This window comes from Odontesthes bonariensis, chromosome 3 (genome assembly GCF_027942865.1).
Source record: "Odontesthes bonariensis isolate fOdoBon6 chromosome 3, fOdoBon6.hap1, whole genome shotgun sequence".
NCBI classification, from domain to species: Eukaryota; Metazoa; Chordata; class Actinopteri; order Atheriniformes; family Atherinopsidae; genus Odontesthes; species Odontesthes bonariensis.
In genome coordinates, this window is record NC_134508.1 from 22601753 (window position 1) to 22716358 (window position 114606).

At 41.9% G+C, this 114606-nt stretch overlaps 12 protein-coding genes across 17 annotated transcripts in view; 6 read left to right on the top strand and 6 right to left on the bottom strand.

The window, feature by feature from the left end:
* Positions 1-6310, bottom strand: part of crocc (ciliary rootlet coiled-coil, rootletin) — a 24613-nt gene extending 18303 nt beyond the window's left edge. Inside the window, exons 1-8 of one of the 3 annotated variants that reach the window (XM_075461028.1) lie at positions 6006-6310; positions 3151-3428; positions 2718-2844; positions 2491-2633; positions 1198-1389; positions 1040-1117; positions 850-941; positions 1-87 (exon numbers count right to left, since the gene is read on the bottom strand). The exon at positions 1-87 is cut by the window's left edge and continues 79 nt beyond it. In XM_075461028.1, coding sequence (XP_075317143.1) covers positions 1-87; positions 850-941; positions 1040-1117; positions 1198-1389; positions 2491-2633; positions 2718-2844; positions 3151-3207 — 776 coding nt within the window. In that variant the 5' untranslated portion in view covers positions 3208-3428; positions 6006-6310. Of the gene's footprint in view, positions 88-849; positions 942-1039; positions 1118-1197; positions 1390-2490; positions 2634-2717; positions 2895-3150; positions 3429-6005 lie in introns of those variants that run through there. The other 2 variants (XM_075461030.1, XM_075461029.1) reach the window with 2 other exon arrangements.
* An 854-nt stretch (positions 6311-7164) lies between these two features.
* necap2 (NECAP endocytosis associated 2) lies at positions 7165-13328 on the bottom strand. Its single transcript, XM_075461035.1, has 8 exons — positions 13167-13328; positions 11868-11968; positions 9961-10065; positions 9574-9655; positions 8665-8773; positions 8400-8544; positions 8238-8322; positions 7165-8138 (listed from the first exon to the last, which is right to left on the bottom strand). Exons 1-8 carry the CDS (start codon positions 13259-13261, stop codon positions 8093-8095), a joined length of 768 nt encoding a protein of 255 aa, XP_075317150.1. The 5' UTR covers positions 13262-13328; the 3' UTR covers positions 7165-8092.
* A 3207-nt stretch (positions 13329-16535) lies between these two features.
* Positions 16536-20527, bottom strand: LOC142377185 (SUZ RNA-binding domain-containing-like). The gene is made up of 4 exons (XM_075461037.1): positions 20088-20527; positions 19422-19471; positions 19068-19337; positions 16536-18955 (listed from the first exon to the last, which is right to left on the bottom strand). The coding sequence occupies exons 1-4, from the start codon at positions 20136-20138 to the stop codon at positions 18844-18846; spliced, it is 483 nt and encodes a 160-aa protein (XP_075317152.1). The 5' UTR covers positions 20139-20527; the 3' UTR covers positions 16536-18843.
* A 1959-nt stretch (positions 20528-22486) lies between these two features.
* fbxo42 (F-box protein 42) lies at positions 22487-31278 on the top strand. Its single transcript, XM_075461038.1, has 10 exons — positions 22487-22783; positions 23772-24051; positions 24270-24386; positions 26352-26486; positions 26979-27132; positions 27220-27330; positions 28828-28924; positions 29138-29194; positions 29323-29439; positions 29558-31278. The coding sequence occupies exons 2-10, from the start codon at positions 23778-23780 to the stop codon at positions 30614-30616; spliced, it is 2121 nt and encodes a 706-aa protein (XP_075317153.1). The 5' UTR covers positions 22487-22783; positions 23772-23777; the 3' UTR covers positions 30617-31278.
* Positions 31279-32773: 1495 nt separating this feature from the next.
* Positions 32774-40564, top strand: slc25a34 (solute carrier family 25 member 34). The gene is made up of 6 exons (XM_075461039.1): positions 32774-32876; positions 33284-34030; positions 37634-37699; positions 38588-38740; positions 38840-38974; positions 39104-40564. Exons 2-6 carry the CDS (start codon positions 33536-33538, stop codon positions 39272-39274), a joined length of 1020 nt encoding a protein of 339 aa, XP_075317154.1. The 5' UTR covers positions 32774-32876; positions 33284-33535; the 3' UTR covers positions 39275-40564.
* A 638-nt stretch (positions 40565-41202) lies between these two features.
* Positions 41203-43642, top strand: LOC142376585 (transmembrane protein 82-like). The gene is made up of 4 exons (XM_075459989.1): positions 41203-41234; positions 41316-41508; positions 41607-42024; positions 43184-43642. The coding sequence occupies exons 1-4, from the start codon at positions 41203-41205 to the stop codon at positions 43528-43530; spliced, it is 990 nt and encodes a 329-aa protein (XP_075316104.1). The 3' UTR covers positions 43531-43642.
* Positions 43643-46326: 2684 nt separating this feature from the next.
* Positions 46327-51848, top strand: fblim1 (filamin binding LIM protein 1). Its single transcript, XM_075461042.1, has 8 exons — positions 46327-46451; positions 46763-47144; positions 48136-48299; positions 49545-49638; positions 49727-49896; positions 50359-50537; positions 50772-50892; positions 51055-51848. The coding sequence occupies exons 2-8, from the start codon at positions 46787-46789 to the stop codon at positions 51154-51156; spliced, it is 1188 nt and encodes a 395-aa protein (XP_075317157.1). The 5' UTR covers positions 46327-46451; positions 46763-46786; the 3' UTR covers positions 51157-51848.
* Positions 51849-54134: 2286 nt separating this feature from the next.
* LOC142377188 (msx2-interacting protein) lies at positions 54135-74247 on the top strand. Of its 2 annotated transcripts, none has more exons than XM_075461040.1 (15): positions 54135-54381; positions 55556-55870; positions 58570-59046; positions 59195-59349; positions 60354-60554; positions 60733-60884; positions 60991-61116; positions 61240-61353; positions 61455-61568; positions 61668-61768; positions 61983-69273; positions 69516-69584; positions 69699-69893; positions 69983-70141; positions 73205-74247. In XM_075461040.1, exons 1-15 carry the CDS (start codon positions 54299-54301, stop codon positions 73334-73336), a joined length of 9684 nt encoding a protein of 3227 aa, XP_075317155.1. In that variant the 5' UTR covers positions 54135-54298; the 3' UTR covers positions 73337-74247. The 2 variants fall into 2 exon arrangements, with proteins under 2 accessions (XP_075317155.1, XP_075317156.1); XM_075461041.1 differs by having other exon boundaries at positions 58573-59046.
* Positions 74248-74265: 18 nt separating this feature from the next.
* On the bottom strand, positions 74266-85911 carry LOC142377190 (mitochondrial carnitine/acylcarnitine carrier protein-like). 2 transcript variants are annotated; one of them, XM_075461045.1, is made up of 18 exons: positions 85805-85911; positions 85586-85707; positions 84724-84816; positions 84493-84620; positions 84312-84402; positions 84026-84143; positions 83305-83377; positions 79188-79190; positions 78717-78958; positions 78560-78595; positions 78334-78473; positions 77402-77508; positions 77142-77295; positions 76935-77036; positions 76769-76843; positions 76627-76692; positions 76399-76537; positions 74266-75042 (listed from the first exon to the last, which is right to left on the bottom strand). In XM_075461045.1, the coding sequence occupies exons 2-18, from the start codon at positions 85688-85690 to the stop codon at positions 74918-74920; spliced, it is 1797 nt and encodes a 598-aa protein (XP_075317160.1). In that variant the 5' UTR covers positions 85691-85707; positions 85805-85911; the 3' UTR covers positions 74266-74917. The 2 variants fall into 2 exon arrangements, with proteins under 2 accessions (XP_075317160.1, XP_075317158.1); XM_075461043.1 differs by lacking the exons at positions 74266-75042; positions 76399-76537; positions 76627-76692; ... (6 more) ...; positions 78717-78958; positions 79188-79190 and adding exons at positions 81146-81782; positions 82704-82828; positions 83110-83219.
* A 924-nt stretch (positions 85912-86835) lies between these two features.
* Positions 86836-97585, bottom strand: nckipsd (NCK interacting protein with SH3 domain). Of its 2 annotated transcripts, none has more exons than XM_075461047.1 (13): positions 97246-97585; positions 96256-96368; positions 95956-96166; positions 94704-94779; positions 93976-94526; positions 91777-91944; positions 91012-91098; positions 90580-90718; positions 89502-89582; positions 89209-89337; positions 88921-89010; positions 88636-88808; positions 86836-88473 (listed from the first exon to the last, which is right to left on the bottom strand). In XM_075461047.1, exons 1-13 carry the CDS (start codon positions 97414-97416, stop codon positions 88249-88251), a joined length of 2214 nt encoding a protein of 737 aa, XP_075317162.1. In that variant the 5' UTR covers positions 97417-97585; the 3' UTR covers positions 86836-88248. The 2 variants fall into 2 exon arrangements, with proteins under 2 accessions (XP_075317162.1, XP_075317161.1); XM_075461046.1 differs by having other exon boundaries at positions 94704-94782.
* Positions 97586-98123: 538 nt separating this feature from the next.
* On the top strand, positions 98124-104294 carry ndufaf3 (NADH:ubiquinone oxidoreductase complex assembly factor). The gene is made up of 5 exons (XM_075462148.1): positions 98124-98235; positions 101985-102180; positions 102305-102371; positions 103311-103411; positions 103530-104294. Exons 1-5 carry the CDS (start codon positions 98150-98152, stop codon positions 103635-103637), a joined length of 558 nt encoding a protein of 185 aa, XP_075318263.1. The 5' UTR covers positions 98124-98149; the 3' UTR covers positions 103638-104294.
* Positions 104295-105062: 768 nt separating this feature from the next.
* On the bottom strand, positions 105063-108714 carry LOC142376586 (rab GDP dissociation inhibitor beta). The gene is made up of 11 exons (XM_075459991.1): positions 108673-108714; positions 107976-108083; positions 107782-107878; positions 107551-107685; positions 107263-107461; positions 107045-107176; positions 105941-106040; positions 105687-105858; positions 105455-105599; positions 105309-105363; positions 105063-105206 (listed from the first exon to the last, which is right to left on the bottom strand). The coding sequence occupies exons 1-11, from the start codon at positions 108712-108714 to the stop codon at positions 105063-105065; spliced, it is 1329 nt and encodes a 442-aa protein (XP_075316106.1).
* Positions 108715-114606: the final 5892 nt, after the last annotated feature.

Consider the following 114606-nt stretch of genomic DNA (forward strand, 5'->3'; position numbering starts at 1 on the left):
ATGTCCTGGCTGAGAGCCTCGTTGGCCAAACCCGCCTGCTCCAACTGCTCTCTCAGCATTGCGTTCACTGCAGACAAACTGCTGCTCCTGAAAACACAACAGAGCGGAAATGTTAACATGTTTAAAGTAGAGTTCTGCTGGAAGACGATAACAGAACATTTTGTGTAAATTGAAATTGCCTCACATTTATTTCAAAGACATGATCAAATCCTGCTACAGCCCCAAATATCTGAACAACAGGTGGTTTCAAGTCGCACTGCAATGTGGGCACCAGCAACAGAATTTAGCCAATTGAAAAAGATGATCACCCTGGTTTAGCTACTGGACACATTTGTCCATCATGACTTAACGAATGTTACAGGAGACTTCTGCTAAAATCAGTACACTACTGCCTGAAAGTCCTCAGCCATCCGTTTTTTGTTTATATTTTGCTTAAAAAAATATCTAACAGTGGTCTTTTCTTTTCTAGTTTTTCTTTGGACATTGACTGTTTTTTTTCATAAATTTTCAGTTCAGTCCTTGTACCTGAGATTCTATCAGAGAAATTCATGTTTTTATTAAGCATTTTATCAAGCCACTTAACAATGTCCGAGAAATCCTTCCAGTAGGCTTCCAGCTCAAGGGATAAGGCCTTTTTGAATCTACACACAACAGGCAATGTAGAAAAGGATGATCTCTAAACACAACTAAAGCCCAGTAAATGTGGCTGATCGGAGCAACTTGGGCCGCAACCAGACAACAAAATGAAAACCAGAGCTATATCAGTCCCAAAGTTTTTGTCTCTTGCATTGATTCTACACATCAATCCATGTAGATGTCTGTAGAGTTTGAAGTATAAATATGTGTCACCTCTGCTGTTCTTCTTCCAAACGGATTAAAGCATCCTCCAGGTTGCTGTTCGCTTCATCTTGATGCCGACCGTTTGACGTTTCGTTGTTGCTCTAAAAGAAAAGATTTCATATCAAAGTAATGTTTGGAGATGAAATTGATGCAAAATGATGTAAAAGATGAAATTTAATTAAAGGGATGATACACCCACACTGCGTTTCTCCAACTCCGAGGACTTCTCCTGCAGCATCTGCTCCAGATCCCCACATCTCTTTTTGTACTGAAGCACCTGAAGCAGTCGCAGGAAAACTGTTACGCACCCACACGCCTCACTGACAACATGTTAAAGACACAATAAATCACTCATGCCTTGGCCTGCAACTTCTGCACAAGTTGCGCCTGCCTCTGCTGCCCCTCCTGGTACGCGGTGAGTTTACGCTTGTAAGCAGCTTGTTCCTCATCCAGCCGCCGGCGCAAGTCCACATTCTGCTGAGCCTGGCTGCGGGAATCTGGTGAATCACGGTCGCCCTCGCCTGTCTCGAAACGTAGCGTCTGCTCCAGCTGAGGTGTGATCAAAAGACGAGAAGCAGGGGGTAAGATTTAATCTTACATAGAGACAATTTGCAGAGGGTTACTGCTGTGGAAAAGATCTATTGATTGACGACCCTCAAAACAACAGCTAGGTCAGATCTTTGAAGATCAAAGGAGGTTGAGCCTACGAACTGCAATGTGTGACTGTTACAAGTCATTCCCCAATTTGTTCCCACCAATTCCAGTTAAATCTCTGATAAATGCAGAAAATGCAGAAAATGCCAGAAGGTAATACTTACTAAATAACTCTGAGCCATAGTCCCCATGGACAAGGAGATTTCAAACAACAGTTTTCAGTCTCATCTTTCATGCTGCACTCATACTGTGTACGAGTCCCCATCACTGTAAACTTGTTTATATTTTCTAAGCTGAAATTATACGCGCATTTGGTTTCAGTCACTCTCAAGCAGAGCTGCTGTGTCCCAGTGTGGAGATCAGCTGTCTCCTTCAACATTATTTAATGAATTAAGTTCTTCAGAAAAGACTTTAGGCCAGTGTCACTCTGATTATAATCCTTTCTAAAGGCTGTTGAATGTGGGACATCACAAGCATAAGGAGCAGCCATTGATCAGCCTCGGGTGTTTTTTAATAGAAATTTAACTGATGGAAAAGATCATTTCAGCAGAGTTGTCTTTTGCTTTTGGATCCCAGCCTACATGGCTGCTTTGGTAATGTTCTACCCGAAATGAGTTGTGGCGGCCACCCACCACCACCCCATCCCTCCTCTCCACTGAAGCCCCTGTTTACAGTCACCAGGGGCAACAGACGCCATGGCAACATTCCACTTCAATTCATTCCAGCCCCCATCACCTGGGAGACTTGCAAATCTCAGACAAAGAGAGACCAAGAAAACCCCAAAATGAAAAAAAGAGAGGGTGCCACAGCATTCCCCTCGATGTCTGTACAGCCAGATCACCTGGAGAGACTTTTAGATAAAGTACATTTAAATAGATCATGATGACTTCATTCCTAATCTCTCTCTCTCTCTGTGTGGTTTCTCCAGCCTGAAGCCAACTCTCACTATACTATTTATGTTTCACCATTAAGAGTCAAATGAGTTATTTTCCTTACCCTCTCACTGATTGCACCGTACTTGATGGCCAGCTCATCTCGGTCGGCCCTGCTGTGTGCCAGCAGGTCCTCCAGCCTCGCCAGCTCCTCCTGCAGCACTCGGTTCTCCTCCTGGAGGGACATGACCGAGGACATGGCGCCTGCTGCTCACAGAAAACAAAAACAGCGGTTAGGCAAAGGAGAGGGACAAAATGTTAAATCAGCATAGTTTAGGACAGGCCGCTCACTGCTTTCGTTGAGGTTCTTTGTGACAATCTCTCTGACTCGCGCTGGCAGGCATGTAGGGGGGGCATCAGGTGAAGGGCCCCTGACCGTCAGCCTCTTCTCCTCAGACAGAACACTCTCCTCCAGCCTCTGACACATAAAACATGAAGACTGAGAACTATGAACGACATTGACAACAGCTACCAACAACAACAAAAAAAAAGTGAAACATAGCTCAATATGCAGAAAATCCCAGCAGCTAATAATGAACTGAAGTATGATGATGATGAAATGTTTACCACAGGTGGACGTTGTGCCACAACTGCTGCTTAATGGAAACACTAAACTGCCCTCAAGCACAAGCACGCATGCTGTAAATGAACACCTACATTTGTCACACCACGCTGCCAGTCAGCACATCACGAAATAAACGAGGTGAGACGAGGTGAGCCTAACCTGTATCACAGACTCCAGCTTGTTGGAGTCGGTGTCTGAGTTTTCCGCAGCGCTCATCGCGGCGCGAGTGGCGGCTATTTAAAATCCTCTGAGGAAATAAGATTAACTCCGAGCGAGAGAAGCGTCTTCGCAGGTTGAGCTGTTGGCCCCTTTTGCTCTCCGGCGGGCGTGAAAAGGTAGAAGAAGAAAAAAATGTACGACCTTGAGCTGGGTTTTTCTTGCTTTATGTGCCGACGAAGTTTTGGTCGAAGGGGAGCTGAGCGCGTCCGTCCTGCAGCCTCCTCCGACACAGACAGAGATTGAGGACAGCAGGATTAGCAGGTTTTAAAGCGCACCCCTCCACCTCCAACTCCACCTCCAACACTGTTACTATGCTCTCACTGCTCACATCAAAAGCCTCCACAAACCCCTGTCATTCAGCTACACAACAAAGCGAAGCAGAGGCCATAAAGGAGAGGAAAAATACATTTCAGAGCACAATCAGAAACAAGGGACGCCTGGGTTTGTTAATAAGTAAGAGCTAATATAATAATATAAATTAAGTCAGATGAGTCATGCAGTTTATATAAGCATAACAGTGTGAAGAATACTTAATTACGAGTCTAAACCCTTTATTCTAAATCCTACTTTCAAGTCTTCAGGTCACCACAACCAGACTGAACCTGTCGTAACTCTAAACCACCACCAGCTACAGATACATGTGGCATTGTTGTATTTGATTTCTATGGCAGCATATAAGGTGGCAGGTCCAGAAGAATAAGAGTTCAAATGAAGTTTTTCAAGCCTCACTTTGGCCTGGTGACAGGGAAAAAGAATGTCTCTGAATTTCTATATTCCTCCAACAGGACAGGGTCTTAAATGAACCACAGAAAGTTACAAATGAAGATGTGAAGATGTTACTGACTGAATTTCTTTGTTTTCAAGAAAAAGGCTATAGGGCTTTACTTTAGGACAAGCACTTCTAATGCAATTAACCAAACCTACATGAGATCAAATTCAACCGTAAGCCATGAAAAACTAAGCTCATACAATTTAACAGTGACCAGTATCCTGGTGTTCACATGGATGTTACTTTGATACTTCCTTAAAGAACCCCTTCACAGAAGCGGCCTCCCCCAGCCATGCAAAAACTGCTTAGGAGGGGCTCACAGAACACAACAAAGAGGCTGAGGTGTCCGGCCGTACTCAGAACTACCAAGATACCCCTCTGAAGGGATCTGAGGGAAGCAACCACAGTCCACAAAGACCCCACCCCAGAGCCAACGGGGCCCAAAGGATCTGTTGCAAACGCTCCAGCACACGACCCTCCAGGACTCCCTCAGACGTCTCTGTCCACACTCTGACCGGTCAGAGCTCCTCTGGGGACATGATGAGAACCTACTGAATATGAAGCAGGTGGTCATAATGTTATGGCCAATCACTGGATGTGGACAGCAGCTATACAGACACTCCATTGTTTCTTTCTGGAGGACAGATGTCACATCTGACCCTATTTATTTTCACCCACATGGACAGCTTTACCGACTGGCTTTGATAATGTTTTGATTTTTTTCAATACCAGATGCGAATGTTTCAAATCTAAATATACTTAAAGTTAAAGCGTATGTTTTTATATTATATTAGTATTTTGCATGGAGACATGAACCGGGCATGAAGATAAGGGCTGTTCACTACACTTTGTGTTTGAGCTGCCATAGTTACACACAAGAGGATCTTTGTGTCATATACCAGACCCCCCACCCTGCCTTAACCCACCAACCCTTCCCATATACACACATGTACAGTTCTATGCTTGTGAGGACCTTGACATTGCGCCAGCCCTTAACTAAATAACCTTAAAACCAGAAACAGAAGACATCAGCACAGCATAAACTATCAATATATATATATATATATTTTAAATCAAAGCACAACTACTACTAATAATAATCTCATGAGTTTATGAATGCTGTTAAAAAGTTAATTACAAAGTTGAATAAAAAAATCGTTTCACCTTACGTCACCGTGACCTTATGTCACTAAACAAAGTGAACGTTATTGCGTCTACAGGAAATTAATTCAGAGGTGAAGACGTCAAAAAAAAAAAAAGGGTCAATATGCGTCCAGGGCCACAGTAGTGAATAAAAGGCATTCAATAAACTGTGCCATATAAATCCAATGGATTGTCACCTGCTGAACTTCATTTCAAAGTGTTTTGTGAGTTTGAACTGACATGGCAGTGATTCCTAAGCATCAGCCAGCAGTCAGGGGTCTGACTTCTTTCATATCTGTGGCGCCCCATGGTGGTCTGTCAGTAGATGACACTGATTCAATAAAAAAAAAAACAAAGCCTCGGTGATACGATACAGCTTAAATTTGTCCACTTTTATAATCTGAACAGCCCAAACTGTGCTTGTGTGTCTCCAGCGTGAAAACTTTTACAAGCCGCGGAGTCAAAGAATCTCCAGTCAGAGATCAACGAGGAAGAAGCAGCTCTCTGCTTCCTCTCCGGGTCACAAACCTCTCTGGTTTACTCGCGTAAAGGGGAACAGAGGCAGCTGGGTGATGCGTCGCGAATATCTCCTTTATCAGAAACCACAAGGCAATAGAAACACGTCCAAAAAGGCACGCCCAAGTTTTCAAAGTGTGCGGAGTTTGAGGCGGGAGGCGGAGGAGGAATACACGAATCTGTGCAGCATCCACCAAAATGTAACTGATTGTGAACTGAGACTTTGGCTTCATAGTGATACACACAGTTGGGGAAACATAAGTAAATATAAGGAAACGCTTTGAGCAGCTTCATCCACATTATGTCGTGTATGCAGCAACTCTCGCTGTTAAAACATCCGCTTTCCCTCTCTGATAAACAGTCTCACCTCGAGTGATCGGCCTGTTGAGCGTCATTCTGCCGTCCCTCCATTCCTCCGAGCGGCTTTTTTTTTTTTTTTTTTTTTCAGTGCAGGAAGGCAGACGTAAGCCCAATCTACAGCAGTTAGAAACCGATCATCTGCTGCTTGCAGGCACCGAAGCCTTGTTCCGAAATCTCCTCCATGCTTTTTCCGGGGAGGGACTTCCAGTTCACACCGCAGCTGCTGTCATCACGGGAGCACACGCACATCTCATCTCCACACACAGCATGCTCAATAAAGAAGCGTTTTTCACGCAAATTAATGAGAATCATCACACATATCTATGTGTAACTAAGAGGGGATTAAACTATTTGACAGAAAAATAAATGTATTTCTTATTTTTTCAGTTCCATTTGTAGTTACACAAGTTAAGAGAAACATTTTTGTCTTAATCTGAGATATTCAATAAAACCCCTTCCAAGTTCTATTTAGACGCTTTGTAGACACGAAATAGTTTTATTGTTATCGAGGAACCACAACACAAAAATCAAACAGCTCCACGCTGTAAAATCAATTCATCAAAAAGGTTTTTGAATTATTACATGTTAGGTTTAAGATTTTGTTTCTAACCTACTTTCTGACTAAACTGTGGGTTGTTTATGTGCTAAATCAACAATACTCAGTGTAAAAGTCACAGAAAGTTCTCAAAGTTTGTTCAATTAATGTCCATTAAACTAATTTCTATGTATGTTGAGTGGAAAAATCTGAACAGACCCAGGCAGGTAAACTAGAATTTAATTATTTCACAAGAGCTGGGGCAGAATAGGACTTTTTGTGTTGGGGCCAGCCTCCTTATCTTCTGCTTTTAATGGCAATAAACAGCTATTACGGTCAACAGACCTTCTGCCTTTGAGCATGTATAGGCCAATATTTCCTCTTTCAATGCATTTTCAAGCTCAAAGTGTAATTAACCATAATTTCACATGATATGATGACACTTTGTCCTGAGAGCCCAGAGGTTTCTACCTCAGTGCAGGCAGCCATCTCCGGCTTCAAATGCTGCATAACTATCAGCCCACAGCTACTCTGAACACACCCTGCGGTCGTGAAGGCCAAACACACGGAGAGCTTTTATGGCAAGATGACAAATAATAGTAACTATGAAAAGGAAAAAAAGACAGACCAATGAAATATATATAGTTTATTTACACAAGAACATAGGTTAATATTTCATACATTTTAGGTCTTTTTCAGGAAGGCACTTAATCAGAGTTGGTTGGGAAGTCTAAGGGCATTTTAAGTTGGGGGGGGGCACATCCTATCACACACAAGACAAACATCGACATACCAACGAAACAATGTTGATACTTCAATGGCGGACAACACATGGAACATGGCTTTTTGCCATGACGCTATGATTTAAAAAAAAAAAAAAAAAAAAACATCTTGGGATGGGCTTTATTGTAAAACTGATCATCAAATATCAACAACGTTTTAAAGGTCTACTTAAAACAAGAAACAGAAATAGAAAAATGAGCTACAAAACAGAAAACAAAAACGCAGTTGCTGCTGAACTGCTAACTAAGACAGGGACACTTCAACTATTTCCCCCCCTCCAAAGAATGGCAAACAAAGCCTTGAGATGAGTGATGCTGGTGGAATGACATCATTCGCGGACAGGAGCGGGAACATTATGCACGATGTCGTGAAGACACAAAGACCCCGAAATCTGCGTCCGGACAGATTTAAAGGACTAGAGACTATGAAAAAAAATATGGAACATTTGATTTAAGGCAGTAGAGGAATATCTTTTTAACAAGTTAGTGTAACGAGCCAGCTTTCCCCTTCAATCGCAGACACCTGTTTTAAAGAGCAGGATGATGACTCAACTCAGTCCTAATGCACAGCAGAGAGAGAAAAACAATATGTACATAAATGTTTGTTCCTCCGGGGTGTGTTGGTCGGCGGGCTATTCTTTATACTGTACGAACAGAGTAAGTGCAGCGAATGAGCCAGAGAAATGTGCTAACAGTTCCTCTCTGCGTTTCTTTTTGTCACAATCGTCCTGTCCGAGGAATGTATGGAACCTGAGTGTGAGCGCGAGTTCCTACGACTCAACTAAACTGCACCCATCCTGATGTGGCAGCATCTTTGTTGGAGCTGCGGGGGAGGGACGATGGAGCAGGGAAACACAGAAATGAGATGAGATGAGATGTGATGATACGCAGGCGTAATGGTGACGTGTTATGACAAACTTACTTTGAACCCGCAGACGTGAAGTCTCCCCACATGTCGGAGGTGGGCTGGGCTGCAGGGGCGGAGGAGCCCAACTCTAACAGAGGAGCTGAATGAGGAGAAAATTGTGTCAGTGTCTTAAGCGAGAATGTCACTATCATCCTATAGAATAAAAATGCAAATCACCAGTGCTGGTCTGTACGGCAGGGACAGCCTGCTGTCCTCCGGGAGGCGGCAGGAAGCCTCCGGCCTTTGCTCCTGGGGGAGGAGGGAGCAGCCCGCCACCCATAGGTCGCGGTTTGGCACCACCTGCATCCCTCTTCTTAATGTTCTGTGGAAAGCGGTTACAACATCTTTACATTGTTCAGCCTACTTATTTCTTTACTCTTAAAGTCTGCCTCAGATCCGTTTGTGTGATCTCATCTCTGCACTGTCCAGGTTACGCGCTCACCCCAATGCTGATCTTGATGGTTTGACCCTCTTTGAAGCTCAGGTCCAGTTTAGGGGCGGTGCTCTGAGACGCTTCCATTTTTGCGAGCTCGCCCTCTTGCTTGACCCACCTTTGGAGTTGGACAGCACAATAATTGTCACAAACGTCGACTGATGAGGAAAGACATCAACCGCTCTTTTAAACCACCATGTGCTTTAAAATTCTGAACACACTGAAATGAGCCACTCAAATGCACGTTGGACACATTATTTTTGATACTACAACTAAGATCAACAAGTTTCATACATATTACTGGATTCAAGTTTCAAAACATGTGACTGTTAGTAATCTAATATTTTGTAGAGATGGATATCTTAAACATACTCCTTAAATATTGTTCTTAAAGATCAATTATTACAGCTATTTACTGGTTGCATTTCATCATTTATTACTTCACATTAATAGTCGTTTTATTTCAATGGGTGCTAGTGACGGAAGTTCATTTAGGGCTTCCTGCATGCTTTGACCAGCATTATTATAAGTATTACCACTCGAAACCCTAAAAACAGTATTGAGAGTGGCCCAAAACAGATATACGTTGAAAGTGGAGTAACATGCAATGATGACCGTCTTTAAAAAATACTTTTAAGAGTATCAGGTTTACACACAGTCTTAACAGATTTGTTCTAGTATGTTCATCAGTATTGAAACGGGGGAGTGTGTGAACCTGCTGTGCACGATGAGTAATGTGCATCACAGCCAACGCACGGAACCAACCTGCTACTGTAAAGGCTATTCACTGTCGAACATGTAACAGACGAGGAACGCGTCCACATACTGGTCAAAGTCTGTATGTAGGATATTATCAATATAATTGTAAAAGGGCAGGTGAAGTGATAAAGGAAGCTTACACAATCACCGGTGACTTACTTGAAATGGTCTTGTAACGCAACATTGAAGTCAAACGAGTCTCCGCGATCAGCAAAGCCCATACCGATAAAAGCGTGGCGTCCTTTAAAAACAGAAGGTACGAGGAAAGAGAGATACGGTTAGGGGGCTTCAGGTCTTCTGCCTCGCAACTCTGGACAACACAGACATGTGCGTGCACCGTTCACATGAGATGCAAAGAAGAAAGTCTCAAACAAACAAACAAAACAAACAAAGGAAGGAAATAAAGTGAACGCAGTTTCACGTCGGGTCTTAGGTTGATTTTTTTCTGAAAATGAGAAAACTGGACCCGTATGAATAAACAATTCATGGATTTACGGCTAAACGCACAGTTACGGGGAGACAGAGGGCACAGTTTAATAGTCTTACCACTGCCGTCTTCTATCCGGATGACAAAGTACCTGCTGGAGTCTGTCACCGCTTCAACTGCACAACCCGGATAACATTCAACTGGAGCTTGTGCAAACAGTTCTCCTAGAACAAACAAATTCACACCACACACAGGCTCGGGGTTACTTCCCGTCACAATAAGTAAGAAGACGGAACGCACGAACACAGCAAAGTGTCAGCAAGAACTTCAAGCAGTGTTGTTCGTATGTTGTAAGTGTCATAGTGTAAGAGGCTGGTATAGTAAGCGTACCTGGAATTACATAATATTTAATTGTACAGCTGCCTTTACGGACATATTTGAATCGCAGGAGGCAGACAACAGTCGAGCACTTGAAAACTGTTGCAAACAGTTTCCTCCTATGAGTTCTCTTACATTTCAAACACATTAGAATGTTTTCTTCGGTGAGCTCGTCTTCAAAAACATGTCACATGAAGCAGTCTGGTTTACGCCAATGATGTCAGAGGAACTAATTCATAGCTACAGTCTGAATAAACATGCAGCTCGACTGCATGGATCTACGAAATTATATATCATGTCAGCAAGATGCTTGATTATGGTTTAAAACCAACCACCTCGGGCCACCTCAGTCTGAACACACTTAATCCATGTAATACAACCCCAGCTTCAAATATGCTTTGATGCCGTGTAGAATATAAATAAAAACAGATCGCAATGGCTTGCAATTATGAAACAATTATTTTATTCAGAACATGTCAAGTGTTGAAAGTGAGGTATCTAATTATTTCATGAAAAATATTAGCTAATTTTTTTTTTTAGGGCAGCAACACATCTAACAAAAAGCTGGGGCAGGGGCCATGTTTATGACTTTTAACAACAGTCCATAAACATCTGGTAACTGAGCAGACCAGCTGCTGCACCTCTGGACGAGAAATGTTGTCCCATTCTTGTCCGATATAAGATTCTGTTTTCTACTGGAGAAAGGTTTAGGACCGCAGGCAGGTCAGTTCAGCACCCGGACTCTTCTACTACGAAGCCATAGTGTTACAATAGATACAGCGTGTGGGTTAACATTGTCTTGCTGAAATATGCAAGTCCTTCCCTGAAAGAGACGTCATCTGGATGGGAGCACATGTTGCCCTAAAACCTGTGTGTGTGTGTGTGTGTATATATATATATATATATATATCTTTCAGGATTTATGGTGTCTTTTCAGATGTGCAACTTGTCAGCTCCACAGACAATTAATGCATCAAAGATGCTTTTGAACGGAGATCCGGTGACCAGATGGATAGTTCCCCTTCTCTTCAGTCTGGAGTAAGTGGCATTCACGATTTTCAAAAAGAATTAAAATGTTCAATTTGTGTGACCACAGAACAGTTTTCCCACTTTGCTTCGGTTCACTTTAATTGAGCTTTGGTCCAGAGAATATGGCAGCGCTTCTGGGTCACGTTAGAACGTGGCTTCCCCTTTGCTTTAACCTGGAGGGTACAGTGAACTGTGTTCACGGACAAAGATTTCTGGAAGCGTTTTCGATGCCATGCAGTGATTTCCCCGACAGAATCGTGACCGTTTTTAATCCAGTGAAGGCCGAGGGCCCCGAAGGGGACAAGCATCCAAAGGAAGTGGCCAAAATCTAAAATTAAAGATGAGCTCATATTTGTCACGTAAAGGGCCAAATGTTTCACTTTCGACATTTAATATGTTTCCTTTGTTCTAATGTGAATTAAATACTGTTTTAAAACATCTGCGAGTCACTGCCTCCTGTCTAGATTTACATTTCAAACAGTGTCACAAACTTTCTGGAGCTGGGATAGTAGAAACAAAGATAGCAAACACAGAAGTTTGCCGTTTTAATTCTTCAGGCAGTGTTTTCCTGGCACTGCATTCTTGTGCTCGTGTGTCTTTTAGTTCGGTCGCCGCTTACCTGTGTTTCTGTCCTCCAACTTGATGAAGGCCAGCTTGCCTTTAGCTATGATTTTCATCCTTCCGCTCCATGACGGTTCATCCAGCTTCCAGTCAGCCGCACTGCAGGAAAAAAAAAGAAAAGAAAGAAAAAGAAATAAGAGAAACGCTCACTGAAGTACAAAAGTGATTTGTGTAATCCTGGAGCACCGGAGCAGCTGAGACTGTGTCTGCCTCTGACTGTCAGCTGCTGTAGTTTTCACACAAGGAGGAAGTGAAATTAAAAGCTGTCAGTGGGACAAAAGTAAGAGGGACACAGAAACAGCGAGCTCTCCATTTCTGCTGCCTCTTGAGGAGAAACGATCTCACATCTTCAACAGCTTATATAACGAGTGCTTATACGATCAATCGGCCCATTTCAGTGTCGTTTGCTGTGTTTTCCACTCCGACAGGAAGGACTAGAGTAAAATACGATAACAACATGACACCTGAAGCAGTTTCACTCACAGAGATATTTACATGCATTGTGAAAAATTAACTGATAAAAACTGACAATATTGCTTACTCTCCCAGTACTTTCAGATGCTTCTCAAGTTTTTTTTTCACCGATGGGAGACTAAAGCCACAGCGGAAAACTCCTGTGGACGATATCCTAGTTTCCCCTACAAGCTTTAGAGGGACACCTTTATTCTACCTAACCAAGAAAAGTCAACTGTAATAAACGAAAGTGAACACAGAAAGTTAACTAACGTCAACTAAGTAGACAACAAACTCTTGCGAACTAACTTCTGCTGTTAGCTTACGTTAACACACAAAAAGCCCTGCATCCATTACCGGACAAAGGCTTAAAAGTGCTGACGCATAACGATATCAGAAATGTAATTTCTCACGTTTTTCCAGATAAAAAAAAAAAAAAAAAACTGAAAACAGTTATTCGGCAACATGCGTAAACTGTAAGTGTGAGAAAAGTGAGGGGGGAGAAGTCGGTATTTTGGTGTCCCGTTTCCGTAAGAAGATACGGTGGCGTTTCTAACTTCAACAGAGCTTTTTTATTCTTGTTCATGTCCCAATGTCAAAACCCTTGAAAATCGCAAGCTAGTGAGGAAAGTTAGTCACAGACAATAAAAAAAAAAGTTACATTTAAAAAATAAAAACGTGGATTACATTTAGCAGATCAAGAGTTTAGATTTAGATTTATTTTGTTTTTAAATGATCATCGTAGGCTGGAGTTGACAGGTTTGTCCGATAATGGGTGCACGTCCCGTAAATCACCCTGCTAACGCTTGCCTCGCCTCGTCTGTCAGACACGTCGCTTTCTTACCGGTATCCACGGTTAGAGGCGCGCGGCGGGATCTTGTAGACGTGAACCTCTGGCTTTACACAGAGCATCGACTCATAACTGCTGTCCTCAGCCATTTTGTCAAGTTTCACGAACCTAAAAACGACTTCCGACTTTCAATGGGAACCTGTGGCACCGCTCGGCTGCGCCTGAAGCCGCGGTGCTGGATTCAAACAGCGCCGCGTGCGGTCAGGATGCCTCAGAGTCCCAAACGCACAACACGGTGCTTACACCACATGCACGTGATCATTTCAGAGAGTGCATATGCTAAATGCATTTTATTTGTATCCGAAAACTTTGGACGTGTAAAATCTGTTTCTATGTTGTGAGAAAAATTAACATTTGTGGCTGCGTGTATTTTTTAATACAAGGTGAGACAACTTCAAGATTTTATATTAGTAATACAAAAATAGTAGGACCGGATTAAAGGATAAGACCGGTTTTTTGACATTGGGCCCTTGATTTCACATTATAACATGATGTTCTACTCACCCCTGCTTGTTGTTGAACATTTGGAGCTGTTCCGAAGATATTCGCGAGGCGTCTGGCTGCTCTCTTGAGATATTCGGCCATGAAACGGTTTCCTATGGGCAAGCTTATACAGGCACAAACTATGCTGTTTATAATTTATTAATTACTGTACACTAGCACTGATAACGTGGAGGTGCGTCGCTTACTTAAAAAAATCCGGGTTATTGTAATTTAGATTTTTTTGTCGTAAAGTGGGTGTTACTGATGTCCTCCTCGTGCTACTGCCACAGACAGCCCACAGACCTGCTGCCTATTTATTCATTCGGCTAAAATTCAAAATTATTAACCCGGATTTTTTTAAGTAAGCGACGCACCTCCACGTTATCAGTGCTAGTGTAGAGTAATTAATAAATTATAAACAGCATAGTTTGTGCCTGTATAAGCTTGCCCATAGGAAACCGTTTCATGGCCGAATATCTCAAGAGAGCAGCCAGACGCCTCGCGAATATCTTCGGAACAGCTCCAAATGTCCAACAACAAGCAGGGGTGAGTAGAACATCATGTTATAATGTGAAATCAAGGGCCCAATGTCAAAAAACCGGTCTTATCCTTTAAGTTAGAAAAAAAACACACACACACAAACAAAGTGGCATATAAAGCTATTCATTAAACCTAAAATTAGATTAAGCAACCCAGGTAATTTCAGAGCTTAACGTTTAAATGATAGATGGTTTTTAGATAGTTTTTTCACAGAGAGGTGCCCATATATTGACCACAGTAGCTCCCTGCTTTTTCATACTGGCCGTCTAAACATACATTTCAAAAGCTATTCCAACACAAGGTCTCAGCGGCCTTAGTCAGTAAACAAAGGAAGCTGTCAATATCTCTCAAAGATGGATGACATTTCTCTTTGTTTACCTAGTCTTTCTATACTGACTTGCATTAGAGGTAACTCAGGGGGGAGAAAACAAAGGCTAAAGGGCAGGCAAGGCTTTTGTTCATTTTCACTTTTACTGGACACATCAGAGACAGGTGAATGTGTCGTGTTGTTACACCACTTAACGTCGCAAGAGGAGTCAGATTACCATGGACTGAGCCTGTGCCAGGACTTACAGCCATAGTGGGACAGGCCACGGTGACTAAAATATCAAGAATGAGGGTTCAGTTCCTTTATGAGCCCCAGTGGCTATCTAAAATATTCACCCCACTGATTAAAAAGTGAAAAGGTAATGTGTACAAGATTAAATCAAAATGTGCACCATTAATTGTGTGTTAAACAGGATCATTCTGGATACCTGGTGGAGCATCATTTTACCTTGAGAACCAATTTCAGTCTTTTCAGTGCTCACAAGCTTCAGACACTAATCTTTGCCCCATCTTTTCATGCAAGAGCTTCCAGCTCAACTGCTGTTGTCAAATAAAGAAAATCAAATGAAAATGGAGACTTGAGAAGGCCACTGATGAAACTCTGCTCGACTCGGACATCTGCCTGCGATCACCGCCCTGCTGAAGAATCTAATTATCACCAAGACGTGAGCTCACGCCAGAGGACACAACATTCCTCTTTATGATTGCTTGGCACCTCTTTGAATCCATGGTAAGTGACACGGTCCAGATTGTCCGCACATCTTCACCGACCCGCTGGCACACTTGACCCTGGGGAGAGCTCTCCTCGGGTTATGAGCGTCACCTTTCTTCCCTGTGGCCAAAAAAACTTCCAGTTTTGTTTTGTAACTGCATAGAAAAGGCCGTACGCTGTTTCAGTAAGAGGTTCTGTGAGCTCATGGTTGTCACCCCTCATTGTGCAACGCTTTTGCAGTAACACACAGGCTTTCTTTGTTGTTGTGAGGTCATGGCTAAGATCTCCTGGTGAAATGTGGGACGTTCTGCCGCAGTCAAGCAGGTCTGCTGCTGTGCCGCAAGTTTTCATCTTGCAGGCAATGTTCCTTTTGGTGATCACTTCTTATCCCTATGCATTGTTTTAACTTAGCTTGTCCACTTTCTGGGTGCGGTTTCCATAAACAAAACAAAACTCTAGGTCAGACATACTTGAAATCAGTTTTAAAATCAGCAGCAATACATGTGGCCTAAATAAATGTAACACAGCAGTATTGCCAGAATATCTTTTCACCCTAATATTAATGCCACGTGTTAAATTTCTGTATTAATACTCAAGGCAAAATCTGTGTTCAAATGTTCTTTAAAGCTTTAATATATATATATATATATATATATATATATATATATATATAAATAAAGCAAATAATCTACCTTAAATAGGATACCTGTAATTTCTCCCCTTTCTGTCAGTATGTCCATAAACAACCATCCACACTCCCTCCTAGGGACAATTTAGAATCACCAATTGAACCTAACATGCATATTTTTTCGCGGGTGGGAGGAGGTCGGTACACGTAGAGAACCCACACAGGGAGAACATGGAAACTCCACACTGAAAGGCCCAAGCTGGGACTCGAACCAGGAGTGCTAACCACCACACCACCATGCGCGATATCAGTTAAAGTTTATTTGCCATTTAACTGCTGGCAAATAACTTGAGAAGCACTGACTAGCAATATATACGTCATTTAGGTGACCGATTTATTCCACATCTACAGAACTTGGATGAGTTGTCATTAATTGGTTACAGCACAAAATATTAAGTAAATATTTCTGAGAATTTATCTTTCAAAATCTGCTAAAAATCGTGAAACTCAAACCAAAACGAGGTTCAAATTAATTTCTTGGCCACATATTCTAATGTAAATGATCATGTAAACATTAAGGCGAGTGGGTGGCAGGTTTATTTACTTTGGAGCCGGTCTGATTATCGTCATTTCAGGCTATTTCACAAAGAACAAGAAACGAGTGGCAAGCCAATCGTTAAGACTGTTTATTAAAGGGTTTTCAAATTTCATTTGTATTGTTCCAAGTTTCACAACAATGACACTGAATGAGCCTCAATCTAGGCAGGTTACTGTTTCTGACCACAATAAAGCATCATGAGCAAATCACACGATGGGCATTTGCTTACCGATTTAAGAGGATTAAAAATCCCTTTTGTTTCAATACCTGAACCAAATCTCCTGGAGGAGATTTGTAGAAGGGTGTATTATTGATGTTGTGAGTCCAGACACAGATAAAAACGTCCTACGTCACTTGTAAAAGTGAAGATCATCATAATCACACAAAAAATACTGAGGAGAGCTTGAATTTCTTCTGTAATCGGTGGCTGAGATGTGAAATAATGCTGCAGTCTCAGAAAGTTGTGCTGCTGTGAAGGAGAAAGTTTACAGCAACGAACTGTTTATCGTGGTTTCGGGTTTGATCAAACTCTAAATCACTTGAAACAATTCTAGTCAAAAGTATAGCCGCTTCAATATAAAAAAAGAAACAATTATTATTTTTTTTAAACTAAAAAAAAAACAAAAAAAAGAAACCCACAAAGACAGACTTACTGAGTGTGGATGCGAATTCACCAAAACTCTTGCTGTGCGTAGCCACAAATGGTACCTTGGTTATATAGCGTTTAATCAATGATATCAGTAACCTATCATTAGCACACACAAAAAAAAAAACTCAAGCTAGAGGACCTACTGGCGAGCGTATGTTGGCAAGTAGGAATCACTTATCACTTAAGGCATAAAAGTGTCAAAACGTTCAAACTTCCTGTTAATTTAGCATTTTACCAACCGTCAGTGCTGGTAGCTTCTCAGCATTTAATTCTATTCTCGATTTTCTGGTTTGTAAACTTGTTTCAAGGTCTGTGGCAAACGGTACTGTAAAATTCCTGTCGTGTGGAAAACATCACAGGTGGACGTTCACCAAAAACCAGACACTCAAATGTGGCTTCGTCTCAAACGGCACCGATTTAAAAAAAAAGGTGGGTTTTCTGATACTTCTTTGAAATTCTTCCGCAGCTCTTTTGTCAGGTACTTCCCTGACCCAGCAGAGCGTTTGCCAACATTTAGCAGGAGACCACAGACGTTCTCCGCGCTGGGCATGATAGTCGTTGCCGAGTTATTCGTGAATCAACATTTAACGGCACACTTCAAAAACAAGTCGTTAGCAGATTCAGCGGCAACTGGTTGTGAGACAAACTATGACGTAATCATTCTGATTTTAAACAGCAAGGCGACACACCCACTGCCGTGTATTCACTTTCCCATTTCCAAATCGTGACCTTTGCCAATTTGATTAAATGCAGTAACACCACAGATAAAGCTCCCCATTGCTGCTAAATCAAACTAAATCAAACTTTCAAACCCACTACTGACCCACTGACTTAAATAAACCGCTACAAAAACAAGAAGAAACAATGTTAAGAGTCCAGGAAGTAATTTCGTAGTTATTGCTTGAATAAGCCTCAATTTAGTGACACTGTTCATGGGCTGTTTGTCAACTGGGCGTTTCTTTTAAAGCTACCAGTGCCAAACACAGGCCAGTGGACAGTCAAACGTTCTGCTCTCAGCCACTGCCATGCTCGGCATCTACAGTATTAAAACACATTACTATTGAGCACAGTGCACTTTTTTTTCTTTACTGAGAAAGGTCCAGTCAGCAAAACTTTCTATCACCTTGTACTGAAGCTGCTAAACATACATTCATGTCTTGGCACTATCAAGCACTTCATCGCGGCTGACCCCCCCAAACAAACTGACGGCCTCCTCCCGGTGGACACCCCCGCCTCGAACCCGTGCTCCATCGGTGGAAAAGACAAGCTCGGCTGCTTGAGCGCTCCTGGGGACTTCCCACAGAGTTCTCTTTATTCTCCCTGAAGAAACAGACACCTGATGCACAGGCACACGCCCGCCCAAGCAGACTTAAAATTGTAGGGCACCTAATGGTACGTCACAGTATCGCAGTGTGTGGGGCTGTGCGGCCAACGCCTGTTCACGGTGTGGAACAGAAGGGGTTTCAGAGTTTCCATCTCTGCCAGCCCCCCTCGCAAGGTTCCACAGAGGGAAAAGACAAGGCAAAAGGCAAAGACCATGTCAGTGAGCAGAGTCGAGAGAGGGTGGAGAAGTCAATTTAGGTCCATGCTATGTCTTCATGTATCTTTTATCTGTCAATTTTCATATCATCCCACCACTCTGCTCTTCAAATCACACACACACAACCCCTTTATTTCCCACTTGCCATGCCCTCTCAGGGCGGCATCTCTTTCCTCGCTGCAGGCAGCTTCCATTTATCTGCAGAGTCGGAAGCCTGGGGTGCCATCTGGACCGGTGGGCTGGCGGATAACCTGATTGTTTGGATGAACAGGCTCGAGTGGTTGCTGCACACTCATACGAGCAGGCCTAATGACACGAAGAGATATATAAAATCAATACTTTATCGTTCCATGTGCACTTCACTTATCTTATTCTTAATGGTCATGGCAATGGCAGTTATGATTATCATTAACATTACCTGTCCTGGCATGGATTGTCCTGAGGCGTTTCTTCTGAAGAAGCACTACCCAAAATCCTTCTTCGCGCCTCTGCGTATTCCGCCTCCCTTTGAGCCAAAGACTTTGTCTGCTGAGAGCGACGGGAGGAGGATGCAGGGTTTCCCGTGGTGCCGTTATTGGAAGGACGCTTTAAAATTCGAATCTGGGGTGGGGGTGCAGCAGGCAGGGAGTCATCCTGGATTACAATAGCAGTTCGTACGGGTGAACCAGCTGATTTCAAACTGGACTTCCTGCAGAGATAAGAATATAGGAGTAGAATACATTATTTATTTTTTTTAATCTTTTAAAAAAGGTGGTTGTGGCTGGTCACTTACTTGGCTTCCTGGTTTATCTTCAGCTTTGCCTCAAGTCTTCTTTCGATTTCCTAAGAAGAAATAGATACATATAATTAACCTACAATACTGTCTGAAACTTGGAAAATACCCAAAAGCCTTGTGTAATATCATTAATTCACCTGGCTCGCAAGTTGTTTGAGTGTAGTAGCCATCTGAACCCCACCCTTGCTTAATATTCAACACAGAAAGTAGACAAGAAAACAGAGACAATACTTTTCCCCAGTTGAATGGTTGTCTCAGTATCACATATCATCAAAACATCCCTACCCTTTCTGACCCTGGTTGTTCATAATCATGACGGAAAATATTACTTTAAAAACGAAAACACTTCAGTCACAACAGTGACATGATCAAGTGTTCACAGAAACCTAGAAACCGGCGAGACCGTGGGTATATAGTAATCAGATTACAGGGGGACAATGACATTACATGGTTTGCATGTGGAATTTACACCGGCTCTCCACAAACTTCCACTCAAACTGGGGAAATAAAATGGCATGAAGACAGACTTGCTCCCGTGTTGAAACGGAAACCCCGGGGGCTGCAAGACTAAGTCTAAGCCTGTTAAGGGAAATCAGCCCCAAAACATGTTTACGTATTGACGCATCTGTCAAACAGAAATCGGCCTCGTTGTGTCCCACTCACCCCGCTGTCCGCCGCTTCCTCCCAGCTCTCTGCTACCTCCTCTTCCTCCATGTTTAACAAGACTTCGGCTGGCTGCCTCTTCGCTCCACCCGCAAACTAAATCCCATCCACGCCGAGAGCATGTGACGCAGACCCGCGGGGAGCTCCGTTTACCTGCGTTTTCTATTTGATGGTGGTTAGAAAAACTAATTCGCTAACCGTTTGGTCGGCCGCACGTTAGCCTGTTAGCTTAATGTCTCTCTGTGGGCAATCTCCCTCGACTGCCTATTATTTTAAATTTGGTAAAAACGACCACCTGAGAAAGTCTACTCCGACCACTCTTGCTTAGACGTAAGAACAACAGCTGTTACACTAAATAGCTGTCAGATAAATCTGATAAGATTTCAAACTTAGCTTAGCTACACCTCTTAAGTTATACCATTTAAGACTGAGGAGGGGAAATGACGTTATAACGTCAGTTTACACTGGTGGTTTCAGAGTAAAACCTGAACCAAGAAAAAAAGAAAAAACCTTCCATTGCAAAGTTTGTTATCGCAAGCGAATGACTGTCTTACTGTATTACACAACTATTTACGAGTTTTAATTTACTCCTGTCTTTGGCAGAACAAAAAATATTTTTATTTTTCACGTCATTTTTAAGACATCATTTTCATAAAATGGATGTAGGGAGGGTAGGGATGTATATTGTTGTTTTTTAAACCATGTCTCAGTGTAACAAAAACTAATGCCAACCCACTATTCTTCCTGCGTCCTTGTCAGGACTCTAGTCTATCTGATCTCCTCTTCAACTCATGGGTTCTTATTCTAGCTTTCATGACTCAAAAGCTCAATCAGCTGCTCTCACATGCACACATACATTGCCATAGTAACACATCATAACAGATCTAAAAACAGCCTTCAAAAACTAGCTTTGAAAAATTAAGTGTTTTCACAGAAAAGAGCTAATTAGAAAATGTTATAAAGATACAAAATGTTCAGAGCTATTTGCAGCAGACTGCCACAAATGCAGTACCATTCCAGAAAAAAACATCAGAAAGGGAAAAACTGATGATTATATTTACTCACCTCCACACATAAAAAGCAAAGTACAGAATAAGGCCAGTCTGGAGATTTTGGAGCAGTTGATGCGGGACTAGTGCCTTGCCACAAACTTCAATGCAATATGAACATCAAAATATATATTTTCCTATAAAACTAGAACTTAAATGCTTGCAAATACAAAGTTGTCAAACATAAATCTTGTGCATTTATTGGCATCATTTTCAAATTCAGTTGAAGAGCCTTGGTCAACAATGATAGCCTCCATAGGCTTCTTGTAGCCATCCAGAGGCTTCTTGCTCAATTAAATTAAATTCAATTCAGTTTCACTTATATAGCGCCAAATTACAACAAATGTCATCTCAAACACATTAAATAATATAGTCCAATTCAAGCTCCTGTCTGCATGTACTTTAGTGACATTATAGAGACTATAGATTCTTGTGCGATGGGATTTAAGGTGGACACTCGGCAAACGGTCAATCGCTTCCATTTTGACCATTATTTTCTGCTGTAAATGTGAACTCCAAATCACTAGACCCACAACTCCTCCCCTCACACCAAGTATTCTGACAATTAAAAACCCATTTTGTTCGACAGATCTTTGTCTGATTTAATCCTTTCTCTGATACATTAGTACCCAAAGTTGCAGTGCCAGCAAAGCAGCCCCACAGCATAATAGAACCTCTTCCATGTTACGCCACCATGCTGCTTTTCAGAAAAAAAGAGATGAACTGAATACCAAGAAAAAAAAAATCTGCTTATTATATCTGTGCATCATGTAGAACATTAATGACTGTGGCTTACGCAAAAGATTTTTCAAACACTGGTTCTACTTTTCTGCGCTATCCATTCAACAGTTGTGTCCTTCTTTGCCTTCACATAGTGTGCTATGTTTGTTATGAGCTGAAACCACCACTCAAGACTGGTCCAAGTCAGCCTGGAACTGAATTAAGTATCAAATGGTGTTTTTCTATCCACAATTTGCACAAACGTTTCATGTTTGAATAAGTATCTTTGCAATTTGATACTGGAACAGGAATTTATTTATTTTTGTGTGTCAGTTTATCAGAGGCTTCTCTGATTTCTTGTCTTCGCAACAGTGACAAGAAACAACAAAGACTGGAAACACTTTCAAAATTTCACTCATTGAAATCACCCATTTTCAATTTAATGAAAACTAATTATTAAGGACTGAGAAGAATTTTTTTTCTCTTAACAGCGTCCTTTAAAACCCCCTTTATTTCCTTTTTTTTTATATTTGGTTCACGTCACGGTTATTTATTTCTGAACATGATTAAGAGTCTGAACCAAAAAGTCAGGATTGGTCATCAGAGTAGCCGAATTAACACCTATTCTGCACAACAAATCAATTGATTATTATTATTATTTTCTTGCCTGGAGTAATCCTAACATCCATTGCACTAACATTCATCAGAGGACTACCATCAGCAGCTGTGGGAGCGGTGTCTGGGGCTGAGGACCCACCCTGGTAGCAGAGCCGGAGCAGCGCTCTGCGGCGGACGGAGAAAGCTGCTCTCAGAGCGGAAGATGGCGACTGTACGGAGGCTGCAGAGGAATCACCGGAGCTGATACCGGGGAGGAGGAGTGGAAAGACACACGCTTAGACCGTAGAAAAGAACACGTCTAAAACAACGGTATTAACCAAGCATCCAAAGTTACACAGTGAAATTGACAGTATTTCAGGAGTGGATCCAGGCAGAGTATCTGACATCAGGGGAGCACACAAACTGCTTCTGTCGAAGCTAACATTAGCAAAGATTATCAACAGAGGAGAAGACTGGATATATCAGCTAGCTTCTTAGCTTAAAGGGTGTAACGTTAACTGTTAACTTGAAAGGATGTCATGTCGACAAGACAATGGCGGAGTGGTGGATTTACATAACTGGTCAAACAAATTTAATCTACAAAAGAAGCTAAATGTATTGCTTTTAACCGTTAGCCAAAAACGAAAAAAAAAATGGTGTTAGCTTCCGTTAGCTTAGATGCTTAGGTAAGCTAGTGTTAGCTAACGCTAGCATACATACACAGAGGAAATTCTTCAACGTGTGCCGGTCGGTTTGGTTGGGAAATCGTTATTTGTCACAAAAATAATTCCTCATTTAGTCATTTTAGATAAGGTGTGCGAAAAAGGTTCTTGATTTTCTTGATACTAATAGTTAGCTTTAGGTGATAATTAGCATTAGCAGTCCAGTATTTATTTATTATGTGGTGGCTAATGATCGCTTGTTAGACGGGGCTAATAATATAACTGGGGGTGCTGTGTAGAAGGGGCCAACAGCAGTCTAAAGAAAGGTAACCATCCATTTCAAACAATACATCTAGCAATTTAACTTTCTCTGCGTGAAATGTCAGTAAATTGTTCAACTTGTTTCAGCTTCGCAGTGTCATTGGGTTTTGGGTTAGACCATATCACACTCAATTTTATGTAAGGTTTCGTCCTCGGGATGATTCAGTTGAAAGAGTCACGTAGATCAGGTATATGGTGGGTGAATCCTTGTAATTAAGTAGCTCGAACCAAAAAAAATCAATTGTCAATGTAATATGTTTTAATGTATCCGATGGTGATTATGCTCGAGATCATGAACGCGTGCATCACTAGCATGTCTCCTTGTGTCTCAACAGACAACAATGTCCCGTTCACCTGACAGTGAAGATGGATACTTTGTTGCCATGGATACAGAGGATGATTGTACAGAGACTGCTGGGATAACAGAGGAATCGGAGACAAAGATGGGGTCCTGTAGACAAGAACGGACCATGGACAATTGTGCCAAAGGACAGGAGAGAACCATGATGGAGTTGCCGGAGGAAGTTCTCGAATATATTTTATCCTTTCTCTCACCTTACCAGGAGCACAAGACTGCTGCGCTTGTATGTAAGCAGTGGTATCGTCTCATTAAAGGTATGTCCCTCATGTTTACATCATTTTGTGCAAAATTGAATCAGATGGCTGACTTGTTAGCATCACCGTGGATGTGTTTGGGCATCACAATGTAAAATATATTATATAGAGAGTTTACATAGAAATGATTAATTAAGATAGGTGCATATTTTACTGCTCTGGTAATGGCATCACTGTTTCTGTGTCCCTGTTGTTCACTTACATTTTTTTGGGAATAGGTGTTGCCTATCAGTGTTACCATGGTTTTTTGAGAGCTGTCCAGGAGGGAAATATCCAGTGGGAAAGTCGCACATATCCATATCCAGGAACCCCCATCACTCAGCGCTTTTCACACAGTCAGTATATGCTACATGGTGTTATCTGTAAAACCATCTTTTTTTCTATTCATTTTTCTATTATTGCATATATTTCTATAAGTCTAATTGCTACTGATATTTGTTCCCCGCACCAAAAGGATGAGCCATTAATTGACATTGAACATGGTAGCAACTGATTTAAAAATGACATTTCTGTTAGTAGTTCAGGGTTTACAAACAAAAATTGCACATAGCAGAAATGACATAAATCACTGAAAGATATAAAGAAATTCAATTCATTTTTATTTATATAGTGCCAAATACAACAAATGTCATCTCAAGGCACTTAGATAGTAAGTCCAATTCAAGCCAATTGGAATTCAATTCATTGTAATCATAATTATTCATAAAATAATCCAATTCGTTCATATAGAGCCAATTCAAAAACAATTTCCTAGCTAAGGAAACCAACAGATTGCACTGAAAACTTTTTCTTTTTCGGTCCAATCTCCCGTCCTGAGCGTGCCTGAGGCGACTGTGGAGAGAAACGACTCCCTTTAAACAGGAAGAAACCTCTGGCAGAAGCAGACTCAGGAAGGGTGGCCATCCGCCTCCACCAGCTTGGGTTTGAGAAGACAGAAAGGGGGGACAACAAACCCTGTAACACCATTCAAAGGATACCTGTTGGAACAGGGAAACACGAGTTAATGACCACAATAATGTCACATATACATAAAGAGAGTAAAGTGAGGAAAGGTGTGACAGATGAGGCTCCCCAGCAGGCTGGGCCTATAGCAGCTTAACTATGGGATGTTTCAGGTTCACCTGAGCCATCCCTAACTATAAGCTTTATCAAAAAGGAAAGTTTTAAGCCTGATTTTAAAAGTGGAAAGGGTGTCTGCTTCCCGGACATTTACTGGCATCTTATTCCACAAGAGAGGGGCCTGATAACTGAAGGCTCTGCCTCCCATTCTACTTTTAGAAACTCTGGGAACCTCAAGTAAACCTGCAGTTTGGGGACAAAGTGCTCTGATAGGAAAACATCTTACAATGAGATCTTTAAGATATGATGGAGCTCGGTCATTAAGAGCTTTATATGTAAGGAGAAGAATCTTAAATAGGAATTGGAAATGTGTTCCAATGGTACATAACAATAATAAGAATAAACAAAACACTATGACCCTATCCTTGTCATCCATAACTATAACCTGTCATGTCATATAAATGGCCACTGAAATGAGTCGGTCAAGATTTGTAAGTGCCGCAAAATAGCCAGTTAATGGGCACACCAAACTGTTATTTCAAAGAAAGCCAGTCAAATGTTAAACAGTGGAGGGCGAGCTGCAGTCGTGATATAATAATATTTGTGTTATTTTCATCCTGCTTTCATCCCGCATGGATTGAAACCGTTGAACAGTTAAAATTAGTGAGTCCAATAATAGTTATCAGGCAATGTTGTCAACAGTAGCAGCCGAAAGCACATCATTTCAAAGCTGTACCATCTTTTAATGTTTTGACATCATTTAACCAGTGGCGTGTAGATGAAATGCCCTCTGCTCTGTGGGAAAAGCTTAAGTTCTTGTTTATTGGAGGCAGAATATGTACGGTTTTTCATTTTGGATTGATCAGCTTTAGATTTTGAAAATAAATGTTCTGTGATCATTTGTGCTTTGAACTTTAAGATCACAGATTTTTTTTTTTTTGCCGCTTCGCTGACATAAAAAGCCCCCCCGTAAGTCTTCATATATTGCTGAAATAGAGATCACCACTTTAATGATGGGATCGTTTGAATGCTTGGTCTGACGAGCCATCCGATAGAAAACATCAGGCTTTTTTTCTTTTTCTTTTTAAATTAAGGCTCTTGACACTATTGCAGCTGAACTGGAAGCAACCGCACACACAGGATTTCAGTTTTCTTTGCCGTGTCGTTCTAAACATTGGCATGTAAATCAGTGTTTGCTGATCATCTGTGGTTGATTCATCTTTTCTTTTTGGATGTTGCAGGTGCGTGTTATTATGACTCAAATCAGTCTATGTATGTGTTTGGGGGTTGCACTCAGAGTAGCTGCAACGCTGCCTTCAATGATCTGTGGAGACTCGACCTTAACAGTAAGGAGTGGATCCGTCCCTTAGCATCAGGTGAGAGCACTGTAAATGCAGTAGTGAGGTGTGTAATCGCTGCAGCTGAGTACACAGTATTTAGGATGTGGTAATAAAATCCGGCACAGTAAACCTCGATTGAAGTTGTTTCACTGCTTCATTTACATTTTATCGCTATCAGCTTTGCAGCCTATAGTTCATTTTTCTCAAAGTGGATGCTGAGGATTAAGAATTCTGTACATGTCATCTCTGCAGACAGCATCAAGCATGAGAAATTGTGGAAACAACATCATAAAATTCGCGCTTGCATGATGTTTAGAATGTAGTTTTACTTGCATAAGAGGTGATGTTTAAGCTTTCTTGTGCTGCTGCAGCCACGTTTTCTCTTTTTCAGATGAAGCCGCTAATTGATAGGCCAAATATGTTTTTTGTACTAAATCATTTTGACACGTAATGGACTACAGATTAAGAAAATAACCCAGTGTTGTTATGCTGAAAATGTTAGTTTGCTTTATTCTTCTTGTTGTGCAGGCTCTTATCCATCACCTAAAGCCGGTGCGACTCTAGTGATGCACAAAGATCTGCTAGTGCTGTTCGGGGGATGGACGCGCCCCAGCCCTTATCCACTGCACCAACCGGAGAGGTTTTTTGATGAAATCCACACTTACTCTCCATCAAAGAACTGGTGAGGTGGACTTCAGTGGATCCGAGTGTAGTTTTGACAAAATAGTGACAAAATTGAGACTTTTTGTTTTGTCTTCTACTGTCTCAGGTGGAACTGCATAGTAACAACACACGGACCCCCGCCAATGGCCGGCCACTCGTCATCTGTAATTGGAAACACCATGGTGGTGTTCGGTGGATCGTTAGGAGCACGGCAAATGTATGACATTTTCTTTCTAATGAACAACATGTTTAACAGGGAAGAGCGTGCGTTTGTACTCAAATTCAGTCGCTGTGTGTGGCTCTAAGACACTGACTGAATGTGTGGCCTTTAGATTTATTGACAACGTTTATTTCGTATTCCAGCCTCGGTGAGTTCTTCCAGTCACGTAGAAATCACGTAGAATTGTTGATCTAAGTTGCCCGTAACCAAAGTACGTGCGCAGATGCATCTCCCATCAGGCAGTGACTCACGTGGAGTTGTGACAACCTGTTTCATTGCATTAGGAGACCAAAATATTGTTTTCTAAGGTGTCGGAGTGAGTAAATTGTTATAAAAGGGAATACTTCAGCTCAGTCTTATACTCTATTGTATGTGATAACCTGTTTTTCATACACGATATCCTGGAAATGTAAGGAATCGGGTATGGACATTTCCAAAGTTGCCTTTTGCACAGCCTCGTGGTTACACATAACCACCTGCGTTGCTCTCACCCCATGCAAACAGAAGGATTATCGGTATTCAGCCAACAGGTTTGCATCCAGTCCTTTGAACAGTCCTCCAATAAGTGAAGAGGTCATCACTTTCGGGTATGACCCTACTTGGAGGTCAAATGCCGACTGGGTTTTAAAGTTAGCTTGAACCGGGAAGCCTGCAGTTAAAACGGAGTGAAAGACAACAGAAAGCACAGACGGGTAGAGGGTGGCAGCTACACTGGAGAATTTAGATCATTGTTAACGATTTGTTTCGCTTCACCACAATGCGGCTCTTTGTTCATTCCGACTCCAGCCTGTTCTGCAACAGAGTAAACGTAAAAGACCAACCGCAAAACACCGACACCAGCATAAGCAGCCACAGATTGTTTGACATATTTTTGTGACTGTCCCAAGTTGCAGCAAAAAGCTGCAACGGGTAGATGTGTGTTTTCAAAACCGTCTCTCACACTAACGCAGAGCAGATGCTAATCCGTCCACGAACACTGTTCTGTTCGCACTACTTTTAATAGTGTGCTGATTAGAGGAACAGACAGGAGAACATGCATAAAGCATGCTGCAGAAAAAGACCTGTCTTTAGTGCAGGCTGTTTTTACAATAATATTAATAATGCATGTAGTCAGATGTTTCCACTGTATTAATGAAAGCGCAGAAAGCTATTTGCAGACGAGCAGAAAAGAGCCCAAAGTGGAAAATATAAATCTGATCTGATCTTAATCTTAATCTTAATCTTAAATATCATCAGCACAAGCTTGTCTGCTTTGAACACTTATCTACTTTGGTCACAAAGGGGCTGGTATGGATACTAGGCTGACTTTACACCAAGGATAGGTTAAACTCTGGCTAAAGTCTGGTTCTGCTGACGCAGAGACTCGTGTCTCAAGCTGCTTGTGTGGATAATCTACAGAAATTCAGTCAAAAACAGCTTTATTGAAGAAAAAATCTGCTGTCATCCCCCATGATGATTTTTTTTTTTTTTTTGTACCTCTTTGGTGTTGATCAGGAGTAATGAAGTCTGGGTTCTGGATCTGGAACAGTGGTCCTGGTCCAAACCACCCATATCAGGCCCATCACCCCATCCACGAGGAGGCCAATCACAAGTAAGAAGGTTTTAGTATTTTAACCCAGGCTGATAATTCAGTTCCTGTTTTTGACAGATTGTAAAGTTTATAGATGAAAAGGTGGGAGATTGTTTTAAAATGCCTTTTTTTTTTTTTTTTTTCTCCACATACTCACAAGAGAGCTTGGAAGTGCTAGCTTATGTGTTGTATGCAAAAAATAAATGAATGGACTCTTAATTTTTTTTCTGTTAGATTGTCATTGATGAGAAGACTTTACTCATCTTGGGAGGCTGTGGTGGTCCTAATGCAGTAAGTTTTTGTTTTTTTTCACCGTTACTTTTATATGGAATCAAAACATGTTTATAACTCAAAGGAATTTGAACAAATCTTGGCTCCAACTATTGTCTTGACTTACCGCTTTATGCTGTGCATCAAAGCTCCTTAAAGATGCCTGGCTGCTCCACATGGATGCCCCAGCGTGGAGGTGGCAGCAGCTGCAGGTGGAGAACGAGGACCACGGAGCTCCAGAATTATGGTGCCACCCAGCCTGCAGGGTAAGTGTTTGACTCATGTGTGAGTCCTGCTCTGTGTGTTTGTTCACTCATTGATCTCTTAATTTCTTTTAGGAAATTCTTTTTGACTTTATTTCTTTCCTCCTCCACCGCCCACAAGGTCGGCCAGTGTGTGGTGGTTTTCTCACAGGCTCCATCTGGCCGCGCACCGCTCAGCCCAAGTCTTAACTCGAGACCCTCCCCCATAAGTGCCACACCCGCCCCTCTGGGCCCTGAGCCGCCTTCCCTGCGCTCTCAGTCTCCTGTGCGGAGCGGGGCTGCGGGTGTTGTCCTGGGAGCGGCTGAAGAGGCCCCGTGTGTGAACGGTCGATGGGGCACTCTCAGACCTCGGCCCTCAGCCAGAGGCAGTGCCAGAGATGGGAGCCCATCTTCCTCGCAGCAGCAGTCGCCTTCGCAGGGCCCCGACAGCCCTCCTCTTCCTCCCCTTCCTCCTCTAATAAATGGATCCTCACCTTCTCCTCGGACCAGTCCAGCCCAGGCTGCATCCCCTCCCTCTCGCCCTCACCTGCCTGCCTCCACAGACTATGGCTGGGAGTCTCCACCCTCTGCTGCTCCCCACCCCGAGGTTCCCAGCACTAACGGCCTGCACACACCTCCCTCAGGCTCCCCTCTCACGCCCCCAGGAGCGGTTTCCCCTGCTGCCTTACGACGTGGGCTGGAGGCAGTGAAAGACAAATCTTCCTCATCTTTACCATCTTCATCGTCGTCGTTTTCCCTTCAGACACAGGGGGCTTCTCCTATAGGAGGAAGTGGTGGAGGAGGAACGGGTCCTTCCGGAACACCTCCATCTTCATCCTCCAGCCCCCCACAAGCTGTTGGAGCTGATGGACATGCTATCCCACCTATAGCACGACGCCTCGGCCATCACCCACCTCAGAGCCTGAACGTAGGAAAACCTCTGTACCAGTCTCTTAATTGCAAGCCCATGCAGATGTATGTGCTGGATGTGTCCCGGGCAAAATCCGCTGGGGTCGTGTCCTGGAGAGTTTACGGGAACGGGACTCCCGCTGCAGTAACGGGGCCTCCAGAGACCAGCCTTCACACCGTCGTACAGGGCAGGGGAGAGCTCATCATTTTCGGGGGGCTCATGGACAAAAAACAAAACGTGAAGTACTACCCTAAAACCAACGCCTTGTACTTTGTACGCGCTAAAAGGTAATGCAGCTATAGGCGTGATGTGGAAGACGGACGCTCCGCCCTGCGACGACACGAGGGAACTGACACACAAGGCCTTTTTCCTGTAGGAAAGATTCTAAGAAAAGAACATAATCATTGCTAGATGTTTCACTTCAGAAATTCACTATTGTCCCTTCTGCCTACTGCAAGCATTCAAAAGGAAACACTTTAACTACACTTTGATAAAATAGTTTGCTTGAATGAAAATCATGAGTGTGTGTGTGTGTGTGTGTGTGTGTGTGTGTGTGTGTGTGTGTGTGTGTGTGTGTGTGTGACTGCAGTGATTGGAGAGAATTTAACTCTTTTTCTTTTCTTTTTTTGATCTTCCCCCAAAACGTGAACAACCAAACGAAAACATTTCAGTTTTTTGTGTCATCACCCCCTTGAGCTCTGGAAAGTGGAAATACTCTGGATGAGCCAACTCTGTCGACAGAAACTGTTGACGACTACCTTGCTTTTTGTATCACTCTTTAAGCCTGCGATGTTTACATTGAAGACAGTGTGAGTGCGCGTGTGTGTGCACGGTGGTGGTTACAAGTTGTTGACTAAAGTGTGTCGGGGTCCATGGTGGCTGAGAGGTGGCACTGTACTATAAACATAGTTAAACAATAAAGGCCTCCATGTCTGCTCTGTCACAGCCTTAAAGTTTTTGTGCGTGTGATGTCGAGCGAACGCTTCTAATGCGTTTCTTCTCCCTTTTTAATCTGAGGAGTGGATAAGAAGCATGGGAGCGAAGAAAGGAAATGATTCGAATTTTATCATCGTCAGAAAAACCATGTAGCAACATACAGTCGGTCCAAAAAAAAAAAATATATGTATATTCTGTGTTTGTGTTGGTTTCAGTTCCACTTCCAAGATTTTTGGTTTGATTCCTTTTCCAAATACGACCAAATAAAGTTGTTTTTCACACGGGAAGTTAACACTGTAGCAGAAAGTATCGGGTTAATATCTGGGGTTTCATCAGGTGGATGGCAGCGTATTCTGAAAGACGAGCGTGTGATCAGCTGGCAATCATCCATATCCCGGAGGACTTCTATTCATTTTAGAGTCTTAACTTTTTCACTCCATTCCTAAGGCGATAAAGCTTGACCTAGATTTAAAAAAAAACATGAATGAGCCGTGGAAATATTGGACGCCTCGATGTTTTGCCTGAACAGGTACAGTAATTAACGAGAAACCTCACTGATTTCACCCCTTAAACATACGCGAATGTTCACATTTTCCGTTCCAGTTTTATTTTGTGAGCCGTGTCATGGTTTGTGACCTGAATGATTTCTTCTTTGTAATAGCTGCGGTGCCAATTTACCCTAGGTGTTAAACAGTGAATATAAACTGATATTTATATAATACAATAATTATTCAGTCGTGTCCCCTGAGACTTGGATGTTAGGCTTGTCATCTAAATGACAAATTCTGACCTTTTTTTTTTTTTTTTGCTTTCCATAAGAAGTGTTTCACAGCATATTTTACAAGGAAACTTACCAATCTCAATGGACTAGAAGATCATATAATGCTAGAGAAAGGGTCCGGGGCACTAGTAGTTGACCTACTAATTTTGTTAACCACTGTTTTTAAAAGACACTCATTTATACCGAGATGCCTGATTTCTCCCCTGCTGGTGCCTGGAGTGCTTGTACTTTGTAGAAAAGCGGCCTCTAGTGGCTGGTCTGGATACAGCACAGAGGAAAGTGTTAAGTCATCTGAGCTGCAAGCAGCATCGTTGGCTCCGAATGCCTTTTACAGTAAACACATATCGACTACAAATACCTGATCAGCATCATTGTCCTTGTGTGTTTGATAAATAATTTTTAGACAAAAAAAACATTAAACAAATTTGTGCAGCATATGAGGTAGTAAGAAAAATGTTAATCAAATGGAAAAGTGCCCCAAAGTGAAAACAGTGTTTTGGGTTATACGATGATACTGTCTTCAAAAGTCTTTGTCTTTGTCTCTGTCTTTGTTTTGACACCTCTATCCTCATTTCCCTCATACCTCATACTTTCCTTTCTGAACATCACTAACCTTTTACCCAGAGAGATCCTATAGGGCCAGAACAAGGGCAGTACACAGCAGAGCCACGTGATTGGTGCAGACTAGGGACTGTGGTGAGGTGGCAAGCAGGACTACAACTGGATTGGCTCTGATGTGAGGCAGAGGGAGGAGAATTTAACAATGAGTGTGCTGAAGACACATGTTTACAATGATGGGGGGACAGAGGTAGAATGGAGCTGCACTGGAACACTGTGAGTCTCTCAATGAAGTTACCAGTTTCTAGAGATAACTGTAGAAATTCCACTCAGACAACTTGTCTGAGACAAGTTCTCTTCATGACTTTGCCTGTCTCTTTAACTTCTACTTGCATGTGTGATTGATTCCTCTTGGTTTCCAGCTGCTGTCTCTTGTGTTGATGAAGGAATTCAGTAATAGTGTGCAGTGAATGATTGGACAGTTGGAGACAGCAGGAAGTTACATGTTTCAAAATGGCTGTCATGTGATTAGAAAAACCTGATTGCTTCCATTCCAGGAAGTCCCTGTCCCCCTCTCTCGAGAGCAAAAGCTCTTTGTCCTGATATGGGATAAGCTTTTGCAAATATAAACAAACCTTACAATTGAAAAGTGTTTACATAGTCATGAAGAAAATCTCTTGCAGATGGTGCCTCACTTGAGCAGACTGGCTGTTCGGGAAGCCAACAGAAATCCCTGCAGATGAACTCCAGAGAGGTGCAGCATCTTGCAGTGTCTGAGAAGAAACATGTAAAACTGGCAATAGATAATCACAGCAGCTGAGAACATTTTGTTTCTGACCTCGCTGTACTATACCAAGTACAAGACACACCCTGCTCCTCACTAACTGACACACAACAAGGACTGTCAAGACAAACTATAGGCGTCACTCTCAGGGATGACCGGTGCCCAGCTGCTGAAATCTTCACCTGAAGAGTCTGTATTTGGTGGTCAGCCTTCCCGCAGAATGGCATCTACCGCAGTCCCCCACAGTGTTTTCAGCCCCTCACCAACCCACCCAGCTGTCTGGCCTCCTCTGGACTTCGCACTGGGCGCCCTTGCTTGCTGCGCAGCCTGTGTGTTCACCAACCCACTGGAGGTCGTGAAGACCCGTCTGCAGCTGCAGGGGGAGCTTCGTCCTCGGGGTTCCTACCAGGTACACTATCGGGGAGTCCTGCAGGCCCTCTGGGTGGTGGGCCGTACAGATGGGCTCAGGGGACTGCAGAAGGGGCTGTCAGCTGGGCTGATCTACCAGGGAGTGATGAATGGAGTGAGGCTGGGCTCTTACTCCTACTGTGAGGCTCTGGGTGTCACCAAGTTCCACGGTGGGTGTCTGCTGTCAGGGGCCGGGGCTGGGGCTCTGGGTGCCTTCATCGCCTCTCCTGCCTACCTGGTACGTTTGTTAAACTTTTATCCTTTTTTATTGCAACCTTTAAGGAAACCTCTTTTCAAAATGTTCACTTTCTGCCCTTTTGTTTTTGTCCTCTGTTTTTTTTTTTTTTAGTTTTGTGACCCCGCATCACATTATCTATTGTTAAAATTGGCTTTGTTCTTAGACATTATGAATGAAATAGGGCTCAGTACTTTTCCATATGACCTAAAGTGATCCAGGAGTAGAAAGACAAAACAATTAGGAAAGCCTGGGAAAGCAAGGCCTGATATGCTTTGATGTGTGACTACCAATAAACACTTCATTTTCACTTGAATTACTGCGGTCCGTTCTTAAGCCTCCTACTAAAAGAACCGAATCTAATACTATGTTGATGAGTTGATTCAAAAGAAAGTCTTAATCTTTTCAAGGATTTCAATGTGGAGGCAAAACTCACTTAGTTTTAAAAGCTGGTATGAATGATACAGAAAATGCTGACTTAAAACGTTTTTTTGCTAATTCTTAATTTTTTCTTTTATTTTTGTTGGCTTTTATTTCTTTCCTGACAATATGAACCCACGAAAGAGCTTCTCTGTCTGGTCAACTTAATTTAATTTGTTAGAATAGATCCTTTATTGCATTTTAGACCAGCAAGAAAGGAAAAAAAGTGGGGAGAGGGACAATTTAGGACTGTTAATGAGGTGCGTAGAGGGATCAGTGCACAGAGGGCAAGGCTGTAAGCTTAAACTGGGATCTCTGATCCCTCAGATTGTGCTGCCTCATTCATTAAGAGCTGATATAAAGATGTGGATGAGGGATGACAGTAGTAAACCTTTGTCAAGCTCTGTAATACGGAGTTACATTCACTAATGCCGTCATATTTCATGTAACGCTGTATAGCTGAATTGGTTGAGCGGAGTTCAAAGAGGGTACGAGTGCATTGCTGACCTGCCTGCAGTCCTCACCTGTCTCCAAAAGGGAACGTCTCGAGAAATTTCAAAACCAAAAAAACGCCAATGACGACGTTGTACTGCTGCACAAAACAAGACTAAGACATCACTTGGTATCCGCATCAAGCGTTTAAGTGTTGTGAAAAGGAATAGTAACAGCAAAAAGTGGATAAAAGCTTCACTGTCACAATTTTTAGAATTTTTGTTATTTTCTTTTGGAATATGCTGCAGGAGTGAATTACAGGACACCGTACACTAAGTACGATGACATGGACGTGACAAACACGAAGTATCTTCAGTTCATGCCGTCTGTAATGCAGAAATACAGGAAATACCAGAGAAAAGAATCTGTTCAGTTTTGAGTTTGTTTTTGACTCATTTTGTTCTCTGATTATCATTTTGTGATCCCAAATATTCTGGTTCGTCTGTTTTAATATTTCACCAGAGTTGCTTCCTACGCTCCCTGTGTCTTTGTGAAAATTTGAAGTGTTTCCCGTGAACATTGTCCAGAAGGTTGGCTGTTATGCCATTTGTCTAATTATCTTTTATAAAGTGTCTGCATGTTGGAGTCCAGCAGGTCAAAAATTGAACCTTAAAGGAAACTGAAACTCATGCAACAGACAGAGTGGTGTCAGATTAGGTTAAACTCAAGAGTACATGCACATGATAAAGAAAACCAAGTTGGTTCATTAACCGCTGACTCAACTGACTGAAGCTGAAAGACCAGAGAATGTGGATTTGATATGTTTGAGCATAACACTATGTGCAGACTAAGTACAGTATGTGGTGATAAGGTTAAAGCTAAATATTCATTTACAGAAACTCACAAGCTTTGACTCGGGAACAAACATGAGCTTCTAAGACTAAGCAAGAGTTTATCCATTGTATTCACAATGTTTAAATCCAGGCTGAAAACAGTTCTATTTAGCTGTGCATATGACACCTGAAAGTATTTTATCTGCACTCTTCACTTTTAAATTAATTAATTAATGATTATTTTCAATGGTTTTTTTTATTTTTTATTTCTTTTTAATGATCTTATTGCCTTCTTGTGATTTTATGTAGCTGTAAAGCACTTCAAATTACCTTGTGTACAAATTGTGCTCTATAAATAAAATTGCCTTGCCTTGCATATTCACCTATAGTACAACTGGATATATCTACAGTAAACTTAGTCGCTTTTTTGCCTAATAACAAACTAGTATTTCTCCCAACATGTTTTTGTTGTTTTATTTATCTCTTAAACTATGATATTATTTACCAATAAACAGCCCCATTTTGTGTTACATATCATTTAAAGTTGCCTTGAAGCTTGTGTCCAATTAATCTAGTTGATGTTTTGTAGATATGATCTGTCTAATGTAAAATGAATCCTTTTTTCTTTCTTCAAAGAGCTTCACAAGACGGTTAGTTATGCATGGAGGAAATTATGTGCTAAAAACTACGAACCGTCTGTCGGAATCATGTTAGAAAGGCAAACCGTTAAAAGACCGGTCGAGAGAAATTACAGCAACAGATGGAAAAGTTACGGCGAGCAAAGAGGCGAGATGGGGGGGGTCAAAACAGCTGTGTGAAAATGTGCGCTTACCCTTTATCCTTATCCTTCTAGAGACTTAAAAGAAATAATTTTGTGAGAGCAGTTAAAACGGTAAAAGATGGGAAAATAACAGCAGCTTAAACAAGAGTGAAGATCTCTGGGAAGCTTCAGAATCAACCTGACATTGTAAACAATCTGCACCTGACCTCAAAAGCAAAAACAAGATGCCTCGGCTCGGTTTCAAAGACATCTCAAATGTCTCGGATCTATTTTTTTCCCGGAGTGTTTGTGATGCAAAGCAACATTCCACAGATGGCTTTGTGTTTATCGGGTTAATCAAAGATGTCCTCAGATCTATTCTGAAGACATTTTCAGGGAGTTTAGAAAGCGCCGATCCACTTCTGTTCCTTCGCCTGCATTTCTCTCCTCAACCAGGTGCCCCTCAGATTTGTTCTTCAACATAAGCGAATGAGTACACACTGCACACACTCTACAACCTGGCAAGGCTTAGGACACCCGTAATGTTTGTTTTCTGAACACGTTTCCGCATTAACACCAGCTTCCGGCGCCGCTGTCTCGTGATTTACTGCATTTCTCCTTTCCTACAATTGGAGTAGGGTTGCATTTGCTTTTCGGGCTCAGCTGTCGGTCCACTCATTCGGAGCCTTCTACACTTTTACGCCGTCATGGAAAGACAATATTGTGTGGTGACATGTTGACTTGTATCTAGGTCACTGAAAAATACAGTCCACGTTGCCTCAGCAGCTGCTGCCAAAAATATACAGTATCTTGTGGTTCCTTTTTCTGCTGGCAGTGAAAGAAGGAAGGAGGGTGAAGGGCATTTCATTACACTCTACAAGATCACATAAGAAATGAAAGAGTCACCTTTTTTTCTTTTTAGGGTTTAAATCCTTTTGTTTCTCGGCAGGCCGAGGTTTTATGATCTTCCTGGTTGTGTAATAGTTTCTGGGAAAAGGTGCATATTGTGTAAACTCATACTGTTAAACATTTGCAGACTTGCCTGTAGTCTTGACATAATTCATCCTGAATTAATCCCAGCCTTTCTATGATACAAACTGGTTTAAATTTTTTTTTTTTTTTTTAGAAATTCATAAAACCTGGAATGTGTTTTCTTTACAGGTGAAAACTCATCTGCAGGCTCAGACTGTGAACACTATAGCAGTGGGTCACCAGCATAACCATCTGGTAAGAAATGCACGTAGAGAGAGAGTTTCAGTTCTATATCTGGTCTGGATAGTGCAAACTGCATATTATTTCAGTTGACAGTTTAATTGAATCAGTAAAGAGGCAAACTGTTTTATGAGGTTGTAGATTTAGACACCCAGGTTTATATCAGGGCTTTTAGTTCAAATCTCATTCACAAGCCTCTCTAAAAAATTTAGCCACTGTCAACAAAATTAGTTGAACCCTAAATTAAGTTGGGGAAAAATAAAAAAGTACCAGGACAAAATATCTAATGGTGAAACTGAGAAATTTTTATTCCATGATTCATATCTTGGAATTGAATATCTTTCCATGATTTCCAAAAATGATTCATCAGACCACAGGACAGCTTTAAGGTTGGGCCCAGAGACGGCTGCAGTGTTTCTGCATGGTGGAGTTTTGATATTCTTTTGAATTTTACTGAAGCACAGAACGGCGGTATTTACATCAGTGACATTCCGCCAATGATGGATGCTATATTTCTGTGTTGAACTTTGTACCAATGCTACCTCTCTTGTCATAAAACTGAAGTCAGGGTAACTGTCAGGCGACTAGTTGTTTGCAATCGGCCATGTGGGTGTCTAGTTAACACAATACATTTGTAGAGGTGGATGAATCCAAAGACAGAAATCCAATGTTGGTTGTTTTGCAATGGCATTTGATTTAAGTTTAAGTTTAAGTTTTAAACTACGCTGGTATGAATCAAGCTTATATGAATGAAAAAGGTGTTTTGATGTGCCAGAAAATTCCTCACAAAAGAAGTTTCTAACACTCTAAACTACCACCACAAAAGAAAAACCCATGCAGAACCATGAAGTGCCGTTATATGCTGCCTCCACCCATCTATGCTTTTGTTCCCATGTATTTCAGGGAGTGTCTGATGCCTTTGTTACCATCTATAGAAGAGATGGTTTAACTGGTCTTTGGAGGGGTGTGAACGGGGCTGTGCCACGAGTCATGGTGGGGTCAGCTGTTCAACTGGCAACCTTTACTTCAGCCAAGGACTGGGTGTCACATTCTCAGGTAGATGTGATAGGCAGCGGACATTTTACAGTACACATGATCCGTCAGTCGCCATCTGCCGACAGCCAAATAATCATCTGTTTCTTTCTTCCCTTGCAGTGGTATAATTCAAACAGATGGCTCACAGCGCTGACAGCTGCTGCCATCAGTGGAGTTGCTGTAGCCATTACCATGACACCATTTGACGTCATTAGCACGCGGCTCTACAACCAGCCAGTGGATGAGTTTCGCAGGGTGAGTTTATATGATCTCCGCTGATCGACCCCGCTTCACTCAGTTGCTTGTGTTTACATATGAAATGCAGACAAAGATAAAAAAAAATTTAAAAAGTGTGGACTTATGTTGGTCTTATCTCCTTTTCAGGGGCACCTGTATCATGGATTTTCAGACTGTATGCTGAAAGTGTGCCAAGCTGAGGGTCTGTTGGGGTTATATAAAGGAATGGGCCCCGTTTTCCTGCGGCTAGCTCCACACACAGTGCTCAGCATGTTGTTCTGGGATCTGATGAGGCAACACGCAGTAAAGGACACCTAGAGTCTGAGAAGGAGCTAAAAGACCCAAAAACTGTGTGCCCGAGTGGGCTCCTTTATGGATAAATGTCACTGAATGAGAAGCAACAGCGTGACATGTTTGTAAATCTACATTTTCCCTTTCTTGCTGGGACTTACCTGTGAACACTGGTACCAGCTGCGTATCTGTGTGATAAATGCAAAGCTCCAGCCCGTAGCAGGCTAACTTATCATATTTTTAATTGTGTGAGGGCCAGTGACTTCTTGGAGTATTGAGTTTCTCTACTCTGGACCAAGAAAATAGTCTAGCACACAATTGTCTCCGAAATGGAGAATCGTTGTGTCTATACATGTGCACAAATTCATTATTAAGTTAAAACACAATCCAACATGCAAATTATGAAATGCTGGAATTGTCAGGAGGAGGATTTTCATGACCGTTTGACAAAGCCAAGCTGTCGACTCTACTTCGAGCCTTTTGGCTAATGCCTACTAGCTGTGGCTTTATGCATGCCTTGCAAATCGAAGATTTATATCAAACGGATCAGCTGTTTTCTAGAAAGCAAAGAAGTAAAATGCCTAACTTTTGCTTTCAGTGAGTCTTGTTCTGCTTCAGGAGGCACAGAAAAAGAAATGAGCTCTAATGCGCTTGAACAAGACGGACACATGGTGCGCAAAGCATTTAAGATATTTAGAAGTTTCTATCAAACTATGCAATATATAGTGTTTTTGGATCAGCTTTTACCTCTCAATACTTCAAATAATGAATTTTAAATGTCGTTGGCTTTTGTCATCATCGTTAATGGAAGAGGCTTGTCAGTGGAGAGTAAACATGTCGAAATGACTAAAAATAAACTCTCTGTTCCATGTAACAATCCAAAATAAGCTCTTTATTTGTCACAGCTTAGTGCATTATTCTGGCTGCCCTATCTCTTATATTAAAAGTGAAAATCTGATGAGATTTTAAAAGAAAATGCTACTGTACCTGCAAAAGCCAGAAATGCCACTTTATCAGGTTGTTATTTACAGATATTTAACACTTTAGGTACTTCAGGCCTTTGAAATGTGGTGAACAATGATAATAAAGATGTTATTTGTAAAAAAAAAAAAAAAAAAAGTATGTTGCACGTGTTTATGAATCTTCTGGGGCTGAATTTTTATAATACATATTGCATTACAGTTGGGTGCACAAGTATTTGGATAGTGATACAGACTCGCTCATTTTGTCACTGTACTTTAATAGAAGTAAAAAGATTTAACTCAGGGTTTGTAACAAAAATATTGACTTCACTGGAAATGAGGGTGCTTCTGTTTTTACAGGCTCAAAGATGGTTTGATTGTTATTATTATTATTATAAGTTGGATCTAATGTGATCATTTTAATTGGTGTGGGGTTTTCTTTTAATCTTCCTAAAACCGTTCATTTGCTCTGAGAATCCAATCATTATTCAGTCTCTTTCATCAAGGAATGATAAGAAGGATAACTGCAGTCAATTTGCATTTAACCTTTGGACCTGTGGAAGCATGGTTGACCAGCAGGAAAAACTATGGACAACATTACATCTTTACCAAAGGTCTGGCTTAGAGGAATTCAGCACCGACTTACTTGTAGTTTGTGAAAAGGTTTGGATTGGAGAGGCATGAGTAAGAGAATATAGCACCTTGAGTGTCTTACTTACACCTACTTTGTTAAGAAGTTATCTCAGAGCCGTGAAAATGTTTTTCTCATTCTCCTGGATCCTGGAAATCTTTGGATGGACACCTTTTAATTCAAATCCAATTGACAGTTTCTTTCAAGGTCAGTTTTCAGTTTTCACGGCATCACACTTTTGATAATTATCTTTAAACTCTTCTGTAATATTGCGTTGTGTCTTTACATATTTTTGGTCGTGGTGTTGTTTGTGTTTTAAAGGACTTGTTGGCGCCTGCGGAGTATCAGTTCTGTATAATCTTATGAGAGTTTACAACTTGATTGAAACCTGCAGGTGAGCCTATACTTGAAAAAGAGAGGGAGAACATGTATTTCAGGGGAAGTGGATTTAATCTCTAAGTTTCTCTTCACATAGTGATTCTGACACTGAAAATGGAAGCAGACAGAGGTCATTCTCAGTGGGAACACCTCTAAGAAGGAATTGGAGAGCAGCTCTCCAATTCTGGTGTCTGACTTTCGTCCTGTCCCTGGTGGGCCCAAAGGTTTCTTCGCTCATAGTGCTGGAGTTTTCACTCAGAGCCATTGCTACGTGGATGTCAGCAGCACGAGTGAGTTCCTCAAATTGACAAACGAATGAGATGATAAGACTGCTAATGGTTTGTGCTACATGTAGTTTGCCTGTTGATACATTTTTCATCTTTTTCAGGATGCTGGAACAAGAGGTCTAGACATGCTCCTAATCCAGTGTCAGTTTTCCCTGGGCTGCAGCCTCACCTGTACTCTGGTTTTCCTCCATCAGGGGGCTCTACACAGCTCCATCAGCTTGTTTTTGGCAGCTGCTCTCAGCTGGGCAGTGGCAAGCTACAGCAGCAGTCTGTTGAGCCATGTTGCCAGACTCTTCCCACTGCATAGCACCGAGCGTTACTGTGGGAGGTGCATCAGCCTGCTGACCTCTGGACACAACTTGCAGGCTTCACTGCAAAGAGCGGTTGTCTTGGCTTTTTCTGTAGGGGCTGTGGCTTCCACTGCTACAGTTTTTGACCACTTCTTGTCCCAGAAGGATGCTATAAAGCTCTGGACTCCACTGACGCTCTGTTACACCATGTTGGTGGTCTATACTCAAGGTGATGGTCAGAGCAGTTGTGTAGACGGTGATACCCAAGTGAGGAGAACAATTATCTCAACTAACCTACTAAAACCAAGACATAAATTACATTTTAAAGAACTGAGAGAACTAAGATATGAGCAGAAAGCTTAACTGAATCAATAGGCAATAGAGAACCAAAGAGAAAATGAACAAGCAAGTAGATTTTTTAATTTAAATATCCAAGTAAATTATGATTGAATAATTATCAATAGTATGACCAACAGGTGAAACCAGTTAACAACAGATTTATGGATGGAATTATTTGCGAAATCCTTTGTCTTAAAAGCATCCATAAGCAGAAATGACCCACTAAAAGTAAAGCTAAGTGTTGAAAGTTGAAAACTAAGATGAAAAGGCTAATCGCTAATGTAGAGTTAAAATAAATAATTTGCTAAAATGATAGATTAAGTTTAAATTGTTAGCTAACAGTGTGGAATGTCAGCTGAAAATGTCAGTGAAAGTATGGATAGACAAATGAGATGCCAAAACTATAGCTATTAGTTGGCATTTTTGTCCAAAAGTGTGGATAAGCAGTTGAAACTTATTAGCAAAAAGCACATGGCTCACACCTAACAGTATACATTAACAGACAAATGGTTGAAACTGGCCATCAAATGGGCTGCTAACAATTAGCGGATGAACTGTCTTATTTAGAAGTTCAAGCATAAAAGTGTTCTCTAACAGTAACTGATGAAAAGTGTTCCAGGTCCATTTTCAAATTATTTAAAGTGCATTTAAACACGAGAGGTGTTTGAGTCAGTGAGTATACCATGAGATGAAAGGTGCACTGCAATGAAAATGGTTCTTAGATCACCAAATTAATCCCTCGAGAGGTTGGTCAGCCGAGGATGATAAATAATTAAGGAGACATGTGGTCGCCGCGGACAACGTAATGAAAGACAGACGGTGTCAGCAGTGGTGACACTAACATGCAGACAAAGACATTGCAAGAGGAATAAAAACGACATCAATGCTGGTGAATAATATATGCCTGTGAAAGGCAGACCACGGCTGTGGCCCTAATTAAATGGATGATTTAATAAAACACAACCCACATTTTAGAAAAAAAATCAGTCAAAAGCACTAGACCTCTTGACCTCCAGCTGGTTTAACTTTTTTTTTTCTTTTATTTACAGAGGATCAGACGGGTGCACAGAGCCTCTTGCACACTGTAGCGCTGCGATTGGGAGGCTTGCTGGTGCTCATGTTGACATTGGGCAACTGGTCCGATGTTCTTCACATGCTCATCACATTTCTGGGGGAAGCCGTCTGTCTAATGCCCTCTCAAGATCTGCTGGAGGCTGTGCTGAAGGTCTATGTGGATCAAATCATTACATTTAGCCTGCTTTATCTATCTAAAAATATGTATGTATTGATTGTGATGCTGATGTGTATTCATAATAGAAATGAGAAAATGACTGATGTCAAGAAATGTGTTGGAATTAATTTTACAGGAAGAACGAGAGACCAGCTTGAGGAATAACGAGGACACTTCCAGTCACAAAACCAGGACAAGACAAAGATTATCAGATGACAGCTAGTGGTGCTTCAAGATACTGCTTTGAATACCGAAGACCAACTTAAATGTCCAGATGTGCCAATGCTCAGAATTAAAATATTTTTTGGGTACACTTGCATAAAGTGAGTCTTTCATGTTGTGTGTGTGTGTATATATATATATATATATATATATATATATATATGTATGTTAAAATAAAAAAAGTTTCCAGGATGTATAGTGGTAGGAAGGATCTAAATACCAATAAACGAGTTGGTAAGAGTCATTGAATAAAATGCTGTTTAAATACGATGGTCCAAGAATTTTCAGTTTAGTCTGGGATTTTTTTTGTTTTCCGTATAAAGCTTCTTTCAATATTTATGAAGATAAGCGCGTTTCAAATATGTTAGCACAAGAGGACCTTAGTGGTCCATTGATTGCGACCACATGTTAGCATCTAAAGAGGCATTTCCACCCATTTTACTCATTAGGAGGAGTTCATGTGAAACGAGTTTCTTAATGACTTCTGTGACTCTGGTGAATGTTTGTGACTTTGAACTCAAAATTGCACCATTTCAGCCCCTGAATGTCCGATGCACATGAGTGAAGTCATGGCTTCTTGCCCTGATATGAACAAAAAGCGCTCGCCAGCAGACCGTAACTCTATTAAGTAGGGGTTTTCAAATGTCAAATGTTAGGTTGGCCTATATGGGGGCTCCAACAAGTTTTAGAGGAGGCTCATTGAATGATGGTGAAACAAGATTACAGTAGTTAATGATGGAATAATTTAAATCTTTGTGGTCTTGAATACATTTCCAGGGGAAATTTACCCAAAAGTTAGAAACTGATAGATGTTTAAGAACAGACCATCTTACACATAGTGTGGATATGTCAAATAGCAGTATGCGATTAACTTTGCACGCATGTTAAGTGTACATGGGATTAAACAACAGAACCGTAATTCTTTTTGGAGCCAGGAATAAAGCAAAGTGAAAAACTGAAATGTGCATGGCCTGTTTTTTTCAAATCTTTACTGAAAACCCCTGCTCTTAACTAAACAAAAGTGAATAAAGTCATGAGGTAATGCTTAATTGTGATTTTGAGTCTACTTTACACAATTTTTAGGAAATAAAAAATGTGGAATTTGGGGTTGAGAACCCTCACCTGAGTCACTAATTAAGAAAGCTTTATTTGATTCTTGTTAGTTGTAGAGTAGAAATTATGAGATGACAGTCGCCGTCAACTGCAACAGGTTTTAAAACATGTGCTGCAACAAACAGCATAAACCATATAGGAGGCAGTGAAGGAAAACTGAATTTATCTATAGGAAATAGTGGGATCTGGCATTTAGGGGTCTTTGTCTTATAATAAATTTGTCCAGCGTTACCTCTGGAGTCCTGACTTCACTGTAACTAAAAACAGTCTGGAAGGAAGTACAGTTTCAACTTTAAAAAATACTTTTTTCAGGAAATTTAAACTCCATCTTGAGGAAATTTTGCAACAGTTTTAAATGCAATTGTTTTCTGTCTACTGTCTGTTTCTTCCTTGTCCTTCAGCTTCCTTTCATTCTTTGCAGCCTCCTTTCATGGCAGACTTGCACACCCACCAAAATAAACACTGAGCTGTAAAGTAAAAGTTTACATTGTGCTGTTGCAAAGTTAGAAGTGAAAAGCCATTCAGTTAAAAGCAGTGAAAAAGTTCACAGGATTTAATGAGGATTTTGGCTATTGGGGGGGGTGGAGCGTGGAGGTCTGGGGATTGTGTCATCATTGGGCATGCTCCCTCCTGCAGCTGTGACATCACTGTAGCATTCCTTTCCTTAGAGCTGGAACAACAGAGACCCCCATCACTCTCCTCAACAACATCTCCCGTTAACCCTCTCTGCACATTCCTGCCTCACTCCTCTTTTACACTAACCCACATAGACCACGAACGTGTGGTTTTCCACTCCATCCTTCTATTTGGCTTTTAGAAGAATGGACCTCACAAGGTTTGGCCCCACAAAGTACCCATAGCATTTGCTGATCCCATAACTGATATAACTGAGATTCTCTCTCGGTTTCAACCCCCCCCCCCTCTAAGCTCTAAGTCATTGCCCTGTAATCCTGCTGCCCTGCACATCACCAAAGCTTCACCTGAGGAGTCTGATGAGTCCACCACATACTATGATCAGGCTGTGTGTTCTGGTCTGGACATCTGTGGGGGCCCAATTGAAAGTAATGCCATGAGACACTGATAGTGAGTCAAGGCTAAAGTGATATTATGCTGTGGGGGAAGGGAAAAGGGAAAGAGGGAGAAGAAAAAAGGAGGCAGACCCAATGAGGGAGGTAGGGAAAATAAGGCTTACAGAACAATAAGGCAGAGCGGCACAGAAGAGAGAAAGAGGACAGTCTGAGATAGAGTTGCTAAGAAAGGCACGTACAATCACATCCTGCTGACATGCAGAAAGATTAAGAAGTAGGAGGTGGCTGAGTGTCTCTGCTTATTCACGTCAGGGTTAAAACCTTACTGACACTGCAAGTGTAAAACACTAAATGTGTGCTTTGGTACAACTGCACAACCGTTGCATAACTTACTGTGGGGGTGTGTTTGCCAAGTTTTCATAGCAGATGAATGTGTCATGTTTTTTACTGAACTTTGCCAGAGATTAACTGTTCACCTTTTACGGTCGGGAGGGAGGTGGTATTGTCATTCAGCCAGAGAAGGAGGAGGGGTCGATGGATGGGAGAGTTGGAGAGGGAGGGAGATAAAGAAGGAAAGGGAGTGGCCTTCTGCAGATTTGTAGTCATCCGTCTCCACCAGACTAAAGTCTACTCTCAGAGGGAGCTCATGGGAGGGAAAATAAACCAGAAGTTTTGAGATACAGAGTAGGGAAGGAAAGAGAAGAAAGCCACAATTCATTTCAGGTATGTAGCAGCAGCACACAGCCACTGTGAGTGAGTTTAAAGGAAACAGAGGATTCAGATTTTGTGTCTTTTGCTTCTTGAATCATTCATTATGGGTAGGGAGAGTTGTGAGTGTTTGAATATTCTTCTCCAGTGTGAGAGTGAGCTCTCCTACAAAGTTGACTGAGGGCGTTCACACTTAATATTGTTAAGATGATAAGGATAAGATGTATCGCTCGCTATCAGCATGTCTTTCCTCTATAATCAAAAGTTGCCATAGACAATGTTTGTTCTTGTGTTGATTTGTAACTATTGTCCTGCACTTTTCTCAGCTTGTATGTGGGTTTCATGCAATCATGGCATCAGCAGCTTCATCAAAAAGGATGGTGTCCTCCTTCTTCATCACTCTGGCGTCTCCCCAGCGAGCCACTGAGACACAGCAGCAAACCCCCCTCCAAGTTCACAGTGCTCCAGCTCGAGACAAGCCGCACACTGCTCTGAGAGTCAGCTCAGGTGACCAAGTACCTGCACTCAGACATAAGAAAGAGGACCATTCACCATCTGACTCCAACAATTCTGTAAACAGCAAAGGCTGGATTCATGGAGATATCCCATACCAAGCCCCAGACCATCAGAGTCCCAAACCTGCCCAAACTGGATCCTCCAAAGCACAGCTGCAAAAAGAAAAGGACACAAAAAAGAGGAGCTCTCCAGGTATTCATGATCAACACTTTTTTTTGGGTGGGAATATATATATATTAAAAATATATTAAGAAAATGGCCTCTAATCCACGAGGGCCCCACTGATCTTCATCATTTCCCATGGACTGGTCATTCCCTGATATGCATTCAAAGGGTATTCATATCATCAGTTACAATACTCTTAGCATCCTCCCCACAGCCAAGTTAGATTTGATTGATTTTCTGAACATGATTTCAAGATATCTTTTCATTTTTAAAGTAAACTCTGCATGTCAATTGTACACATGTGAATAAAATTATCTAAAGCTTAGTGAGAAAAACCTGCTTTATGAAAATAGATAAAGTACATCAATTGGTGTTCCAATATTTAAAAAAGATTGAAATATTTGGGAGCATGGAGCGAAGTGAGCTTACTCAACTTTGCTGGTGGCTGGAAGCCTCAGGTTAGATTAGCTTCTATGAGTAAAATATAAAAGAATTACAAAGAAAACAGACAAAATAAAATTGCCTGAAATCTGCTACATTGATTGTATTAATGCTCACCAGTCCACTCTCGGGCCCACATTCCTATAGAAGGGCAATGCTAAATGGTTGGACACTTGCTGAGAGTGAGTTAGCATTATCAGATTTATTGTTGAATTCCTTTTGCGGAGACGTTGTAACTTTAGTTTTATAATCCCATTAGGTTGAATTTCTTTCTGTTACATTAATGCCGCTGAAGGTGGCTCCACAAGATGTTGAATGTTGAGCATAGGGTGTGCTGTGTTTGGACGCTGCTTCTGCATTTTGGTGTTATTCTCTTTGATAAATAGTGACACAGTGTAATATCACATGTGTAGATGTTCGCATGATGCTGTATTTAACTCATTTTAGTATCTGGTAAGGACCAGATTTGATTTAATTTGTTTTATTTTGCTCCGGTAAAGAAAATGGTAGAACTGACAGAGTCATACTTACTTTTTCAACTGACATTAAGTATGTTTTTGTATTTCTTTCCAAACAGAGTTTTTCCCCCCTCCTCCTCCTCTTACTCCTCCATTCGATGCCTTGCCTTCATTTCCAGGAGCGATGCTCTCTGAAGATTCATCACTTCTGCCTCCTCCCCCAGACCAGTCACCTTTCCCCCAGCCTCTGACTCCACACCAGCAGCCAGTTTCCAACAGAGGGGTATGAGGACTTTCTCTTCACTTTCAAAATTCACATTTACTGTATATTATCTTCACATTTTTCCACATTTGACCTCAAGTAAACAAAATAAATAAATTAAACAATTAGGTAAAAGCAATAAACTGCTGTCTCATAGATTTGGTTAAATGAAAAGAAGAAAAATGGATACATTTTACTTCATATCTTTCCCAAACCACTGAAACTGCTGCCATATTATTAAGAAACAGCTCATTCCACCACAACCCCATCTTGCTTGCACAGAATAAAATATCAGTAAAAAAGGATGGGGGGGGATTTACAGTAAGAGGTCTAAGGTTTTCTGTAGTCAGTTGGTGATTAAAATACAACATTATTCATTATTGTATTTTTTCCCTGCAAAGTTGGGATTTACAGCGAGACCAACTTCCAACTAACTAAAGAACTTTATAAAGGAAAAGGTAATTTCATCATTTAACTGGTGAAAATGTTTGTGGATAATCTCGAGTCTGAATTTCTTAAACTTAAAGTAATGAAATATACTAGCAGGTCAAGATGTGTTCAAAGCAGGTTGTAAAACATGTGACAATCAAATTTAAATTGTACTGAAATCTTACTACTTCTTACATTTACATGAAAGAGTTGAATTTTTGTGTTAGTCTAACCTCAATCAAACTTAGAATACATTCAAGCATGTTTGTCTGTCTGAAATCATACGAAACTGAATTTCTCAAAGCGTAGATAATGCAGTTGAACTGCTCCTACACGTATACAGCTCTATCGGACTCAAACTGGCCTCCGCACACCCACCCGGGTTTTTACCTGGAAGTAACAGAAGAGTCCGATGATAATAACAGAGAGTAACGGCAGTTACTTGCAGCACATAAGAAATGTACAGAGTTTTAAGGCTGTACAGTTGACTGCTCGATTTAGCACCAATTTGCTTTCAGCTAAATCATTTTTCAGTTATTTTGATTCATGACATAACAGGTCAACCCAGAAAAGCTCAATACCAACAAGCTGAAAGGGGACATGTTGACACATATATTATGTCGATGACTGACCAACAACTGCAGCTCAATTGAACTGTGCACATGAACGTGCCGACTATTCCGGATGACTGTTGAGTTTCCAACGTTTATTTTTATTCTCAACTCTCTCGCTTTGTAGCATCAAAAATGACCCATTTGGATCACCTTGTATCACCAAACTCAAATATGACTCAGTTTAAACTTCACTTTTATATTAAGTGCATGCTTTTCATTTAAGGTGCAAACAAGCAAACCATCTAGTTGGTTGAACCCAGAAGAACAAACCCGTGGGATTACAAAAAACAGCCAGGACATGTGCGGAGTGAGCAAAGGTAACATGATCTCTATTTACACACGTCCTGACAGCACACACACATGGCCATAACCTGCCTTGACATTTCATGTTTGTGCACACTGCAGACTTGTGCGGCTTTTGTCGGAAACCCATAGCCCTTTCTGAACCAGCAATAGAGGCTCTAAACAGGACTTACCATGAAGGCTGCTTCCAGTGTAGATCTTGCAACATCTCTCTGGCTGGTAAATGCTTCTACAACAAGGCAGGGATCCCTTTCTGTGAAGAATGCTACCAGGTAGATCAAAGTCAACACAACTTCCACCACACAGTGATATCAAGGCTGCAAGCACACACAAACATTTGGAAACGAACGAACCTTAAGAAAACGTGTAGATACTGGACTGACATTTGCATCTCAGGTCAGAGCAAATGACTAAAAGTGAGCTATATTTCAGTCAGTATAAGATGCAAGAACCTCAATGAGACCAAGAATGTATTGTTGTTCCTGAAATCTCTTGATAAAAAATCATTTTTTGACTCGGTGATGAGCAACACAATTAAGAAGTTGTTGAAATATGTTTGAAATTGATCCATCGACATCACATCACCGTGTAAAACTTTCTGCTTCCTGGAAAAGTCATTCCGGTCGAGTACGAATGACACAAGTATAATGGCATTAAATATGGAGCATTAGTGGTCCGAGGTTAAATGTAGTGTTCTGAATTGTGTTAACCACGTGAGTTTCTCTGTGTCTTAGGCCAGTTTGGAACTTTGCTGGGCATGTGGGGAGGTTATCGCAGATCACCTAATCCGTGCTCTGGAGAGACCGTACCATCCATCTTGCTTCACCTGCACGACATGTAAACTGCAAATTGGAGAGCAATCCTTTGCTCAGGGAGAAGTTGGAGAAATTTACTGCCTTCCGGACTACTACAGGTGTGGCAGAAAGAAATGATGACAAGCGTTATTTATGGGGAAAAACAATATAATACAATTCAATAAGCAAGTTTTATGAAGACAAACATTTGATATCAATATATAAAATCAAGTATTGCTCTTCTTATGCTTTTGCATGTCTTTCCACTTGTCACTGCCCTTTTGTTTTTAAAAGATGTTAAACATATAAGACAGATATAACATTTTGTTTCCTCTTGAATTTGATCCAAAAAGGAAATACGCACCAAAGTGTAATGCCTGCAACCAGCTAATCATTCCAAAAGAAGACGGTACTGACAGCTATACTGTTGAATGTCTGGGGAGCTCTTACCACGAGAACTGCTTCAGATGTGAGGTACGTGTATGGGTTGTTCCAAAAAGCTGGGACACAGTGTGAGATGAAAATAAAAACTGAATGCAATAATTTAGTTTTTAACCTACACTTTACACGGAATCCCAAGTCAATTATGCAAACACAGACACAGATTATTCAAGAAATCTTTCATCTGATCTGCAGGTCTGTCTCTTCGAGTTCTCCAATGAATACAGCTGCTATCCATTAGAGGGGAAATTGCTTTGCAAATCTTGCCACGAGGACCTGGTTTCTGGGCAGCACTAACATCCACCTTACTGCCTCGTACAGACTACAAGCGAAGGAAGGCTGCCACAAGTCCGTGGCTGTACAACCCGATGAGAGAGTTTGCATGTACGTTTAGGATGAGCATACAGATGTCACAATGCCTTCTTCCATAAAGAAATCAATATTCTACAATATATCTTGCTGTCTGAAGATTATCATATTCTCCTCTTATACTTGATTGATTTTGCACTTAAGAAAAATGCACCAAACATATTTATGCAACTGACTTTACAAAACCTTTACAAGAATTAGTAGAATCTTAACCACAAAAAGTTAGTTTTAGATGAAACATTTATAGAAAAGTAAAGTAATATATTATATCTCAAAGCAAACAAACTCCAACATTGGCAACTTAACGTTTATTATAATGTGTTGTGTGTTGCACATACAGCACACCTGCATATTTAGTTCACAACTTTGGAACAAGTAAGGCAGATAAACACCAGGAACAAGTGAAGCAGTAACAGAATAAACTTGAGGTAACCTGGAAAAACGCAGCTCCCATTTTGTCTTCTGCCTCAAAAACACTAAACTATTCACACTGATTTGACACCATTTATAAATGCAGTCAGATAAACTGAAATATATCATGTAAAATCCTCTTAAAATGGCTTGTTGAATCATTCCTGCGTATTTTGTTTCTATGTATTAAATCTTTTTTCGAAAAAAAATTGCTTTATCCTCATTTATGTTTCTATTTGATCACAAAGTATGAATAAAGCAATATTGTATGCTAATGTTTCGACCGACAGCTGTGGCCAAAACTTTGACACTACAGGGTTGGAACTTATATTGTGGGTCTGCTTCTTGGATAAATCTTGATCAGCTTTAAATGAATGCACAAAAAGGCAGTGTTAAAAAAGACTTTTTTTTGTCAAGCAGCTCTGCAGGGAAGCAGGCAGCAGGGGTATTTCCTGAATGATTTATTTTCTTTCTGTTCATTTTGCCAATCCAAAGTAAAAATCTCTATAAATAACTGAGAACGATCAACAAAAAATGTCCAATATTGAAAGGATTTGAGTTTCATGGTTAGAGATAAGGGCGGTGCGGTGTGGTGGCTCACATTGTTCCCTGACAGTAAGAAGGTTCCTGGTTTGAATCTCAGCTGGAGCCTTTCTGTGTGGAGTTTCCATGCTCTCCACATGCGTTTGTGGGTTCTCTCTTCTTTTCTTACCCACAGTCAAGAAATAGGCATGTGAGGGTCCAATGTTGCTTCTGTGACTTGAAGCAATTGTTTTATGTAAGACATTATCAGCCTCTGAAATCTTCAAGGAGGAGACTTTTCTCTTTACAGCGTTACTTCAGTTCATTTAGATTTGCGGTATTTGTTTCACCATGATTCTCTTCAGGTCCCAACACGGCATTTCAATCGGGTTGAGGTCTGGACTTTGACTGGGCCACTACAACAACTACAACACCTCAATCTTTTCTTTTTCAGATATTCTGTTGTAGATTTGCTGCTGTGTTTGGGATCATTGTCCTGTTGCATGACTCACTTTCAGCCAAGCTTTACGGACAGATGGCCTCACATTTGACTCTAGAACACTTTGGTATCCAGAGGAGTTCATGGTGGACTCAATGACTGGAAGGTGCCCAGGTCCTGTGATTGCAAAATTAGCCCAAATCCCCAGCCCTCCACCACTGTTTGACAGTTGGTGTGAGGTGTTTGTGCTGATATGCTGTGTTTGGTTTTCCCTGAACGTGGTGCTGTGTTAAACATCTTCACTTGGTATCATCTGTCCAACGGACATTGTTCCAGAGGTCTTGTGGTTTATTTAGAGGCAACTTTGAAAACCTAAACCATGTTGCCATGTTTTTTCAAGACAGAGGAGGTTTTCTCTGAAACAGCCCATCCAAACAAGCCATAAAGTCATACTGGTTCGGTCTTTTTTCTAATTGTACTGTCATGACCTTTAATATTTCATTTCTGAATGAGACTTGTAGAGTTTGAGATTAACTTGTTTTTTTTTGCAGTTTTTCTTAACATCATTTGGTCTTACCAGCGGTGGAAATGGCTGGGAATCCTGGGAAGATTGACAAGTTTCTTGAATGTTTTATACTTCCTCACAGTAGAATGTTGGACTGTAGACTGTTTGGAATTGGCCTCATAGGCCTTCTCAGATTGATGGGCAGCAACAATTGCTGTTTATTCCCCTCGACATCCCGTTAACACACACCTGAATGCTCCAGACCAGCAAACTGCCTAAACTTCTGCCGTCGCACAGCTGCTCACACATGCAGCAGCTCAGTTTTTAACACTACTTCTGCATTTTGACTTAATTCTTTTAATGAATAATGAAATGGTGTCATGTTCTGTTGTTCATATGAGCTTGTATTACAGCTAAAGACCAGGTGTTCCTATCATTATGTGCTGATGCATGAAACCTACTGAAAAAAATACTTTCTTTTTCATGTAACTGTAATTTCTCTTAGTAAGCTACGCTGTACAAATGAGCCTATATTGTCGCTTTAATCTTTAGGTATTTGCATATTAACATTATCACCATCCATCCAGGGATCCAGGGTCATCACAGGGCCTCATTTGTACGTGTTAAACCAGTCAATAAAATGCAAAACAATAGACCAATCTACAGTTATAAATAGTCCCGGTGTCAATAGATACATCATTCAATAATGATAACCATCAATATGACAGATTGGCTGCGATTCTTTAACTGAAACTACTAACTACTTTGTAAAAGTTTGCATTTTTGTGCTCTTTTTTGTACTTTTAGACAGCCTAATCATGACGTACTTTTGCCTTTGATGGAGCATTATTACATTACAGTATAAAAACTTGCAACACTACCACTACAACTATTGCAGTTTCTGCTGACCAACTTCTGTTGATTATTGTTATAATGAAATCGCGTGCTCGTCGTTGCGCAGGAATGCAGTGGCCGCGCAGCTCGCACCCATATCCACCAGGGAACCAAGCTGGCGCGCGTTCACGCGCCTGGCTCGAGGACGCAGAAGCTAAAGCTAAACGGGCAGCAGGCTATCAGGCCTTGAACATTCACGGAATCAGCCGTCGGTCATTTTGTTCAGGCGGACCTCCGACCGGCAGGGATTAGAAACGTGCGAGATCATATGTGTTTGACGGGGGAAAGAAAAGCGCAAAATGGTTCGGGAAACCAGACACCTTTGGGTGGGAAATTTACCCGAACATGTTCGAGAGGAGAAAATTGTGGAGCATTTTAAACGGTAGGTTACGCAATAGAGACCATATTTGCGAGGCTGCGCGCGCTAGGTGCTGCACTAACGTTAGCTCGATGCGAAGAGTAGCCTGCTAACAATGCTAATATAGCTCAGTATAACCAGTAACATAAAACATAATCGTTTAAAGTTGTGTAGCTAGTAGTGCATTTGCTCAAATGCAGCATATTAATGTTTGCCTTGGAGAAATTCGTGGGATTTAACCACTCAAATGTATATGTTGTTGGTTTATGTTCTTTCGCTAACTTTTGCTAACGTCAGGAGGCAATTAGCCGGGTCTGCTAGCCACCGAGCTACCACCCAACCAACCATTTTGTGGGAAGTCGAGACGTTTTCGTGATCTGTACAAGCCAAAAGGCTGCCAACGTTAAACATACAACAGATCGAGACCAAAAGATGACATTTGTTGTTTTAACTAACATGTGAAAATCAGTGTTATTTATCTAGTACACACATTGAATTACTGAAATTCGAAGAAGCTGAAATCTTATACCAATTACTGAGCTCACTGAGCTTATGATTGAGTGTTAGCAAATTGTTGAGCTTTTGTAAGTCGGTTAGTACTTGAAGCCACTTAAAGTTATATACTTAATAGGGTGGTGTTAAAATTTAAGTCATCTACTGCTTTGATACTGACAAGTCATATATTGCAGTATATCGTTACCCTTTTCCATCTAAAAGGCCATCTGAGTAACTCGTTAACAAACCCTTTCACAACACAGCAAACGGTGCAGTTTTTGGAACATTTTGCTGTGCTTTAATACAAGCAGACTGTTTATGGCTTGTTTGAGAATAATGTTCGTTGTAGTTCTTGAAAAATATACATTGTCATGTGTTCCAAAGGGTTAATCTAATACACTGAAATGTCTGTTTAGAAACCTCCTAGTTTTCCCAAAAGTACTGAAAGCACCAAGTGTAATCCTGCGTAATAGTTGCACTCAGGTCAGGTCTGTTTTTGTGGTTTAAAAGTAAATGTTATGGTAACCTGTGAATGTAAAGATTTAGGTGAATCATTGCTTTGTGCTTTCTTTTTTTTTTTCTTAGATTAAACGTTGCTCTCTCTGCTCTTGATTGTGGTACATAGAGTAATAGTTGCCCATGCCCTAGTCTTGGCTGGTGTATATGTAATTTCCTCATTGTTTTCATTGTAACTTCCTCTCAGGTACGGCCGTGTGGAGAGTGTTAAAGTTCTGCGAAAGCGAGGGTCAGAGGGGGGTGTTGCAGCCTTTGTGGATTTTGTGGATATTAAAAGTGCACAGAAGGCTCACAATGCTGTCAACAAGATGGGAGACAGAGACCTTCGGACTGACTACAATGAGCCTGGGTCAGTCCCTAGTGCTGTCCGGGGCCTTGAAGACAGCTCCCCCTCGAGCAGTCGAGACGTTACAGGATTCTCTAGGGGAACAGTTGGTCCAGTGTTTGGCCCACCTGTCTCTCTTCACACCAGAGAGGGACGTTATGAACGGAGAATAGATGGGTAAGTGGACACGGCGTCCCCCTCAAATCCAGGGCACTCTTTGTATCAGATAGGTGTAATACCTAAACACATAGTGGGGTTATTCGTCAGGCTTTGATGCCTCAAGGGGTTACACAAAGGTAATCTAGGGATTGCTTCACTCTTCATCATACGTGACTTGCTTGCCCGTGGGATTTAAGTAAATTAACTACTATTATCATTTGCTAAGGTAACTATATTTCAAGGTTTGGATATTACATCTGTGAGGAATATCCTGGTGAGTTTGGATTTATTTTGTGGGAAACTACCGTGGGGAGCTTTTGGATAAGTTTTTTTTATTTTTTATATCAACATGGAATCTAACCTTACTTGGAGTCACTTGAAGCTGGAAGTAAATCCCTACTACAAAGGATGTACTTTCACTCAGAAGAATCGATGCGGGTGCCCAGAAGACTTTTTTTGCCCCCCACCACCATGGGAATAGTGATGTCTGGACTACTTTTACCATTTTTTTTCTACTGTGTACAAGTCCGTTCTGGAATTAAAGTGTTGACCAAATGGATGGAAGAACTTTACTATCGTCGCACATTACAAGAAAGGCTGACTTTAGTATGAGTCTCAGGTTATCGCTGTTATTTTAGAGTGACATAAACTATAAATCATGAGCTTTTGTCCCAAATATGGAAGCTATACCAAGAAGTCTTTGTAAGAACACTCAGGATTTAAATAACCAACTACCAAAGTTTGGAGATACTGTTGTTTTAGGATTGATGGCTATGAAGACACACGAAGAATGCATCGTTGGGTTGTAACCTCCTGGATGTACGCAATACAATACCCCATGTTGGATGTACTGACCCTTCTGTGGACAGATGTAGCTGCCATACGTTTGGATTACTCAAGCGTGGATATAGCAGTGTGAGATCTCAGTGAACAAAAAGAGCTTTTGAAGTAAGTTGGAGGAGACAGAAGACACTTTTTTTTTTTTTTTTTTTTTTTTTTTTTAAGGTAACATGATGTATTTCTACAAATTGAAGAAGACTTTCAGCAGATGAGCCAAATGGGATCCAAGGATTGTGGAATTAAGTCCAACCAAGAGTCCGTGAGGATATTATGAGCTATAATGCGTTTCTAAGAGTCCTTTCCATTTGTGTTCATTTCAAACACTTGAAATTAACGAGTGGAATACTTTTTTTGATATTTTATCAATTGGTTTTTTTTCCAACTTAAAGCTCAACCTGTGGGACATGCTACTTCCTCCTCATACTGCTGTTACGACCAAGACTGATCCAATTGGATATATATTTTCCATCCAGACTTCAGTGTACTCCATAGTCGACCTGGAATGTGCCGAAAACCATGAAGTTCATCATCTTTTTTTTTCTTCCCTTTTTACCATATTTATTTATTGAAGTTTTACATTTCTATTCTTTTCTAAGTCCATTTCTGTGTTTGTTTTGTTTTTCCTTTTTTTCATGCCTTGAAGAGAATTAAGTAGCCTAACTGTGGATTATACATCAATTCTGGCCTGGTCCTGAGTATTTGAAGATAACGTGAAATACGGTTCAGGAGAACTTTTTTTCCCTAATTAGATCAAATGATTTTTTTCCCCTCGGCTCTCACATTCTGACCACCTAGGTTTTATTTGGATTAGTTTCAGTAACTTCTTTCCTAAAAGGTTGGTATTGCTTTGCCCTGTGCATATTTCCTTTAAACTTCCCTATTGATATTTTGTGTTATATATATATATTTTTTCCCTGCTTTTAAGTTGATCAGTTCGATGCAACAGTGGACACGTCAGTTTCACGAATGTGTTCGTGTAAAATCTTTGTTTATTATTTACTATGTAATATTTTCTTTTTATTTAGAATTACATAGATATTAAGTATTATTTATGCATTACATACACAGATATGAAGTGAAACATTCATTGGTGATGTCGTTTTGAATTTCCATTCTTTAGACATTCTTGATTGAAGTGTCCACTTGAATGTTTTGGATAATATATCTAGGTATTTGTCTTATAAGCAGCAATTCATCAATTAAATCAGCTCACCTTGATGAATTGAGAAATACTGTTTTTGTTTTGGTGGATTAAAGAAATTGACACAAAGAAGACTGCAGTGACTGTAAAAGTCTGACATCAGCCTCGTTCCATGTGACTGTTTCTGAATTTACATTTTACTAAAAACATTAATCCATTTGTTTTGCCACTTAAAGAACAAAATTTGAGTTTCAGTTTAGATTTTGAAGCAGCTGCACCACAGATGTACTCTTACAGTTGTTTGTGTAGATGGCACCAGTGACAATGTCAGTAGGTGTGTCTTGAACAGTCAAAATTATTGTGCATATTTATCAAATTGGGACAAATTTCTGGCGTACGTGCAAAAACTCGTGTAAACTTTTGTTTTGGCATATTTTTTTTTTTTTCCTCAACAAAAGTTTTAAAGCATTCATTTAACATCTTGGAAAAGGACCAATGATTGATTTTGATACTGACATGTTGAAATCGACACAGGAGTGCTTTCTACTCTAAAAACACTGTCACTGCTTCGGCTGTATTTAGAACCACATCTTATCTGGTTGCACTGTTGCCTCTGTGCTGTGCTTACGCTTTTTTATAGTGTTGCATTTCACAGTCAAGAATGAAATTATCTAACTTTTTTCTTTCTTTTTCTTTCTTTTTAAAAAAAAATCTCTACCCTGTTTTTAATCCACAGTAGCTCTGAAAGCCGTGAACGTGCATATGATCACAGCCCATACGGACACCACGACCGCAGTGGAACTTTCGACAGACAGCGTCACTACAACGCTGATTATTACCGCGATCGCTCTGTGTTTGCCACAACTGGCCCAGGAAGCAGCACTATTGGAGCAAGCTTTGATGCATCAGACCCACATTTTGACTCTAGAATACGAGACCCGTTCACTCTTACTAATTCAACACGACGGGATTTGTACAGAGATGACAGAGGGCGGCGTGTTGATCGAACCTATCATCACCGTCGAAGCCGGTCATCTCATTCCTCACAATCAAGACACCCTTCCCCTCAACGGACCACAGGACAAACCCCCAAAGCACCTCATTCCCCTAAAAGGACCCCCCTGTCCCCTGGGAGAGGCCCAAGATCGCGATCTCACAGCAGATCTTCAAGTTCTGACTCTGTCAGTAGCACCAGCAGCACTGGCAGCGGCAGGTATGGCGTTTTGTTTTGTCCCGGTTCAAGAAAAAAAGTCACTGGGTGAATGTATTTATCCATGGAAAAGACTTTACTTTATTCACTCAGACTGACATGTCTGATCATTTTCTCTTTGTTTGTTTCATTTGTGCTCTCTTAATGACAGCGATTCAAACAGCAGCTCAAGTGATGGATCTCGTGCGCGCTCTGTTCAGTCATCGGCTACACACGCACCACCTCAGTCTTCGATGGTGCTTGATTCTGAGGAGCCACGTAGAAGCTTTGGAATTAAAGTGCAAAATCTGCCAGTGCGCTCAACAGGTTGGTTAAGTGTGACGGCCTTTTGAAGAATTAACTAAACAATGTACTTCTCAGGACTATTAGTTATGTTTGAAAGGAACAGATGTTGTGTTGTATCCAAAGCACTTGTTTAGGCCTTAACAGGTATACAAAGTGGACATTATTAGATACAGTATATCTTATACATGCTACAACATAAATTGTATCAAGATTCTATTTATGGTCAATAAAGTATGACTGTATTCAGGAATAAAAGGAAACTTTTAGTTTGATAAGCAAAGCTTAATTTACTGTAATGAAATTAACTTGATGTTGTGAGCTTTAGAGGTTACCAGAAGGCATCTTAAGCCTTCATTACTCTTGTAGTGATCGCTGCTACTCATTGTATACAATGTTGTGTCCAATCCTGTGTCACTTTTTTAATTTTCGAATTGGTATTGGTCAGCATAAACTACCTACCTGACTCGTAAGGAATAACCCATTAAATGTTGATCCAGATTGTGATCATTTGTCTAGATTTTCAAGATGATTTTGTTGGACTCTTTTTTTTAAAGTGGTCACTCTGCTTTTATTAGTTCCATATTTGCCTTCTTGCCAGTTTTCTTATGTAATTACAGCAGAAGCACCCTTCGGAAATGTTAGATTCTGTACAAAAGCAAAGACATAACGATCATTTTAAAGTAGTTTGTTACCTTTTGTATGGAGTTTTGAAGAATTTTCCACTGTGCCCATGAGGTTTAATTACCCGCTGCTGGAAAATAGAATTGCATGGCTGCATTATGCCTTCCTCACAATACAGAATCAGAAAATCATTTTTGCTTAAAGGCCAGTACAGCGTGATTATAACAGAAGTCTGCTGCATGGTCTCTGGAAGTCTGTTAATCTTTTGACAGGTTGACAAGTTGGATTAAATTTTTTGTATAACAGTTCCTCTCAGATTCTCATTATCTTTAATGGTTTGTTTGTTTTCATTGCCAGTTGGACACTGGGCATTAGAAGCATACTAATTTACTTTCCCTCTGCAGACACAAGTTTAAAAGATGGACTCTTCCATGAATTCAAGAAACATGGGAAGGTGACCTCAGTGCAGATTCATGGAGCGTCCGAGGACCGCTATGGTTTAGTGTTCTTCAGACAGCAAGAGGATCAGGAGAAAGCCCTCAATGTCTCCAAAGGAAAGCTGTTCTTTGGCATGCTTATTGAGGTCACTGCCTGGAACGGTCCTGGTAAGTGATGAGAGATGAACTGAGGAGCGTTTGTGGTGATGTATGCGCTGCTCTGGCGCAGATGTATTATTCCACAAGAGTAATTTTCTAAGCCTTAGAATACTGGTGGTGAAGAAGATGAATCTGAATTTGACCAGCATGTGAGTTTTCTTAATGATAAACCTCTCCCTTCCCTCAGAAACGGAGAGTGAAAATGAGTTCAGACCCTTGGATGGGCGCATCGACGAGTTCCACCCAAAGGCCACAAGGACACTGTTTATAGGGAACCTCGAGAAGACCACCAGTTATCAGCAACTGCTTGACATTTTTCAACGGTTTGGAGAAATTGTGGTGAGTTGCAATAAAGTTGTGTGTAGTATTAAAAATACATTTGTAAATTTAAGGATAAATGTTTTTCCCCTAATTGTTTTTTTTTTTTTTTTTTTTTTCTGTTAAGGACATTGACATCAAGAAAGTAAATGGAGTTCCCCAGTATGCCTTTGTTCAGTATTCTGATATTGCCAGTGTTTGTAAGGCCATAAAGAAGATGGATGGCGAGTACCTGGGGAGCAACAGACTAAAGGTATTTAGTCTGTATTTTCAGTAAACGGCGTAACCATTTTTTACATGTGTCTCTTCAAAGTGTTGTACAGTGTTCTGTAGATATATATTTATAATATGCATGTTGTTCTTTTTCCCTTTGAAGCTTGGCTTTGGGAAGAGTATGCCCACAACCTGTGTTTGGCTTGATGGTTTGGCAGCAAACATAACGGAGCAATACCTCACTCGGCATTTCTGCCGCTATGGACATGTAGTCAAAGTAAGGCGTTCTGTTTCTTTCTGGCTTAGGATTTTCTGCTCCTGAATTGAGTGATGTTTGTTATAACTGTAGATGTGATTTCTGATTGGTCCTTGTTACAGGTTGTGTTTGATCGATTAAAGGGGATGGCCCTCATTTTGTACAACAACACAGATTTTGCTCAGGCAGCTGTAAGGGAGACCAAAGGCTGGAAAATTGGTGGCAATAAAATTAAGGTAAAAAAAATAAAGAAAAAAGATGTTTCGATTCATTGTCAAGAGGTACTTTTGATGTGTGTATGTTGTTTAATCCATTTGTTTGATCATCTGTGATAGGTGGATTTTGCAAGTCAAGAAAGTCAGATGGCATTCTACCGCTCTATGCAGGCATCTGGTCAAGACATTAGAGATTTTTATGAAATTCCACCCGAACGAAGGTAAAGTAATCATATTGTTCATTCTATTCAATTGTTTTTAATTAATCTACTGTATTTTCATTTTAAACTTATGAAATTAACCATCATTTTATATGTATGTTTAGAATAGCATCACTTTTAAAAACATTTAGGTACTTTAAAAAAAATTTAAGTGCCCAATTACTTGATTTAACAAAATCTCTTAATTTTCTCTTCCCTTCCGTTCACTTTACAGAGAGGATCGTAGAACTCCCTATCATGATTTTACAGCAGAGAGGGCTTACTATGAGAATATACGAACCCCTGGCCTTTATCCAGAGGAGGCTCGAAGAGAATATGCTGCACGCAGCAGAGAACGTTTTCCTGAACTGGAACATTTTCAGGGGGATCCCTTTGACCCACGCTATCATGAAGATCCAAGAGACTACAGGGACTACAGAGACCCCTTTGAGCAAGACATCAGGAAATACACATATATACAAAGGGAGCGAGAAAGGGAACGGGAACGCTTCGAAGCCGATCGTAGCAGGTGGAGCCCATCTCATCCAAGGCGACCCATTACTCCCGCAGTATCACCCTCACCGTCTGAGCGAGCTCCCAGAGATGCCGAACGAAGAGTTTACAGCCAGTCATCTGAGAGAAGTGGTAGTGTGAGTTCTGTTTCACCGCCACATTTCGACAAATCTGAAAAGACTCAACTGGAGCATGTCTCAAAGAGTGAAAAGGGGATTCCACCAGATCGTGTGGCAGGAACTGAGAAAACCAAACGAGCAAAACGAAAAGATAAAAGTGACAAAGATAAAGCCGACAAGATTAAATCAAGGAAAGTAAAGGGTCTGTCTCCATCCAACCCACTAACGGAAACTGAGCTTGAGACTGGTTTTGATGGAGGGTCTGAAAGGGGTAGGGGATCAGACCAAGATTCTCACGACAGACAGAAATCTAAAGGGGATGTTGATGCTCTTACTGTAAATCCATCGTCAGCTACTGTTCAGGACTCTGTAAAGGGCGAGAGATCTGAACCAACTAAAGGTGATAATTCAGAGTTGGATGGAAGAACTCGACTCAAAAAACATGCCAAGTCTGATACTGGAAATGATGGTAAAGATTCGTTAGTGGAGTCGGATCGCCTTGCTGCAAGAAAAAGACGCTTTGCCGATCTCAGTGGACGGACTGTTCGTCAAAAGAGAAGCAAGCACGATGAGGAGGATAGTAATCAGTCTTCTGACTTTGGGGCCAATTCCACATATTTGAAAGAATTGGAGACTGACAAACCTAAAGATTCACAGCGAAGGGATGCAAGACTCAAAACTGACAAAAGTGGCTCTCAAAAGAATGGTCAAGAAGACCTTAGAGGACAAAAGGAAAAAACGGAAGGATCTGTGGACCCACCCGAGTCGAAACGACATCCAGGGAGCACGTCGTCCAGAAGGTTCTCACAAGATGGGAATTCAGATCAAAGTAGCGTAAGAGAACAAGACCACCATGCCGTGCCGAAACTTAGTCAGAATGCTGATACAAATAAAAGTGCCAAGAACAAGGAAGACCACGTTGACATTGACCTCTCTCAGAGTTACCGCAAGCAGATGGAGCAAAATAGACGTTTACACCAGCAGCAGCAACAGCGCGAGTCAAAACATGACAAACCAGGAAGTCCCCAAAGAAGTGAAATGGAAGACTTAGAACACCGTAGTCTTGTGCATGAAGTTGGTAAACCACCTGAGGATGTCACGGATAATTTCCCATCTTACAAACTAAAAAAAATAGACCAATTTGACACAGAATCTGGGATAAAGAGAGAGCGTGTCTATAGAAGCTTTAGACAAAAAAGTGAGGATCCTGACTGGAACAACACTCCCTCTCCAGGACACCAGCTCCTCTCTCACCATGCAGATGAGGATTTTGTTGATGCTTCTCAGAAAGAATTGAGTAGAAATGATGATAAAATTCACCCAGAACTGGAGCTATTGGTCAACACACAGGTAAACAAGACAAACGTTCCTTTACTTTGTGTGGAGGAAGAGCAGCAAAAAAGGGGGGAGAGCAGAGTTAAACAAGAGCTGTTGTCCAACCCAACCAACTTTTCTAGAAGTTTAACTAAAAACCTTCACAGTCGCAATCAAAAGTGTTTGGAATATGGCATTTGGCAGGACTTGGAGCCTGGGGAAGTCCGATCGGACTCTGAAGAGGACAGGGAGACCAAACCCCACTCCCCTGTGCCCTCCACTTCTATGCCTTATTCAGAAAGGCCAAGGGTTGACAAGTTTTCAGACTCCAAACTAGCACACCTTGAGAGGAACAAATTCTACTCCTTTGCTCTTGACCAGACGATCACACCTGATACAAAGGCTCTGCTAGAGCGTGCAAAATCTCTCTCGTCTTCCCGAGAAGACAACTGGTCATTTTTAGATTATGATTCTCACTTTGCAAGTTTCCGCAATAGGAAAGATACAGAAAAAGTAGAATCGGCACCAAAACCTACACCTTCTTGGTACATGAAAAAGAAAAAAATACGAAGTGGATCAGAAGACAAACTTGATGACAGGAAAGAAGAACCTAAACCAGAGGAGCATGAACGCAGGGAACTGTTTGCCTCACGCTTCCTTCATAGTGCTGTCTTCGAACTGGATTCTAGACGACTGCAGCACCTTGAACGCAAACATGAAGAACTCGAGCATATGCAAAACCAGCAACCTGGTCAGCAAGGGACAGATGGTGAACTTGAAACGGGACCAGTTGTCCTTTTCCATAGTCGTTTTTTGGAGCTCACACAACTACAGCAACAGAAGAGTAAGACTCAGCACCTGCAGGAAACAAAAGGAGATGCCATGGTCAGAGACGAGAATAAAGAGGAAAAAGCACCTGATCAAGAAAAACAAGTTCTACAGTCTCCTGACACAGCAGAAGCTGCAACAGAAGCCGAAATTAAACCCATCAGTCCTGCCGAAGAAGTTATTCCTGAACCCAGACTCCCACCGAATTCTGTTACCCAGTCTGTGATCAAGGAGTTTCATCCAGTAGAGGAGAAATGTGTTTTGCGAAATCCAGCCGCTGATGTAAGTTCCCCTGTGTCTTTAAAAGAAGAGATAAAAGAAAGTGAACTTGTATCCATTCACCCTCCACCAAGAGAGGCAAAATTTTACTCTGAACCTGCTCCTGTAGAAGCACCTGAACCTGCTCCTGTAATAGCGCCTGAACCTAACTATTCACTGAATAAATTTTCTCCATCTGAAGAGAAGCTGGATACTACTCCTGATGATATAAAACCGCCATTCACAGAACAAGCATCCTGCCATGATTCTCTTGAAGGGTGTGTCAGCACTTCAGTACCAGTGCTGGATCCTGAGGTAATAAAATCTGAAGTTCCAGGAGGCAGTAGTCCAATACCACCTAGCTTTGTTGAGGGTATGGATGTAGTCAAGAAAGAGACCCATTCCACTTATAAAACAGCAGCAGAGATGGAAGAAGAAGAGAAACTTCAAGTTAGTGAAGAGCAGATGCCTGTCGATAGTGACACAAATGAAGAGCTAGTCTCCTCTCAGAGAGAGAATAAAACAAAAGAAATTAAGACTAAAAAGGGCAAACAATCCCCAGCTCAAGTTGCTCCAGCTTCTGTCATGTCTACCTCCGTTTCTGAGAAACAAGCTACACGCAAGAGTGAGCGCATTGACAAAGAGAAGCTGAAACGTGGCTCATCCCCGAGAGCTGAATCAAAATCCACAAGTAAGTCTCCTATTCATGGATCAGATCCTGATGTCTTGGAGCAGAGTATACCTTTAGGCAGAGCTAGGCGAAGAAATGTGAAATCTGTGTACGCCACCCCACTTGAAGACGAAGCACCAGTTCGTACTGGAAAAGAAATGACCGAGTCGCCTCGCTCAGCACGAAAGCGAGTTACAGACAAAGATGCAGTGCAGCCAGGTAGTGAACTGGAGCCACTCGCTCTAACCCCCACAGTAAAACGAGGTCGACGCCCTAAAAACCACAACAAAGGTGAAGAGAGTTCAACTGCTAAAGTAGATAAACCCAAACTGGACAACAAAGACACTGATTCAAATGAATTAGAAAGTAGTGAACGAATACCAAGAGTATCTAAAGGGAAAACATCCCCTCCCTTCGTGAAGGGTTCATCGAATCAGGTGTCATCAGCCCTTGGATCAGGATCAACGAGAAAGGGGGACAAAACTGAGGCGGCTGATGACGACCTAGAAATTGACCTAACAGATGCAGAAACTTTAGCTACGGTGGATCCATCAGGCTCAGGTAACGATCCATCAGTAAAAACTGACCAAAAGAAAGAGGAGAAAGACAAAGAAGCTACAGAATTGGGCAAAGATAAAGATGGTCTCCGTGAAAAAACTTCTGAGGGCAAATCCAATGGGAAAGACGCAGATTCCTTCGTTGTTGAGGAGAAACTCACTTCAGAGAAAGATAGGATCGTTAAAGGAAAAATCAAGTCAACGAGGACTCCAAAGTCTCCTGTCCTCAAAAACCTCAAAATCAGACTAAATGTCACAGAGGTTAAAGATCTTCTTCAGTTAGGTGAAGAAGAGCTTGCGAGTCAAGATGACACAACAAAAAAGATGAGATCTGGCGACACGAATGATCATGTTTCAAAGTGCTCTAGTGCTAACAAAGGAGGCCTTGATGAAGAAAAAATGGAACTTGAAACTTCAAAAAGTTTATTTTCACAGGAGCGCGAGTTAGAGCAGGCAGTGGAGAATATTGCCAAACTTACAGATCCCAGTTTTCCAACAGTACCACCTATACCACCTGTCCCCTCTGCAGAGATTAAAAGTGACACAGAGGAAGAAAAGCCGCCTTTTCCTGCTAACGAGACCGAACTAATGGCTGCTATTGACTCAATAACTGCAGAAGATGCGGTTGCATCTCTTACCCAAGCACCTCCACTAAGTACAGATGTAGTTTCTGAACCCGGGGTGCAAGACCTTGCTCAGCCTGTCACAGGAGAGAAACCTGATGCAACATCTTCTGCTGTACAAGAGGAACCTGTCTTCTCAAACACCCCCAAAAAGGGCACCAAAGGAAGACCGAAAACCCCTAAACGCTCTAAAGCCCAAAAGCAAGTGAGAAAGGATTTGAAGGAAGGGCAGTCATTAAGCGATGAACTGACAACACCCTTGGCTGACATCACAGCTTCAGATGTAAAGATTGTGTCTGAGACACCTCAATCAGCAGCAGTTGCTACAGTTATTACTACCACCACTTGGAAGCCAGAATCTGAGCTTTCAGCTGTCAAGACTACAGATATAAACACTGAGTCGGTGTCCTCTTCGGAAGAGCAAATGCAACCTCTTAAATCTGTGTATCCACAGTCAAAGAGTCCAATATGCCCAAAGCCTCAACAACTGCCACCCGACTACATTTCCCCTTCTCTGTCTCCTCGAGCAAACAGACCAAATATCAGACCCATTCAACCTAGTAGAGTTGCTGTTTCTCCACCAGACTGGCGACATCAGCCCAAAGATACGGGTGTTTGCCCTTCAGCTGTCATGCCATTAGCGGCAAAGGAAAGCAAGCCTCTACCCCCTGATTCTGAAAATATGGATATTGAGCATGGCACAAGTGATTTGAGACAGATTCTTATGAAACATAAAAGCATTTCACTGCCAGGTAGTAGTTCTGTTGCTAGTAATCTGCCCAACCTTCGAGATCAGAACCCATCTGAAAGTAATTCTCCACTCACAGCTGTTGTGAAAAGTAAGTCGCCTCTCTCTGACAATAAAATGCCAATTCATTCAGTCCCACCTGTTGTTCGACCACCGGCCTCGTTAACATCCCCTGAGACAAAGTCTGTGATCTCCGTTATTGCATCCACAGCAACCTCTGTTATCAGTCGTGTTTGCAACCCTCCAGAGCCTGAGGAAAAGGTGAACGTCAACCTTGGAAATCCCTGCATGGACATGGCTCTACCCAAACCAACCTATAGATCCAACAAAGATGATGCTGCATCATATCATGGGTCATCTGTCGGTGAAGAAGGAGGCGCTGCTGCACGCTTCATTGTTGAGAGTCCTTCTGTTGGGGCTGGGTCCTGCTCTGGTCTGAGAGTAAATACATCTGAAGGAGTCGTAGTATTGAGTCACTCGGGCCAGAAAACCGAGGGACCTCAAAGGATTAGTGCCAAGATTAGTCAAATCCCACAAGCAACAGCAGGTGACATGGAATCTCAGCAGTTGGTTTCCATGCCACAGATTAAACAGGAAATGTATGGTCATTCTCAGTCAGGACTTCAGAAGGGGCCAACATCGCAGGCTGATCATGGACTTCCCGGCAAACCACAGTCGACTCTATCTGCTATCAAACAAGAAAGCAGTGGTTTGGAAAAAATGGATTATCAGTCTGGACCTCAAGGAGTAGTAAAGCGTCTTACCCAGGGTAACCAACCAGTAATGGGCTATCATCAAGATTACATGCAACTGAAGCAAAAGAAAATGGATAGTTCTGATTCTCATGGTTCAGATGGGGCCAAACCATCTTGGACATCGGCTGTAAGTCCTGCAATTAGCCCCCATTTGCCTTCTCCACCTGGAAACCATGTGGGTTTTGTAACATCAGCAGGCGACAGAGCCCCTTCACATCTCGGTGGGATCAAACAAGAACCACGATCCCCACGCAAGTCAGGTCATCCACACTCTCCGTTCACTAAGGTGTCCTCGCCCATAGGCTCTTCGTCACCCAAGGGCATCCCTGTTATGTTATCAACTGGCCACCCTGCTATGCAACAGTATATTACTAGTGTTCATCATCCAGAGCAATCCGTTATCATGCCACCTCACAGCGTGCCTGGAGGCTTAGGACGCATGTCTCCTCACTGTGTAACCCAGTCAATTCCAGTGGGACATCTCGTTCAAGGAGACGTTAGAGTTAATACTCCACCTCTTTCAGTGATGAACTATGGGATGCATAGTGAGCCTCTTGCCTCTCCCTGGTCTGGTCCCATGCAGCCGCGGCCTTCCTCACCCCAGGCTGGCAGAGACAAGGTTCTCAAAGTTAACCCTGGCTCTTTAAGGAGCCATGAGGGGGAACAGGAAGAATCCAGACACTTCCATCAAACAGGAAGACCAGCTGCCACTCTGCAGTCAGATCCCCGTGGGCCTTTGAGGAACGTTCCCTTGGAAACATACATGGCACAGAGAGATATGCGTGTGCTCTTGCACCATCAGGGGGGGACCACAGACCCTCACTCTGGACACATTCAGGAAACTCTGCCCTCTTCTATATCGCCACATCTTTTGCCTAAAGGTGTGTCTGAGAAGGATATAACGAAGTCGTTAGAAGCAAAGAGGCCACACTCTCCTCTTCCTAAGGATGGAATGATGGGGATGAGGCAATCTGGACCAGCAATGGCATCTCCTCAGAGAGTTCAGCTAATGCAGCAAGGACCTAGTGGTTCATTCCCGGAGTATTCAGGAATGTACTCAAACCCAAGAGGCATTCATTCTCAAGTACCAGAAGCTTCTGTTGGACACAACCAACCACCATTGAATGTCACTCAATCTATGGTGAGTTAACTGCACTTAACTCACCGATTTATTGTGAATATGAAAACAATATAAGTGTCAGAACAGTTAAAACAGTCCAGCAAAGTGTTGGCTTCAAAAGCGTTAGTTTTAGGATTTCTTACAGCCTTTGTATATCAGACCACAGATGTTTTAACGTGGGGGTTGCTGCAAAACTCAGTGTACTGTATAAATGTTTGGTGTCTTCATACTAATAAAACCGCTCCTGCCTCTTGAATCTGAAGGGTGCAGACCTCCAGGCCAAACCCGATGCCAAGATGACGCAGCCTGCTAATATGGTGCAGTTGCTCACAGTAAGACAAAGACCATGTCGTGTTAAATTGTGTTCAGTGTTGTTGGTTCTGAACAAGAGCTGTCTTTGTCTGACTCTTTTTTTATTTTTTTTTTATTTTGTGCCATTAATTCAGAAATACCCTATTGTGTGGCAAGGCCTTCTGGCACTGAAGAATGACACGGCTGCAGTCCAGTTGCATTTCGTCTGTGGCAACAAAGCTCTGGCTCATCGATCCCTGCCTTTACAAGAAGGAGGTGCGCTACTAAGGATAGTCCAGAGAATGAGACTGGAGGCTTCACAGCTGGAGAGTGTAGCAAGAAGAATGACAGTAGGTGTATTTTTGTCTTACTCCAACTAAATTGTTCTCTGTTCCATAAAATTCAGTCTTGCCCACATGAACCTTTTTCGCCTCTGCAGGGGGACAGTGATTTCTGCCTTCTCCTCGCTCTGCCCTGTGGACGTGATCAAGACGATGTCCTAAACCAAACTCAAGCTCTTAAGGCTGCGTTCATCAACTACTTGCAGGCGAAGTTGGCTGCCGGTATCATCAATATCCCCAACCCAGGTTCCAATCAGGTGAGACATGACACCATATGTGTGAGGATTCAGTAGTTTGTTTTCGATTTAAAAAAGCATATCAGGTCCCTGAACTATGTTTTATGCAGCACTGAAATTTACAGAGAACTTCAAATGTGATATTTACTTAAAATATGGAAAACTTAAGCCATTTGCACACATGGTTGTTGTCAAGTTCTACATCCATGTTCTGCTGTGCTGCATATGAGAATGCAGAAGAACATTTGTGCCAGACTTCTTGCAGACATTGCCAGCTACATCCTGAGAATTGAGATTAGCGAGAGCACGCACATAAAAACGGCAGCAAATACTAATATGTACAAGTGTGTGTGTGCTGATGAGCTCAGCTGCTTGATGCTCCTTTTTGTTATCATGTTTGATCACTTGTCAATAGGGGTGGGACGATATGCTTTGGTCACGATTCGATTTGTATCACGATTCTTGATACTCGCGATTCTCCAAGTATTGCGATTCGATATAATCAGTAATTGCAATTTTCTTCCTCCTTAAAAAAACAAACAAGTTGAATCATACACTCCCAGAATGAATGTCGTTCCCATAACAGGGGTGCAAACGGCGCGCCTTTTGGCGGATGCCGCCTTTTTCACAGCTGTCTGGGGGACTTGTGTGAATCGTGCAGATCCGATGAGTTTTTTTTTTTTAAGGGGGGGGTTGTAATGTCTGATTATAATTTCATCAAAGTTCAGCCCCGACTCTCTCTGGACTGACATAGAGACCAATAAAAGAAGCGGGAGAGTATTTATTTTATGTTTGCATCGGTAAAGTTTAATGTTCCTGTTGCATTTGAATGCACCGCACAGTTCGTATGACCCCACGTGGGGAGTGCCTCAACAGCCAGGTGAACTGCAGGCGCACGATTTTTACGTTATTTTCTGACCTTAACCAGAGAAGTAAAGCGCAGCTACTTGTGAAAAGGACAGTAAAAGGAGAAAAATCCCGAGTTACACTGAAAGAAAGTCAGAGCACATACCGATTGGAAGTCCGGAGACAAGTACGTCGGTAAGACGAGTCAGTTATCAAAATAAAGGCTTGTTAACGCTTACCGTCGTCCATGCTAATGCTAGCTCTGTGTCTAACAGGCTAAAGCTGGGCATGCACTGTGCGATTTTTGGCCCGATGTCGACAAGATTTTGACTCGTGCGACTATTTTGGAGATCGGGCCGAGTTTTGGCTCAATCGTGCGTCTCGCATCGTGTAGTATACATGGGGTAACAACAAACGATTAAGCCCTCCCGACCACCTCCCGATCGATCGGATGAAAATCAAACTTGTTTGAAATCCTGGTCGCCCCTCGTGAGGCTCTCGCACAAATGAAGCAGTTGCACGAGCCGATTGACCTCATCCTGTCACACTACGCATGCGCGCACATAGGTACGGAAGAGAAAAATGTCAACAGAAGAAGAAAAAGACAACAGAACAGCATGGCAGCGACCGAGTCCGACGTGTCGTGCAGTGTGAGCAGCCAGATCGCATCAGACCATCGGATCGTACAGTGTAAGAACAGGAATCGTGAGCTGCGACGTTTTAACCCTTGCGATTCACTCGTACAGTATGAGCAGCAGCTGAATACTGCGATTGAAAAAATCGCACAGTGTATGCCCAGCTTAACACTCACCTGTCACCTGTAGAGCCTCTACAAGCTCCGATATCGGCGTAATTTGAAATACAGAGAGCAACGGTGAGAAACTTGTCTTTTTAGCTGCTCTGAGGCTATTTTTCTGTTGTTTCTCGGTGTGCTAAAGAAAGTTGTGGTGATATAAAAGTCTATGAGAGTGAACTGAGGTTGTTAATGGTGTGATATTTTGGAACTTGTGTGTATTGAGTCATATTCAAAATGTCAGACTTTTTCAAAAAAATTGAAAAAAAGGGGACATGCCAAATGTTTCCAGCGTTGTCTCAGTGTTCTTTACTTTTAAGAATTTCCAAGGAACTGGGACAGTGTATTTTCATATAAAGAACATTTTTGTGTGAATAGGGTGAGCCCTGGATGGCAGAGGTGGTGGCAAAATGTAATTATATGATAATTCCTGCGGGGGCGTGGGCTTCATAATCTCACTCCTTTTTGACCATACCTCTGTTTGCACCCCTGCCATAAACAATGCACATCAGTCTGTGTCAGTCAGTCCAGCAGCTGACATTTATTTCAACTGAGACAAAAAGAGGCATTTTTTTAAAATTTACAGTTACAAAATGAATTGAAATGTCCACACAGAACAAATGTGGGCTAGTTTTAACATAACTTAATGTGATGAATTGATGAAGTTTATCTGGACACGGCTATGATGTAATATAATCGATAAAGCTTCCCTTGGCATAGCAAATGTGTTTAGCATAAACGGTATTCAGATTACAATTCTGCTGCCATAATGCTGGACAGGACAAGGGTAAAAAAAAAAAAATTCAGGGGAGAAAAATCAATTTTTTTTTTTTTTTTTTTTTTTTTTTTTTTTTTTTTTTTAAATCATCCCATTAAAAAAAAATCACGATATGTACATGAATCTTTTCGCCCACCCCTACTTGTAAATATCGTACACGTATTCAAACGTAATATCAACGTTGACTCATTAACGGTCATCGGGGAGCTTCATCCACTTTTCTAGACGTGCTGGAAATGAAATATTGTGATTTCCTTTTTGCATTGCACACTGTGTCTGAGCAGTCTAGAGGATACTCTGGATTACTTCCAGCTGTGAAAACATTGTGAGTGGGGAATCTCCTGTAGTGATGGATGCGTAAACAACACCTACAAGTGTAGTTTAGTTGACCAGAGACCAAGCAGTGAGACTGTGAGAGCTGAGAATAACCTGTAATGTTTGAGTATTAACTCCCATGTGGCAGTTTATTCAGACTCAAAACACTGAGAAATTATTATAAATCAAACTCTGCAAAAATGTCAGTTACAAGAAATGCATCACCTGATGAAGTTCATATGTATGAAAGCTTGCAGGCCATCTCCTCGATTCGAAATCATTGTTTAGTCCTCATGTCACTCGGACATACGCACGCCATTTGTGCAACTGATGTTGGCTTTTGTTTTTCCAGCCCGCTTATGTGCTTCAGATCTTCCCGCCCTGCGAGTTTTCAGAGAGCCACTTGTCGCAGCTCGCCCCCGACCTTCTCAACAGGATCTCCAGCATCTCGCCACACCTCATGATTGTCATCACCTCTGTGTAACTGTCACTGCTGGGACCCGTCCTATCAACAGACGTTCTCACCGATGAGCCTCAGGAAACCAGAGGAATATAATATTTTTCCCACCCCAGGACACAATGGGGAATGTGTAGGATGTACCCTATCAATCAACACTTTTTGCTTTTTTCACCCCCCCATCAGTTTTTTTTTTTTTTTTCTTGTTTCTCCTGTCTGGTATTATTGTCCTTCTCAAAAGAACTCAGGGATGGAACAAACCAGAATGAGTCTTACTCGACCATTTCTCTGCTGTATCTCTATTTATTGAAGTTTTATTTTAGCGTTCGGAGATGCTCGAAGAAAAAAAGAAAAATCAGGATGTTTGCTGAATAAGACTTAGTGACCTATCTGGATGGCCTGTTTCCTACATTTGTCTTTTGTCATCTTCATTTCTTCACAGGAGGATCATAGCAGCCGTTGTACCCTTAATGGCTGAGAAGACATTTCAACTTGTAATTTTAAAAACGATTATGTACAGGCTTCCTCACTCTGGCTTTCTTTAGAGGAGGAAGAATTAACTTGTAAATCTTTGGAGACCCTGTTGAGGACCATGTTCATTTAGCCGCTTCTTTAATTCCACCAACTCTGCTCATTTTCTCACAATACTGAAGCAGTCACACCTCTGGCACCTGCCTTTGCATTGAACAAGCTACAGTATGATTTTGGGAGTTTTTGAATACGGGACTTTGTAAATATTTTAAATATTTAAACGTCAACGGAACTTGGAAGACTTAAGAGACTTTAACTCTGGGACATAACACAGTGTGGAAATTTCGATGGATCCTTAATTTTTGGGTGTAAATACTTGTAACACAAGAAGGTTGGCAGACTCTTGGGGAGTCTGCTGATGGCACTTCATATTTTGTAACTCGAATAAAAACAAACTCCAGAAAACATGAATTTTTAAGATGATGCTTTATTTATATACTCTCTGTAATCCTGAAGGCAAACGGTGGCAAGTCAGTTTTCAAGCCGTTTGAGAGTTTATACAAACGAGAGGAGGGGGCGGCTAAAGGATTTAGCAGTACTAAAACTGCCAGTGGAGCTGTGCCAGCTGCCAGCTTTAAATCACTCTTCACTCTCATGACATCTGGTTTTATGGTGTACTAAGTATTCATTGAAAAATTAGCTTTTGAAACCTAAAATATATTTTAACTTGTCATAGCAGAAACCTCTTTGTTTCAGAGTCATTGAACATGGCTCTGCCCTGTTGAAGTGTCCCTAACAGTCCTGTTAAAAGGCTAATCAGACCCGCAAAGAAATGGTACAATCCGGAAGATAAAGGTAGAGTACGACAGGTTGTTAAGGTCGTAGTGAATGCTGCATCGTCACGGATGTTGATCAATGTAAGTTTATTCTACTGTTGAACATCATTTTGACACAACCCTCTCCGTCGGTCCTGGGACAGTGTTCGGGTTGTCTGGCACATCTTTTCACATGACAAATCTTTTTTTAATCCTGGTACACAGTCGGTCATGTCTTACATTTACCTGAAGGGGCAATTATTGCTTCATGCGCTGCTACGACAACTGATTTCAGATGAAAGTTTTACTGCTACGTGGTATTCTAGTGTTTCAAGTCATCACTGGAGCCAAACAACGCCACCAGCTGGTCCTCGTACTGAGAGATGCTCCTCTTCATGATGTCCATGCAGGGTCCCAGCAAGCGCTCAAAAGCCTGGATGTCAATTACTGGAAGAAAAACACTTTATTGTTAACTGAAATTTCTTTGTAAGTGTCCCTCGTCTGCTCCTCAGCCAAAACAGGAAGTTACAAGGAATCTGTAGGTTTTTAAAAAAAAAAAAGACCCAATGTCCTTTAGTTAATTGAACAAAAACAGAAGTTCAGTTGAACTGTCCCTCGTCTGCTGTTATTCAGTGCCTGCCTGAGCGCCACCACTTCCTGGGGATGCACAAATGTTTAGTCTCCACACAAATTGTCGTTCAGTTTGTGAAACGAAACGAACATCACTGAGAGTCCGCTCTGCTGTGAGTGGTGCATCTGTGGATTCAGGCTGCCTGTGCCACATTTTGACCTCGTTATCGGCTTGGTGAAAGAAATTGATTTGTTGGACAAAGGATTTTTTTTCCCCTCTTTTTCTGTGTTGGATATTGGTGATCAAATCTTTCTCTTTTCCAGCTGTTCTGTCACTGAAACTCTTGACTTGTATCCAAAAAAAAGAAAAGACTGTTCGGTCACTGTTCGGAAGGGTCGAAGCATGAAAACAATACTGACTGGCCCTCAGGCAGCACTGCATATAACACAGACCTGGCTCTAATGGAAATCTATATATCTATATATATAGATAGATAGATATTGAAGTCTTTTTGTGGCCTCAATTCATTTAGGTGTATTCAGATAAAGTGGAAAATTGTCCTGTGGAGAATCAAACTTTGAAATTCTTTAAGAATATTGATGTGACTGAGGGACCATTTGACTTGTTATTGCCTCTCAGTGTAAAAGCTGGCATGATGGTGAAAGTAAGGGTGACGTCAACATCTGTGAAGCCTCTATCAATAATAATTGTATTGCCGCTCACGTACAACGTATTTTCTTTTTTTTTTCCACAAAAGGCCTTTCTTATTCCAGTAAATCAATCATCAAGCCAGATAGTGCACATATTACAACTGTATAAATATCTGATAAGAGTTTAAAAGGACTAAACTGCTACTGAACTGAACAGGGTACAGTCCAGATCCGTCACCCGCTGAAAATATTTGCTGTTTTATAACAACAAGAAATAATTTTATCACTGTGTATGGTAAAATATTTTGCTTTGATAACAGCTGTAAACATTAGATTTCGAGTTTGGGATTAGGGAGCGCATTATGCCGAAGATAAATCACCAAGACAGAAAAACAAGTGTGTGTGTAAAAATACATATATATATATATATATATATTCAATATCAACTTTCATGTGTCGTCTCTGTACCATTTAGAATTCGACAAGTTTTAAATGACCTGAAAACCACCAAATCGACATCTCACAGTATTTTAGCACCAAAGTGGTGCAGAGAGCTGAAATCGATGAAAAAAAGCTACATACCTAAACATTTGGTTGCTCCCACAGCATAGACTGATGCTGCCCGAGGTTTGCTGGTCACCAGCGCCAGCTCCCCGAAGTACTGACCTCTGGAGCAACGAGCCACTTCCACCTCTGTGTTATTCTGCCGGCCCGACTTCGTCTGCAGCGGAGGCAAAGAGTCATGTCATTTTGTAGCGCTCTAGATAAGAAAGTTGATATTCTGGTGACCAACCAGAGATTTGCGCTTACTTTGGTTTTGATCATAATCTTCACCTCTCCCGATTCCACAATGTAGAAACAATCAGCCTTCTCACCCTGCACGCAGAAGCAGAGAGGCTTCCGTCAGTATGCATACAGATGAGCAGAAAGCAACGAGTCGAACACACCGTACCTGTGTTATTATCCGCTCCCCGTCTTTGAACACTCGTGCTCCCAGAACGTCAACAATCTTCATCCTCTCAGAGAGCTACAAATGAAGCGGAACACAGGTGATACAGAGCTGAACTGCGGGGTCACTGCAGTCACGTGTGAACAGGATTTTTCTGTTCGTCTCAAACCTCAAGAGACTTCAGAAGAGGAACACACTCTATGAAGGCCTCATACGTCCTCCTCTTCTTTGCGTTGTTTTTCACAATCAGCCTGTGAAATGTGGCTCGATCCTGACGGGGCAGCAACCAGAGAGAGAGAGATTCACTCCTTTTGTTCATTTAGGTTTGCTCGACTGCAGCGGGCAGCAATGCTTCACACACAGGTGTCCCACTCACCAGGCCCCACAGGGCGCCCTCCTGCGTTGCGACGATCGTGGCAGCTCGGGGCGTGTTGTACATCAGAGCCAGCTCTCCGAAGCTCCCCTTGTTGTTATACTTTCCGACACACACACTCGCCCCATCCTTCTGCACAAAAATGTCATACACGCCTCTGGAAAAGGCGAGACACGGAGGAGAAGTCGGTCTAATGTCCCACACAACCTCAGGAAGATGAAATATGACAAAGGAAAAAACAAAAACGGAACCATCTTACTCACTTCTCTATGACATAGAAATTATCCCCATCATCTCCCTGGTCTATGATGTGCTCCTGAGGTTTGACCAACACCTCAAACATGGCATCCAAAACCTCAGAGAACTGCTCCTGTACGACAATAAGAAAAGCAGGCAAAAAGTTTGTTTGCAGCGCACACATTAACAACAGACATAAGAAAAGTCACGAGGGCTCATTCCAAAGACCCAACAGCAGGAGCAGACTTCCAGTTTTCTGTAAGTTTGCTTGAAAAGTTGTAAAAGCTTTAGAATTTTCTATATTTTTGCATAAATGTTTTCCCAAAACATCAGCAGACTTCCGAATAGTAAAAAAGAACCAATTATACTTGTTATGTCTAATTTAGAATTCATTAATCTGCGAGTTGTCCCGGTTCAGTTGCAGCAAAGCAAGCCAAAACCATGATACTTCCACCCCCGTGCTTCACAGATGAAGTTTCTTGTTCAACAGGGACAGTGCGCCATACGTATATTGTATCAGATACAGCTAAAAGCTCATTTTCATCCGCTGTCCCTGGGTCCTTCAGAAATCCTCTGTTCCACAAACGCTTGGATCAGATCTCTGTTCTTTCATCACAACAGGGCACACCTTGATTTTCACCAGACTTTAATTCAGTCCTCGTATTAAGATTTAAAAGTTATATACACAAATGACTCTTCTCGACTTGTGTGCAAAAAACATCTGATGTTTTAGGTCTTTTACGCAGGAATATAGAAGGATTTACAGGGTTCACAAACTTTCGAGCACCGCCACATTTTGACAGCTGGGTGCCGCCTCTTCCTGTTTAGCTTCGACTCTGGAGACGCAAACAGATCCAAAAGGCTGCTTTCACAAATCTTACAGCGTTGACGCCGTAGGTGTAGGTCATCATCTAACAGACCCCTGGCCTTTTCCTGTCCCTCCTTTAAAGTGTCGTACCTTCTCCAGAGTTTTAAACAGCAGGATATCTTTGCACGCATCCTGAAGCCGCCCACGCTGCTCGCCCGTTTTGGGATGCACAACCTGAGGCTCCGTGTCATCGTCTTTGTCATCATCAGGGTTGTAGGCCTCTGCGCAAACTGCAGCAGAACAAACATGTCAAAGCACCGCACCTTCCCGGCAACACCAGTTCATATTCATCACACATATCCTTCCACTTACTGACCTGCAACTCTGCGACTGTATCTACCAGGGATGGGCTCTGCAGAGAGTCAAAGGTCAACGCGTTACACACTGACATGGTTGATAAGGCACGAGGGAGCGCGTCATGTCACAGTGTCTCAGCTACTCTGGAGTGATTTTTGCGGTGCGATGTTACTCACCGACGGCGTCTTTCTCCTCCTCTTCCTCGTCGTCCTTTTGGGGTTTATTTGAAATGGTTTTGACTCCCTGGTGCTCCGGTCTGGCGCTGCTTTTCTTGGCTCGCTGCTCACTCTTTTGGCTCTCCAGAACACGCGTAAAGTGCTGCACCGCAAACTCAACCAAGTTCGGAGGCCTGCGGCGGAGCACCTCCACCGTGTATCCCTGCAGCAGCTCTTTCAAGCCCGCCGGTATCTCAACACTACTCATGGTCCGGGTTCAGAGGTCAGGGGCTGAGCTCTCACAGGCAAACCTCTAGAAGTCCTCCATCTATACCGAGTTAAGTCTTTACAGCCACGAAATACCTCAGCATCGTAAGCAATGAATGATTGAAAAGATCTGATTCACATTCTGAATAATCGTCACAGAACAGAGTGACTCCTCCCCTCCTCTCCTCTCCCACACTGCACTTTATTGATTTCTTTATTTAGCACAGTCTCTCGGAAAGTATTGACCCAGACTTCTCACATCATCCGTAATTAAAGGCCGTCCAATGGTTTACATATCAGGACATGTACGTTTGACAAAGAAACAACTCCCTAAGTTGGTTTAACGACTGACACCATCAGACAGGAGATTTGAATCTGAATTCTTCTAGAAGGAAACCAGCGAATGAAAAGGAAACTTTGTATTGGGCTTTGGAGTTTACATTTTTGGAAAACTCCGTAAACGTTTTTATGTTAAATGTCAAAAGATAAATAAATCACAGTATGAATCTTCCAGCTGCTGCAGACAAAAAGGCCCACTGGTTACACTTAAAGGGTACAAAACATTTTCTCAGTCAAAACACGGGTCATGATGATCGAGTTAATTCAGGATAAATCATCAACTCCTGTTGCTCACCATGAACTCATGATCAACTCTGTGGGTTTATGTAATTACTTCATGCTTATTTAATTCATGTTCATTCACTGTTACTCAATAAATTAAGTGATTTTTTTTTCCAAAAAGAAAAATGTGTGTGTTTGTCACATTATTCATTCGACAAAAACTAAGCCAAAATGCAGAAAAAATGTGTGATACTAAGTACACCCCTACTGCTTCTATAAGAGTCTAGAGGGCAAGTAGCACCCAGGTGCAGATGATCAAATTCACTCGATTAACTGACCAACTGCAAATGTGAGCAAATCCATAAAAGCAAAGAATTTTTTAGTAGTTTGCTGGTCTGGAGCGTTCAGGTGTGTGTTAACGCAATGCCAAGGAGGAAAGACATCAGCAATGATCTTAGAGAGGCAACTGTTGCCGCTATCAATCTGGGGAGGGTTATGAAGTCATTTCCAAATCAATTGGAGTCCATCAATCCCGCAGTGAGGAAAATTATTCACCAACAGCAGGAAAACAGCTGGCAATCCTCCCAGGAGTGGATGTTACAGCAAGTTCACCCCAAGGTCAGACTAAGAAAGGCTCAGAGAAACGGCAAAAAAACCCAAACAAAACAAACAAACCCAAGAGCTACATCTCAGACAGACATCAGTTGCATGCTAAATGTTAAAGCTCATGACAGTATGATTAATCAAATAGTGAACGTATACAGATAGCTCTGAAGTGTTGTCAGCAGAAAGCCTCCTGTTATTGAGTTGGCCATGAATGTAGACTGCAACAATGTATACTAAATGTAAACTTAAGTATTCTAGTGTCAAATATGATGTCATCTATCCAACAGCTAAAGGTTTGCCGAAATCGATTCATACAACAGGACAACGATCCCAAACGATGCAGCAAATCAACAACAGATTGTCTGAGATAAAAAAAAAACAATCGCGGTGTTGCAACGACACGGACAAAGTCCAGATCTTAACCTGATTGTTGTCCTGCGGCGGGACCTTGAGAGCTGTGGATAAGTAAGTGCTGCAAACCTCAATGAACTGAAGCAACGTTGTAAAGAGGACTAAAGTTCTTCACTGATAACTTCATAAATGAGTGCTTGAAAGTTATTGCTGCTAAAGGTCGTTCTACAAGCAGTTGAATCAAGGGGTGTAGTTTTTCTTTTTTTTTTTAAATAATAATAATGACAGTTTTTCATCTGATTTACCTCTTTTAAGATCTGTTAAGGACCAGATGCTTTTTCTTTTATCATGTCCTAATTATGATATGATACCTAAAAACCTTAGAATGGAAGGCTGCACTATCTATAATATCACCGGACTGTTTTCTTCCCCCCTCTTTTTCCAGTGTTCATGCCTTTAATAAAGAAAAGCCTCTGCTAGTTCTTGTTTACAGATAAAAGATACAGATAAAAGTTTACAGATAAAAGAAGAAACATTAAAAAGATTTCCTAGATGTTTCAGTGCCAAATGTTAGAACTTTAATGCTCTAAAGCACTACATTTGTTTTCAAAGCCTCTCTGTAATACGTCAATTACTGCGAACAAGAAGACAAACGTGTGGGAAAGTGAGTTTCTAAAGAAGGATTCTTTTAATTTTCTTTTTACATGATGACATTCTCACACTCTTCGATCCCTCATTATGGTCACTCTGATGATTTTAGATCAGACGAACTCAAAGTGTAGTTTCAGTGGTCACTGAGCGGGTACGGAAGTGTACAGGATGCAGACAACTCAAAGGCGTGTATTGCTGAGAGACTGACTATCAAAGTGCAAGAAAGCGCACCGTTTCCCTGATAAGAACACCAGCTCGCACATAACAAAAGGTAAGGCACAGCATGTGAACCTCACTCCTTTTCTAATTAAAAAGAAGACATAAAACAGTCGGGAAATAAGTAAAACTAAAGGAGTGAGAACATTCGACTGTCTCTCTGTTTGTGGGTGTGTACTGGCACCGCTACGGAGTCATCACGACATGTCTTCACTGAACTCTCTGCAGGTCTGAACATCCATGTATCTACAGAACCACGACGCTCCAACAATCATCAAGTACAATATTAGAAAAACTGCTAAAATCTCTTCATTTCGTTTGATCTGTGTGTGTGTGTGTGTGTTTCAGGGACGAGGCGTCTCCTCGCTTCCATCACAGACTCGGAGCCATCCAGTTCAGAAACTTCATTGCCATCTCAAATCCTAAGAAGCAAGCCTGAAAACAAAGGACAAAGACACAGATGACTGAGGAAATGTTCAACATCAACAGGGGCACATTAACAATGACTGTGAAAATGTGCAGTGTCTGACCTTTTCTAATAATGGCTGCAATCAGGCTTTTTTAACATTAATATCTTTGGGACCTGCAGAAGGCGTGACTCTTTTTTTCATTCAACAACTGCACAAAGAAAATAAAAAAACTATCTTGCCTGAAATACTGAAAACAACGTTAAAGCCTCTACTTGATCTACTAGATCTTTCTTAAATCTTCTCCTCATCTTTCCCCAGCCAGTGAATAAATGAGCTTTAAAGAGTTGTGTGCTGAGGTTGTCGGATATGATTTCGATTAAGGATCTTTTTAATAGGTCTTTGAAAAGGGAATGATAACATAGAGTTGGTTCAGTTGTCTCATGGCTTCCAGAGGCTGTTTAATAAAACCGCCAACATGCCATCTGTACGTCTGTTTCTCCCTCCTGATCATCTCCACACCAGGTTTTATATTGTGCAGTCTGTGTCTTCATCCGTTGCAGATAAGGCAGGCGTTGCCAGTCCTCCACCCTGATGTAGTTTTTGTGTAAGTAGATAAGTATTTTGGCCTCTCCTTGCCAACCTTACCATTTTGTTTTTACCACGGCAGCGTGCTTTGCCTTGAACTTACGGAGCTGATCGCTTGCTACTTTCGGTTCTTGGGCTTTGTTTTGGTTCGAGTAATGCGAATGAAAACTGCCTTTAATGCATTTCAAATCTTCCCTTGAGACACCTTTATCGCACATTATGTGAGAGATGTTTCCCAACACGCATTCATCCCTGAACCTTCTTCATCACCCTTTCAAACTGAATACCGCTACACGTCCAGATGTCCATCCAGCTGCTCTCAAAGTGTCACTGAGCTGAGGCATAAGTGATGCACACTCACGGCGTTTGCGGGGAAAGCTCTGAGCATGACGGCGCTGAAGCCTTTATACAGAGAAGAAACGCCCTCCTCCCTGATCAGTTCCCGCAGAACATCTCGGAAACCGTTGGGATACTTTCCCTCTGGAGCTGAAACAGAGAGAGACACATTAATAGACTCGAATGCATTTTACCCGCTTCAGAAAGAAAAATCTCGAGATGTTTCATTTACATCTAGGGACTGGAAAGTAAAAGGCAACGGGAAACTCAGGTTTCTTCTGCTCTCCAAACTTGCATGAAGCGCAGCGGAGTCACTATTTCTATACGTTTCAGCTAATTGCCGACAAATAGTCCGAACAGATGTGCGGCAAACAGTTTACATTCATATAAACAAATCATTTTTCTTTTTTTTCCCCCCCGTATTAGCAAACCTGTTTGGAAGCGAGACTTGAGTACGTCAGGTGGGATTGCAACAGCCCAGTTAAAGATCCCGGCCATTCCTCCAGCGAACAGCACACTGGGAACGCTGAGCTCATTGTGGCTGTGGGGAGAACACAACAGGCCCAGCTGCTCAGAAACCTTTATGGAAGAAGCTGTGGAAACTGTGACGAAGAGTGAAAACCCACCTTTTTCCCGCCGGCGTGAGGAGGTTCTTCAGCCACTCGTAAGACATGAAGTACATCCCACTGGCCGGAACATCTGAGTTACACAACGAGCAAGATTTTCAGTAGAACTTCAGAATTATCTGAATTATAGTTCCATTTAACTGATCTACAGAATAATTACCAGGATAAATGTAAGAATTATCCGATTCTTACTTAATGTACAGTACCACTGACGAACAGGGGTGATGTTCTTTACATTAACAGAGACACTAAGACAACAAGAAGACACCATGAAAACATCTTGGAACCACTACTGGAACTCAGAAGTAACTGTGGCAAATGATTGATTCAGCAGGTGGTAGTCGGCAGTCTTCAAAGCAGCTGATAAAAGCTACAGAACTCCAAAAGTCCAAAGTAGGCTGCACCCCGCAGGCTGTTAAACCTACAGTGACCCTCCTCACTGCTGCTGCACGGACTTTAACAGAGACAGAGTTCCTTAACTTTGAGCTCCTTTGCCTACATTGCCCATAATGCAAATCAACTGCCCACATCTGGAGTTTCAGGTGTGCTGTGTCTGTCTTGGCTGACGAGACTTAAACCGAGGTGAAGAGCTACAGAGATTTAGAGTGTTCACCTCGAAGTAATGCTGACTCGATTGGACATAGCGCAATTTGAAATTTAAAAAGAAAGCACGAAAATAAAAAAAATGAAGCTTCTACTATAGAAGAAAGTAAAGACACACCTCTCATGAGAGTCAGAGCTGTGCCTTTGTAGATTCCTCTGATTCCAGATTGTCTGTACAGCTGTTTGACGCAGTCCATGGGTCCTGCATACTTCACCTCTCCTGAGGTTGCCTGAATCTGCCAGCGCACAGAGAACACACACTTTGCTTTACGACTTTCCTTTTTGGAAATGACGACCTCTGCAGTGTTTGCAGTCATTCAACATATGGATGGAGAGCCGGCAGAGTCCCATTTGTGGAACTCACCATGTAGTTCCACACACATATACGCAAATAAACCTCTGACCTGTAGGAGACATTTGATGCGCTCTCCGGGAGCCATGATGGCCGTGGTGAAAATGCCCGACAACATCCCGGCAGCGAACAGCTGTGGATACCTGCAGAAGACAAGACCAAGAAGCTGACGCACGGCAGAGCCTTTTCCTGCAGAGCGTCTGAGACGATGACGTCACAACATAGTCACCTACGTGAGGATATCATCTGGGGTTTTCTGTTGTAGTTTCTTGCCTAGCCCAAATCCAAAGAAACAGACAGCAAACATGGGTGTGACTCCGATAATTGGGGCGGCCATTCCCTTATAGAGTCCTTTGACACCCTGTATGTGAACATGACGATGAGAAAACATCAGAGTGAGTAGAGGGAGGGGGATTGGACAATAGTTTATTTATGTTAGAGATTTTAGCAGCATGTCTACTCACCTCTTTGGCTAAAGTCTGTTTAAAACAATCTATGGTACCGGCATACGCAAGGGTCTCTCCAGGTTTAGGTTTAGGTTGAGTCTGTATTCGGACCTGAAAGAAAAAGGATGCCGGCTATAAGGTTTACTTTTCCACACGAGTTAATCACACATAAGCAGTTTGTAATTATGTAGTTACGCAGCAAACTAGAGTACATTGCACTGTCCAGTACTTTGTTGTTCCAATACAAGAACAGAATGTCATCAGCTCGCGACGCGTTTGCCATTTGGCTCATCGGCACACGGATGACAGACAATGATAGTGACCAGCTGGTCACCGTGGAGGAGCATTCAACAGCTCATGAGACCAGAAATGCAATTTGCAATGAATGCTGATCCTGGACACTTTTATGTCTCAGTTGTCTTCAACCCTTGATTTTCTGGCCAGTTATTGCAGAGTTATGACCAACGTGTGCTGGGCAAGAAAAATAAACTTGCCAGCTCACTGTATTGAAGAAACCATTTTGAAACCACCTCAAACGCATCTTTATGATCCAATTAGAACTTATTTCTGGAATTTGCTGGCAAACTTATCCTCAGTTAGTTGATACTGGTCGATGTATTAGCCAGGAATAAAGATCACAGGTGGTGCTGCAGGTGAGGCCTCCACCTGAGCAGCAGTGACTCATGTGACACCCTGAGTGTGGGTCAAAGGGCTGCAGCAGCTGCGCTCAAATATGAAGATACTACTTACATGTTTTTACATGTGCTGTTATTGTTGGCTCTGCCGTTTGTCTCTGAACTGTACCCGGAAGGTATTTGTTTATCATGTCATCAAGCAACACTTTGACACATCTGGACACACAGCGCGCAGCAATAATTACTTTAATGGTGTCTAGTGGGTGTCCAGCAAAGACGAGGCAAACCCCTCCAAAACCTCCAGCGAAGAAGTTCTTCAGCGGACTGATCGGCTGCGGCTGTTTGGCCATTTTTACTTTCCGCCCCGCTGAAGGAAGAAAAATACAAAAGCAGCGACTGAGTGAGACCGAGAGCAAAAACAGATAAACCACAAGAAGATACAGAAAGTACACGTAAAAGTTCACCTTTTTTCAGAGAGATGACTGTGTGAGCTGCGGCTGTCACTGCGGTCTGCAGGACCTTTAACCCAATTATTCACCCGGACCGCTCTGACTGCAACACAGCCCTACTCCGACACGTCTCTGTTTGATGTCCGGGTGGAAACTTTCAGCGTAAACTTTGAATAAATGAATGAACGCAAAAAAAAAAAGATTGAGTGAATAAATAAATAGATTATTTAATGTCCCATTTCTCAAGACACCGTGGTTCTGTCAGTTTCGTAAACATTAAATGTATTAAAACAACAAGAAACGTGACACAGCCCAAAGAAGAGTTAAAAATAACAACAACTCTCGTACACAGAAATAATAAATTACTACGAGACGCTTACTGGCACCAATTGAGATACACAGTTAGCTCAGAGAGGCAGAATGCGAACGAAGACACACAAAACAGTCAAATTCTGACACAAAAGACCACAAAAAAGAACAAAAACTATGTGAGACACAAGTTAACGACAGCAAAATTAATCTTGACGATGCAAAGACAAGCGAGAGGGAGAGAGAAAATTATCACATAAAACCAGAAGAAACAAGACTCATCAAAATGACGAAAAAAACAACATGAATGGAACAGAAACAACTGCGATCTTTTGAAAATTGCACTAAATAAAACCAGTTTTACATGAAAACGTGGGGGGAAAAGCCTACAAAGGACATCTGTAGAATCAGATGGATGATCTGGGAGCTTATGCACATCCGATCTTTAGGGGCCACTGCTTCGTGATTCTTAGTCCATGTCTTTCACGTAATTTGTCTGTGTTCCACCTGTGGTCTTTGTTTTCTTTTTTCTTTGTCAGATTAATGGAAAAGGAAAGGGAAGGAAACAATAAACACACACATGTCCAAAAGAAGGGGCGTTCTTGGGTTCAGTTTGCTATTAAAACTTATTTTCACTTGCTTACTTTTTAGTTTGTTGTGTCCCAAATGTAACAGTGTGATCCACAAACTTTTAAGGTTTCATCATGTTATTTATTCCACAACAACACACGACAACCTTCACTGTTAAAATATAGCTTTATTAGTTTCATTATAACACAGTTGCAGCATGTTTGCAGACACTGTTAATCATGGAGATGTTCACCACTCACACACAGACACACACACACTGTAAACAGACACCCAATTAGTCAAATAATGAAGACGCCGACATCAACTAAAATCTGATATTACTTCTCGATAGGCTTCCTAATCGAGAAGCCATGGCAGGGACAAAATAAGAAAAGGACATGTGTTAGGGGGGGAAACATCAGTCACAACATCTCTGGGGAAAAAAACAAACAAGGAAAATTTGAATAAAACCACCAGAAGATAAAAATAAATGCCCTGTTTTCCTCTCCAATGTCTTGATTTTCAGCAGGAGCATGAGATTATACTGAATGATGCATCATCCCAGATAATAATCACACAACATCTCGCATCAGCCAAGACTGTTGTCAAAAAGCCTGGATGCAACATTAGTTTGACTCTGTAAACAGTCGGTGATGCTTAAAGAGCTTTGAATTTGCAAACACAGAGCAATTTCTGTAAAATGTTAGAAAAGCCATATTTAGCAGACTGAGATAATTGCAGATGCAGAAACAGCAGAGACTCAATATGCAGCAGCAACATACTCAGCTACGAGCTTAGTGATGGCAACACGAGTCAGAGTGTGCTTTGCTTTTCTCACAAGAGAAGTAAACTTATTCACATTGTCCTACTTGACTTGAATCTTAAGTATTATTAAAGATGGGTTAAATTAAACAGGAAGTCAGTTTTAAGAGTGCAGTAACCAGTTAAGAAAATAATACTCTCAGTACCACACAGTAGTTTGGGTCCCACTGCAAGGGAAGTACAGTATCCTCTAAGCATTGAGATAATGGCAGTCTGTCATGTGCATGCAACCACAGACATGCCTCTTTCTTACAAATCTTCATGTTTTCTCTGAAATCCATTTGGTTGAAGTTAGTTTGGTTAGAAAAAGGTTTAACTGTAGCTGTGATTACTTTAAAACCTCAAGCACGTGCAGGTAATGTTAGGTTTAAACGGTTATTATTGCTAAGAATTCACTTTGAGAGCAGCTTTAAGGTTTGGCCTACTGTATAGTCTGGCTATTTTTAACGTCCAAGTGTGACCAAACTTTGGAGTATTTTGCGCACTAGATTGTTTTTCTTTCTTCTCAAACACACCAAGGAACATCCTACTCATCATTCAAATGAAATTCTTTTGAGAAGCTGTAAAAATATTGGCATTGCGAGCGAGTCGCAGCCCTGCAACATCCATGAAAACACGGTCAATACTGGTCTGTTTCTGTCAGCTGGCACAGAATACAAGTTGTCCTCAAACGTTCGCTCCTCTTCTTTTGAGCTTTACCATACCTCCCTGCAGTAGATGGGAGCAGACTACAGTGTGTGTATATGATACTGATATGGTCAGTCCTGTTTCTCACAGATCTGTGGGAACTCCTTGAAGATCTGCTGAACAATTAGCTTATCCATCTGTTTGGCTGTGGCACTCCCTTCATCCTCTCCTGGATCTTCTTCTTCTCCCAGAATCCTCTGCAGGGACCCCTTCAGGTCAGACAGACGATGCTGGTGCTCCAGGTAGTCCGTCGAGCGTATTATGGAGTGCATGAGGGAGAGATACTCCATCCGCAGCTTTGCAAGGAGGGAAAGCAAGCGGATATAATTACAGGTAATGTTCAAGGTTTTAGGAAATGTATCAACAGTGGGAAACAGGTTGAAGCAGCTGGCCTGACTGAAAATCCCCCCCTACCAGCACCTTATCTACCCTCTAATCAACACATCATTTCATCTCACCTTGTCTCCGGGTGAAAGATCAGATATTTGTCGAACGGCGATGTCTATCATCACCATCATGTCAGTGCGGTAGAAGATGTCAGCGGTGTCTCGGCTGGAAAAAACATCCTGCAGAAACTTGAGCACCGAGTGTGGTGCAGGTGGAGTGTGCTTGAACATACAAACGGGGTCGTCTGGAGACGAAATAACAACAGATTTTTATGAAGCATAAGAAATGGGGACTTAATGGAAAATAGGTTCAAAAAAACAAAACAAAACAAAAAACAACTATCCACAGTATTTTACCGCCTCTGTTCAGGAGCAGCAGCACTTTCTCTGTCAAGATCTTGACATTTTTCTGCTTCAGCTCCTGCATTATGACGTTGTTGCTGGGGGCTGATTGACGCAGACATGCAGAACAAAAAAGAAATTTAAGCTTAGACAATAAAAGCTCTGAAAAGTCCCAGAAAGTACTGTATCAGCTCATCAACACTACAAAACACTCGAATAAGAATGGCTAAAACCTGTTACAGCATGAATGAAAGTTCTTTTCGGCCTTTGACTTGTCAAACTGCTGAGAGAAGCTGTGCTCACCTGTGTGATGCAGGTTGAAGGCCAGCAGGAGGTTCAGGAAGATGTCAGGCAGCTGCTCTGTGGGATCAGAGGGAAGACCGTCTTCCACCACACGCAACAGAAACTGAACAAAGTCAGCATTCAGGTGTTCTGAAAGCAGGGAAGGTCAGGATTATATCTACTGTTTTACTTCCTCCCCACAGCATCCTTCTAATGCACTTTTTTGAATTGCAAACACATGTGAATCAGCCTCTAAAAATGTTTCTGAGGACAGATCTGATGAAAAGATAAAAAATAGAATAAGCTCATCTCACCGTAATGATGATATGGCACCTGCTCGCCCATCGAGAATATCATAGTTAGCACCAAAGCTGTGTAGCACATCTTCTGGTGTTCTGGTGGGGAAAAAAGAAAAAGAAAAGTGAAGCAGAAAACAGATTTTTTTCTTTACACACACACACACACATATATATATATATATATATATATATATATATCTTTTTTTAATGTGATGCCTGCATCATATTTCAGAAAGGTTGGGACAGGAACAAATTAGGTTAATTTTAAACATATTACTAACATGATTTTGTATCGGGGAAAAAAAAAAAAAAAGATATCCATCCGTCAGTCAAAGTTATAAGCAAACAAATCAGATGATTTAAGCAGAACCCCATCAGTGATAAGGAACCACAACTTTTGTTGATAACATACAAAGGCGCATTCTAAAGCGGACAGGATGCTGATGGGTCCAAACTTTTGTGTTTTGACCACAGCCAGATAGCTTGGAGACTGGCATGATGGACTACCATGATCATGATTGGCACTTAAGAAATCTGAGATTCCAGCTGTTACACAATGAAAAAAAAAATCTCTGCGCGCGCTGGACGAGGCTGACAACTCGTCCCAAATGGCTGTGATGTTCAGGGCCTCAGTTGGCATTGCTTTAAAATCCATAAATATCATACACTGCCTGGCCAAAAAAAAAAAAAAAAAAAAAACTACTTCAGAAAAGCAAATTCCTTCAATAAAAAGATTTGGCTCTGAAAGAAATATTTTTGTTCAATCGGGTTTCAAGTATCACTCTGCAGCTTCAGACTCTCTTCCAAATACAGTCACTCTGGCTCCAGAAAGACCAAGATGGTGACGACCAAACGCAGACCTCAAAGTCGAACGTCTTGGACATCACCGCATAGACCCATGAACACCTTTGAGGACCACTATCAGTGAACGCAGCTTGTCAGTACATCCACCATAGCAAGTTAAAAAAAACACAGGACACGTAAAGTTGAAAAATGTCCTGTGGTCTGATTATTCACAGTCTCCAACCCTCATAATTCAGGGATGCATTCTAAAAAAAGAACAAAAGAGACGGCGAAAAGGAATTATCCTCACCCTGCGTGTCTGTCTGTAGGTCCCTGGCCAGCTCCATGGGCAGGATGGAGTTGAGGAGAGTGGAGATGAGAGCAGCGGCCAGGCTGCACATTGCCCCGAACACTTTGAGCAGGAGTAGCCGCAAAGACACACGGTGCTCCTGCATTAGGGCAACAATGAGCCAGTGTCAACCAGATGTACACAATAAAAACACGAATAGTAGCGCTACAATTACACAGGTTCAACTCTAGCAAAGATCAGCACAGCTTCTTGATTCTGGATGCTGGTTCAGATAGAGGCATCTGTTAGAAAGCATATTATAGACCAAAACCATGAAGAAAATTATTCAACACAATGGCAGTTTTACTTTGTAGGCAGTTGGTGCTGATGGGGACATATTTCTTGAGCCAAAATTTGTTGTGGTTAAAAAAATAAACATTACATCTTTCTTACCATCTGATAATATGAAACCAGCGACAGCACGTTCTCATAGTCGTTGGACTTGCACATCCTCTTGCAAACCTCTGGATCAGCATCAGTCTGAGGACACAGTGGAACAGCAGTGGTTTAAACAACATCAGCTGCGTAACTTCAGCCTCCCTGAACCGTCTCCGGACACACATCAGGATGCGGGAGCCCAGTAACAACTCGTCTAACACCGCAACCCTGATCTGGGTTTCATTCAGGGAAAAGTGCCAGCAGAGACTCCAGCTGCCCGAAGGATTTTACAAAGTCTCTCCTTAAACACGCTGTTGGATTCGCAGAGTCATCTGAGCCGCTCTAATCCTATCAGACATGTCTGGTGTTTACACACAACATCTGGACAGGTCCTGGGTTTTGCATCGCAGAGAAAAGGTTTGCATTATTATCATGATGGCAAAAACAGCAACATGAACTCAAACTTTACTTTATCACATTTTGGAACTTTATCACATTTTGGAAAACGAGCTGTTAAACTGATGCTTGTTGATTTTTGCTAATGATAGTTTGCATCGCTCGGCCATGAAATGTTTTTTACCTGATCAAGAACAATAAACATCAGGGAAATCTTAAACCTCAGAGAGAGTTAAAAGCAGAATTTTTGTCTGGATTTGTTTGACATTCTTCTTTATTTACCTTCCATGTCTGATTTTATTTCTCGTGAAGCACTTCATGAAATTGTTAAGAAACCTGCCACACAGATAAATGTCGTTATCACGCTATCCTTGATATGATTACCAGTATCTTCAGCAGCTCCTCCAGGTAGCAGGAAATGAGAGCGTGGTCTTCATGAAGCGCCCAGCTGCGCTGCTGGGAGTCGTCGCAGTGACGGGCGAGGTCGCCGAAGATCACCTCCAGCCGCTGTTCGTCATGACACACCTGACCCTGCGGCAGCGCTCCTAGGTCCTGCAGAGGCATAAAAAATCATCACGCACCTAAATATGATGTCACTTGTAAAACCAGTCCAAAAAAAAAAAAAAGAATTCCCTTCACTTCTCAAGTGAAAACATAAAAATAGAAATCAAACCATAAGTATAATTTGTGTGTTTCGCCCCATCAGAGAGCCCAGATGTTTTTCCTCTTCAAATTTAACCATTGATGGAATTTGGCCACTTAGGGGCACTGCAGCGAGATGTAAACTCATGACAGAAATACCGACATCGTCTTTGGTGAATATTTACTTTTATACTTTTATTTTGGCTCAGTTGGTAGAGCGGTCGTCTGCCAACCAGAGGGTTGAAGGTTTGATCCCCAGCGCCGAAGTGTCCTTGGGGAATACACTAAACCCCTCACTGGCCCCGGTATGTTAGTAAGCAAACTGTAAATAGAGTGCTCTATTAGTGTCTGTGTGAGCGTCTGGAAAAATGTGGAACATGTGTAAAGCGCTTTGTAGAACCTAGACAAAGTTTAAAGAAAATGCTATAAACCAGGGATGTCCACACTTGGTCCTTGAGGGCCGCTGTCCTGCAGGTTTGAGATGTTTCCCAGGTTAAACACACCTGATTCAAATGAAATGGATCACTTCAAAAGATTTTTAAGTTCTGCACAAGCCTGCTAATGATGCATTGATCTGAATCAGGTGTGTTGAAGCAGGGAAACATCTGAAACCTGCAGGACAGTGTCCCTCGAGCACCAACTTTGGACATCCCTGCTATAAACCATTTAGTTAAACCGTCAGCCAGGGACTAACTTATTATCTTTCATATTTGTAGTTGCATAAGCAGTAGACTTTTTTTTAAAAAATTTTTATTCCACCCGCTGCTGCTGAAGATTGGAAAAAAAAAAAAAAAACACAACAGAAAAGCCTTAAAACCAAAAATATTTTTTAAAAATGCGTGGTGGAGTCAAGTGACAATTGTGGCACCACTGATAACCCATTTCGCCAACTGGGCCTTTCTAGCTTTTTAACCTGCACCTCCCTGGATGCTGAGGAGGAGGTACAGCCAGATCCTCTGCTGGAGCTTACAAAAGTTATTATAAGAAACACAGCAGAAAATATTCATGTGTTTTTTTTTTTCTCCTCTTTTTATTTTGTCTAGGTTTACAACCGCGGAGCGCTCACATTGAGGGGGGCGGCCAAATATTACCGTCACTAAAACAGCCGAATCTGCTGTGTTTAATTTCTGCTGCAGAAGATTTCAGACCCGTCGTTAACGTTACGGTTCAGTGGGATCGGAGTCACTGACTCATTACAACGAGGCTCTTCTGTCTCACTTCTCTTTTAAAAGTCACTTACACATGGGTGTACACACTGATGCATAATCACTCTGTAATGTATACGGACTTATTCATTCATTTATCATCCCCTATAACCTATACATACTTTTCTTCTTGTATCTGTGTAATTACAGTTGGAAACACTCATTTTCATCCACATGTTATCATGTGCACCCATGTGTGCTGCAACCTGCTTTGTGTATCGATGTCTTTTGCATCTAGATATTTACGTACGTCTACACACCACGACGGTCTGTGGTTTTTCTACACAAACATTTTCTGATGCTGCTGTAATGTCTGGATCAATTAAGTCTAAATGACTATCTAAACTCTAATTTACAAATGAAAAAAAATAAATCTACTTAGTTTCTAAAATCTCACTGGGATAAGAATACTGAGAGCGTATCTAAGAAGGTTGCTTAACCACGGAGCCGCTCAGTTTGGCCTCACGGCTGAGGAGCTGCTGACTGAGCTTGAGGATGTGTTGTGGGAGGAAGTTGAAACAGAGACAGCGAGGCCTTCAGCTGTCTGCTTTTTGTGCGCACATGCCACAATGCAAATGAGGGATATAACCAAAAGATGCCAGCGGTTATGATCCGAGGTTAGGTTACCCACTTCCCATAATTTAACACCTTGCGAGAAATGTCAGCTAAATGCTGTCACACTAAACGGTACACGTTCCAGGATGCTGAATCATGATGTAATGAAAACAAATCTGACCTTGCTTTCCACCAGTGAAAGGAGAACTTGCTCCAAAGCCGACGAGGCTTGAGGTAAAGCCGTCTGCAGATGGCCGACCACCACGCCAACAGCGACCCGCGACAGCTCGTAACTCAAGCCCGTGTTCTTCCGCACCATCTCGATCAGTTCAGCTCCAATCGTCATGGGAACTGGTTCAGAGGTGGTGGGGCTGCCGGGAGGGCTTTCAGCAACAGAAGGGGGGGCAACGGGCCATTCGCTTTCTGGCGGTACCTCCACCGTTAGCTGGACAGGATCAGCGGGCTCAGCGGGCTGAGGAGGTGGGGGTGCCGGGCTTTTCTTTGTAGGAGCTGGCTGAGGGGGAGAATCAGATGGCAGCACGTCCGGAGGTGGTGCAGGGGGCTTCACACGGGACGGCACAGGAGGAGGAGGGGTGCTGGAAACACTTGGCAGACTGACATCAGAGGAGACCGGGGAGTGGGAGTTGCCAGACTCTAAAGAGGTGGTGCTGATCGAGAGGGAGGGAGCGGGGGACGGAGGAAGAGAGGACACTCTGGAGGGGACCCCCGGCTCTGCAGAGAGGAGAGAGCTCCGGTTACAGAAAGGAGGGAGTGAACAGGGGTGACCTGACTAAGAATAGAGTGTTTGTGAAGTATAAAACTGCAGCAGCAGCAGGTAGCATCAGCAGAAACACGGTGCTGCAGGGTGTTTGGAGGTGATGAGTGGAGGATTTTTGGAATGCAACTCACCTAGGCGCCGGCTGTTTCTCTGCTTTTCAGGAGGAGGCGGAGTGATCGGAGCAGCACGTCGAGGCTGAGGCGGAACCTGCTGGCAGGGACACGAGCAAGACTGGATTACGGGAACCAGAGGGACCCCATGAGTTGTGGTGATATGAGTCAATTTCAGTCCTAGAGACTTCGCATTGCAAAATCCAACCATTATGAGGGGCTCAGCATTGTGTCAACAATAACAGCATTTCTAATAGCAATTGATCTTCGATCTGTTTTCTCGATTCATTGATCATTTCGCTCATAAATGCACTGAAAGACTGAAATATGTACAATATCACTGATGTTTTTTGTGTCAGGTCACACATCATTTACAGTGGTCCTCCTTAAATTCAAAGTTTTGACGTAGGAAAACAAACATATACGCAGCTTTCTTAAGGTCCCACCACAGCATTTTAATCAGATGGACGTCTGGACTTTTACTTTGCAACCCCACCGACTTCAGCTGCTTCATGAGTCAAATAAAACGTTATTCTTTACTGACTCTGTTGGTTCCCATTTTACGTTCTGGTCTAAAAGTCCGATTATGAAACCAAGTCACATCAAACTGAGTCAGTCACGACACCTGAACAACACATGCTGGACGTTCCTCACAGCCGGTTAGCATGAGAGCGGAGGGACCAAAGCTGTGAAATCCAGAAGCAATCTAAGCCAGTTCAGGTGGTGGCAGTGCAAATGAACAAAGGCAAAGGCCTTGTGAAAAATACTCAAGAAAATCCACGTTCAGTTTTCAGTGTTAAAACAGCGACATGAATAAAAATCAGGTTTTTTTTTTCATTTACATTGCTGCATTTTATTCAAATGTAGTTTTTAGTGCTTAAAAGTGGAGGTTTTGTAACTTTTATTAGAATCCTGTATTTGTATTGTAACATGGGGATATTTTTCAGCAGCATGTGACGGCACTAACTCGACACTTTGTAAAGTCAGCTGACTCTCAGTGGACAACAGGACTGTGCCTCCTGAACTTAACTTCCTGTGGAAGGGACACAGAAACAACTCAAAGTGCTTGACAGGAGCACCTCGCTTCCTGCGTGGACACATTTTGACCCCACTAACAAAGATCTTGATCTTGTTCCGAACTCCGGGATTATTTGGAGCCGACAGTGTAAACACACATGCAAACTTTACGCCACGGGACCCAAAACAGACTGATCCGATCTCGATGCGTGACTTACAGTAACGCTGCGTTGTGTGTGGAGAATGAGTGCGTTACCTGGTAAAAACCCTGCTCTCCCTGCATGCTGTCCATGCTTCCTGATAACGGCACGCTCCCCTGTCGTCCATAGTCTCGGTTCAGGCCGTTGGGTGGAGGAGGGGTTTGGCTGAGAGATATTTCACTGCTGGAAGATGGGAGGCCTTGCTTGTGTCCGGTGGAAGAGGGATTTCGCCGAGCGAGAGTTTCCTTTCTGTGATGGATCAGCTTTCTGTGACACAGGAAAATAACAATCCGTATTCAGAACAGATGTCAGAAACCCCGTATCCTATCCTACTTTCAATATCCACTTTGACTCACTGCAGAACATCTCGCTGCTCGAGGTTGTATTTGCCTCCATTTTTTAAGGCCACATTGTGGATTCCCTCGATCGCTCTGTCGATAGACTGCAGCACCTCATCCTGCTCTGGAGCCTGCCAGAAAAAAACACAAGGAAAAATAGAGGATGAAGAGATTAAATATTCATTGACCTGGCTGCAATGCACAGAAATTAAACTTTAAATTTAACGGGGCATGGCTTGGGGACATGTGCGACTTCAGGCAGACAGAAACTAGGACAGTTATCTAACAACTACAGGCTTTTAACTAGTCACACATGCTCAGCGAAGCCTCACATTCAGGCTCATTAAAGCTCCACTGCCAATGTCATTCAGTGCAGACGGAGCATTCCTCTCCTGCCAGTGCATATAAGTCAGTGATATACACAAGCTCTGACTAGTTGACTGCAAGTCTTGGTCCTTGGAAAGAGGAGTCTTCTCATTACTAAGCCTGAGTGGGTGTGACTGAGAGGAAACCAAAGCTGTGAGGAAGAATGCATCTGCTTATCAAACAAGGATTCATCATCATGAGAAAGCTACACAGTCACAGCAGCAGAAACCACAGGTCTCTTGTCCTTGAATCTGCCCCGACTCTCCTCATAGATGTGTATTACTTTGCCATCCTCTGCAGTCACATCCCATCCTTTGCTGCCTCCTCTCCTGTCCCACCCCGGTCTTCTCTCTGCAGCTGCAGTGCAGACAAATCCGTGGCCCTACAACCTGCAAGCATTTCCAATAGTTCATGTTTTCTTTAGTAAGTACGCAGTTTCACCCAGAGCCGTCAAGCCTCAACATGGCCTGCGCTGCAGCACTTTTACCGCACTGGATCCGTCTGTCCCAATCTCATCAATGCAACCTTTAGTGTTACTACGCCTTCTCTGGATTTCGCTGCACCCTGATGGTCACCGCCTTATCTCAATATTGGTGTGGACATAAATTAAAAGACTCTTTTTTTTTTAAAGTACGGCTTTACCTGTATTTTTTCGATATATGAGGCAGGGATGTAGCCCGTTTCCCCCGAGCTGCAGCGGGACCCCAGCCACCAGTGTTTGTTGCTCCTCTCAAGGATTAGGAAGCTTTCTGCGGCCGCGAAGTGCAGCGAGTTGGGCTCCGCAGATCGGAAGGCATACAGAGACCGGTACATACTTTGATAACACTTCAACGCGGCGAAACGTCCACAAACAGCCAGAGAAACGTTATCTGAAGAAAGGGAGAATCTAGGCGGAAAGCTCTGCTCAGCTGAGAGTGATTTAAAGAGACTAGGAAGGCATGGCTTCGGCGTACCGCTGATGTCTATTTACAATGTTGCTCAGATCATCTGACCTGGGTGTTACCAGAAATCACCGCGGGGGGCGCTGTTACACTCTGAACACGCCCACCAGACATTTTAATCACAGGCAGAGCTGCTCCTCGCTGTTATCTCCTCCACTAAAGACATGAAACACGAACGGATCAACTCTTCCAGTCTGTGTCATGGATTTTCTTGTAAACGATTATCTGGGAAATTTGTAGACATTGATGTCTAATTAATTTCAGAGTAATCTGATGAATAACGGGGAATTGTGAAATGTGATTATCTTATTTTAACAAAAAGGTTAAAAGCTGAAAATGTCAGAATTAAAAAAAAAGTTTTACCAGGTTGCATCAAATTTCACAGGTTTCCCTACCAAAGAATCCAGTGACTGTATGTATCACTCTTTAAATAAATGAATGTATTAAGCTCATCAGGCGTGTTTTTCATTTTTAAATTGACATTTTTCTCAACATTGTTAGACTAAAGTCTTGTTCGACTTTTCGTGACACAACACCGGAAACGAGTGCTTGGTGTTACAGAGAACTCGTTCCCCCGCCTATGTCTCCGGCTCATTCCGTCAAACATGGCCACCGCGGTTTCTAGATTCCTCCTTCAGAGATCAACACAGGGGTTTCTGTTCTCTTCCAGGGCAGCACCCGCTTTCTCCAGGTAGGCTGGGGTTTTGTCAAAGGGTCTACATCAATTTAAACTTGATAAAGAAACAGTAGCGCCGAGTTAAATGTCCTACATTGAGATTTTTCTTCCTTCTGTATGTGGGAAAAGCTATGACATTTGGATGTCTTGTAATGGTTATGAAACGCTTGCAGTTGTCACAAGAGTTTGTTGTACAGATTATCTTGCTTACATCTCTCTGTGTACCATCACTACAGGATTCAGGACTAGGACCAGCTTTTGTTTTCGTTATTCAATTCAGTCCAGTTCAATTCAAAACATTACTACAGACTCAAGATCTAAGATTCATAGAAAGAAAACTAAATAACATTCAAACACACAAAAACATATACTGGGAAAGAAAAGTATAAATCACCCTCAAGTACGCAGCTGTACTCTAAGGCTCCACAACTGCGATTGCTATCGTATAGTATGAGATGTATAGTAACGAAGTAGAACTACTTCACTACTCTACTTAAGTACTAAAATGCTGTATCTGTACTTTACTGGAGTATTATTTTTTTCTCCTACTTCCACTTTTACTTCACTACATATTTTCAATGAGTTTAGTACTTTTACTCCGATACATTTTTTATGTGCTGCATCGTTACTCGTTATTATAAACGCGCACACACACACATAAAAACGTACACTCATTCATGCACAAACACACCCACACGCATACAAACACACAAACATACATATAAAAACACACACAGAGAGACACACAAGCATGCACACAGTTTAAGAAGGGGAAAAGTTGTAGATAAAAAAAAAGCACAAGCAGGGAAGAGAGGGGAGGGATGCTTTAAATGGAGAGGGGACATGCTTGATCTGTTTGTTCACAAAGAGTTAAGCCCAGTGTTTTCAGGTGTTCTAATCACTTTTTGTTTTTACATGACATTTGTATTTGTATGTGGCCTACTGGTCTTGAGATTTTTTTAACAAGTTGAAAGAAAATGACAAGGATGAAAAGAAAATGTGTAATGTGTGAAGTGATGGGAGATGCTTTAAAGGGGAAGGGACATACTTGCCAATACATATTCTTTTATTCAAAAGAGTTAAGCTCAATGTTTTAAGGTGCTCTTGTACATTCCGCTGTACTGCTGTGACAGCCAAACATTTTGAATAATATAAACAATTTGATTTTCAAACTTTCGACTGATTTCTTTAATAGCTACATTAAACAATACTTTTACTTTTACTTTCAGTACTTGAGTAGTAGTTTTAAAAATAAACTACTTGCAATACTTAAGTACAAAACATGTTTAATACTTTAGTACTTCCACTTAAAGGGATAATCCGGAGTAAAATGCACTTTAGGTCAATTTACGGGATGTTGGGAGTACATACGTTGAGTTGACATCAAAATCATTTAATTCTGATGTGTTTTGAGAATTTTTATTTGACCGTTTTCAGCCAAAAGTCGTTAGCCTGGAGGAGAGTGGGGCATATGGTATCGCCGCTACAAAACGCTATTTTTACACCTCTTCTACAGCTCCAAACAACATAACACTTACGTGGTAGTGAGTAGAGGGTCCCTAAATCCAAACAGAAGTGTCCCGAGGTCTTCATGTGGTCGGATAGAGTCCAGAATGAATTTAATCAAGCCAGTATCTTTCCGGAAATGCTCCTGCTGCAGCTGGCATCTTCAGCGTAAAGTCCGTATAGTAGAGAGCAGAGTGTGGAGTAACACGCTCTGGAAATTCACAATTTCGTTGCAGTTTTTTTTTACAAACATAGTCCAGTATTTCTTTCGAAAGTGAAATGAAGTTGTATGCAACAGCAAAGCCTAGTTTACTAACAGGTTGGAATTTTATAAAATGTCACGTGACCTTACGTCTCGCGTGACCTAGCCTCCTGTTTACGGAAGACGTCTTTTGCGTGACTGGAGTGACCATCACAGAAGAAGGAGAGGTGTGTGAGCAGATTGTTGAACAAACAGCGGAGCAAACTTTTGGAGTTATGGTGCGTGTTTGTTCCTATCCTGGCTTTCGAAAGAAATACTGGACTATGTTTGTAAAAAAAAAACGGCAACGAAATTGTGAATTTCCAGAGCGTGTTACTCCACACTCTGCTCTCTACTATACGGACTTTACGCTGAAGATGCCAGCTGCAGCAGGAGCATTTCCGGAAAGGTACTGGCTTGATTAAATTCATTCTGGACTCTCTATCCGACCACATGAAGACCTCGGGACACTTCTGTTTGGATTTAGGGACCCTCTACTCACTACCACGTAAGTGTTATGTTGTTTGGAGCTGTAGAAGAGGTGTAAAAATAGCGTTTTGTAGCGGCGATACCATATGCCCCACTCTCCTCCAGGCTAACGACTTTTGGCTGAAAACGGTCAAATCAAAATTCTCAAAACGCATCAGAATTAAATGATTTTGATGTCAACTTAACGTATGTACTCCCAACATCCCGTAAATTGACCTAAAGTGCATTTTACTCCGGATTATCCCTTTAAGTACGGTGCTTAAAGAGCACTTCTACTTCTACTCAAGTCACTTTTTTGATAGAGTACTTGTACTTCTACTCAAGTCTGAATCGCTAGTACTTTATACATGTATGTATAGTACCAACTCATATTTTAGATCGTCCCAATTTAATTTGATTTAATTCAGAATCATTTGCTTTTTGCTAAGTTGGCAATAAATAGTCAAATCTCAGTTATGTACAGCCTAAAAGATTTATTCAACAACTTGCCCATTTAGTTCAGCTCCAAACACGGTTCATAACAATGAGATGAGTTCTCACATGTCTGTAATGTTTACTCTAAAGGTGATTGATACTTCAAATAAAAACCAAACGGACTTCTAGGGTCACTTGGGAAGAATCAAATTGTATGAGATGATCCAAGAGCTGTACGTCTCCATGTTTTGGATATGTAATTTATATTCAGCAGCATGCCGAGTTCAGACCTTTAGGATCAATCTACGTTCCTACCTTTAGGAATTATAAAGCACAGAACGAACCTTTACTTTTGTCGATTGAATCTAAGTAAAGGTTAATTTCTGGCTTTTAATATTTCCATTTTGAGAAACCTCTGCTCTCCCAGTTTCCACAAAGACTTTATGACGTCATCTCTGGCACCACCTGTAGGTTATTTGTTATTCTCCTACATTTTTCAGAGCAGGTCAACTCTCTGCAGAGGTCGTCTGCTTTGCTGAGCTAATAACAGCTGGATGTGAATTCAGCTGTCGATGAAAGAGCTGTGCCTCAAAAAAAAAATTTAAATTATGATGAGCCTATCTCAGATCTTTGTAAGAGTCAGGAACAAAGTGTAGCGCTGCTTGCTGCAGCTCCTCCTCAGTGAAGCTGAAATGTTTGGTTCTGTCCTTCAGAAACAAGCTTAAGGCTTTTGGCTGTCAGCCCTCTCACCAGGGTGGCGCAGGATTTTTGGCTTTTAAACTGGGTCATTTGGCAGATCTAAAATGCCACTCGCCTTTGTGAAAATTAAAGTGACAGGGAAAGTACAGATAATTGAATCATGCGGAGTCTGTTTTCACTCCCCTCACAGTTTTTCAGACACAAAAAAATGTGAGCAGCTGCATGACTAACATTACCGGACGGCTTTGGCTCTGGAGGTAGAGCAGTTCAGTCAGAAGACTGAAGGTTGGATTCCCGTATCCACGTGTCGAAGTGGCTGTGCTGTATGAGTGTGTGAATGTGGCTTGCTTGAAAGAAAACTGAAAACGGTCTGTATAGTACGGGTTCTAATTCAGTTTTCTGTCTTTCGCTCCAGCCCATTTCTATGTCGTGCTCATAGATTGGAACCTGGCGACGATGAGCTGTACCAACGCACCACTGTGTCTGTCATGAAAACGGAGCAAGACAATGGGATCCTGATCCACAGCTACAGTCCAGCAGGATTCAATATCGATGGCAACCGGGTGTTTGGGCCCTGTGCTGTGGTGCCTCCTGCGATCCTGCAGTGGAACGTGAGATCAATATCTGGATAATTCCCACAGTTCTTAGCGTGTTGCATGACATGCTTCTGTGTACTGATGTTTTTTTTTTTGTTTTTTTTTAGCAATTAAATGCTTTTAATGTCCATTCCTGCAGGTTGGCAGTTATAAGGACATCACAGAAGAAAGTGTTTCACTCTTCCACATGCTTGAACCGACGATAGGTACAAATAAAAGCACACCAACATTAAGACTATGATGCTTGGCCGAATAAAGAGGAGACACAGTGGGATACTTTTATTACATGTATGTATATATATTTAGATAACTGTTCCACGGTCTTGTGTTCGCTTAATATGGTGACTGGTTGAATTCCTCTGCACAGCTCATCATGTCACTTAACTCTGCTGTGCATCCCTAGTTAGACCGAGTCAGAAATTAAACAGAAAAGCCCCAAGAGGATAATTTACACATGACAAGCCGTGCATGTTTGAAAGGGGCTTTAGTGCCATCCCTGAGGGGTTGTGTTTAAAGTTTATGCAAGTCTCTGGACTGGATTGAGTCTTCTCTAAGTTTTCTAGTTCAGGCATATTTTCCCTTACTTGTCAACATCACCATGTCATGTGTTTCCATAATGGCAGTTTAGTGGAAGCACCTCAAAACAAAGAATGATCAGCTGTCTTGTATTCCAACATTTTCACCGATCACAGCTGACCAATCGGAATAGACTGGGCCTTTCAGAGGGCGGGATTTAAAGAGACACATGGAGGGTTTCAATCAGAAGAAGACAGTTGCTGCAGGTTTCTAAAGTATTTTGAAGTGTTTTACCCCACTAAATAGAAAAATGTGCCTAAAATGGGCTCGTAATTCTACAAAAGGTGTTACTAAAGCAACTGCATAACAACTGCACCTCGGTATCACCTCCCAGTCTAATCACTCATGTGGGGTTTTTAATTATGAAGGATGGCGATGTTACATCTCCCTCAGGAGTTTAGTGGGGTTATGATCTGATGGGGAACCATGGGATATGATTACCATGAATTTAAATTTAAAGAGGGTATCATTATTCTTTGTGTCTCCATTCAGTAATTCTTGTTTTTCAAGTTGTCTTATGGCATATTTTAACATGCCCTTCTCTCATCTTTTCTGTCTGGTTCATGAAGAGATTCTTATACTGGGCACAGGCGCCAAGCTCGAGCGAATCGACCCCTCAGTCCTCGCTCTTCTGAAGCGTAAAGGCATTGCTGTGGAGGTGCAGGACACGGTAAAGTATGCGCAGTGTCTCAGCGCCAGACAGTACGACACGCTTTAACAAAGACTTTAAAACAACAGCTTAAGTAAACCGAGCTTTCTTAAATGACTTTTCTTTGTTTCGCTTGCAGCCAAATGCGTGCGCAACCTTCAACTTTCTGACTAGTGAGCGAAGAGTGGTCGCCGCCGGTCTGATTCCTCCTTCTCCCAGTACAGCCCTAGAAGTTAAACAGGACTAAGTGTTGGGACGTCAACCGCGCGAACAGGAGTGACGACTTACGACAGAGGTTCACTAAAAAGTGACAGAAGCAGATATCCTGCTTTGACATTTAGTTACAACTGTTACAGAGGTTGTTTTAAGCAAATGCCATCACTCAGTGACCTGAGGCTCACTCTGGTGAGCTGTGTGGAGATTTTTTCCGACCCAAAACTGGTAAAGCTGGTCATTGCTGGTGTTATAGTTGTTTTTTTTTGCTGGATTTCCTGCGAGATTTTCAAACAGTCGGGATTTGGTTGCGCACAGGAATGTTGCGCTTGTGCTGTTTTAGTGTTCGCAACCCAAATCTTGACTTAGAAATCTAGATTCTCCATATAAAGCTAACTGTGCTAAAAAAAAAAAAATGAACGGGAGCACAGGTGAATGTGGTGAAGAGAGGACACCAATGATGGAGCGTAAATGTATTCTTCTGTATAAATACAAAGCTTAGTTGCATAAAATATAGAAGGTAAATGCTTATTATTTAATAACTCGAGTTTGATGCATTTATTGTATTTTCAGTGTGGACGATGAATGTTGACCCAACCGTCACAATATACTGTATTTGGTCCCTTAAGATCTGTGTGTAAAAACATCAAATAAATAAAGATTGTACATGTGTGAATATGTTCTAGCCTGCGCTGACATGAGGTGGTGTTGGAGGTGACTGTCCTTCATCTGGATAAGCCTCTTTATTATGTGCCTGTCGTCCTTCACCAGCAGCGCTGCCTGCGCAGCATATTACATAATTCAGTGGCTTTGTCCTTCTCACAGATAAGCCCCATAGAGACGAGAATCCACAAATCCTCTACACATCACTGGGATTCATCTCTAATCATCTACATCAGTGCATCATGTCCAGAGTCAGTCTGAGCGTCTGATCTGCAGCTTTTTTACTTGTTATCTGATAAACATATACTCAATAAGATATGACACTGTCTTCATGAAATAATCAACCAACCCTGCTTTTATTTGAATTAGTTTCAGATTATGTGACAAAAGTGGTCCAAAAAAGTGTGGGGGGGGTTTCAGTAAAATTTGAGAAGAACATTGATTTTCACAAAAGAAGTGCTTATGCTTGACTAAAAAAAAAAAAAAAATTGACCACAAAACTTAAGAACTATTCAGAAAAAACCCATTTGCTAATTTACTGTTACACTGTCTCATAGCAAAACATTTCAGGTGTATAAATATGGAAACCTTACATACACCAAATAGGATGCTTTGCAAACAGTTAATCATCATCACTGTGTTTTGCAGACTTTCACAAAAAGGAGAAATTATACCTGACAAATCAGAGGAAAAAGAAAACACGCTGTTCACTCTACATGCTACTTAACACCTTCGGCCTCACAGCTGTGCTGTTCAACCATCGTGTCTGTCGAATCATGTGGCCCAGAAGTCGTTCTTAGTCGTCATCGGAGTTGTGTGACTGGTGTCGGGAGCTCCCGAAGCAGAGCTCTGCTCCTGTGAGCCGGCGGTACATGTCTTTGATCTCCTCGCACTCATCCTCAACGTGGTTTGTTGCGTCATATGAGCGGGACACAAATATCTAACGGATGGAGAAAATCGCCAACGTTAGACCTGACACACTTCATCCCCATTTTTTTCCCAGCCTTTAGTGGTTTTTGTCTCTGGTGAATCCCCTCATTACCTGACTCTTTCTCCCATCCTCATTTGGAACAAGCACGTTGCTGACGGACACAAATCTGGAATCGCAGTGTCAACAGGAGATTACATCATTTCAAATTCATCCACAGCAAAGTCGTACGACATTGAAGACTCGGAGGTCTCACTAACTTTTGCATGATGGGCTCGAGAAGCTCCAGCCCCGGCTGCACTTCTTTCTCCGGGTTGCTGGTCTCTGCAGTCGTGCTCACTGTGGCGATGTACATCCCGTCGGAGGCCACACTGTGGCCATACGACACCACAGATATATAAATGTCTGTTTGGACGAAATATAACGGCTCACTTTAGGTTGAAGTAATCTAGGGTGAAGTAGCACAACAGGTGTAACTGATTCACAATATACCTGACTTCCTGTTGAGCTGAGTTTGAGGGATGATGATCTGACAAGAGCTGGCCTCGTGAGTGTTTTTAACCGGATGATTTAATAAACAAATCACTCTTATTACACGTCCCACTTTCCTGACTCTGTTGGGAACGTAGCTGGGGTCACAGATTAACTGTTTACAGTGGAACAGCTGTGAAAAGGGGAGAAAAAAAACAATATAAATACATGCACAGCGGCTATACTGGACATTGTCTGCCTTGTCTCTACTCTACCTTCCCCTCAGATCTGACAGCTTTCACTTTGCCGTTGTCCATCATAATCTCATCTACTGTCCTGTTCAACAGGAAGGTTCCTCCGTACTCTGCACTCAGTCTGAAACACATAGAAGCAGGAGAGCTCACACAAAAAAAACATACTTTCTGCATTTCAGTGCACCGTGTGCACTGAACATGTACGTTCAGTTCTGTAGTTGTGTTGTCTGAATTGTTGTGTTTTAAATATAGTTATTGTGTTTTTCTGGGTTTTGTCCCGTGTTATTCTGTTTTGCTAGCCTGGGAATTCCCATTCTGCTTTGCCCGCGATTTCATTCACACTGCAAAGGCAGCCTGGAAACCACCGCCCTTATTTTTGCCTGAGTTAGGGAACCAATCACAGAACGGGGGGGGGCAGCAAGACGATGACGACATCTATGCGCGGCACCGAAGCTTGTAGAGTGTTAATCCAACATGGCAGCGGACACAACGTTACCGTTCGATGCAGCCTTAGAAAGTGTTTTAAGTAGCTTAGAACGCAACTTTACTTTTAAAAAAGAGCAACGTTTGGCGTTGAAAGATTTCATTGCCAAGAAGGATGTATTTGCTCTGCTGTGAAGAAGTGAGAAGTGATACAATTGGCTATGACTCGCGCGCAAAGCAGCATGGGAAGAACCAGACGCCATTTGATAGACATTCGTAGCGCCCAATAAACGGCTCTAGGCATTCGTAAACCACGCCTCAAATACGAGAAAATGCACACCTAGTTCCCAGACCACCATCTCATCGAGATATGGACGCGTCAGCCAGGCTACAGTTTTGCACCGTAAGGCCACCTTGTGGATTCGTGAATATCTTCACGAACATTTTTTGGAGCAGTAGAAAGATCACAACTTAAGAGGCAAAGATGGTGATTTTGAGAAGTGAATCTTAAAGGCCAACTTCCATCGTCATTTCATTAATACTGCTGTGTTCACCATTGTCATTGAATGCATTAGGCGTCGGTTCTGTTTAAAAAAACATTATGGTTTTTCCTAAAATCACTCAGGGAGAAATCCGAATTGTGCCGTTGATTTGCATGCAACTATTCTACCGTACGTTACAGATATAGAACTTGTGTGTCACCTGGCAAATCCCTGCGGTAGTTCCCCGAGCCCGTACAGGGGGTACAGGTAGGGACTGGTGTTGTGGCGGGACAAGGATTCAGAGTACAGCTTAATCCGGTTGATAGTTTCCAGACAGGGCTGGTCCAGGTGACTGAAAGAAACAGCAGGATGGAAGACTGAGCCACCTGTGATTAATTGATCAAGTTTTCTCTGGTTTACATAAGTTTAGTTTCTGACCTCTCATTGCCGTGTAAGGCTATGGCATGACCTGTGAACTCCATGACATCTTGTCCCAGGTCAAAGCGACTGAACAGCGCCCGTGTGGTTGTTTTGTGAGGATCCACGTCCTGGTGGGTGCGAGGGTTTCTGGTGTCAAAATTCAGGACAAACTGCAGCAGCTTCTTGAACCTCCTCTTGTCAAACATGCCCATCAGGTCTGAAAATACATATATTTTTAACTTAATTCATTATGTCTGACTGAAGAATGACCTGAAAAAGTGCAATTCATTTTTTTTTTTTAGTCACCTGAAGACTGGGTGTCTTCCTCTGTGGCAGGGACTTTGTGCACTTTGCCTGCTTTGTATACATAGCTGCCTTCAACAACTTTGAAGTCCAGATAGCGAGTAACCTCAGTGTGCACCAATATTTTTATCAGCTGGCCTAATCCAAACACACAGCAGATGATTACTCATTGACACTAGAATAATTAGACATACAATGAAAAAAATAACACCTTCCAATGCATTGTGCTCTCACTGGTGGCAAGAAAAAACTTGGGGACAAGGTCGACGTTCCACTCTTTTCCACGCCCCATTGATTTCGGAGGACCTGGAACTTTGAACTTCTTAAACAGCTGAAAATAAAAGGAACATCAGACGTCCATGATGCAGGTTTCTGTTTTGAGTAAACCAACATGCACGTCTGCTAATTTGTGTTTGTTTTTAACAAACCTCCTCAAGGGGAGAAATAGATGCACTCTCTCCTCCATAACAAGGATTCTTGTCAATGTGGAGAACCTTTTTCCCACTTTGAGACATTAAACCGGAGAGGACACATTCCTGAAAGGAAAAGAGTTTAGAAGGGGCTCAAATATTGTCGGAGCCAGCAGTTCTCAGTATTCAAAGGGGAATCAGAGCCAGATCGATGATGTCATTGTCATAAATCCCTTTTGACAGCCTTAAGGAGCTCAGTGGGTCTCTAGCTTATTCTGTCTATACATTTTACATTTTAATGGGTAGAAAATGAAAAAAACACTAACATTTTTATTTGTTTTATTACTAAAATATACAAGTGGATAAGTTGCTTGAAAATATATTCAATTATGATAATAATGATCATGAATATTCTGAGGGATGAGACGCTTTTTTTTAAAGAATTTAAGATTAGAAAAATGAGAAAATCCAAGTTTTGCTTATTGCACCTTGTTTTTGGTCAAGATCTCACCATTATTAAAGTGGTAAGACTGTGTGTAGTGGTTGCAGGAAAACCAAGTTTGTATCATGTTGTAGTATGAATAAAGACCCTATTCTGCCCTGAAGAAATTATCCAAATTTCTGCAAGGCACTGCTACCGTTTGGGTGCATCTACTTAATTTACTTTTCTCACATGGATGGCTGCTTATCTTACAATAAACAGAAGATTTCTTACCTTGAGTCCAGTTCCAAGCACTATAATATCATACTCCTGCATCCTAACTGCGTGTCTTCTTCACCCTCACTGATCAATGAGTCCTAGTGCTTTACCTAGCTGTAGCAGTGAGTGTGTGTGTCGGGGGAAACAGGTGTGATGATGATAGGTGACAGTAATTACTATGTGTTACCCTAAGCCATAATCCTCTTAAGACTCGTGCATGTGTGTTATTGTTTGCAGTGAGAGAGAGAGATTGACTATAAGAAGTCGCATTTCACAGTCACTGCAGATTGAGGTATTAAATGAAGATGGTATCATCTGTTAGTAGTGGTATTCAGTTGCATTTGTGGTAGCATTACTAAAAGAACAATAAAGTCCTCCATTCCATGTAAGAGTCCCTAATTAAAATATATTGTAAAAATAAAAATTCTATCAGCACAATGATTTTTTTTTTTAACCCCTTGTCCTGTCCAGTATTATGGCAGCAGAATTGTAATCTGAATACCGTTTATGCCAAACACATTTGCTATGCCAAAGGAAGCTTTATGAATATAAAGCTCCTCTAGATGCCCATCAACTGCGTATTTATTTATTTTTGTTACAATACTTAACATGTGATAGCGCCGAACCGGACCAGAGGGGTGTTCCACGAAAGTAGCTAAAGAAAGCCAAGCTGTAGAGGGTAAGCCTCGCTTGAACTAACACCATCTCCCAATTAAGCCTCAAGTCGTTCCACGAAGTCAGTTTAGCTGCATCTCAGCGAGGCTAATCCAAGCGAGGCTCACATAGCCTGGCTATGTGCGAGTGCACGAGGAATCCCTTAGGAGTGGATGGTGGAAAAACGGAGATGGCAGAAAAGGAGAGCAAGACAAGAGCTGTTATTTTTTCGGCAGCTTAACAAATAATGCTTATGGAGCTGTATGAGGATTTTAAAAGTGTCAGCTGCGATCAACTGTCATCAACAGAATTAAAGGTTTCCTCTCCCAAAAAGATCAGGAGAAACTCATCCATGCATTCATCTCCAGTAGACTCGATTACTGTAATGCTCTTTTAACTGGACTTCCCAAAAAGAGCATTAAACATCTGCAGCTCATCCAGAACGCTGCTGCTAGAGTTTTAACCAGGACAAAGAGATCTGAACACATCACAGAGGTTTTAAAATCTTTACTCTGGCTTCCAGTCAGTCACAGAATAGATTTTAAAAGCCTGCTGATGGTTTACAAATCCCAGAACGGTTTAGGCCCAAAATACATCTGTGATATGTTCAGAGAATATAAACCCAGCAGAGCTCTTAGATCCAAGGACTCAGGTCAGCTGGTCCAGTCCAGAGTCCAGACTAAACATGCAGAAGCAGCATTTAGCTGTTATGCTGCAAACAAGTGGAACAAACTGCCAGTGGAGATTAAACTTTCACCAAATGTAGACATTTTTAAATCCAGGGTAAAAACATTTCTTTTCTCATGTGTCTATGCATGAAATCTGCACGATATCTTTTAACTTATCTTGACTGTTGCTTGTTTTTAAATTTATTTAAATGATTTTATTTGTTTCTCTTTATATTCTTTTATGCATTTTTAATGCTTCTTCCACTCCCTGCTGCAATGCTTTTATTTTATGTAAAGCACTTTGAATTGTTTTGTACATGAAATGTGCTATATAAATAAATTTGATCAATAAAGCGAAGGAAACAGCATGGCAAACAACTACCGACAGATTAAATGCGTAAGTTATGAAAGTTTCATACCAGTCAATTGTCAATACACATTTATTTTACTGTCCTCATGTATTTATGCTCTCCTCTTTGTGTTATAATTTGTTTACATAAAGCATGCCGAATTGTCTCTGTATGAGATGTACTGCACAAATATACTGGCCCTGCTCAGTTTATCAATAACCCAATAGTCAACATGCATCATCATACTTTGTGTAGCACCTGTAAATTTGTGATCAACCAGGCCTAGCCAAACCCCCTGGTTAGGCCCATAACCACGAAGACGACAGTTAGAGAGTAAAGTGTTTTTGTTTTATTTACAACAGCGTTAACATTCTGTAGGTGGTTGGCAGAACCTAAATCAGACAACTGAGCAGTAGGACAATAAAAAACACGATATGACACACTTCATGCAATTAAAACACTGTCAGTAAAACCATGCAAATAAAAGTCCACGTGCCCAGCCTCTGTCTCCCGATACTACTACCACGGCTACGAGGTGCTTTGGCTCAGGGTTACAGTTGCCAAATAAAATCAATAAAACCAACACAAATACTACTGCTGACAACGGCACCATCCACCCGTCTCCCAAATGTTTGTGGCCAACTCCTGTTGTCGCCTCTGTCTGACGGTACAATATGCCTCCGTCACCTGTGTGAGCATTTATAAAATAATGTTTCAATCTCTGGGCACAAGTTATTTTAAAACAATTTAAGGTTCCTGCTGTACCCTGGCTCGTGGCTTTTCTGCTCACCCGAGAACAACCTTGCTGTCTGCAGGGCACCAACACACCTTGCCGTCTGTGCAGCACAGCTCCTACTAGCTTGTGTCTTGGAAATTAGATACACCTGGCCTTAATTACCCACTACCCCTATCACATCTGTGACTATATTATCGTGAGTGTGTGACCCACATATTAATTTTTCACTGTTACATCTCAACAGGATCAATCTTAACAGCCAAATGCGTACCTGGCAGCAGGTGAAAGTTTGTTGAGTTTATAGGACTAGGTGGTACAATCCCTTAGATTATCAGTACTTGGTGCATAGTGGGGCAGGGGTAATGACCACCAGGAGGCATACGCTTCACTGGGGTCTTCAGGTGGTCACCCTCCTTCCTTGGTGTTTCGTTGAAAGGCCCACGACACCTCCAAAGGGTTTAACGGCATCACCTGGCGTCCCAGGTGTGCCCCCCTCTGCTCTTACCCCCTGATGGTCATTTTGCAGCCCAGTTGGGGTCCTTTCTCTTGATCCATAGCCAGCTACTGCTTCGTTCGGCAGCCTCTGACAGGGATTTGATGGCTTGCCGGAAGGCCTCGCACTCCCTTCAGAAGCTTGGTTGTGGATGTGGCAACAAATCCCCTACACCCAACCTCAACCGGAAGCACCTGGGCACGCCAGCCACGTTGTACTGCCTCGGTTGCTATGTCGGAGTACTTCAGTCGTTTACGTTCATATGCTTCACCAACTGCAGCCTCCCATGGTACAGTTAGTTCCACAATGAATACCAACTTCTGAGAGGTTGACAACAAGACCAGGTCCGGCCTGAGGTTAGTACTAATGATCTCAGGCGGAAAGATGAGTCTCTGGTCTAAGTCAACCTGCATTCTCCAGTCCCGGGCAGCGTCCAGGAGGGTTGCTTCCACTCTTCCAGATGGATTTGCTGGGAGTTGTCCTGCTCTTACAAAATTGGTTGTGGATGTGGCAATGGCCTCCCTCCCCCCATTGGTGGTAGTTCTCCTTCCCTCCAGGGAGATCGCCAGTTGTCGTAGAACCTGGTTGTGTCTCCAGGTGTAGCGGCCGTGGGACAAACTGGTTTTGCAGCCAGTGAGGATGTGCCTCAGTGTTGCAATGGTTTGACAAAGCGCACAAGAAGGATCTTCACAAAACCAAGTACAGGAACATATTTCAGTGGTAAGTAGCCTTTGAAGAAATGTGTTTGTCCAATAAAGAGAACAGCAAACTAGATATGGAATACAAGAAACTGAAAAGAAAAAAGATCACGCTAGAGATTATGAAACTGGAGAGGGATGTAAGTATAAATTCAGATAAAGGAGAAGGTCGTGGTGTGAACTGTATTTAATTCTGTTTTCTCTCCACAGCTTGAGAAACATGTAATAATAATTAAATAATTCAACACAACTTGAACTCAAGCTTGTCATTATTGTACGGTTCATGCAAAGTGTTAGAAATTTGTTTTTACATTTATATTCACAGTGGGGTGCCATGACCTAAACGTTTGGAAAGTTATAAATCCTCTCTGTCCATTTAGCCTTCTTACACTTGCTCTAACTTAAACTGCTACTGCGTCAATGCTAAATTATGAAAAGAAGTTCTAACTCAAAGGTCACAACGATAAGCATCAAAGGAAATATGTGTCCCTGTATAGGTCCCTCACTGTGTCAGGAGAAACTGAGTCCTTTCAGGCACTGCAACCTCCAGAGACTCAAGGAAGAAAAGTTGTCCACAAGACTAAATGTATAAAATATGAAGTATACTATTAATTTAAGATGGCTCTGTCAAAAGTCAGCCATGGTGCCTGAGAACTTTAAGCAATGAACCTGTATTTAATTTGGCCAAAGGTCATTTCTATCCGTGCCCTTGTTGTAGCATGTGCATGTGCATGCTCTTGTTCCTGGATCAGGATATGGCGTGAGGAGGTACGGCCAGCATGCATAGCCTCTGTCCCCAAGCAAGACACCATTGAACTCTCCTGCAGAATAAGAGAAATGTTGGATGGATATACATGTGTTAAGACTTGGCAATTTGACGCAATATGTGCCTTATATGGCTATCTATAATAAAGTATGACGAGCACTTTAAATTCCTTAAGGTGACCTCTACACCTGACCTCTCATTAGATTACCAAAATTATGATTATGCTACACCTTACTTCAAAAGTACACTCCTTCAGGTAAGTAAAATTCTTGCACCTTGTGCAAACCTCTGTGCCAGTGAGGATGCTGGGAAGATCCTAGAATCATGAACTGAGCCTCAATGTTGGAAATGAAATTACCTCCATCACAGAGTCACGGAGTCAATGATGAGGTACTTGGTTTCACAGGGCATAAATGTAACATTGCTCAGCATTACTCAAACGTGTTGATGTGGTATTTTTCAAAATGAGAAATTCAGTTCAGAGTCTATGGACAATTATCCCCAAGTGTACCTGTACATTTAGGATATGGAAAAATGTTCGGTTTACATAGTCAGCCTCCACAGGTCCAGCAGGGGCCTGGTTGCGTACATGGGCACAGTGTAGTGCACCGATAACATTGGGGAAGCCTGAGGGAGATGATGAACTTAATGCAAATACTTCAGCCAGTAGGTTGTTTTACATTATCGGCTGTTGTAACTGTGGAGCAGCAGCCTGAAAGAACAGAGGTCAAAATTCTTCTGTACGCATGCCAGCCACCACTCTCTCTTAGAGTGGTGCCAGAACTATCGAGAAAAGCCTGGTTTTCCGCTAATCCAGACAGAGAAAGAGGGAGAGCAAAGAAGAAGAAAAAAGGAACAGAAATAGGAATCATATTCAATATTCAATCATAGAAAACAATGAAAAATCAGACAACCAGCTGCTACACCTGTAAAAACAAAACTGAAGACAATCCACAGCTTTTGTGGGGAATCCAGCCTTAGAGCCACCAGGAGCACCTGTAAGTAGATAAGCAGAGAACAAACACACAAACAAACAAACAAACAAACAAAAAAGCACAACAGCAGCAATCACATATAACACAACTGTGAATACAGATTACCTTAAACCACAGGACAACACAACAACTGCTTAGCGAGCATGCTACTGGGCTAATGAATGTGCGTGAGTGTGTGTGTGTGTATTGCATGTTCATGCACACAGCACAATGAAATTTAAATATCAAAATAAAGATATTTTCTATATATTGATAGACACAGACACTACATGTCAAATGTTAAAACTGGTCATGAGGGGCTTGTCTTAACTGTATTAGATTTAGTCCTTTGCTATCTTCGTATATAATATGTACTTTTACATCACTGTCAAAAAGTTATTTACGAAAATAAAACAATGTAAGAAGTTTAAAGGGTAGATGTCTATTCGCTGAAACACTAACAATTACAGATGAACTATCTCTGAGTTATTTTTTGGTCAGTGGTTACAAATATACAGTTAGTATATTATTTAGTAATGCAGCCTAATGTAGGGGCTTAATTTTGAAAGGAAACAAGTTATGAACTCTGTTGTGGAGTAAATGCATAAAG

Bases quoted from the DNA above. Each gene is read 5' to 3' on its own strand.
- LOC142377185 (XM_075461037.1), bottom strand. From the start codon at position 20,138: ATGGAGGAAGAGGAGGTAGCAGAGAGCTGGGAGGAAGCGGCGGACAGC. The intron at 19,338-19,421 runs GTAAGTGACCAG...TTATCTCTGCAG, and splicing joins AAGATAAACCAGGAAGCCAA to GAAGTCCAGTTTGAAATCAG. The intron at 18,956-19,067 runs GTAATGTTAATG...TCGTGTCATTAG, and splicing joins GACAATCCATGCCAGGACAG to GCCTGCTCGTATGAGTGTGC.
- LOC142376585 (XM_075459989.1), top strand. From the start codon at position 41,203: ATGAGAGTTTACAACTTGATTGAAACCTGCAG. The intron at 41,509-41,606 runs GTGAGTTCCTCA...CATCTTTTTCAG, and splicing joins CGTGGATGTCAGCAGCACGA to GATGCTGGAACAAGAGGTCT. The intron at 42,025-43,183 runs GTGATGGTCAGA...TTTTATTTACAG, and splicing joins GTTGGTGGTCTATACTCAAG to AGGATCAGACGGGTGCACAG.
- fbxo42 (XM_075461038.1), top strand. From the start codon at position 23,778: ATGTCCCGTTCACCTGACAGTGAAGATGGATACTTTGTTGCCATGGAT. The intron at 28,925-29,137 runs GTAAGAAGGTTT...TTTTTCTGTTAG, and splicing joins CACGAGGAGGCCAATCACAA to ATTGTCATTGATGAGAAGAC. The intron at 29,440-29,557 runs GTAAGTGTTTGA...ACCGCCCACAAG, and splicing joins GGTGCCACCCAGCCTGCAGG to GTCGGCCAGTGTGTGGTGGT.
- LOC142377188 (XM_075461040.1), top strand. From the start codon at position 54,299: ATGGTTCGGGAAACCAGACACCTTTGGGTGGGAAATTTACCCGAACAT. The intron at 61,354-61,454 runs GTAAGGCGTTCT...TCCTTGTTACAG, and splicing joins GCTATGGACATGTAGTCAAA to GTTGTGTTTGATCGATTAAA. The intron at 69,274-69,515 runs GTGAGTTAACTG...TTGAATCTGAAG, and splicing joins TGAATGTCACTCAATCTATG to GGTGCAGACCTCCAGGCCAA.
- necap2 (XM_075461035.1), bottom strand. From the start codon at position 13,261: ATGGCTGAGGACAGCAGTTATGAGTCGATGCTCTGTGTAAAGCCAGAG. The intron at 11,969-13,166 runs GTAAGAAAGCGA...TTTTTCCTGCAG, and splicing joins GCCTCTAACCGTGGATACCG to TGCGGCTGACTGGAAGCTGG. The intron at 8,545-8,664 runs GTGAGCGCGTAA...CGCTTTCCACAG, and splicing joins CCATCAAGATCAGCATTGGG to AACATTAAGAAGAGGGATGC.
- nckipsd (XM_075461046.1), bottom strand. From the start codon at position 97,416: ATGTACCGGTCTCTGTATGCCTTCCGATCTGCGGAGCCCAACTCGCTG. The intron at 96,167-96,255 runs GTGAGTCAAAGT...CCTGTGTCACAG, and splicing joins GAGCAGCGAGATGTTCTGCA to AAAGCTGATCCATCACAGAA. The intron at 91,099-91,776 runs GTAATCATATCA...CTGTGTCCTCAG, and splicing joins AGGAGCTGCTGAAGATACTG to ACTGATGCTGATCCAGAGGT.
- ndufaf3 (XM_075462148.1), top strand. From the start codon at position 98,150: ATGGCCACCGCGGTTTCTAGATTCCTCCTTCAGAGATCAACACAGGGG. The intron at 98,236-101,984 runs GTAGGCTGGGGT...CTTTCGCTCCAG, and splicing joins GCAGCACCCGCTTTCTCCAG to CCCATTTCTATGTCGTGCTC. The intron at 102,181-102,304 runs GTGAGATCAATA...CCATTCCTGCAG, and splicing joins CTGCGATCCTGCAGTGGAAC to GTTGGCAGTTATAAGGACAT.
- LOC142376586 (XM_075459991.1), bottom strand. From the start codon at position 108,714: ATGCAGGAGTATGATATTATAGTGCTTGGAACTGGACTCAAG. The intron at 108,084-108,672 runs GTAAGAAATCTT...TTTTCCTTTCAG, and splicing joins TGCTTGGAACTGGACTCAAG to GAATGTGTCCTCTCCGGTTT. The intron at 105,859-105,940 runs GTAGAGTAGAGA...CCCTTTTCACAG, and splicing joins CTGTCAGATCTGAGGGGAAG to CTGTTCCACTGTAAACAGTT.
- fblim1 (XM_075461042.1), top strand. From the start codon at position 46,787: ATGGCATCAGCAGCTTCATCAAAAAGGATGGTGTCCTCCTTCTTCATC. The intron at 47,145-48,135 runs GTATTCATGATC...CTTTCCAAACAG, and splicing joins AAAAAAGAGGAGCTCTCCAG to AGTTTTTCCCCCCTCCTCCT. The intron at 49,639-49,726 runs GTAACATGATCT...TGCACACTGCAG, and splicing joins CATGTGCGGAGTGAGCAAAG to ACTTGTGCGGCTTTTGTCGG.
- LOC142377190 (XM_075461045.1), bottom strand. From the start codon at position 85,690: ATGGCCAAACAGCCGCAGCCGATCAGTCCGCTGAAGAACTTCTTCGCT. The intron at 78,596-78,716 runs GTGAGTAACATC...GACTCTCTGCAG, and splicing joins GGAGGAGAAAGACGCCGTCG to AGCCCATCCCTGGTAGATAC. The intron at 76,844-76,934 runs GTTTGAGACGAA...CTTCATTTGTAG, and splicing joins CTCTTCTGAAGTCTCTTGAG to CTCTCTGAGAGGATGAAGAT.
- slc25a34 (XM_075461039.1), top strand. From the start codon at position 33,536: ATGACCGGTGCCCAGCTGCTGAAATCTTCACCTGAAGAGTCTGTATTT. The intron at 34,031-37,633 runs GTACGTTTGTTA...TTTTCTTTACAG, and splicing joins TCGCCTCTCCTGCCTACCTG to GTGAAAACTCATCTGCAGGC. The intron at 38,975-39,103 runs GTGAGTTTATAT...TCTCCTTTTCAG, and splicing joins CAGTGGATGAGTTTCGCAGG to GGGCACCTGTATCATGGATT.